The 144,179-nt window shown below is 41.1% G+C and overlaps 3 protein-coding genes across 8 annotated transcripts in view; 1 reads left to right on the top strand and 2 right to left on the bottom strand.

Annotated features, from left to right (window-relative positions):
- Window positions 1-6,364: 6,364 nt before the first annotated feature.
- LOC116323202 (plexin-C1-like) lies at window positions 6,365-26,016 on the bottom strand. The gene is made up of 16 exons (XM_031743478.2): window positions 24,542-26,016; window positions 23,380-23,502; window positions 19,714-19,848; window positions 19,539-19,639; window positions 19,357-19,462; window positions 19,113-19,278; window positions 18,749-18,851; window positions 17,329-17,404; window positions 16,920-16,958; window positions 16,692-16,825; window positions 14,680-14,859; window positions 12,649-12,757; window positions 10,475-10,669; window positions 10,227-10,394; window positions 6,914-7,010; window positions 6,365-6,784 (listed from the first exon to the last, which is right to left on the bottom strand). The coding sequence occupies exons 1-16, from the start codon at window positions 25,550-25,552 to the stop codon at window positions 6,729-6,731; spliced, it is 2,799 nt and encodes a 932-aa protein (XP_031599338.2). The 5' UTR covers window positions 25,553-26,016; the 3' UTR covers window positions 6,365-6,728.
- A 5,727-nt stretch (window positions 26,017-31,743) lies between these two features.
- Window positions 31,744-81,403, top strand: rerg (RAS-like, estrogen-regulated, growth inhibitor). 4 transcript variants are annotated; one of them, XM_031743484.2, is made up of 5 exons: window positions 31,744-31,941; window positions 41,948-42,095; window positions 69,473-69,529; window positions 77,096-77,169; window positions 80,108-81,403. In XM_031743484.2, the coding sequence occupies exons 2-5, from the start codon at window positions 42,035-42,037 to the stop codon at window positions 80,516-80,518; spliced, it is 603 nt and encodes a 200-aa protein (XP_031599344.1). In that variant the 5' UTR covers window positions 31,744-31,941; window positions 41,948-42,034; the 3' UTR covers window positions 80,519-81,403. The 4 variants fall into 4 exon arrangements, with proteins under 4 accessions (XP_031599344.1, XP_031599345.1, XP_039456554.1 ...); XM_031743485.2 differs by having other exon boundaries at window positions 31,936-32,069; XM_039600620.1 differs by lacking the exon at window positions 31,744-31,941 and adding an exon at window positions 32,010-32,100.
- A 15,702-nt stretch (window positions 81,404-97,105) lies between these two features.
- LOC116323195 (synapsin-3) overlaps window positions 97,106-144,179 on the bottom strand; it is a 129,079-nt gene continuing 82,005 nt past the window's right edge. For 2 of the 3 annotated variants that reach the window (XM_039601065.1, XM_039601066.1), the window contains exons 7-14: window positions 117,579-117,641; window positions 111,455-111,597; window positions 110,712-110,786; window positions 110,354-110,456; window positions 103,765-103,896; window positions 102,317-102,335; window positions 102,062-102,218; window positions 97,106-101,958 (exon numbers count right to left, since the gene is read on the bottom strand). In XM_039601065.1, the coding sequence (XP_039456999.1) occupies window positions 101,835-101,958; window positions 102,062-102,218; window positions 102,317-102,335; window positions 103,765-103,896; window positions 110,354-110,456; window positions 110,712-110,786; window positions 111,455-111,597; window positions 117,579-117,641 (816 nt within the window). In that variant the 3' untranslated portion in view covers window positions 97,106-101,834. Of the gene's footprint in view, window positions 101,959-102,061; window positions 102,219-102,316; window positions 102,336-102,577; window positions 102,596-103,764; window positions 103,897-110,353; window positions 110,457-110,711; window positions 110,787-111,454; window positions 111,598-117,578; window positions 117,642-144,179 lie in introns of those variants that run through there. The other variant, XM_039601067.1, reaches the window with a different exon arrangement.

The raw sequence follows: 144,179 nt of genomic DNA on the forward strand, positions 1-144,179 counted from the left end.
CTTATTCTCTCAGTAGTATCATAATATGCATGTATGTAAGTACGTATTGTTAAGGTTCAAAAGTTTGGAGGAAAGGAGTACGGAGGGCTCACAAGCAAATAACAACTCTGGTCCGGAAGATGTGATCAAAGCAAAGATTTATTTATTACACGCGTGGAGTCCGAAGCTGGGCAAAGTCAGCAATCGAACTGAACTCACGATGATTAAACAAAGGTTTTATATGGGTACAATAACAAAGCCCCCCTCTTTTGCAAAAATAGACAAGGTACAGCTTACGTCACTTAAACCACAAAATGTTCCGTGAACTTTAACATGGTTTAAAGAACATTACGTCTCTTGTCTCGACATCAGTTGCACTTCCTCTAAGCACTTCGGCACAATTCTGCATTTGCAGCAAAAAATACATCTCCACTTCTGCCCTACCAAAATAGATCTGTTATGGTGTGTATGTGTGTGTGTGAGTGTGTGTATGTGTGGGCGCCTGCTGTGTAGGCTATGTATGTGTCATGACCCCGTTTGCACCTTTGCCTCACACTGCTCGTCTTAGCCAGACATAAGGCCTGTGCACATATACAGCTGAACTCTGTGTGATTTCTAGGCTAAATGTCACACTCGAACCATGAAGGAAACTTACTCAAACTGAACTGAAACTTAAAACTTACTCAACAGATATAAGGTATAAATGATAAAAACTTAAATCTTAACTCTAGAGAATATAAGTAATCCAGGCGTATGTCATGTAAGCAGGTGTGTTGCCATTCCTTTCAGAGCTCCTGTCCTCCTCACCGTGTATTGGCTGATCCTTAACGCCTGCCAAGAGTTTCTGACCTTCACTTGACCAGGAGCCACAGCTCTTTAATAAGCTCAAATGCAACCATGTATAAAAGATTAAAATCATTTTCATAACAAAAGTTCTCTCTTCTCAGATCTACCCATATGTTTGCTCGTCTCTACTACAGTTCAATCATTGAAAATCACACTGATCAGCATGCTTTGTGGAAATTACAGATTACATCATGGCAAAAGCATTTGTCAGACCCCTCACTCCCCCTTTTGACCTCTGACTGACCAGAGGTCACCATACTTTCAGGTGCTTCACTCCTCGTCCCACACAGCGACTCCCATGTCCCTCAAAGGCATCATGGGTATGTGGGCTTCTGCTCCTGGATCCACTGCCTTCGTGATCACCTTTTCTAACAGAGCTCGGGCACAAGGAATGAGACAACAGCCACAGGTCACCAAAATACCCACCAACACAGCTAATGAAAGCATAATGGGAAGTACAAACCCTTTCCACTGTCCGAAGACCGAGGTCATCCAGCCCTCCAGCGGATTCTCAATTCCCGAATGTTCGTGCATGGTCTTAGAGAGCGTTTTCAACCCCTCTAGTGCTCGAGTGACTGACCCGTCTGGAGCCGTGTTATTAGGAATAAAAGTACAGCATTGATCACCGAACATCGCACATACACCGCCTCGTTCTGCTAACAGCATGTCTAAAGCCATTCTATTCTGCACCCCCATCAACGAGGTCGGACCCACTTGCTCCACTAGCCCTTCCATCCCATCTCGAGTAAGGTTAGAGAGTCTCAGCAGATTATAGTGAACATAATTAATCCTATCCACATTCTTGTTGGGGGTCACAGGAAAGAGAGCAGCGATTATTGGAATATTTTCAAACCCGGCAGCTATTTGATCTGCAAGCTTATACTCATTTGGAACTCCCTGGGCACTCCTATTGAGTCTATCCAGGTCGGCGAGTCCATCCTAGGATCATAAGCATGTGTTCCCTCAGCCCCTCTTTTCCCAGAACGTGTCTCTTGCGCCTAGCTGTCAGTGTGCGTGTGTGGATGCGTTGGGAATGCCTTCACCCGGTTTCCTATTAACATAAGTGGCGCACCTAGCCTCACCATTGCGCACGTCCCCACGCTTCCCAGAGGAACACGAGCCAAAAGAGTTTTATGTCCGCAATAATAATAAAGCCCACTTCTAGCCCAGGTCCCAATCAAAGTGTTTGCATGACTTACATTGTTTGTGGTTCTCCCCGTTTTGGTAACCGAACACCAACTTGGGTCAATTTCTCCCACCTCATATTTCACGTGATCTGTGGAGAACTTAAAACACGTATAATTATCTTTTTTCGGCATAAATGGTCCCGCCTTCGTATGTTTATCGGTTGGGGGAAATAAACTGGACAACACCGTGCAGTTCCCAGTGCTCACCACTCCTCTTGTCAGTTGCAGCATACAGTCATAGCCCCACTGATCCTCTGGGTGTAGTGGTGCTGGTTCTGTAAACAAACGTGGTCTAGCCGACGCACAAGCCACACAATTTGACACCTGCTGTTCCTCGGCATTTAATGCCATCCAGTCCAGCCACAGGTTGCTGTCACTGAACCCGTGGCGCGCTCTATCAAATCCTTTGGTTTTAACCTCAGATAATCTACCGTGAGGACTCGCCTGGCTTTTGGTTCCCGTTCCTCTGGTGGTGCGGTGGACGACACGTTTCCTACTGGCTTGGGTTTTGGGTTGACAAGATTTATCCTAATTACCCCTGTTGGATCTGTTCCCACCATATCTATCCCGATTACCAGGTAAAACACACCTCCCGGACTTTCTGACCTAGGGAGGGCATTCCAAGGACCCAGGGAAAGAGTAATGGGGTTCTGAGAAGTGGAAAAATCCCTCTGTATTGCTATCCCTTTTAACCCTTCAGGCACTTGCGGCTGCCACCCCACTCCGGTCCATCCTACCACATTCCCCCAACCAGGAATACACCACTGCCCTGCAGTATAAGACCCCAGGACAGCGTGACTTCCCGACTGGAGTGAGGGCTCCCTCCCGTGTGCATATGGCAGGGTGACTACAAATCCACACATCATATCCCCTCCAGCTGCTATTTACCCTTCGCAATCTATCACTTCACATAAGTCAAACGTATACGCACTTGTGGACCCTTTAACGTAGTCCAACTCTAGCCCCTTATATCTGCTGAGACACCCATCCTTTATACCCGAGATTTCACGCTTTGTTCTCACCCTTGGCCCCGTTTCGGTGAACGATCCCTCTTGTGGTGCTGGAGTGGGCTGGCCTCCGGGTCCGGACAGTTCGCTTGGGTTTTTCTGCAAAGTATAAACGAGCAAACATACGGCCATAATTAATATCATCACAGACATCAAACCCACAATAACAAGTAATATTTTAATTTGTGCCCTCTCTTCATGAGGGTCTAATTCACGGCGTGGCATTTTTCAACGTGTATTTAATGATTAAAAATAAAAGAATACAAAGCGTGATTTTTCTGAGTCTCTTTGCTGCTTGCTTTTTCTCTTTTTCAGCTACCCTTCTCCGGCCACTCAGTTTGTGGTTGCTCCTTTCTGCAGGCGCGGCGACCTCCTCCTTTGCGGTTCTTCTTGCTTCGGCCTCTCGGGTAGACTACCGATCGGCCCGTTGCACGGGGGAGAGGATTTATTTTGCCTCTTAGATTTATTGCCCCCCGTGTCCGGTGGAGCCGGGTCCTCGTCCACTAGGCTCTCGTCTGCTGCCGCACACTGCGTCCAATGGATCCAGGTGTCGCCTTTCCCTTTCAGCTGGACCGCTGTAGCCGTCCGCCCTGTCACCTCGTATGGACCTGTCCACCTGGGTTCCTTCCACTTACGTTTGATGACCTTTAGCCACACCGCCTTGGCGTCAGGGACCTCTCCTTTCTCTCTGGGGTTCTCACACGTCACCTGTTTTGTGAAACTGGACACAAGGGCTTTCAACTCGTTAAAATATTCAGCATGAGACCTGTTCCTTTTCTGGGGCTGCTCCGCCGAGACCACTGTCCAAGGGGCTGGAAACTGTCTCCCGGTCAGCAGCTCGTACGGGGTAAAGCCTGTTGACTGATTCACAGAACATCGTATGGTCATCAAAGCAATGGGGAGTGCAGCTACCCAACTTAACCCTGTTTGTGCGCATATTTTAGCCATCTTATTTTTTTAAGTTCAGATTCATTCTTTCTACTTTTCCCTGAGACTGGGGATGATACACTGTCCCAAATTTATGCTGCACTCCCAACATTCTCTCTACTTCTTGCAGATCCTGGTTTTTAAAGTGTGTGCCATTATCTGATCTAATCCTTCGGGGAAACCCGTGTCGCGGAATGTAATGGTTAATCAAACACTTTATTACACTCTTTATGTCTTCCTTCCGGGTTGGCCAAGCCTCGGGCCAGCCGGTCAAGGCATCAACACACACCAACAAATACCTCACACCACCGGGCCTGTCTCAATCATGTCAGTGAAATCAATAACAATCTCCTCTCCTGGTCTCTCAGGGATCAAAAACTTACCCGGCTCTGGTTTCACTGCTGGTTTGGGATTGTGTGCTCCACAGATTAGACATGTTCTGGCCTTCTCCTGTACCATGTTCCTTAATTCCGGGTGCCACCATCGACACAAGTTTTTCTCCATCTGTTTTATACCCACGTGGCCCAGTCCATGAGCTTCACTTACCTTCTGCTTTGCCATTTTAGTCGTCAAAACTGGACGCCCGTCCGGCTCCTCCACAGGCCTTCCTCCTGCCAGGCTCCTCTAGCCTGCCACACCCCTTTTCCTCTGGGGATGCTTCCTTCTGAGCCTGTCTGACCTCCTCCAAGGTGTTGGTGCTCCCCTCTTCTTCTGCCGTTACCTGCACCATTTGTCTCTGTCCTTTGTAGCCTCATGCCTTTTTTGCAGCTTCATCCGCTGTCCGGTTTCCTCTTGCCACCGGATTGTCTCCCTGTGAATGTCCTTTGCATTTTACAATACTCACCTCATCTGGATCCTCTAGGGCTTTCTCCAGTTCCTCCATTTCCTTCTTGTGGCAAATCGGTGCGTTGGTTGCAGTTCTGTATCCAGCTCTCTTCCACTGAGCCAGCTCCACCTGTGCGGCTCCAAACGCATATGCTGAGTCAGTGTAAATGTTCACTTTCAGGTTCTTGGCCAACTGCAGCGCTCGGATCAGGGCTATCACTTCAGCTCTCTGGGCTGACTGCTGTCCCTCAATCCTTCCTGCCTCTATTACCTGATACTCCTGTCCTACTCTGCGAACTACAGCATACCCTGCTTTAAGTCCTTCTTCATCTCTGTGGCAGCATCCATCTGTGAACCACTCTGCTCCTGCTATGGGTTCCGCTTTTAGATCCTTTCTCACTTTCTCTTCAACCTGGGCTTTCTTCACGCAATCATGTGGTTCCCCTGACCCCATTAAATCTGCCATATTAATGCCTTCATGTGTGAATGTCAGGTTAGGTGCATCTAAAACTTTGCTCAACCTCTGTTGTTTCAGTGGGGTCATTGTGAACGCCTGTGAGTTCACATAAGCCACTACACTGTGTGTGGTGAGCACTTTCAGTGGATGTTCCCTTACTATGTGTGCTGTTTTCTGGATGATTTTTGCGACCCCTGCTGCGTGTCGTGTGCATGTTGGATGTCTTGCTTCTATTGGGCCCAGTTTTATGCTAACATACATGAGCACATCTCTACTCCCCCCTTTTTTCTGAAACAATACACCATTTACAATGTCATTTGTTTCAGAAACATCCAGGTAGAATGGTTCATCGTAATTTGGCGTGGCCAAGTCAGTGGCCCTCGACAAATCCTGCTTCAATGAAATGAACGCGGACTCTGTGGCCGGTGTCCAAGACAACTCAGCCCTCAGGTTTCGAGCGCCGACTTTCTTAATCAGGTCCCTTAAAGGGGCGGTTTTACCTGCGTAGTTTGGAATGAACTGTCTGCTGTAACCTGTCAACCCTAGAAAAGAAAGCAATTCTTTCACCGTGCGTGGTTTGGGATGTGTGAGAATTTGGTCTCTGTGTGTGCTCATTAACCCCACAGAACCCCCATCATGGCAAAAGCATTTGTCAGACCCCTCAGTATGTACATGCATTTTGGACTGATAGAACCCCATATTGTTATCGCACATGCAAAACATTTGCATGTTTAGAAGGGTGTGGCTGTTTTTTGTTTTTGTTTTTTTGTCTTACCGTTTTTCTCTTTTCTGTCAATGCACACTTTTTCCTGTTGTTCTACAATTTAAAAAAAAAGTGCACCAGGACATGGGTCTTTGACTCTGACCACAGGACAGAGTCAAAGACCCATGTGCCTCTGTGGTTATTTTTTGTGGTTATTGTTGTGGTATCAAAACACGTTTAGTTTGTTTGAAGGAAGGCCTACCAGTATTATGGCTTTCAATTCTCTTTCTCTCTCACATTTTTCCATTCATGGAAAAGAAATGTTGTTGGACATATATCAATATTTACTTCATATATGATACAGCTCTATCAGGAAAGTAGAAATAGTAGAAGAGTAGGAAATCCATAATAGCGCGCTGATTTAACGAAATAATTCAACACTGAAGGAAAGCCTTTATTTGCATTCCAGAAGGGATTTAGATCAATAACCCCTTTCAAGCATGCTGTGAAGTATAAAACATTAAATCAATAAATACATACAACAACTGGAATGCACACAAAACGTCAACCTACAGTATCGTAAACTGCCTTGAATTGTGACTGAATTATGAGGTTGCCAATCAATCAAAATTCAGAAACTTGAGATTTGTTGAAAATTTAAAAAGTACATACACCTGAATTAAACAACACAGAAATTAATCCCAAGAAATAGCAAGAGCCAAATTTTGAAGGGGGGAAAAACAGACATCAAGACTTCAAATATAATATCACTTGAATATAGAGATGGGCATCGGTGGTCAAAACCCATTCCTATCCGAGCGACTCTTCCGCCACAGATAGATGGCCAACAACACTGAAAGACAAACAGTAACAGATTTGATCTGAGTGGAAAAACTAGAACATTTGAATCAATTTGCAGTAGAAAAGGTTTTCAGGAGTTTTTAAGAAATTGGTTCCAGGTTTGAAGAAAAAGCCAACTTACCAGCAAGAACACCGGGTATCAGCAGGGAAAGTAGTATTGCAGAGACACGGTGTGGTGCAGGATTACTGAGGCTCACTGTCTTGTCACCATACTTTATCTAGAAAACACAAAAACGCATTTCACAGAGGAAGTCTCACCAGAGCAATGGGTCACAGTATTTCCTCTATTACTACTATTTTGAAGGAAATATATCAATTTGAAAACGACTGTAAAGAACTATTGTTATCTCCATTTCTGTTTCATGGTTTTTTGTTTTACTATGTTTGTTCCTTTCATGTCCCAGTTTCATCCCTGTGTCTTGTCTTCAGCGCCTGTTGTGGAAGTAAGTCTTGTCTCTGTGTTTATTTACCTCCCAGCAGTGTCTCTGTTTAGTTTTTTCAGGTTCACGTTTCTCAATTTTGGTCTCACCGTTTGCTTCCTGTTTAATTTTGATAGTCCCATGTACATTATATTCAGTTTTGGTTATTATGTCTCATTACTTCAGTCTTCACATGGTCTTTATTGTGTTCTCCCCACAAGCTGTGTGATCCATGGACCCTTGTTGGAGGCCAGTGTGTGAGTTACTGATTTTCAGTTTTACCTGAGCTATTTTGTAAAGCACATTTTGAGCAATAAAGCTATTTTGAAGTTTGCGTTTGTCAGTTTTGAGTCCTGCTTTTTTGTCCCACCCTGCCTGCCGAATAGCGAAACCTGACATAAAAAATTGGAACTAAAAAAAAAAATCATTGGACTGTGTACATAATCGAAATGGTAACGTCATATACAACAGTTTGCAATGTGCCTGTGTCACTCAGTCCTTTATCCAGTCTCTCTTAGGATGTCTTCAGTTGTAGCTACTGTTTTTCTGTACCTTGTCCATTGTTTTTTCCATTTGTCTTGCAGCTGTTTTCCTTAGTCTTAATCCCTGTGTTAGTTTTTGTGTTTTCAGTTATCTTGAAATATTGATTCTTTGTCAGATCTTACCCTTCGTCAGTCCTGCCAACATTATCTTGATTAAAAGTCTTTCTTTTCTATAACTCCTTCCTTCAGATAGCCAAGCTACAGTATTTTACCTTTTCTAGGGATCTTATATCCAAGTATCTGCTTTGACAGTTCAGACGTTTTCCCTAGGCACCACAACACACATATATACTGTGACTTCCATAGGAAGGTCATTTTGAACCTCCTTAAGTTTCTGTTGGTGGGTTGATGGGAAGTACAAATTGGCCCGTCACTATACCTGCTGAAAGACCGTGTTAGTGGTTTCGTCTACGATCTAGCAAAGTCCAGTATCCTTAAAAACTAGTACAGTGGAACCCCGACTTATGAAATTAATTTGTTCCCGAGGGTCTTTCGTAAGTCGAAAATTTTAAGTCGAAGCACCCATCACGCCTGTTGAGTGAACGATAGGCTATAGGCTAATTGCTAACTGCAACAACAATACGTCGTTCAAGTGGAACAGCGAAGCGCAAGTACGAAAGCCAAGGGGTTGTCACATGATTCGGAAGGCATTGTGGGAATTGTGGGCATTGTGGGCTCAGCCAATCAGAGCCAGCGGATTTCGTTACACGGGCATTTTGCCGTACCACGGGCAGAAATATTGCCGTTAAGTGCCTTCGTAACTTGAATTTTTCGTTAAATGGGGTATTCGTAAGTCGGGGTTCCACTGTACTCCCTTCTTTGGTCTATCAAATTTAAACTTGTACTAAGCCTGTATTTAGCCGCTATGTTTAGCAGACTGACCTCACCCTTTATTTCAGTCTTTACTTGTCTTTCTTTTTTACTCTCTTGTATGGGTCAGAATATGTTGTTTTCCCTGTGGCCCTCCATTAGTGGGTGGGGGGGTCAGTGTCCTTTGTCATATTTTCCTCTTGATTCTCATTAGTTTTTCCCTCACTTGTTGTACTGTTTTCGTTCAGGTTGCCAGCCCTCACCTGCTGCCTTCCTGGAGGTGCTCCGGTTTCTCTCAGCGTCCTAGCCTCTTGCTCTCCTGAAGCTTCTAGTGCGATCCCCCTCTTCCATAGGTCACTTGCAGTTTCACCGGCATCATCATATCTCTTTATCCAATCTTCCCAATGGATGCTTATTTTGCTATAGGCGGTTTCTTTTGGTATGCCAAATATGTGGATGCTGCTTCTCCACGATCTTGCTAAAGGTTGGTTATTTTTTCTTGCATCAGCTGTGTTTGGCTCAACAACATCACAAAGGCCTCGTTAGCTTCTTTGTGCCACTTTCCTAATTCTGTCACCCAGCACTGCATTTTGTTTAGCTTTGCTGTTTGTTCTTGAATCGTTTCCTGAATTTCTCCAAATTTCCTTTTCATAGCATAACTGATGCAAGTTAGTTCTTTTTTCACTTTCCTTTTGACTTTAGCTTTGAATATTTTTAGTTTTTGTGGGAGACTCTGCATGGTCACTGTGCTGTCTTCATGCTTGTGTCCGTCTGTCTCGTTGTCTCTCTCCATCCCTTTTTCAGCTTGGTTAGCATTTCGTCAGCTTTCTTTGGCTACTTCTTTTGTTTTCTTCATGCACATGCATCATTTGAATCGTGTCAGTATTTTTTAAAGTCAGTTGTCTTCCCAGTCAGTCACGTTTCCCTGTCACTGTTAGTTACTGTTGTCTCTGTGCTCCATGTTCTGTTTCTGAGCCTTCCCTGTGTTCCTGGTGTCTTGTCTCTAGTGAAGGTTTAGTTCAGTTTTCTTGTTCTCCTGATGTAGTCTCCGTGTGTTGTGTGCTTGGTTCTAAGCCTGCCATGTTCCACGTCTCTGTGTCAAGTCTGCTTATGTCTCATGCTTCCTGTTTTATTTTGATAGTCCTTGTCCTGTGTATCTAGTTTTGCTTCCCTTTGTCTCATTATGTCTGATTAGTCCCAGCTGTGTTTCCCTCCTGTTTCTCATTCCCTCCCTCGTGTATTTAAACCCTGTGTTTTCCTTTGCCTTTTGTCGTGTTGTACCCTCATGGCTGTGTGATTCTCCATGTGTTTGGTTCATTAGGTTTCCCAGTTTAGTTTTGCATTGTTTATTTATTCAGCAAATAAAGCTGTGTTTTCTGAGTTTTGCCTACAAGTCTGCATTTGGGTCCTTTCCTGCCTTCCACACACAGCCATTTCATGACATTTTTAAAGGCAAATAGCGCTGATTTGATCTTTTCTTCTGCTAATTGTGTTTTAAGCTTAATTTTTAAAAAAAAAACAGTAATTTGAAAACATACCAGAAATGTATTTATGGTGTAAATTGTTAGCACAGGACTGTACTCCTGAGGACTTTGTAAGTTAATATAGATCTTGTGATGTTATACCTATTATCACATTAATCAGACTTAAAAGAAAGATTTACCTTTAACTCGTAAAATTCTGTGTTGGGCGGCCTTTTAATCCGACAGATAAATGAATCCATCTCTTTACTGGTTTCTTTGGCCTCCAGGATACAGGGGTATTCCTGTTTGTCTTGAACGCCCCACACTGATAACTCTTCTTTTGACATCTCCAGGTTGTCTGACTTTTTCTGAAACAACAACAGAAGTCTGACCTTTAGTGAGCTGATGTCATTATGTTAGTAGATTGTTTCAACAGACGCAACATTACCTGTATGGTGATGCGTACATCTTCCCCTGTTGTTACACCCATGAAGCTGGTAAACTCAGGGTCCGGATAGTAAATGATGTTTGTGGAGCAGGCCAAGGTTTGATTGGCTACTTTCAAAGACACACTGCTGCTAAAAATCCCCGAAGTGTTTTCAGCTGCAGGTGTGCCATAGGTGAGACTCTGCAAGGAGTTTGACTGTATAACGCAGAATGTATTTAGTGTGTGGACAGTACAGCAAGCAGATGAAGATGTCAAGATAAACCAAGCACTGCACAAACACATTTCCAAAAGAATTGGAATGCTTAAGTCACCTTATTTTGTCGAGCATAAAGTGCATCCAGAAAGTATTCACAGCACTTGTTCACTTGTTCCACATTATGTCATGTTAATTCCAAACATTCCAACAGCTATTCCTTATTCCAAAATTGATTAAATTCACTTTCACCTCAAGATTCTACACACAATGTACCATAGTGACAAAGTAAATAATAGTTATTTGAACTTCTTCCAAATATAGTTTTTTAAATTAAGAATATAACATATACATAAGTATTCCCAGACTTTTCCATGACATTAAAAATCAGTCATCTGATTTTGATTCAGTCAAAATCAGATCATCCTTCAGATGTTTTTACATCTTGACCGAAGTCCACCTGTGGTAAATTCACTTGGTTCGATGTGATTTGGAAAGGTGCACATCTGTCTATATAAGGTCCCATAGTGGACAGCGCATGTCAGAGCGCGTGTAGACCTCTGAGACAGGATTGTATAGAGGTGCAAATGTGGGGAAGGGTACAGAAAAGGTCCCAATGAGCAAAGATGCTGGCCACTTGTATGGAACCACGGGACTTCCTAGTTCTGGCGGCCTGGCCAATCTGAGTCGGGTTAGAAGGGCCACAGTCAGGGAGGAGAACCTTCCAGAAGGACAATCATTTCTGCAGCACCTGAAGAACTTTCAGACCATGAGAACAAAACTCTTTGGTCTGATGAAAACAAAGATGGAACTCTTTGGCCTAAATGCGAAGCGTCAGTAGGAAACCAGCACTGCTCATCACCTGCCCAATACTATCCCTACAGTGAAGCATGGTGGTGGCAGTATAATGCTGTGGGGATGTTTTTCAGCAGCTCTAACTGGGAGACTGGTTAGGGTTGAGATGAGATGAATGCAGCGATATACAATGATGTCCTTGATGATGAACCTGCACCCGAGCACTCTGGACATCAGACTGAGGGGAATGCTCATCTTTTGGCAGGAAAACAATGCTAAGCACACAGTCAGGATAACAAAGGAGTGGCTTCAGGACAATCTGTGAATGTCCTTGGGTGACCCAAGTTAGAGCCCATGCCCAACTGAACCTCTCTGAAAATGGCTGTGCTCCGATTCTTATCATCCAACCTGATGAGCTGGAGAGGTTCTGCAAAAAAGAATGGGAGAAATTTCCCAAAAATAGTTGTGCCAAGCTTGTAGTATCATAATCTAAAAGAGTTAGGTCTGTAATTGCTGCCAGAGGTGCTTCAACAAAGTGCTGAGCAAAGGCTGTGAATACTTACATGTTTTCTTTTTGTTTTTGATAAATTTGCAGGAATTCCAAGCAAATTTATTTCATTTAGTCTTTTTTCGGGTAATGTTTCTAGAATTTTAAATGGAAAATGAATTGAATCCATTTTGGAATGAAGCTGGAACAACTGCAGCGCTCTGAATACTTTCTGGAAGCATGGAGCCTTCAGAAATTCTTGACTAAGAAACTAGAAATATTTACATTTAAGTTGTGTTAAAACTGTATCTGTAATAAATGTCAGACTGTAAATCCAAAATCCTCTTCCTTCTTGCTGCACTGAACCATCTGTCTGACCCTCACTTTCATTTCCTCATTCATATATTCAACAGAAAAGGTCATATCAGAGTGCATTAAAGAGATAATGATCGGGAAAATGAAAACCTACTTTGACGTTAGCTCATTGTTAACATGAACACTTTTGTAATTAATCGTTCATCTAGACAAAGACGCCAATCGGTTACTCTTTCAGTCACAGATAATCTCTCTGAAACTTTGTTCACCGAGTGTTTCCCGGGTTTCCCACGCTAGTGAGTCCATCAACTCAGAGCAGAGTGTTAGACTGATGTATTCAGTTTATAATAAACAGTCCCATTTACACTGTGTGTGTCTGCAGACCTGATAGCTGCTTTTTCTGGGAAGCTTGACGTCCTGCTTGGTGTGGTTGTGTACCACTCCTTCAGCAACCTCCAGGTGTGACCCCGTGAGTGTGAGCTTCCTCTTCCCACTGCCAAACACAGAGCAGCATTTATGCAGAGCAGAGAATATGAAAGACTTGATCACAGAGAAGTGAGTCATCCTTGGATGACGTAGTTGTCATGTTCTGATGCAGACCAAAGTGTCCGATGGACTGAAACAACAAATTTAGAAAGGATCACGGTGGGATTCTTCAAGAGTTTACTAGAGAAGATAAATGCCGAGGCACGATGCTGCATCACTTCTGAATGGAAGAAAGATTTGCAGCCTTATAGCAGAAAGCCAGCGGAGCTCACTGAAGAATAACGAGAAGCTTATTGTTTGATGGACCAGAAAAATAACCATCTGTCTATTTTCTTTCCCGCTAACCTGTTATATTTGTAATAAATAAATAAAACTAATGTAGTTTTAGATTCGGATGATTAACACCACCTTGACTATCTGCCTCAGGAAGACTCCCCACTTCATTAGCTGGGCCCACGTCCTCATTTTAGGTTTGACAGCGTTGTAGTAGGTAAAAGTGAATGCTTTGACATGACTTGAGCTGTGGTTTGGGGAAGGCCTCGAAGGGGACTGGTGATGGCTCCCTGACCTGGCAGATCCTCATGTACTAAATAGAAGTGAAGAAGTTAAAGAATGGAGAACAAGCAGGAAGGGAGGGTGGGGCACGTAAACGAGAATGAACAGCTTGCAGAACTGGGGGAACCTGTGTAGATGACAGCCAGAAGGTTGTCATCTATAGACGAGCGTGTTTGGAGGCGTGGTCCTGCTCCTGAAATTCCGATACATAATCTCCAATAAAATGATCTGCAGATGATTTTGATTTTTGTTAATCAGGTTTGTTATAGCACTTCTCAGAAGATAATTTCTTAGAGATGGTGCGCTCCATATGTCACATTAAATGAGACAGCGCACATATGGGTGGGGGGTCATGGTTTGGTCCTACCTTCGCTATTGTGGCTGATATGAGGGTAGGGACGGCCTTAAGCTGGGCATACACTGTGCGACTTTTTTCAGTCGCGTTATTCAGCTTCTGCTCAAACTGCACGATTGACTCGCAGAGGCTATAAGTTCGTAGGTCACGATGCAGGTCTCACACTGTACGGCCCGATGCTCTGATGCAACCTGAGTGCTCACACTGTGCGTCCATAAAAATGAAGGTTATAACAGAAAATCTCTCGCTCGCTCTCCCTCTCTGTCTTTCACCCACACAGACACACACCACCATCAACTTTGCTAAATTGCTAATGAAAAACATTGGTCAGGCAGCTGTGATTGAGCAGCATTGTTCATCCAGCTATTTTCACAGTTGTTGTGGTCGTGATAATTTTGTGAGGCCACATCGAAAAGGCTCGGATGAGCTTGCCAAAGTTCTACAAGTGCCTCCATCGCTCGTGTCCAGATTACACGCTGCACTGCCGTGCTACTCCGTCTTTTTCACCGACATTTATGTGTTTGCGCGTGCGCAGTGTGAGAAGCTGCGGTGACATACTCGCAACCAAGCGATTGATGATCGGGAGCTGGTCGTGAGGTGTTAATCGCTTCTCGTTACCCCACGTATACTACACGATGCACGACACACGATGAAGGCCAAACTCGGGCCGATCACCAAAACGGTCGCACGACTGAAAAATCGGCTCAAAATGGGCCAAAAATCGCACAGTGTAAGCCCAGCATATAAGGCGTCTGGGGATTCCCTAGGGACGTTTTCCCTGGAGTTGTTAATTTGGTTCTATATGATAGTTTGGTACTAAAACCTAGTAGTTTTAGAATTTAGCTAAAGGTGGCCTCCTCAAAAACAACTATCAGCACAAGTTTCTTTTAATCATAATTGCAAAGAAACTGACATTAAGCAAAGTTTGAGTTCAAACTCTTTCTGTAACCTCGGCTGCTGGAAGTTGTGTATCTACGATAAGCAGTTACCACTGACAAATTGTGCAAAACTAATTTTACCTCATCCAGCTGCTGCTTGGAGTAATGTTGCCGCAGGATGGCGATGAGCGGTAAGTGATGTTGGCATCACCATGGCAACTACCATCTTCTAGGATAACACACACACGGACCACACCTTTGATATCTATGCTGGGAATGTGGAACATCAGACTGACACCAGCGTTGTCCCAAGTAGGAGACCTGAGCAAAGACACACAGACTCAGTGACATCATCATGACATGCAGAAAACCTGAAAACAAACAAAACTTTTCCTCAGCAATGAAAATAATCTGTTTAACAATTTTTTTTTTTTACAATTTTTCTTGTATAACAAAGGTTTGGTGGTTTTTTTTGGTTTTTACTACTTTCGTTGTTTGCACCTTAATTTTCAATCCTTAAGTTATTTTATTGTTTTGTGTGATGGGAGACTTCACTGCGAATTTCACTGCACGCTGTGAACTGCTGTTTTTTTTCTTACTGTGCAGACAACAGTACATTTCTCCTCCTTCTGTTTTACACTCAGAAACCAAACAATCTGCGTTTCAAACTGTGCATCATTTGACCTAATTTCTGCAAGCCTGAGTCTAAAAGCTCCAAAGCCAAAAAACTTAAATAAAAATCAGCATGTCCAGTAAAAATGAATGTTTGTTGTCAATGAAATCTTTATCAGTGTTTTTCACTCATTTTTAACTATTTTGGCATCGATAAGTGCTGGGTGAGAACTCGCATATTCCCAAATTGTAGAATATGTAGGTTTGTAACAGAGGTGGGACCAAGTCATTGTTTTGCAAGTCACAAGTAAGTCTGAAGTCTTTATACTCAAGTCACGAGTCAAGTATCAAGTCACTGGTAAAGTCCAAGTAAAGTCATAAGTGTGAAACTTTGAAATTCAAGCCCTTTCGAGTCTTTAAAAGAAAAAAGAAAAAAATTGCAATTATATGTTAAAAAATTGACCATTTATCTCAACACATGATGAAACACGTGAACTTACAAATTATACACAAAGTTATTCTGAAATTGCACCTCTATAAAATACAGCTCAATTAAACTTAGCTGCAAGAATAATCTTCCCCTAAATGAAAACTGCAAAAGCAGAACTTCCTATTCAGACAAAAACTGCTGAGATTTCCACAGGAGAAAACAAAGAACCATTGCAGCAAATGTAGTGCGGTGTGATTAGCATATCCTCTCTCTCCTGCCTAGTTGTTTTGTGCACATATGTGTCTGTATCTGTCTGAGTGACAGAGTGTGTGTTCCCTGAGTTCAGGTACAGGACCCAATTTCTGAAACAGACCCCGCTCACCATCCACAGACAATTCTGAGATAACAAGCTGCATGTTATTCTTGGATGCACTTGTAGGATTGGATTTAAAATAGCATAACAAAAATATCACACATGTGAAAGCCAAACAGTATCATCAACGTAGCCTGGACAACATTTGCTAGCAAGATGAAGTCAGCTATCTCATCGTAGCAAAAGAGAAGCACCAGCTACCGTTCTTTATGCAACTTCGAATGTCGGACAAAGTTGGAAGTTGTTCCATCTCCGTCTGCGATTCTCTTCTTGAATGTTTTTTGCATATTGCATTTCGTTTTTTGTTGACTACGTTGTAGTTTATGTACCTGAAAGAAATTACTTTTGGCAGCATTTTTGGTTTGAGTGTTTTTTTTGTTTGTTTGTTTTGTTTTATCTGGTTAATTTGATTGGCTGTGCCACAGCCTACGCACACAGTACGCAGTGTGGTAAGAATGAATGAATGAATGGTGCACACTGTTATCATATGCCTATTAAATTTTAGATTTGGAGTAATATAGCAAGTAAACAGGTTCAAGTCCCAAGCCACTGGTGTAAAAGTCCAAGTCAAGTCACAAGTCTTAGAACATTTTTTCAAGTCATAAAATTATTGACTATTGGTTTATACCAATAATTACTGATTTTTGGTTTGTAATATGTGTGGTTCCCCTGGATTAAAATCTGCTCTTTATTTAGTTATTTCTCAGAATCATTCTAGTTATCTGTACAGTGACTCACTCTTTTGGAGTACATTCAGCATGCGTCTGGATCCTCACTCGTGTCACATAACCAAGGTTTTGACCTGATAACACTGCATGGTTACTCCCATAGAAAGACACCACATTGGGAGTGATGGAGGAGATCTCTGGCCCCTGGCAGTAACACACAAAAATAATCAGGTCGTTTAATTTCCTTCTGCTGACATCATAACCTCTACTGGATGGGGATAATGAGGATCAGACTCACAGATTTCTTCCCAGGCTCCAACTCTTTGCAAACTTTGTCCTGCAGGAGGGATACAGCACTTAGCATCTGCACAGCACTGTAATCTATCAGAACTGACCTAGGACCTGTTGTGGCTAACATTAGCTTAGTTCAAAAAGAGGAATAAACAGAAAACTGCTAATAAAAGTATTGCCATTTTTTTTTATAAATTAGACATGTAAATCATTGTACTGATGAAGCAATAAGCACTTAAATAACATTTTTTAAGTAAAAAAAATCGTTCTTTAGCATCTCTAATGTATGTTTAATAGTTTCGTTTTCTACCATCAATCCCATGTTTCTTGCTGAATGTTAAAAGTGATGACTTTAAAATAATGTAGCACACAGACTGGTATGAAGTATGAAAATCCATAAAATCAGTCATTAGTACATCAGTATTTCCTTGGTTAGCCCAGGAACAGCTGTTTTTGTTCCATCCACAACCAGCTTTGATACACTGCTGACACCTGGACAGGAAACATATTGGAGATGAGATGAACAAAATAAAAGGTGTAATCACAAAAAATATGAGCATGAAGAAGAGACGGGAAAACAGATTTCTTTTTACTCTGACTGAGTTGTTTCAGTCATTTAAGATGATCCGACTTTCTGTGTGTGGGACTAAATAAGGACGTGATACAGTATCATGTCATATTGTGCATAAAATACAGCTGTGGTTTTGTTATAACAAATGTTTTTGTAATTCATTGATGTCATATTTAACTGACATTAGGTAAGAATTACAGGCCTGCAACCAAAAAACTGCATAGGATTTTGTTTCTTATAGATTTTTACTCATTGAAACCGGGAAACATATTTTAAAAATTCCATCTCGTCAGGTTTTCTTGCAAAACTCGTGTTTTTACTGTAATTAAGCGTACAAAATCTGGTATCCTGTACATGAGTAAAAACACCATTTCCAATAATGATTTCTTACATTAATTTGATATTTCTGACTCAAGAGAAAGACACACAGAAAATGCGAGGAATTGAGGGTGGTCAGTAGGACGGGGGGGGGTACGGTGGGTTTGGCAGTGTGAGGAGCTCAGATGATGGTGTCCAGGTTTATTTTGTTCATAGCGAAAGGTAAGGAATGATGGAATGAAATGGAGATCCTGTTTGGATTCAGCACCCTAAAAAACATCAATTACCAAAAGTATCCTACGCAGATGATTTTTATTTTTTTTTCGCAGACGTGTCTGCGCTCACACGTCTGGTGGGATTCAGGCAGGCGAGGAATCGAGGGTGTGACGACAGTCGTACTTTTCACGTATTTTATCTAATATCTCATTTATTACTTTTATTAATTTCTTATATTTTAGTCTCGTGTGTGCTTTAGTCTTGGTGTGCACTTCAGTGAGGACTGCAGAAACATTCAGTCGGAGTTATTCTGCAGGAATAACAGGAAAACAGCTGATGTTCCGCCAAGTTGTTCCGACTAAGGCTGAATTTAGGAAGCTGTGTTAGCTTACTGTGCTGACTAACGACATGTAATAATGATGATGATTCAGCTTTGGGGAAACTCCAGACTACAGCACATTACGAGTGCTCTGTACTCGTCTCTGTACACCTCCAGTCTTCGTTTTTGTCTTGACGATGGCTAAACTGCACCAAAATAAAGACCACTCGCTAACAACATCTCATAGAATTTCATCCAATTATTGAACTTTTCTAGCTTTGGTCACAAAGGTTTCATTCTCTTTGATTTCTAACTGCGACCTGATTGTCTGATTTATCTGTTTATCAGATCAGATGCAGTGTAGTCTGTCCACAGTGAGTCGTTGAATTATTTCTGATATTGATGGACTTACAACTCGAAACTTGGCGCTCCACTGATGCTAGAGCAGTCGTTTAACCTCAGTCGTTCTGACAGTGGTGATGTCCCAAGTCTGAATTTTACTGTGACATAAAGACCTGTAAATTTTTTAAAAAAAAAACTTATGATGAATGTCAGTGTCTCTTTTATTAGTGATATGTCTGAATGAGCTGCACTAATATATAAAAATAAACAGGTAGAATTTGTCAGCTGATAAAGAGTATTTCATCTGTCAGAGTGGCTCTGTCGTTAATATTTCTGGGTGGATTTTCTTATTTTGGCAAATGTTGCAAATCAAAAAACAAGTTTTACTGTGAAGTATTTTTAATTCCTGGAATTATTTCTGAAAAGTCACCGACCATCAGCAGGAAGTGTACGATCAGACAGGATGCAGGTGCACTGTGGGAACTGTGGAGGAGGGTTATTCGAAGCACAAATCGAGCCGGAACTTGCAACAAACTGACAGGCAAACCTCGATGACACTTCTTCACCCACAGTCAGGTGTGTGCGGACTTTTATTGAGATCTGAAAATGAAGAAAAAAAGTGATGAATAACTGAAAACCAGAAATGATTACAGTCCTGAGTGTGTTTGTAAGCTGCACCTGTCCGTTTGTGTCCTTTTCCACTCTGTGGGAAATCATTTTGTGTTGGGACTCATCAGGAATGGACAGCCAGTCTGAATCTGTGCAGTCATCTTCAAATGTGCAGCTAGGAGAAGAAAAAGAAATGATCACCAAGTTCAGAATTGTTTGAAGACGTCAGCCACACGTGTTGTTTCTCTGACCTGCGTTTAGAGCCACACCACACACAGTATGGATCCTGTGCAGACCAACACTGCTGCAGATTTGTGTACGTGCTGCAATTCGACACACGAACTCGCTTCACCTAGAACGACAAACACTGTAAAATGCAGCACAGATGCACATGACGTTCAGATAATCTGTAACTAATATAAGTACCTGGTTTCTAAATGGCACATACACATGTTTCTGATCCACTGGATCCAGATGTAATTTAGGAAACACTTTGCGGTCATCACTGGTCCTGTAGAGCACCGTGGGACAGCCAGCGTGATAGTTCCGATCCACAGACAGCTAACAACAAGAAAAAGGAGATTTATCCAAGTTTGTTATACATTTCATTTGCTTCCTTTGAAAGCTGAGTTAAAATTAATAAAGGGGTCACACCAGCACAGAAAATGAAAACACTGCTGCTGTTTTAGAGAACTCTTTGTTGCTGCCCAATTTCATCACATCCTCCAACTGTCATTGTGTTGCTCAGTGTATGAGTCAAAGTCAAAGCTAATTTAAATTAACTGGCATAATGTTACCTGATAACCACCTTTTGTTGTTTAGGTGCCACAAATAAACGCCTCCTTCTCTGTATTTTTAATGGATGATGTCTAAGTTCATAAGAATGTATCGCTTTGGTTGAAAATGTAATTACACACTTTCTCATATACTGATGAGCACAACGTTCTTTTTTTCTATTAAATTACCTAAAAAACCCTTAGTGTACCTTTTAAAAGAAGATAACATAACATTAAATCATTTGAGACAGCGGGCATCTTTTGTTGTTTGTGATGAGTGCACTTTCTTTGCATGCATGAACACAAATGTCATGCTGCGACCATGATGACCCTTAACTGACAAGCATTTTATATTGCAATTAAGTCAAATAAAGTATTACAGTTGGTATTCATGCTAAAGGTCTGGGTGTTAAAAATGATGTTGAGGCTAACATGGAGCCTCGTGGCAGGATTTCAAATGCTGAAACAAACACTTCCATTAAACTCTCAGATCGATTAAGTAATGTCTCAGAGTGCAGCAAATCTGTCTCCTCCTCTTCTCGTATTCAGCCAGGAACAGAAATGAATGCACTCTTGACCCATGCTGCTTCCTTAGAAGAACCCAGGCTCTATAACATTAAGCAGAATGACTAAGAAGCAGAAAAGAACAGTTTTGCAATAAAATAGAAATATCTGCAGCAAACAGTAGCGGCGCTGAATGCCTGAGATCATGGCAACGTTTCAGAGGCCCACTCAGATGTGATGGTGTCATATTTCTAAACAGGATCAGTCAAGATAGTGACCAGAAAAGCAGTTCTGTCATCAGAAACATTTACTGTCTGCCAGCATCCAGTTAACAATGGTGAGAAAAACACTTTATAACACTTTACACTTTACTCCGTCTAATTCCTCTAGAATTAAATGAAACTGTCACATTGTGACAATTACACAGTAGTGTAAGGAATTTAAAGTATTGTGTAACTTCAGGTAATATAGAGGAAATGAGACACAAATTAAATTATTAGCAATTTTAAGTAATGCAAAAATAATTTTAAGCAGTAAATAATTTCCAGGTGTTTTAGTGGAAAAGATATATACAATGTATATAAGAGCCCCCTCTAGCTCCCTGTGGGGTGGTATGTCTGTGTTCTTTCTCAAGATTGGCTCTTCTACAAGAGGCCTGGGAATCTGAGGGGAGATGATTTCAGTGCCATCAGTCTCCTCCTATGGCCAGCTTATTATTCTATCTGGGTGGCTAATGACCAGCAGGGCCTATGTATTGCTTAGTTTTTCTTTCTACCACTCAGTTGGTTGCTCAGTACATATCTTGTCTACTTGAGGTACTTGACTGTGGCTGACCTTTGTGCATCTTTGTCATGGTTCCTGTTGACCTGTGGTTATATCCAGGTACTTGTATCCTGTATGTCTGCTTCTCTGCCTTCTGGCAACTCCATCACCTTCCCTCTCTTTGCAATCATTCATTGTACAGGAGGTGACTGATGATCTCTTCACTCCTGAATTATTGTCCGTATCTGCTCTCTGTGATAAACTGGCTTAGAGGGTTGAGGCCTATGCAACAGCAGTGGGTACAGTGCATCACCTAGATATGTTTTAAACTTTATGGTGACATGAGTGATTCCCTTTGGGGTTGGCCTTGTTGAATGAATGTTCTTAGTGCACTGTTAGTCTGATACAGTGCCAAGCACTCCAGTGTTTGTGTGTGGGACACTGAGTGGAAGGCTTTCTTGTAGTCAGTGCAGCGGTGCTCAGCGTGGTCTGCCTGGTCTAAGAGTCTTGGTGCACTGCTCTGGCAAACAGGAGTAGCTGCTTTCACCCTGTTTTTCCTTTTTTTTCTGAGCAAGTATTCGCTTGCCTTTCATGGAATGCTGCTAGTGACTTCAGCCAGTACTTCCAGTATTACTCAGTTGCAGTTCTGGGTGCATCTGTTCCCATGTTATTATTTCGTTGTAGCTGAGAGAACTGAACTGGAGCTTTGGAGAACAGACCCATTTATTGTTTATTTCTTCAGCTTAGTGGCCAGAGCTGTGAGACTTTGTTTGGCAGCTTTCAGAGTCCCACTTATGGACTTTATATTGTACTTCATATTCATCCATTCATCATGCCTCTCATTGAACCATTCTGCACCTCGGTTTACTGACTAACATTGTTCCAGACTTCCTTGATTGTGGTTTTAAGCTTTCTTCACCTTCCTACATAGATCTTTGATCTGATACTCACCTGCTTCTAAGACTACTGTGCTGTATATGAGCTCACTGTTTCACATTTGTAAACTGTGTCAGTGAATCGGGGTAGTCTGTCTTGTTTGGGTGGCTACCCTGAGTCAGAGATTCATCTGCTGAAAATCATATCACTAACTGACATCAGTAGTTTCTATCTAACTTTGTGGGAGTGGCAAGAGAGCTCAGTTAATCTTTGGCTTTATTAGATCACAATAAAATGCAAGGGACTGTGGCAGAGGAAAGCTGCATCCCTCCATCCATTAAAGCCATTAAGCTACTATCATAATTTATACATGAGCGTAAATGCAGCCTGAAAGAAAATACTTTAGTAAATATAGTAAATAGTAAATATTGTGTCAAGCAAGCACAATATGATTCTTTAACGATGTGATTGAGCTGTTGTCAATAGAAAATTGTATTTTGTTAGGGTATTGTATTTTTTAGTCAGTATAAGCTTTTAATGATATAAGTTTGCTTGTGATAGAATGCTGCATGATGGTCATTTCCTTGCTTAGAGCTGGTTGTTCTTTTCATTGTTCAGGACTGATTGTTCTTTATAAAATATGTTCTGATATTTGTATCTGAGTCTTCTCACAGCGATAGCAAGAAGACAAACAAGCAGTTCTGACCTCGAACACACACACACACACACACACACACACACACACACACACACACACACACACACACACACACACACAATCACATACGCACATGCTCACGTCAAATGTATTCATTTTTCTTGTGTATAAATAAAGACAAGTGCAAGAGCAGAGCGCGCATCGCAGGGCCCCCACTCTGGTGTGAGCGTTCTGTGATCGCCCTTGTATACAAGTAAATGCTGCAGCGTCTGTGTGTGTTTTTTCTCTTAGACTCTTAGCTGAAGAAGTGTCTTTAGAATAAATCTCTTGACAGCTGTCAATACAGAATCTCTACTGAATAGTTTTTTTTTGTCAACTATATGAAAGCAGGTGGAGGATGATGAGTGACAGAGGAGAATACTAGCAGAAGGCAGTGTTAGATACGTGACCATCACATACTTGCTAGTATCTCTAGAAAGTATTTCTATTAACTGATATCTATTACTTAATACACACCTTAATGAGCTGCCCGTCTCCTGTCCCAATGAAGAAAACCATCCAGCCTCTCTTCCTCACTGCCAGCACAGAGGTCATGTAGCTGTGCCTGAAGAGCACTGCCTTCGGTTTCAGGATCTTTGGCTGAAAAACAGGCAACCGCCAGATCGGATATTTACAAAAAACTAACCAGCAGAAGTACTGAAAGTACCTCATATATAAATAGCATCTCATTACTCAAAGTCTAAAAAAAGCCTTGTGTTGTTGTGCCATCAGAGTGACCTCTATTTATTCACTTTGTATTTTTGTCTTGAATTTAAAGTCAAAAAATAAAGTGTTAGTTTACACGTTATAGTGCCAGTTGAAAATGAAGAAATACATAATGTGGCAACATGTCACATGTATTGTTTTAGGGTTTTTTTCTTTTCTTTTTTTGATTACATAGTGTGTACAGTTTAAAAATCGGCCCTTAAAGAATCAGTAGAACTAAACGTTTTTATAGATGATTTCTGTTTATATACATTTACTTCATTGAATACTAATTAGATGCAGTTTCACACACAACAAATCTTGTCTAAACAGAATGATCTCCCATCCACAGCTCCTTAAGTCCAAAGAGTTGTGCTGGTCCGCAGCTGCAGCAACATGGTTTTTACTTACAGTTTGTAGGGAAAACTAATATTCTGATAATGAATCAATATGAGGTCCTATGAATGCACAGCACCAACTCTACAGAAGGCTTAGGCTGCTCTGTATACTTTATTGTTTTTAATAAATCAAACATCATTCATCTTCACATGAACCAGCAGACAACACAGTACTTTAAATACCTCAGAATCCTTATTCAGTCATGACTTTTAAATCATTTTTTACAATCTGGGACTCTAGATTTTTTCTATTTTCTAAAATCTAAATATTTTTAAAACTTTTAACGGAATATTTTGTCTCATTTATTGAATTTGTCGCTGTTGTTTTAGTTCCACCATTTAATTATTTATTTGTTTATTTAATAATAGAGTAGATTGTGCTCCTGCATATATCTTACAGTTGTTATGTCTTTTTGATGCCACGTAACAATACTACTTTCTACTAACCAAAGAAAACAATAATGCGACAGGTGGAAACAGTTCCAACCCAAAAAATAACCATTAAAAAAATAAACTTAAGTTATTCAGCGACCCACCGTCACCCTCACTTCTGATGGCACAGAGGTGTAGAAGTCTGGATCTCTGTCGGCGTTCCTGTTGTTATCAGGGCTGATGTCAAACACCATCAGCTCGGTGTCGGTGTCTCCTCCATCGATACTGAACACGCCGCTCCAAAGCACCGGCTGCTCCCCCGGGATGACCGAGGAGGCCACGAGTCTGCTGCGTTCACCGTTAGAGACACTGAGAGTCGCGCCCCACAGAGACTTGAGTGTGTCAGTTTTATTTTTTTCGCCTTCGAGCCAAATGAGACGGACTCTGTTTGTTCGAGCTGAGAGCACGTTGGAGAACAGATAGATGGTTGAACTGATCTGAAACCCGTCAACAAACTCCACATCACCGTTACTTTTGATCCCAGGTGTGCCTGAAGCTCCATCAGTTAGAGAAAATATACCTCCACCCTGTTTGTTATCCGTATCATGAAGGTTGATAGTCTGCTGATTAATGCCACACTTGTTGTTTTCGGGCTGTTCTTTGTTTTGTTGGATCGCGGTCAGAATGTAAGCGTCAGTCTGAGTTTTCTTCTTCACATCCACCAGAAAGCTGACAGACCTGCTGCTGTTCTTCAGAGGTCCCACCTGGAAGTGTTCCCTGTACAGAAGGTTGGAGATGTTCTTCAGGTCCAGAATCTCGCAGTGACCGCAGTCATCGTCAGTCACACCGCAGCTGATCAGAGAGTCATTCTTTGTGAAAGGCAACAACACGTTGATGCTGAAAGTTGCGTTCCACTCAGCTGTCTCAGAAACCCGGTAAAACTGGACATCATCCTGCTGGTTTCCGGTCTTTAAGATTCCTCTCTGGGTCAGATTGTTGATCAGACTCAGGTCGTGGCTCAGCTGGTACAGCCTCTCCTTTGTGGCGACGTAAAGTGTGTTTGAGGTTACGGCGAACTGACGGATGTCTCCATTAAACGTGAAGCCTCCATCCTCCTCCAGGCACGAACCCGGTTCTCCGCAGAGAACAGAAAGCAGAGTGAGCAGCAGGATCATCTTGAATCTACAGCAATACTTCCTCTACACAGCGAAGTCTGGCACGGCTCTCTGCTCTCTCTGACGTGGTGTCTCAAGACTTGTGCGTAAAAGCGCAGCGTGGGTCTAAAAGCTGAGACGAATACTGCCTTCCGAAACGTCAGAACAAAGCCTGTTCGGCTTTTTTACATCCTGTCAGAAATTACAAATCCTGCTTTAATTTATGCTATTAACGCTTGCAGTTAAAGTAAGATAGGCTCCTCTATAAATGCTGTGCAATTAAAACACAAGTTTCTCCCACTGAAAACGCTACGTCCCGATGAACAGAATCAACGTTTTGAGAAAACACACAGGAATTTTTATAAAGAGTCATTGAATAACATAACGATCATCTAAGAGACAAGTTAATAGTAGCAGCCTCTCTCTCAGTGCCATGAAGTCAGAAAAAAATAAGGAAGACAAGACACATCCTCTTTCTGATGTGCACAGCTGTCAAAAGTGTGCAACCTTTTAAGAGCAGCACCCTCTCTGTCTGCTGCAGCATTCATTTCCGAAAAAAAGTTTCGCTTTGTACCCCTGCGGTGAACAGGAAGTAGTTCAGCGTTGTATTCTTGTGGCAATAATGATTTCTTGGCTTTCGCTGCATATGTGCTTGTGAGTACAATAGCCAGAAATAGTTACAACTATACCCGGTCTCCCCTGTTTCTGGCATTTGTTGTTTTGGAGCTCTTTTAAAGTAGTGGATGCAAAATGTAATGCAAACTATTTACATGTCTCTCCTATTAAATAGTACAGCTATTTTCTCAGCAATACAATTAGTACTTGCATGATGTGGTCTCAAACACAAAGAGTGAAATGATACAATTAACCCCATAGTCTGGGTTAGTTGTAACACACACAGAGAGATGTAACACAATGAAATAAGGGTAGTGACAAAATCTTAATATGTAATCATTTTTATTCAACACCTGAATGCACACACACACACACACACACATACAGCTTCAGTGATCCCTTGCTCTCCCACGTAGCAACAGGGAATCACCACTCAGAGGAAGAAAATGTAGTTGTGCACCAGCATGATTTCTCTGCAAGTCATCACATGACTCTTCATTAGTACAGGTGTGGGGATTTTAAAACATATTTATAGAATCTGAGTGAAACAAAGTCCCAATGTGTGAGTATCAAAGTGCTGCTCTGAATATTTTCTGTTGAATATCGTGGCGGCGGTATGGTCTATGGCTCCACTGCAGGGGAGCCATTTCAATGACACCAGGGCCTGGAGGGAGAGGTTGTGTGTGGACTGCTCCACAGTGGTGGTTAAAGATGGTGTGAGGACAAATCTCTGTTCACAAATCTCAAACATGAAAAGTGTTAAGTGTCGTGACTATGGTTATAGTATAAAATCATAATTAATGATAAACAGAATGCCATAAACAGCCCTTTCACTCAAAAATACATAGAATATTTGAACAATTTAAAAAAAAAAGTTTAAGTAAGGCGTAAGTGCTTCTGTAATGCACGGTTGGATTGTTGATGAACAGTAGCATGTGACATGTTGACCACAAGTGCAGCGTCGTCACATTTCCTGATCCAACAGACACAAGTGAATCAGTTCTCCATTTGTGTCCAGCATTATGAGAACTGTCCTCTGTCTTGTTAAAAAGAATATTTTCACAATGGTATATGTGTATTTATGCCCCTGAAGTCTTTTTTTCTGTATTTATCAATATCCAGGAACAAAAAAGAAGCACAATTACAGTAGTTCCCTTTCCCTCAACACAGAGTAAGATGAAGTTCAAGTTTTAAATCAATAAAAAAGAATTAGCTGAAAACTAGATTTCGACACTAAAGCTGAATTCTGGAAGCTAATAACAACCCTCTTTAATTGTGACATGGTATAGAATAATCTCCATCAAGGTGTTCTCAATAAATGCTGCCATACAATGTGTTTGGGTCCCATAAATATGCATCACATACTTCTCCTTTAGTCATCTCCAATTTTTCTGAAACCTCTAAAAGGACCCTTACTGGATTCAGACGCCTTGGTCGGGAGTCAGACCCCCAACCTGAAGTTGCAAAGGGATGTAGTGTTGTGCTGCATGTGCTGCTAGACACTCATGGAGTGCAGTTAGTTTCTTTAGCCAGTAGGCATGAATCATGTCAGGGTCTGGTGATGTCCTTCTTCCATATGCTGTTCCAGTATTGCTCCAACTCAAGCCTTGGAATGGATGCTGTTCTCATATTGTTCCGACACAAACCTTGTTAATCTGGATGATGTCCGAGCTGACAGAGCTTCAGTTTTGTCTCTCTTGCTCATATCCCAGGTAGGCTGGAGTAGCATGGGGGACCTAGGCTGGAAAGTGTACTGGATACACATGCCCTGGCACAGTATCTTTGCTGTTCCCAGGACTACGCTCTTCTGGACAGAGATCTCTGATGTCACTCCTGGGATCTGCTGGAGCCACTGGCTCAATTTGGGGGTAGCTGCCCCGAATGCTGCAATTATCACACTAGTACTGTTGCCTTCACCCTCCACATCTTCTCTAGCTCCCCTCTCAGCCCTTGATATTTCTCGGGCTTCTAGTGTTCCTTTTTGCTGATGTTGCTATCACTGGGTATAGCTGGGTGAAAACTTTCGGGGGATTTAGATAAAGGGGAGAGAGTAATTGAAAACGTATGGAGATAGCCTTTATTTAGTTATTTATTTATAAGTAAATAAGGTAGAAAAACACTAAACACTCACTCAGGTCATGATACATGGCATCCAAAGCCCCCAACACACATCTGCGTCATCCACGCATCTATTCCAGTAGAAGAAGCAGGAAGGGCCCAAATGGGTTTCCCATAGCTAAGGGGTGAGAGTCCCGGATGACCAGAGGTAGTCGACCCCGCTAGAGGCTGGCTGCCCTGGTACGAGCCGAGAACAGGGTCAAAGGGCCACAGGTGCCCAAGAACCACCCGGCAGAGCCCCTCCCATCAAGAGGTCCTAGCCACCCCAAGCAACCAAGAGAGCGGGTCAGTGACCACACCAGAACATCCAGTCACGTGGCCTGGAACCAACAAGTACCTGCAGGGAGATGCAGAAGCATCCAGTGGGGAACAGTGACCATATCCCACAAATTCCAAGGCCGAGCCATTTTGACACCCCCATTAATGACACACAGAGACACCCCCCCACCCCCCATCCCCCCCCCTCAAACCAGCAGCACACTGGGACGCTACTGCCTGTAGCCCCTCATCCCGGGCAGGGTGTGTGAAACAGGTGTAGGGATTCCCCTTTATAAACTCAGAACCTTTGTTATCACTTGTGGCCACCAGAGGCCGCTGTCCTCCCCAGGAGGGAGCTCATACAGGACTAGCTGAAGTAGCATTTCATGAAAGAGACAGACATAATGTATCACACATGAAAGGTTTTTTTTCTGTTTCTGTTTTTACAACGACAATCCAAACTAATAGTAAAACAATGCTTTGGTTGTTGCAAATTAAGAGTTTTAACAAGCAGCAGTACACTGAGTCAACCCTCTGTGGGTCAATAACATCCACAACGAATGTGAGGATACATTCATTGTTTTCTTAATGTTCTGCTGTGGATCAAAGTGTCTGATGGACTGATGTTAATGTTCTGCTGTGGATCAAAGTGTCTGATGGACTGATGTTAGCTAACATGCGGCTGGTCAGGCAGGACTTAAATGTGGGACTCAGAGCTGTGCATGTAAAGGGAGGTTTATTTACAACAACACCAAGTGAAATATATATACATATATACAGTGATGAAGGGACATGGGCTCCAGGAAATCTAGGGGAAGGTCCAGGGCAGGGGTCCACGTCCACAGTCCTCTTCACACTGTCTGTGACTCACTCGTACTCAATCCACTCCCACGCTGAAACTCACTGACACTCATCCAAGCAGGGTCCACATGAAACAGAAAGGGATCCTGAGGAAACGATCGTTAGGAAAAATCAGGAATCACGATGAGACTCGGAGATTCACAAAGAGAGCTGGGACTACATTAACGAAGGTAAGCACAACAACCCAGCAATGAACAACAGACCGCCGTGGCTTTAAGTAGTGGCAGAGCAATCATGCAACAGGTGAATGATGATGAGCAGTCATGGAGATTGAGGGAGAGAGAACAGCCAAAACAAACGGAGCTCTAGAGAGGACCGGAGGATCATGACACCTGGTGTGGTCTTCTGCTGCTGTAGCCCATTTACTTTGTGTTGTGCACTTAGAGCTGCTCTTCTACACACCTTGATTGTAACAAATGGTTACTATTGCCTCACTATTGGCTCAAAGCAGTCTGACCATTCTCCACTGACCTTTGGCATCAGTAAGGTATTTTCCTCCAGGAAAATACAGCTCACTGGATATCTCAACTTCTTTATACCATTTTCTGTAAACCTCAGAGATCACTGTTCAGGAAAATCCAAGCAGAATCAGCCTATCTGGCATCAACAGCCATGACACATTCTATCATCTTTCTTCGTGATGCTCAGTTTGACCTGAACAGGTGCACATAATAAACTGGCTGCTGGGTGTATGCAGCGTGACTCTACTGGACTATACAGTTTTGGTGCCATGTTCTCAGACTGTATATATTTTCTTCGTCTGTTTTCTGCTGCATATAGTTTCACAAGTATTATTTTGCTTTTCTCAGTTTAATGATTTATATTGTCTAAAGTTTTAAATAACTCCACATTTTTGTCTAAGGAGCTTGAAAAGAAAAGTGTCTGGACTGCTTTAAGTTGCTTGAAACTGACTGAGAACCTTCACAGACAAACTCCACATTTTGTTTTTGTGTCTGAACACGTTTTAGTCCACTGTACATTTCTGTGGTGCTCTTTTTAAAGTCAGCCAGGGTTTAATAAAAATGAAAAAACATTTAGTGTCTAAGTCTTAAATCAGCAGTGAAAGGTTTTTATTCTGTGTGTGTCTGTAACCAAATATCAGTAGTATCAATCCTAGTGCTAGTTTTGGTATCAGATCAATATTACCGTGAAAGAGGTTAGCAACAAAGTTACAGATCCTAATAATATATCTATATATATCTATATATCCATCCATCCATTCGCTTCCGCTTATCCTTTCCAGGGTCGCGGGGGGCGCTGGAGCCTATCCCAGCTGTCATAGGGCGAGAGGCGGGGTACACCCTGGACAGGTCGCCAGTCTGTCGCAGGGCCAACACACAGGGACAGACAACCATTCACGCTCACATTCACTCACACCTAGTGACAATTTGGATTATCCAATTAACCTATCCCCTCAAACTGCATGTCTTTGGACGGTGGGAGGAAGCCGGAGTACCGGAGGGAACCCACGCAAACACGGGAGAACATGCAAACTCCACACAGAAAGACCCCGGCCTGATGGTGGAATTGAACTCAGGACCTTCTTGCTGTGCGGCTACAGCGCTAACCACCTATCTATATATATATATATATATATATATATATATATATATATATATATATATATATATATATATATATATATATATATATATATATATATATATATATATATATATATATATATATATATATATGTATATTATAGATATATGTATACATAATATACATACATACATATATATATATGTGTGTGTATATTGGAAACACCAAATATACCTTAAATCTGTATTATAAAAACTTAATATGTTGTCTGTGTTGACATGTCATAGCACATTTAAACAACAGAAGTGGACCTGAAGTGACATCCCAGTTCTCCAAAAACAAACAAACAAAAAGTTTTAATACATGAATTTCAAAATAATAATATTCACATTAGATGAACAATTCTACATGTAATGATTTAAGAAATTTCAGGATGATGGCATATTTTTGAGGGTTTAATTGATATAAATAATATCAATTTGGCTCACAAGAACATATACAACCAATAATAATTCAAACTACAGACAGTTGTGCGTGTCATTTACCTAAATGCCCCCAAAACACTGGAAAAAATCTAACATAGATATTTATCTGATATAAATACAGACAGACGATTTGGAAGAATATCGTTTAACGTTTTGAGATCTTTGAAATCTTTAGGGGGTTTGGCGAAATGAGAGAGGGACTGGAAAATAGTGAAATTTCCCTTTAGAAACTCGAAGCCTGTGTTATCGCTCCCCGCCACCAGAGGCCGCTGTCCCCCCTCGTTGTGCTCATGCAGCGGCACGCAGCATCAGCCCGGTCAGAGGCAGCAGAGTGTCGGGAACTCCAGCAGCTCCTCTCTATATATTTCCACTGAGGCTCTGTTTTTGGGATTCATTCATCCCCGTCAGAGCTGCTGCTCGGTCCGCCCGGACAGGATCTCCTCCTCCACCCACCCGTCCATACACCTATCCGTGTTCACCTCCCCCTCTGCCCAGAGGTGCGCAGCGTCCGCATCATCACTTCAGAAGGTCAGACACATTGTTTTCGATCATCGGACCTGCCAACTTTTTTCTTTCTTTTTTTCCTTTCCTTTTTTCCATTTCTGTCCTCTTGATTTCATCCCCGGAGGAATTACTACTAAATTCAGCGGTCACCGGTGAGTCGCCCTGCCGGTGTTTTCTCGTGAGGTGCGTCCCTTAAGGAGAAATCCCCGCAATACAGAGGCGTGGAAGCGATCAGACTTGTGGTCAGGCCAAGAGGTCTGATATATTAGCAGCTGAGAGAATCCTTTTAAGGAAGCTCGTGTTTCCTGAGGTGAGGTTGTGTCTCATGGGGAAAAAAGTCTATCCTAAGTGTTGCTGGGATTACTTTAAATTAACCTTAACCATAGCTTAATGTCCGCACTAATTTAGCCTGTGGTCTTAATGACGTGTTGCAAGTTGGAAAAGTCTTCCAAGTCAGTCATTTAGGAAATTAAAATGGAGCAATGAAAGAGAAAGCCAGAATTCAGTTTTGTAATAAAACCAAAGCAGTTCACTCTTTATGAATAAGCAGTTTGCTTGATCTCATTTCTCCTTCTCCATTGGCATTCATGGGCAGCTCCGAGTACTGCAGAACAGGCCAAATCTTCATGGGATTTAGGGTCCTGTCACCCAGCACTGGTGCCTGCCAAACTGGGCAGAAGAAGAGGGGCAAGGAAATGCTGACTGGTTTTGATATACTGCTTATGCACTGAATTTCAATCAGCACTTAAGGCCAGATACGACTAACAATTAATTGATAAATAGTAATAATAATAATAAAAAAATAATATGCACGTATTCATTATAACCATGATATTTTAAAAAAGAGATAAATGTTGCTATATTGTGTTTATAATTGCTTAAAGAAGTGTGTAATAGTCCTTTTTGTAAACATTTGTACAGTTCCTGTTACAGAGCTGTGAAGCATGCACTATAGTCTCTACCTTCTTGATATCGAGACCATCTGATGAAGCATTGTAACTGGTTACTCAAAAACACAAGTACAACTGACATACTCCCCGTTTTTGCTACATAATATCCCTAGAACTGAACTTCCAAGTAGATCCTGATTACATAAACATGTGTTAACCTATAAGAAGAAAATCACAGCAACTAGTTACAATGCACTTTAACGATAACAATAATGCATAGATAATAGCAACACATCATTAACATATTAAATAAATTAGTATATTGTCCAGGATGGGGCCATTCCGCATGATGAAGCGTGTTGAGTTGAATGCTAAAGTTGCTCCTAAGGAAATCTCAGCGTACACACTGACTTATTTGTTAACGAGGTCAAATGAGGCCAAACTTATTTACTTTAACTTGAATAAAATTTAATAGAAGAGTTGTGAAGAGTTCTGCTTTTATACTGAGCCACTCCTACTTCCATTTATGTATCAGGATGAGGAACGTGTGACAGATACCTGTCACCCCTGGTTGGTGTTCCAGTGTCACCATATGGTAGAAATTTTTTGTGTAATATTTAAGCCTGGTCTGGATCGTTACTGAAAATCTAGGTGGCTTTTTTCAGCTTTTACTTAACTAAAAATATAATTTAAAAGTTTTCTTAGAGTCAGAGCATTGCAGAAGTATTTTCCGCACTAGTTTCCCTTCAGAGGCTGCGCACCATTTCACTGTATATTCTGATGACAGGCCTGCGGTTTGCCGTCTTTCTATAGCCTGTGGTGCAGCAGGTCTCCTCCCTTGGTTTGGAGCACTGAGGTCTGTAATCTCAGTCAACCACAGCACCACCACCCAGATTCATTTCTCAGGGTAAAAATGAGAAAAAAGCCAGCTGGGCACACAGTGGAAAAAAATATATACACATGCCCAGTTTGACAGTCTTGATGGAGTCCCTGCAGAGCAGAGGTCCACGTGTCAAAATAAGCACACTGCTGCATCCTGGACAGAGGGCATCGAGTCCATCAATCATCAGTCTTTGTATTTCTCTGTGAAAGTTTTTGCCTTTCCTGAAAGTAAACAAGAACAGCTTCACAGAAACACTTTGACAGCACTGGCTATGTAGCCAATTATGGAAAAGTTTATTAAGACACGGTCTGATGAAGATCACAGGATTTGCTTTCTAATCTTGTAGTCATTTCTAATCACATGCTGTAGTTAGTACTGACTGTGTTTAACCTTTGCCGTACACAGCGAGTTTGTCTTTCGCCTCTTTTATGAAACTGTAGCTCCTGCTGTTGATTTGGTAAGAATGTTCTAATTAACATTGAAACTCAATTTAAAGGAATGTTGTAGAAAATACAGAGACTCACGTATTTAGTCTCCTGATTGGAGTTAGCTGAGATCGCTCATTTGTACCTTTGAAGCTATAGCCTGGACACCCTTAGCTTAGCTTAGCTTAGCTTAAAAACAGTCTGGTGCTGTGATTTCCTCAAGTGTTGCCGTTACTATGTGTTGATCAAAAACTGTCTGAGAATGAAGTCCAGCCAAGAAAAGAAAAGAACTTTTTTTTTTCTGTAATAAACTAGACGTATAAAATGGACGTAGTTCCTGTGATGTGTGTGGACTCTGTGTTTTGAAGAGTTAACGGTAGCATTTTGGCAATATAAGACTGGTGGTGTTGCTAGTTAAGACCAGCGGTCCCCAACCTTTTTTACACCACGGGCCGGTTTAATGTCAGACAATATTTTCACGGACCGGCTTTTAAGATGTCGCGGATAAATACAACAAAATAAAATGATACGACCAAGACGAAAACTGTGGTATTTTGTAAATATAATGATAAATGCGAATTCACTGTGTAATTGTGTAACTTTATTAGCAGCGTCCTCCTAAAATCCGCCAACAACACTAAGAGTAACATCCTTCTCTCTGCCCCTTAACGCTCTCTGGTTGGTATGGTAATGTGTAAATATTTCTTTCAAAATAAGACACAACACAGGAAAAGACCCAGGGAAACCAAGTTAACGGTAAAAACCCTGAAAACCATAAATTTCACACCCGAGCCTCAACTCTCGCGGTCTGGTACCAAACGACTCGGTCCGTGGCCCGGGGATTGGCTGGTTAAGACTAGCAACACCAGCAGAAATGCATTCGTAAGCCGTATATATGCGACAAACAGACATGCATGTCTGCTAATAGTACAGACTTTTATTGCCCAAGTACACAAGGAATTGGGCTCAGGTTACTTCTTTGCTCTCAATGTAGACTGCACAATAGACAACAGACAATACTAACAATAGCAACACGGCACATATAATAACACACTGGAAGCCTGGCAGATATAATGAACTGCCGGGGACGTGTTTGCCCAGCCAGGTTTGGGTGAAGCACAGGGTGGCTGATCTGGAAATCTGTGCACGACCGTGGTCAAGAATTCCAGATATTGGAGGGAAGGCCTGGCAGGCGCTCACTGGCTGTAGCTGCCTGTCGGTCAAAGTAAACACATCCGTAACGTTTGTATTCAGATGGATGAATTTCCCACAGAGGCCAAATACCTTAAGGAACTGCAGTTTTGGCACTTCTAGTTGAACCAAAGGTCATTTTTATTGACTATGGAAAAAGTTGTGCTGGCAGTTTTCACTTGTTTCGAGTCTTTACAGCATACTAGTTAGGCTAGACTACAGTCACGCTAAAGACTCACTTGTTGAAGTAAATCCAGAGATCTTTCTTTGCTTCTTCTTCTTTTTTCCCCATCTCCAGATTCAGCTGAGAGGATCAGTTCTAACAAGCAGATATTTGTTATCCAACAACAGTATCAAACTTCAGCTAGCCAGGTTTTATCAGAGTTCTTTTGAAAAAGAGCAGAAGAAAAAGAGGAGGCTCCATATTTGCAAGAGACAACATGCAAATGCACCTTTGTTAGCGCTGGACGACTGCAGTGCTAAGGTCAGCTAAGCTAGTCACAGCTTGTCTTATCTCTGTACTGCATGCAGGTGAGATGAAGTTGATAATGATTACCACGTTTGACACATAAAGGTGGCAAACACACAGGCTGTTGTCTTTCAGAATGTGAGAAAGATTGCTCTTTAAAATGCATCCCTGCTTTTCTTGTAGAGCTTATCCTGGCTCATAGCTGTTTTTTCCTTTCTCTGGCTGATCCTATGTTTCTTTGACCTTGGATCCATGCTGAAACAACATATCATTTGTTTTTGTCTTGGCAGTCACTAGAATCTGCTCTCTGTCAAAGGAAAGCTCTACATGTGTTGAGTAAAACAGAGAGACACCTCAGCCTCACTAAAGCAGATTATCCTGTGATTTCATTGCATGACTGAGGTGCATGTGTGTGTGTGTGTGTGTGTGTGTACATACATGTATGTGTTTGGATGAAGGATGGAGCAGGTGTGGAGGCCATAAAAGGCAAAACAGGAAGAAGAATGGCCGAGTCGATAGGGAGACACATCTCTGTGTTTCTCTTCTTCCTCTCAGTGGTGATTCCCTGCTGCTGCGTGGGAGAGCAAGGGATCACTGAAGCTGTGTGTGTGTGTGTGTGTGTGTGTGTGTGTGTGTGTGTGTGTGTGTGTGTGTGTGTGTGTGCATGGTTACAGCAATGTGTGCAAGATGGGAAAACAGAGGGAGAGCAAACACAAACGTAAAAGTGAGAAACAAGGCAGAAAAACAAATGTGCTGTAACAGCCATACATACATACTCCCTTTATGTCCTGTTTACATTCGGCTGAAGACTTTGCCTTTAGCATCTACTATCTGTGTAAACACTGTGCATGGAGCTAAAAGAGAAATTAGCTTTTATCTCCCTTTAGAGCGCGGTTGTTATGGATGTTGCTAATTCTTATAGCTAGCATTTGATGGAGTTGAATAAGCATTTTAGAAGACAGAGGGTGTGTTTTACAGAAGTACCAGCAGGGCTGGTGCACCACTAACTCCAGTATCAGTCATGTCCCCTGAAGCAAACTGTCCAGACTTTTATAATGCAGGTGTTAGGTGGACACCATTAACAATACAGATTAGATTGCTCAGATTAGATTAGTGAATGTGTGTCTCTCTATGTTAGCTCTTTCAAAGACTGGCGACCTGTCCACAGTGTACCCCACCTATTACCCTGGAAGTGTTGGAATGACTGAAACATACAGTCAGGTCCATAAATATTGGGACATCGACACAATTCTAACATTTTTGGCTCTATACACCACCACAACGGATTCCAAATGAAACGAACAAGATGTGCTTTAACTGCAGACTGTCAGCTTTTATTTGAGGGTATTTACATCCAAATCAGGTGAACGGTGTAGGAATTACAACAGTTTGCATATATGCCTCCCACTTGTTAAGGGACCAAAAGTAATGGGACAATTGACTTCTCAGCTGTTCCATGGCCATGTTACTGACAACTGTCAAGATGAGATCCAAAGAGCTGTCACTATCAGTGAAGCAAGCCATCATTAGGCAGAAAAAACAAAACAAACCCATCAGAGAGAGCAAAAACATTAGGCGTGGCCAAAACAGCTGTTTGGAACATTCTCAAAAAGAAGGAACGCACCGGTGAGCTCAGCAACACCAAAAGACCCAGAAAACCATGGAAAACAACTGTGGTGGATGACCGAAGAATACTTTCCCTGGTGAAGAGAACACCCTTCACAACAGTTGGCCAGATCAAGAACACTCTCCAGGAGGTAGGTGTATGTGTGTCAAAGTCAACAAACAAGAGAAGACTCCATCAGTGTGAATACAGAGGGTTCACCACAAGATGTAAACCATTGGTGAGTCCCAAAAACAGGAAGGCCAGATTAGACTTTGCCAAACGACATCTAAAAAAGCCTTCACAGTTCTGGAACAACATCCTATGGACAGATGAGACCAAGATCAACTTGTACCAGAGTGATGGGAAGAGAAGAGTATGGAGAAGGAAAGGAACTGCTCATGATCCCAAACATACCACCTCATCAGTGAAGCATTGTGGTGGAAGTGGGCATGGGCATGTATTGCTGCCAGTGGAACTGGTTCTCTTGTATTTAAACACCACAAACTGAGCTGGGAGGACAGAACACAACGTCATTATTGCTATTACAGCAGCAGTTTTACTCACTGCTTTCATTGTGCTGTTTGGTTATCGGAGCCACATCAGTAATGACCGAAACAAATATTTAAAGATGCTGGCAGCTGCCGTCACACCACCCGCCGAGTACGAGACGTAGACAGATGATCGATCTCCACTTGGGTCACACCAAGCGGCACGCTGCCTCACCATATATAGACATATGTGTGTTGCTATAAAGGGTAAAAGGTTAGTTTAAAACATATGTGTGTGTTTGTGTGTCTAAGCGTCTGTCTGGAGTAAAGGAGAAGAAAACTGGATGCTGGCCACTTAATAATTTCAGCCAGTGTGAAGTTGGTTAATATGTTTCTGGCACTGACACACACCCAAGCACAGCTTTTATTTAACTGGGCACACGAACGTGTGATCCGGTTTCAGCTTTCTCTCATTTTCCTGCTGTAGCTCATTTCGCCCAACAAAGAGCGAGAAGTCCAGACGGATCGTCTGTACTTCATGTAATGTACACAACGGTGACTGGCGATAAATCTTTTCAAAAACTTGGCTGACAAACTTCAGCACACTATAAATGGCTGTCTTAATTATTGAACGGCAAAGTTATGCGGTGTTATATTAGAGTGTACATTTAAAAATAATTCACAGAACAAATTACTGTTGTCTCTTGACATCTGCCTGTTCAACATCATTCAGTTGTAGATTTGCTGCTCTGCTTGGGATCATTGTCGTGCCTTTAGCTGTTGGCCACACATTTGGCTCTCGTATACTTGGTGTACAGAGGAGTTTGTGGTTGGCTCGGGGACTGCAAGGTGCCCAGGTCTTGTAGGTGCAGAACAAGCTCAAATCATCACCCCTCCACCAGGGTGCTTGACACCTGGTATGAGATCTTTCTTGCTAAATGTGGTGTTGTGAAATATTATTACAGTACCTTGTAGTACCATATCACCCTATTAGAGCACTTCGCTCTCACACTGCAGGCCTACTTGTTGTTCCTAGAGTATTTAAAAGTAGAATGGGAGGCAGAGCCTTCAGTTTTCAGGCCCCTCTTCTGTGGAACCAGCTTCCAGTTTGGATTCAGGAGACAGACACTATCTCTACTTTCAAGATTAGGCTTCAAACTTTCACTTTTGCTAAAGCATATAGTTAGGGCTGGACCAGGTGACCCTGAATCCTCCCTTAGTTATGCTGCAATAGACGTAGGCTGCCGGGGATTCCCATGATGCATTGAGTGTTTCTTCTTCACTCACTATGTGTTAACAGACCTCTCTGCACTGAATCATACTTGTTATTAATCTCTGGCTCTCTTCCACAGCATGTCTTTATCCTGTTTTCCTTCTCTCACCCCAACCAATCACAGCAGATGGCCCCGCCCCTCCCTGAGCCTGGTTCTGTCGGAGGTTTCTTCCTGTTAAAAGGGAGTTTTTCCTTCCCACTGTCGCCAAAGTGCTTGCTCATAGGGGGTCACATGATTGTTGGTTTTTTTTTCTCTGTCTGTATCATTGTAGGGTCTACCTTACAATATAAAGCACCTTGAGGTGACTGTTGTTGTGATTTGGCGCTGTATAAATAAAACTGAATTGAATTGAATTGAATTGGACGAGTCTGCCGTGTGATGTTTACAGCTGGATACTTTTCAGCATCTTTATCTAACACTTTTCTCACACGGTTCTTGTCACACACCGGCTGCAGCTTTCCAGCTCGCCACTTTAGTTTCATGTGTCCAAACAACACTGGTGTTGACATGTTCTGACACTTTCTTCTGTTAAACCTTCCAAAAAAGCCATACTTGCTCAGTGTATTTCTAATTCTGCTGTCATGGACTTCAGCATTCAACATGCAAACTGAGGCCCGCAGAGTCTGAGATGTAGCTCTTGGCTTTTTACGCTTTCTCTGAGCGTTGCACAGTCTGACCTTTGAGTAATTGGGGAGACTGTATTCTGACCACTTGCCAGAGTTTTTTCACCTCATGTTGTATCAAAACTGACTAACACACAGCAGGATTAACTGAGGCGTCACTCCTCCTGATCACTGGCATCAGGTGACTGTGAGAGGTGGAGATCTTGGTTCCTACAGCAAGCCACGATCTTGCTTTGAGTATCATTGCACGGGTGGCAGGTATACAGAAATAGTAATTACTTCAGTGTCCATGTGTTGCAGTGTCCAAAGACAGTCAAGCTGAAAAAATAAAAGTAACCCCTTCCCACCTACTGCACCTTTAACTGTGGCTTGTGGTTGACAAGCTGCACCTCTGCACTGCAGCACATTAGAATAAACAGTTTGCAAACAGATTGCTTCCTAAGTAGAATTGTGACTAAGCTATATGTTTTTCTGCACATATCGTCGCTAAACTGCAGCGCAGTGAGGAAAAATGAAAATTATCTCTAGCTGCAGCTGCCCAGCCAAACACAGCATGACTCCCCACATAAACTTGGAGTGTTGCATTCTCTCTGTCAGCATTGGCGCTAATGGGAAATGCACCAGTCTCCTGCTAGTTTGTCCCAGGATTGCTCTGAAGTCATCAAGCTAAGATTTGAATTAAAGCCTTGTCAGTATCTGTTTGTTCTCGGGTTAAAAGTCCGAGTGGAATCCAGGAGAAAAACAGAGTGATCAGGCCAGAAGTTTAGAGTCAATTACCAGGAGAGACAGCGTCACAGCTAGTTGTTTTCTTATTAAACAGACGGGCGTGTGGCTGTTTAATCTGGCTGTACTGGTGTTTTCTTTTTGAATGGATGATTTCAGATCTCGGTGTTCTCCCCCGCTCTCTCCTGTCTTTTTTATTTCACATTTTTAATGCACCAACATTAAAAACCATAGCCTGGGTAGAGCAACAGCCTAAAAAAAGATGGACATGACTGTCCAACATTCACTTCACTATGTTGTTGGAAATGGAAGCCTCACTGATTTGTGGGTTTGTGATTTGTATCTGTTCTCTCCTGCAGAGGTACAGTGAAAGGTGTGTGAGGGCCATCGCCTTCAGATGATTAAAGCTCTATAGACAGATGACAGCTGCAGGAGGTTGCAGTGTGCATTTCACCCTCAGTGACTGCTGATGGATTAATAAAGTGTTTTAAAGCTGGTATCTGTTGGCTCCTTTCACTTTACAGTCCCAAACCCTTAAGATCTGAGACTTAATCTTAAATTAGCCTTGCTTGGATTGAAGCTAAATAAACCATCATGAATGTCTGAATGTCATCTCTCCATAAAATCAACCTTAAAATCAATTTACCTTGAAATTATATTTCTAGTGCTGCATATTCACGTTGGATCATCGTCAGGCATGCATACAAGCATGAGGGGGTCATAAAAACGACTGAGTATCATTTTGAGTTGCTGCAATGAAATTTCAACCAAAAATTGGACTGACCTGCCGCAGCATTTTTTTTCACTTTCACTTTGACTTTTGAATTCAGCCCTTTCTCTGTATGTTGATCATTTTCATTTTCATCAAACGATGTGGCATCTTTTAATTTCTAACACATTACGAAGTCCATATCAGTGGAGACATCCGGCATGATTCTTTTCCACTGAGAGCGGACATGTTTTCACATTGTCCCGTTCATTTTTTGAGTAAGTGAATCAGCCTTTCTACTGATATTTTCTTTAACCTGTGCACAATGAACTCATTGTGTACATTCTCCTTTTTAGACTGAACTTAATCCTTTCAGTACCAAAATTGCACAAAAAACGAAAGAAAGAAAGAAAGAAAGAAAATGCTTTGGTCCTGAATTTGTGGCCATCTTCTTAAAAGAGCTGCTAGCACCACAGTCTTCATGTTATCTATGCGACCTTGTCCACATAAAATCAGGTTTTTATATTTATTTGGAACTAGTGATGTGACACTAACGTATGAATTATTTCATTTTATTTGCTAAAAGTATTTATTTCCTTTTAAACGCATTCAGTCATAGTCTGCCACTTCTGCTTGCTTCCTTGAACACTTTCTCTGTGACTCACTTCTGCTGGTGGAAATGTTTCATGGAATCTGCTGTGGAGCTAAACGTAGACGCACCTTAAAGATACATTACCTCGTCTCCTCAGACGCTGCTTCCTGGATGGAGGATGTTTGGGGCTGACCTCGGAGATCACTGACTGGCTCGCTGAGCTTCTCTCGTCACAGCTGCTGTCATGGCCAAAAGCCCGGAGGTGAAGCTGGCCGTCTTCGGCAGAGCCGGGGTGGGAAAGTCAGGTAAACATCAGTGTTTGCTTGTGTGTGTTTGTGTACATTCGAGCTCTAACAAAGGACTGTTTGACTGTGCGCACACTTTGAGTTCTTCGAGTGACTCAAACTAATATATTAAACTTGACCATAGCACTGGGTGCATAAATGTGGTTTTTGTTTCCAATCTCCTTCCACCTCATTAATATTGCCATATTGTGTCTTCATAGTTTGTGCTTTCCAGTGTTTTCCCTCCATCGTCCCTTCAGGATTTTTAAGCTTGCTGTAAAAATCATACTGACTTTGTTTGCATTGTCACCAATGCAGTAGATGGTTGTTATCGGTCTGGCTTAAAAGCCTCCATTCCCGCAGATAAGTAAGTTGAGTCATTATCATCTGGTTTCAGCGTTCCTCCATAAGCTGCAGCCACTCACGCTCAGCTGGCACCGTGTACGTTTTCTCTGCAATAAAACAGACCATGTGTTTCCCGTTGGCAGCAAATCAAGCCTGATTGCTTCTATGTAGCAATCAGATGTTAGAAAACAGGCCTTGGCGGGATCGCCACTGTGTTAAAGGAGGCCATTAAAATGTCATTGGAGGTCAATTGAAGTGCTGCACTGAGAAGTATAACGACTGAGGAGCTCATAGCCTCCAGCTGGAAGGAGTGCAGCTCTAAAGCACGTCAGTGAGGATGATGGCATCTGACGTAAGCCTGGGTTCTTCTTCAGACGATACCTTGAAGCTTCAATCTGCAGCTTCTTTCCGTGAACTAAAAAGTGTGATGTTGGTGCTGGAAGCTCATCATTTCATCAAGTTTTTATCAGGGAGCTGACATCTGTCCATGTCAATCACACTGCTGCAGTTCCCGTCTTTTACTGCGACTTTCTGTTTTGCAGACGCTAGCTCGTCGTTCACATTCGAACTTCTGGAAATAAGATTAGTGTTCCAGCTTCTGTCTTTTATGTATGACCATGTCACTGCTCATTATCTCCTAAGAAAAAAAAACAAAAGCACCTCACTGATAACTTTTCCAACAGCTGAAAACAGTTACTGCGTATTATTTCCTGCAATGTTTCACACGTGTTTTGACAGTGACACAACTGTCAAAATACGTGTGATAAAGCTGACGGAAACAGGTAAAATAGTACAAAAAAAATTTCACAGCAGTTTGTGAAATGCTTGCAACATTTAATATATTGAGTCGTGTTCCTGGATAGAAAGCCATGACCATGCAATCTTTATGTCCCAATGAAACACAACGACACAGCTGTCCCTGTGCTTTCAGACAGGAGTTTCAATAGAAACTACCTGGAGACACTCAGGACTTATTTATTTTTGACTCATGACAACCTAAGTGGTACAGGCACAAAAATGTGTCTTTTTGAAATACTTTAATACTAAAGTTGTCCAAACTTTAAAGAAAAAAACCTCTTTATTTGTAGCAATTTTGTGACTACTTCACGCCTCGCCATAAGACCTGGCTGGACTAAAAGTCTGCAGCCATGCATCTGTGTTTTGAACAGTGGCTCAAATGACATAGAGACTGGTCAGTGGCCCCTTTGCAACCTCGGCTTCCTAGAGAAAAATTCATATTCCCCGAATAGTTGGTGAGTGGTTGCTGGAGGTTTCCAGCTGTGGCCAGGTAAAATAGCTCACAGAAGGTGCGATGCACCTATCGAATGGGATTTAAAAATCAGTTCCACAGCTACCTCCAACAACCTTTAGCAACTTGTCAGAGAACACACATTGTTCCTCAGCGACCAGGGGTTGCTCTGTTCTCTGGGCCTGTGTGAATGTGGCCTCACATGCCTCATGGTTGCTATTTACACTGATTCTTATTGAGTAGGTTAGCGTTTGTCATTTGATACTAAAATCAAAGTGCAGTTGATGGTGTATTGCATGTATTTTTTTTTCATGTTTCAAATGTTTTTAATTTGTTGCACATAAAGCTTGCAGTCAGTTGAAAACAACATACATGTATGTCATTCAGGCCAGTCAGTGGTTTACTCAAGATATCAGTACAATTGGAGCTCATTATAACTCGGAAAGAGAAGTCACAGCTCACTGAAGTCAGTTGGTTTCATCCTTTCAGACTGAGTGTCTGTGCAAAACTTCTGAAGGAGCCTGATAATGGTAATATTTCAGCGAGGACTGAGCTATAGAACTTTCTCACAGGCCTTTGCAGAGTTTTGGTGGTGTGCTTGTCTCCTAAGGTGTTGTCTAAAGGCAGGAGTGCAGAAGAACAGAAAAATGTAACAAGCTTGAGAACAAGGAAATTGATGCTCCTGCTTCTGGTGACAAAGCCACTCCCTCACTGAAAGGTTTCTTCCTCTCTCACATGGACATTTGATCTTCACGTGGACAGCTGCAGCTTTGTATTTGCCTGATCCTCTTGTGTCACCAGCATGTCTCCCTTTTGCTTTTTTTTAAATGTACAAAAACAGAGCACAGCAGGACAACAGGCATTGTCGCCACATCTGATGCTTCATGTAGCCCTGGTGATCCTTTCAGCAATGAGCAGCTCTCATCTAAACATAGGCCTTCACTGGAAACTGGCAGATGCTAATCAATCAGTTTGCTTCTCAGTGGGAAAACATCTGCATTTGGGCAATAAATTACACCCCCCTGCACGCACATTACAACAGGGAGGAAAAGCAAAATAACGACGTTAAACAGATTTAATATGTTGTTTTGGAGCCGTACTGTGAACTTCATAAATCTCTTATCAATGCAGTTTAGCTAAAAGCTTTTAAACACAGTTTTGTGAAACCTCAGTTCAGTCTTTAACCTACCTGAAGTGTGTTCAATCAGAACACTAAATTCCTCCTTGTGCTGCATTTTTGTTTGTTTTTTTGCATTTTTGTCAGGTTTGTTCAAATTGCTATCAATTCAACCAACGAAAACCTTGAACAATTTGCAGTCCTTGAGTGTTAAACGTTCCTTCTATTTCCAAACACATTAACAGCTTTAGATTTCTGATACTTAGTTTAACTTGGAAAAAAATGTCGGGTTTCAGTGCACCAGTGTTTCCATCTTTACTTTGGACAGCAGTACCAGTGGTATTTTCACTTTAGCGGTGATTATTCCGAATGATCAGCAGCAGACCTCCGGGGTGTCTCAAAATTGTTTGATGGGGTTCGAGGGTTCCAGGCTCTCTGTGAGGGTCTGACTTGGACTCCTGCAGAGAGATCTAGCTCTAATAAAGAGCTGAGTGTGTTAAGTCTGGCTCTTCTGGCAGTTTGCAGTCTTTTGGTTTATTGACTCAGCAGAGGTAGAGCGGAGTCTAGTGAGGAAATAAGACACATTTATTCAATTGCTGTGCCTTTAACTTCGTCCCTACTATACAAACACACACACACACATAAATAAAAAAGAACACACACAAATAGCAGATGCTGTTAGCTCTCCTAGCTCCTCTGCAGCAAGGCTTTTCAGTAGTTTTGTCAGAGTGCAGTACATCAAGTAAATATTCTGTTCCATGAGCTATTTCTGACTTTTAATACATGCTGTATTAGGAAAAACACGGCAGCAGATTATTGTGTCTAACACTGCAGAGAACATCAGTCAATATCTGAGCTTAGAGGCACTTTCTCCCTCTGCTGCCTCGCCATCTTTCAACAGTTCTATTGTATATAGAGAGGAATCACAGGAGAAATGACTTCCAGGCTCTTTGTTGCATACACTGACAGATTGTTACAGTTATAATAAATTTTAGAATATTACAGAGAGGATCTTTGCCTGGGATAGTGTCTGTTCATATTAACATTTATTGAGCCTTACCAATACTGCCATTAAAGCTGCCCTCAAATAAATGAGACTATAACGGATTAGCCAGCATTTATAACTGCATTAATCAGTATTCACATTTATGCTCATTCACACTACACCAAAGTGCTTATATAATATTTGAACAATTAAATGACTAATATAGATTTATTTATTTTGTATTGTAGGTCCAGAACACAAAAAAATCAGTGAATTAACAAAAATATGCTGTGTTTTAAAAAAAAACCCTCCGACAGATTTCATCATGTGCAAAACAAGAACATACTGTTGAAATTGCTCCTATTTGCCAGCATTACATTTCATTACATTACATTTCTTTACACTGACTGAAAGGGGAGCGTCACTGCTCCAGCCCACTTAAGCTCAAAGTAGGCTGGACCTTCATGTAAAGTTTAACATCCCTGCTTTAGAGTCAATGTTAAAGATGGGGAAGGCAACTTTTTTGTGGTATCAGAGAAAGATCCACAACTACTGTTGTAGAACGTCATGAAGACTTGACAATTATAGGTCTTTTCAGATCAGATTAAGTGAGAAGTATGAAGGAGAATAATGAGCCATGTAGGATGTTAGGTGAGTCGCACATACGTATAGCAGAAAACCTGTGCCTGAGAGAGTCAGGTTTAAGGTCTGCATGTCGCCAAAGACCCCTGTTGACATAATTTCATTCTAATGTGGTGGAAGGTGAATAAGCGAAGGGGTTGGAAGCTTCGCTTTTCTTCACACACAAAGATTAAAGCGTTCCACTGGGTTCTATACAAGGACTAATTATGTTTACATCATACATACTAGTCTTAGTCCAGGGGTGTCCAACTCCAGGCCTCGAGTGCGGGTGTCCTGCAGGTTTTAGATCTCACCCTGGGTCAACACACCTGAATCAAATGATTAGTTCATTACCAGGCCTCTGGAGAACTTCAAGACATGTCAAGGACGTCATTTAGCCATTTACATCAGCTGTGTTGGATCAAGGACACAACTAAAACCTGCAGGACTCCGGCCCTCGAGGCCTGGAGTTCGACACCTGTGCCTTAGGCAGTATTATTAGAAGGCGTATCGTACATTTTCATTGCTATGCCAATGATACTCAGCTTTTTCTATCCATGAAGCCAGATAACACACACACCACATAGCTAAACTGCAGAAATGCCATAAAGACAACAAACCTGCAATGTCGCTAATTTCCTGCTTCTAAGTTCAGATAAAACTGAGGTTACTGTACTCAACCCTAAAGTCTTAGAAATGTGGTATCGCCAGTAACACTGTGAGAAATCCTGAAGTAATTTTTGATATGTTCCTGCCTTTCTTTCAAAATTTGGAAACAGTAATGGTAAAAACTAGTTCATGCATTTATTTCTTCTAGACTGGACTATTGTAATTCATTATTATCAGGTGGTCCTAAAAGAAACTCCCTGAGAAGCCTTCAGTTGATCCAAAAGCCTGGAGTGGAGTACTGACAGGGACTAGAAAGAGAGCAGATTTCTCCCACACTGGCTTCTCTTCATAGGTGTCTGTTGTCCTGTCCTCCTCCGAGTCTCATTCTGCCAGAGGTTTCTTCCTGTGAAAAGGGAGTTTTTCCTTTCCACTGTTGCCAAGTGCTTGCTCATAGGGGTCATCTGATTGTTGGTGTATTATTGTAGGGTCTTAACCTTACAATATAAAGTGCATAGATGTGATCATTGTTGTGATTTTTTCCCTAGACTTCAGCCTAGTGTAGCTTAAATGTTTCAATCCACATATAAAAAGCAAAGTTAGTACTAAAAACATATGTTTACTAGTAATATTGCTCTTTGTCATCTTCATAAGCTGATCGTGTGTGCTCTGTTCCTTCTGCTGTGAATGTGCTGCCAGTAATTACTAATAAACAAAAATAACTGTAAGAAAGTGTTTTTCACAGACTGGCTTTCACTGATTCGGTCTGTTTATTCACATTAACAGAGGGAAATGTGCTTTGAAACTTCTCTGGAAGTTCTTTTGGAAAGTTAACTTCAAGGCGTGTGAAGCGCCAGCTCGTAAAAACTCTTGTCTCGTCACTCCTCAAACATGCCGCCTTCCCCTCCTCTCACTGGCCTGTCTGACAGCCAGACAGCAGAACAAAAACAAAGGAGTGAGCTAAAATGTGTCTGCTTCTGAAATACCACTTGCTTACCACATTCAATGCCAAGAAGAGGACCGTGGATCGGCCTGATGTATGGCCTGGAGTGCGATGTAAACAGACATTCAGAGGGCAGACACGGGAGACGAGGCCACAAAAACACTACTGTGTTGGACTCTACTGTGAAAAACTACTGTAAAAAGATTATTTGGTATTGTTTTTTTATTTTTGCAGAAAAACAAAATATGGACCTGTAATATTTTAGATGTCATAATACTTACAGTAATGTATGATTTTACAGTGTGATCTCATTTTGAAACAAACCTCCTGGTGAACGATGGCGCAGTCAAACTTTCTGACTGCAGTGGCCATGCTGCTCCCAAAATCAACTGCTTGTGATTCCTGCTGGGTGAAATGAAATACCTGGAGAGTGATCAAATAACTCACCGGTTATTTGACATCCATCAACAATGCTTGTGTGTACCTCCTCACATTGCACAGTCGAGCTATTTCCGAGGGTGCAGAAGCAGAAGAGTGCAAATTGCCTGTCCTGCTGCTCGAGCTTCCAGGCACATCCTCAGCCTTTGACAGCTGACAGAGCCCAAAGCTGTGAAGCTCACTGGATATTTGACTCCCCCTGATTGCTTTCTCCATGCCGGACCCAGTGAGCAGCCATATGGTGTGACTCATAGAATGCATTATGCCCCAGAACAAGTGCTCTAATCAGTGGGTCGGAAGTAGATTTGACTGGTTTTAGATAAGAGATCTGAAAAGGTTCCCAAATGGCTTTTAGAGTGTGGGTGATGTGCTGTGCAAAGCGCTAAGTGACTTTTATGCACTTGAATATGTTACATAAGAGTTGATCAAACTTCAAGCCTTTATTCTTTTAAATTGTGCTTATTTGCTCAGCAAGCCAGTCGTCCTCTCTGTGTTTAGGTGAAAGTCAAGTAGGTGCTCACGAACATGCAGCCGAGGTCAGGTGCTTAAAAAAAGTTATCAAGATCACCAGACAGCAGGAATGTCCAGTAAAAAATGCTTTTAAATAATACATGAATTAAATTTCTCACAGTATGTTAGATTAATAAGTCTGCACTGTTGTGTTCCCAGAAAATGATTGAAGAAGAAAATGAGTATGTGGAGACCAAAACAGAGCTAAAAGAGATAAATCTTGGGCTCTTAGCAGATTGCAAGAAACAAAATGTCCTAATGAAAGAAAAAAAGCAAGTGATTGCAAGACTCAGGTTGTTCTTTGGTGATTGCCCTGATTGAGGTGATTCTAAAACACTAGCATTCGACTCTTTTCCATGCATTATAGACATTTTCCAGGCAGAAGCCAACGGAAAGAAACGACAGCAGTTTGTGTTCTTCTCTTTGATCAGGATCAGCTGATCAATGCTCGAGAGAGGAAAAAGATTGCATCTGGACACAATTGCATGAGTGATTGGATTTGGATGCCGTTACGTAGCTCACATGTATCAGATTATCAGCAGGATCTCCACTTGGTTCTTTCCTATAGTTAGACACTCACTGGAAGGATTGCAGCTTAAAGGTGAGGACGTTAATTACCTTTTAAAATGGGCAGGAAGTATTTTTCTTTCATCCAGAAAGCTGAGAAAGCTACAGTAAGGCTGCATATTTATCTGAACATGCCTTTCCAAAGTAATTAAGTGTGCAAGTTGAGTGTTTGCTGTGTGAAAGGAAATTGTTGACCCTGCATGCCCTGATAACTCTGTTCACAGCAGCGGATGAGTATAGTCAGGGCAACAAAGGAAGAATGACTTTATTGTTTATTGTTGCAGAATTCATGTTCAGTGTATGCTGCTAGCATAACAACATGTTTTAGGCATGATGGCTATATGGCTCCGGAGATGGCTATGTTGCTATGTCACTTAATAAACTGTCTTGGTTCAGACTTTATATAAGTAGATGACTCATCAGCACTTCCTCCCATTTTCCAAAAATGAAGCTGTGTTATTGCAGAAATGGGTACGATCAGCTTGTGTTGGTGCTGTCATTTGCAAACTGAGTAAGCAGCAGTGGCCAGATGGTGGAGGCGAGAGATCAATATCGAACAAGTATTTCTTGAACATCTACTATGAAGGCAAAGGAATGCTCTACCCTTAGTTTAAATTTTTTAAATGCTCTGTCACTGCGTGTCATTGCCAGAAGTTACTCTATGAGAGCTGGACAGAGTCACAGAAAGGACTTAACTAATCAAACCCTCGGTGATGTGCTGGTCTAGATCTGTGAGGAGATCCTGTAGGACGCCATTAGGAGCATACCCAGACATTGTCAGGTCAACTGCGTGGGAGCTATAAAAACTACTACATCTATCAAGAGCAGACTTCTATCGTTTTGAGTTGCTGCAAAGTGGGCTGACCTACTGGATATTTGTTTCACTTTGATTTTTAGGGTGTCTTTGAATTCAGCTCTCTGTAGGTCAGGGGTGTCCAACTCCAGGCCTCGAGGGCCGGTGTCCTGCAGGTTTTACATCTCACCCTGGGTCTACACACCTGATTAAATGATTAGTTCATTACCAGGCATCTGGAGAACTTCAAGACATGTTGAGGAGGTCATTTAGCCATTTGAATCAGCTGTGTTGGATCAAGGACACATCTCAAACCTGCAGGACACCGGCCCTTCAGGCCTGGAGTTGGACACCCCTGCTGTAGGTTAATAATATTCATTTCCATCAAGTGATGTGGCATCTTTTGTGCTTAACACTTTACCCAGTCCGTATCAGTATAGATATCCAGCTTGGTATATATATGCAGCCTGGACTGCATGTAGGGCACAGGTGTCAAACTCCAGGCCTCGAGGGCCAGTGTCCTGCAGGTTTTAGATCTCACCCTGGGTCAACACACCTGAATCACATCATTAGTTCATTACCAGGCCTCTGGAGAACTTCAAGACATGCTGAGGAGGTAATTTAGCCATTTGTATCAGCTGTGTTGGATCAAGGACACATCTAAAACCTGCAGGACAGCGGCCCTCGAGGCCTGGAGTTCGACACCTGTGATGTAGGGCCACAGTGGGCAGGTTTGGGTGAACTGTGGGTTTTGCCAATGTAGTGGTTTGTCTTCTTGAGAACTCACTGATATTGACTGTTGCAAGTTGTTGAATTGATGGTGCCTTTTCACAAACTTTCATCATGTTTAAAATTCTGGTCACGTATGTGTGAAACGAGGTCATTAAGAATAAAGTCAAAACCCTCTGAAAGTCTTAACTGCATGTTTGAGTTTCAGCTACAGTAAGGAGCAGGACTATTCAGACAGCAGATAGACATAATCAGTCCCTCTGATGCCTCATCCTCTACCAGCTCTGAAGCTTCATTAAAATGTCAATGAAAGTGAATTCCCTTAGCATGCCCACACTCAGCTGGTCTTTCTCTATCTTCCTCCACTTCCTCTCCTTCTGAATGTACCGCATCTGCCCGGAGCTTCTTTTTGTCCTCAGAAAGGAACAGAATGACTGTGCTATTCACCTTTTCTGTTTGTGCCTTCTTAAGGCCATCTGGCGGCCTCAGAATCCAACCCTCCCCCGTGTTCCTATTCACCTGGCACACACCCACACAGGTTTTACTAATATTACTACAAATGATGTATTTCTGGAGTGAAGGAAGCCAATGTTCTGTGCCTCTACTCAGTATAAATACCAGAAAATCAGTCTTTCCTTGCCATATACAAAGATAAAGAGGAGCCATAAAAGGAAATGATTGTGTCACAGGAAGATGAGTTCGTCGAGTGGCCATGCTTATTTCTGCTGAACTATTTTTAGCGCACACCTCTGACTCCCCACAGCCTCCACACATCCACATCCATTCTCCGCTCATGTACTCGGACAGCCGCCGCTGTCCTCGGCCTGTGCGTGACTCATCACCGATTATTTCCCTCCTCGCTTTTCACAACCCCCTCTCTGGAGATTAGCAGCTGAAAATTTCATGATGAATCCATGAAGTATTTCCTGCGCTATCAGCCGAGGTTCAGCTTACTGTTTAATATTCAGGGCCACTTTCAGCTCCATTTGATTTATTCCACCCTGTGCCTTCCTACATTTTTTGGGCAGTTGCATCTTTCTGCTTTTCTGTCATTCAACTCCAAAACCTGCAGAGTTTTACTCGGCATGCATGTATGTGTGCATGCCTTTTGGAAGACATTAGGAGTGGATATTACTGCAACAGTTTTCTTAATTACTGATACCAAATTTATATGCTTATGTGAAACTACAGATTGTCAGAGCCTAAAAAACCTAACCAGGATCAATACTGTGCTTACAAGGTCCACTGTGGCTCTTTGCTGTGGTCGTGCAAATCATGACAGCTGATAAGCTCATATGGAATAATAGAGGGGGATAGAGGTCGACCATCACGTCAAAGATTGTTCCACAAAGAAGTAGAGACGGCATTCAGCGGACCAAATTGTTTATTGCATAGTTAGTCGGTCTTTGACATTGTAGGGAGTGCTTCTAGCTAAATCAGTGATGTGTTTCAGCTTATAGCCATTATTAGCATAAACCAAAAGCACAACTGTGCCCATTTATACAAATAAGCCTAACTAAAACTGAAACTAAATGGCACACCTAAAACCCCTAATTAATTTAAAGTCCGTTTTATTTATATAGCAGCAGGGAGACATGACGGGTAAAGTGTAGTGAAACATACCAGCAAAGTTTCCCCCTTAGTGATGCTGGTGACTTTTCCATCAGTAGCCTGAGATCTGTTTTAGCATCTAAAACGAAAAGTTTTCAAATTTGAGAAAATAAACAAGTAAAGAATGCAAATGCTGATCTTTAGGCGGGTTTTTGCATTAGCAGTCATTAGCAAGCCATTTTGCAATCCACCTTTTTCCAGTTTTTCCTCCTTTAAGTGACATACAGTACTCAGTCTTTATCAGGGGTGTCCTCCTAACTTTTTATACATGCCTGCAGATGCACAGGAATGTTTCAACAGACATGATACAGAGCTATACCACCAAATATAAATCTCTGTGGATTGAAAGACTCTTCTTATGAATATAGTCCTAACATAAGTCTAAATTCTTCACAGAAAAGAATGGCCCAAACCATCAACTATCATCTGAATGTGCAACCGTGAATTTCACTTTAAAGCCAGAGCCATGAAATCTCTGCCCCCACTTTCCTGTCCTTTCTTCGCTGTGTCAATCAAGTAAAGCTGAAAAAGGCCCAAATATATATATAAAGAATGTACTGTACAATTTGTTTGGGTTGTTTGGGTCACAGGAAAAAAAAAATCACAGTGATGATGTAGAAGTCTCAAAAAGTCATGTATCGAATGTGATGCATTATGCATTAAGTGGTGAAACTTGAATGGTTTCTGTTTAAGCTCCACAGTGCTCAAAGTATCTGCTGTAAGGAAAATTAAAAGCTTTAATACTGAGGCTGTTCTTGAAAGTATTTGCTTTGCTTGCTCTCAGCTGCTTCTTCTACACAGCACTTAACCTTTTCGCCTGTAACCACAGTGAAGATCGCTCTATGAGGTGTGGTCACCGCAGCGTCTCATCAGCCTTGCAAATGGTTCATGATGAATAGTGCTGTGGTGCTATTGTTAGAGACTAAATTAAAGGGATGAGTGTGGTGTTGGGATCCTCACGCCCTTCCTGTTCTAACCCCACGAGTGCAAGCCTCTGTCCTTTTCCATCTTCAGAGACGTGAAATCAAAGCCTCTCTGGTGTCCTGTTTTACAGAGCCACAGGGCCCTGAGGAAAATGTCTGCATCACCCACCGCCATTGTGTGTTCATGGATCCCATCCAAAGATTAGAGGAGGGGAGTTTATCCGACCTTTACTGTCATTCAAAATGAACTTAATATGCACTGCTCCAACAAAGCCACATCTGTCTTTGCCTGCGAAGGTAAAGTGCATTCAGCCGAAGGATGTGAAGCGCAGTGGTTCCTGTCAGGGGCAAACTACTTTGAGTCAGAAGTGACTAAAATCAATTAGCATCACTCGCCTAGATGTAATACTACAAGACCGCTATTGTTGTCATGACTGGAATCCCTCTTTGTGCGTGTAGTTTTGCTCTGAACCATACAGTATGTTGTCATGATGCATCACACTGCTCCACTCAAGATACATAGTGATTTATAAGAGGTGATTAGGCCTCTTTGGAGTGCTGTACTGACAGAGCTGATTGCTATTGAAGCTTTTAAGCTGTAATTAAGTTACTTGAGTTTTTTCCATTATTAGGTGGTGTAGCACCCTGGAGATGAAAATAATTTAAGATAAGATAAGATGGCCTTTATTAGTCCCACAGGTGGGAAATTTGTTTTGTTACAGCAAAAGTGCAAAGTTATGTAGCAGAAATTAGAAAACACTGGAATGCAATAAAATACAATAAAATAAAATAAAATATTATATACAATAGAATAAAATAGAAATACAAATACTATATACAACTGAGTAGCAAAATACAAAAACACAACTTCGTCAGAAGATTAGATGAGAAAGATGTCTGCAGGCCATAGTGAAGTTATTAGTGAATAAATGAACTCTGAAGGCAAAGAATTTATTGAGGACACTCTGAGGTTGGGCCCACTTTTGCCTTTCGAACTGCCTTAATTCCTCATTGAACAGATTCAAATAGATGTTGGAAGAATTTCTCATAGATTTTGATCGATATTGACATGACATTGACATGCTGGAGATTTATCTGCTACAAATTCATAATGCAAATCTCCCGATTCACCAGATCCCAAATGTGCTCTGTTGAACTGGGACGTCTCGACTGTGGAGGCCTCTTGAGGGCTGTTTGAGGTTCAGTTTCTGAGCTTTATGACAAAAGACAAGCAACAATATTTAGATAGTATGGTCTTTAACTTTGTTCAGGTGGTACTAAGATGCCCAAGGTGTGCCATGGAAAGATCCATAACATCATTGCAACATGTTTCTGACAATCCAAATATTGCAGCAGAAACTGAGACTCGTCAAACCATTTTTCCAATCTTCTATTGTCCAATTATGTTGGGCCTCACTTTCCTGTTCTTAGCTCACAGAGGTAGAGGTCTTCTGCTGCTTCAGTGTTGAACAGGTTGTGCGTTCTTCTGCATGCTTTCTTTGTAACGAGTCGTCATTTAAGTTACTGTTGCCTTCTTATCAGCTTAAAGCATTTCAGCCATTCATTTTCACCGGTTCTCCGTAGCTGGCAGAGATCGGGGGAAAATGACATTTTCACACAGAGAGCTGCTGCTCGCTGGATATTTTTGATTTTTCAGACTTTTCCCTGTAAACCCTAGAGATGCTTGTGTGGGAAAATTCCAATAGATCCGCAGTTTCTGGAATACTCAGATTAGCCCATCTGGTACCAAGTAAAACAAATCACATTCAAAGTCACTTAAAGCACCTTTCTTCCCCTTTCTGTTCGACAGGTCATCTTGACCGTGTCTACATGCTTAAATGCAGTGAGTTGCTGCCATGTGTTTGACTGAATAGATATTTGCATGAATGAGCAATTAAACAGGTGCATCTAATAAAGTGGCCATATAGGTTTGATGTAGTTCAACAGACTCAGAAGAAAAGTCATTGAATTAAGAGTGTAGGTGGCTACTGTTGTCAGCCAAGTTATCTCACTTATACCAGTTTTATTAAATATTTGCTGAGCTTCTCTCTGGAGCCACTTTAATCTTTAACCTGCAAAGACCCCGATTACAAATCGTTAACCTTTGAGATGGAGACCATAAACTGCAATGTGCTCAATGGAGAATCTGGGCATTACCCCGTGTTGTCATTCCCGTTTCCACCTTTAAATGCCCAAAGAACAGCAGTCAAATCACACTTTTTCACTGCTGTATGCTTAAGTCTTTCTTAACATCCTAGAAATGTGTGATACATCACCAGCTTTTTCTTAATGCAATCATTAGGAAGTGGCTTTTTTTTATATATACATAGAGAAAAAGATACTCCCACAGATTTCCACCCTTCACTTGTCAGGTCCACATTAGAAAAAACCAAGACGGTGGCGGCCAAAATGCCAAAGTTGATGCTTCAAAAGCAGTAGACGAAAAAGTAATGTGTCGCAAGAGCAGACATCGCTTAAAGACCAAAACAGGCAGTGATGCAAAAACAGTTGTTGAGCTGAAAGCAGCCACAGAATTGGGTGATGAATCAGAGTCAAGCTTTCTAAGTACCGTGCAGGTCTTCAAATTATATTTGCGTATGCGGAAGATCTGAATCCCTGTTATCTCTCTCAGTCGTAATGTTACTGTAGTATATAATTAGATTGCTTGCAAGTGTAGCAAATCCCTCTGCATTAGAGATTTACGGAGGGGAGCGATTTAACAGCTCGGCAGAGTAAAACGCCGCGACACCTGATGGTTTAATTGCCGTTTGATTTATTACGAGAACCTGGCTTGAGGCAGCAAAACCAATTTAGCTGCCAAAATATCTACTTGTGACGCAGGGAACGTGTTTACCACACAACAGCATTTAAATAGGCCGTCTGCCAGCATCAGGTCGGACGCTGTTCACACTGATACAAAGACAAATGTGTTCATTTTCACTGCTGCTGCTCCTCGGCACCACCGGATGATTTATGAATCTTGTACGTTTTGCAAAGCTCTTTGATTTTGTAGTATGCCGACATCGTGCTAATTAATTTTGAGTATTTTTGAGGAGGGGATTTGAGATTAAAAACTGGTAGGTGATGGATTTAGTGGGGTTCATATGGCTGTTCGAGAGCTGTTCATGTAAAACATTTTCTTTCTGTTTTTTAATGTTGTTTATGAAAAAGAGGGTTAATTATTAATCTTACTATGGCTAATGGCAAAGTAAACATGGCAGAAAAGCAGAATGGTCCTGTATTATTCTCACAAGAGCACTTGCTCTCATTATGGCCCACATCTCATTAAATTAAATGCTGTATGATAAGCAGGAATCTGCAAACCCCGTCACTAATGAGTAGACATGGAGAAGAAAAAGAGATGAGTCATGTGGTGATAATTGGCCAGCTGTAATCTGATCAGGAGGGGAAGAGAGATGATGAGATTACTTCAACTATTACTGCGTTTGGTATTCTGGGAACAGAACATAGCTGAGGCTCCTTGGAGCATTTGCTAAACTTTGCTTTCCTGTTTACATACAGTTACGGCTCGTATGCAGCTTGTAATCACAGCGTGGCAGATTTAACACTCCCACCTGATATATTATTTTAAACAGTAATTTGATTTCAGATATGTGGAAAAGACATTAAAGGTCAAACTATCTGTCGTTGAGCTGATACTGGCTCCTCACAGATAAATCTAATATTATGAACACTGCACACTAAGTACAGTGGTTTCCAACTAGTTTGTAAAATACATTGCTGGGAAGTTACTAAATATTGACTTTATAATGTTCCATTTTCGCTGTCGGAGCAGCGAGCTCCAGCGAGGTGTACACTATCCATTCATCCACACATCCGTCTGTCCCTCCTCAGCACACCAGAATCACTCCTCCTCCTACAGTATTGGTCAAAATTTATACAAACTTGGACACATTCAAACTGTGCTCAAAGACAAAGTTGCATTTGTTGGTTTTTTTAGAAAATAACCATTGAACTGTGAGGAATTGTGGGCTGGATGAGCTACTGCCTCATTGACCTTCTGGTTAATTTTAAATCTATTTTATTCTGAAAATATAAAAATAATTAACAGCAGATGTATCAGTATGCGGGCTCTAGTTTCACTCACTCTGATGACAGTCCTTGACTCGGAAATTCTGGAACAGTCTTCCCCCTTTCATTAAATCCTCTTCATCCTTGGAAGTCTTCAAATCGAATCTGAGGACCTACCTATTTTCCAAGGCTTTCAGATCTCTCTGACACCTCTTTTATTCTGTTATAACTATTCTGGTTGTTATCTCATTGGATGATGTTTGCATGTGTATACACATATACATGTATTTTATGTTCACGTATGTGTGCTTGTGTGTGACTGTGTACATTTTTGTATATGTATGTGCATATTTGCATGTACACATATACTTTTTACAAACATATATGGATGTCTTACAATGTTTCTATAACGTTTTCATTTGATCTATTTTAAATCTTTTTATTATATTATCCCTGTGTTCAGCACTTTGGCCGACACTTGATGTCTTTTAAATGTGCTATATAAATAAAGATGACTTGACTTTTCCCAGTAAGGAATCTGCTAGCACTTGTCAGCTAATTAAAATTTGAATACACTCTTATATATGCTCTTGATGATGAACAGCAAGGCAGGCAACACTGATGTTAATGATTTAAGTCACAGGTGTCAAACTCCAGCCCCCGCGGTGTCCTGCATGTTTTAGATGTGTCCTTGATCCAACACAGCTGATTTAAATGACCTCCTCAACATCTTAAAGTTCTCCAGAGGCCTGGTAATGAACTAATTATTTAATCCAGGTGTGTTGACCCAGGGTGAGATCTAAAACCTGCAGGACACTGGACCTCGAGGCCTGGAGTTCCCCACCCCTGATTTAAGTATTGCTGTGCACTATAGTGCTTGTGAGGGTGCTGGGAAGCACCTCCCTCACTAAGGTGAAACACACTCTTGCATTGTCTGACAGGAAGTTTTGATTTTGTTATGCTTTTGTTTTGAAGTCCACTAATCACTCGCTCTTTTGAAGTCAACTTCATGAAGGCTGGATTCATGAAGTGCAGACATGATTACAGCCTAATGATGTTCACCTGAAAGAAGTTCCCTAATTATCCACTGTTAGTGAGGTAAACCATCAGATGAGAGCTGAGGGTGGGAGTGGGCTGAATCTTCAGTTTGATTTGATTTAGTTAATTTGTATATTATTTAACTGGGGTTTGATTGTAGTCATATATATGTGAGGTGTGTTAAAATGACTGCAGTATATGTGTATGTTTATTTGTAGCTGGAGTGTGTCAGGGGAAATCTTTTAAATGTTATTGGTGGTGGTATGACCGGTGCCTATTTAAGGAGGGTTTGGGGGGAGGGGTTTTTTTGTGTTTAGATGTGTTGCTTGTGAGAGTGTAAAACCTCTGTACTTGTAAAAGAAATATAATCAAAGCTCTGAAAAATGTCTGAAGGGTTGCGTGGTTGATTTTTTTTCCCCCTATCTGGTCCCCTTCACATTACCTTACGACCGCTACAGTGCTTAACAGTGTTGGGAAGGTTGCTTCAAAATGTAGTCTATAATCTGTAGTAGAACACATTTTAAAAGTATGTATTCTGTAATGTATTTCATTAAGTTACTCAATGTGAGTAATGTATTCTGAATACTTTGGATTACTTAATATATTGTCATGCTTTTTACAACTACATGAATGCAGCAATCTTATCCTGCAAATTCTTGTTTGTTTTTCTCTACCAACTGGCTGTTAATTCAATTCAGTTTTATTTATACAGCGCCAAATCACAACAGCAGTCGCCTCAAGGCTCTTTGTGTTATTGTAGGGTCTACCTTACAATATACAGTGGAAAAACACAACAATCATATGACCCCCCTGTGAGGCAACAGTGGGAAGGAAAAACTCCCTTTTAACAGGAAGAAAGCTCCGGCAGAACCAGGCTCAGGGAGGGGCGGGGCCATCTGCCGTGAGAAAAGGAAGACCGGATAAAAGACGGAGCCACAACCCAAATCTCCCTGAATAGACAATATATTTACTGTAGAGAAGCAAAGACTTATTTTAACATAAGTTAATGTAAGATGTTAGCTTGTTGGCGAGTAGCCTTCAGTAATAGAAATAAATCACACAGCAATAGTACATCGAAGATACTTAAGTGGCACATAACCCAGGTAGCTACCACAACTAAAACAAGGTAGCTGCAGTAGGCTAACGTTAGTTTTTAAAATAGAACTTACTTCCAGATGTTTGTTTAGGTTGGAGTCTTTTGACGCTAAGAGCAGCTTGGTTGCTGACAAACAGAGTTTGCATTGCACGGTCAGATTTCATCCCTTTCTTCTTTAAATGTAAAGCGGTGTTGGAGTTTCCAATTAAGAAACGCATTCCTGCTCGTGCACTGCTGGCTCTGTTGTGCTGGCTCTGGGTCCATTGTGTAACTGACGCCACCAACATTAACAGGACGCTCACATCAGAGCCTCTTATTGCACGTTTTGTTTGGGTTTCCAGCAATGTGTGGAATTACCAAAATTAGAGAGGGGATAGCCGAACATATGAAACTGGAAAAGACCGCCGTGTAATCCATTTATTTCCACAAAGTAACTGTATTTTAATTAAGGAAGCACCTAATTAAAATAAAGTTACTCATATTTCGTATTTTAAATACGTAACGCTGGTCCACGTATTCCGTTATTGCCCAACACTGGTGCTAAACAGTCCCATTATTTTTATGTCAGTATCAAGTTTGACAAGAAAAAAGATGGATTTTACTGACATGATACTTTTTGAATGTAAATTTATTAAGATCTCAGGAAGTGGTAGAAGGTTATCTGCTATATTTACTACTACTTTAGTGCAAGTTTATACAGCTAAATGAATCACAATATATTTCACCTCACCTCGACTTACTTTTGAATAAAGTGTAATGCTTTATAGTAGCTTAAATAACCCAATAATTACAAGAAACTCCTCCTTTATTATCTTCAGTGTTAAGTGATACACTAATGCTTCAATAATCTTATTCTAATTATATAATGCACATTACACTGTGTCGTTCACCATTGATTTTATTGGCAACATTTTGTACATTTACTTGAGTAAAAGTTTAATTTGACTTCAGTTTGATTTACTTTTATATTCCATTTCTGCGATTGGCTGTGTGGCAACATTAGCCCTAAACCTCGACAGCATTCAGGACCAAAACACTGGAGAAGGAGGCATGATGGAGTCATGACAGCAGCCAGCATGACTAGTCATGTAACTAAGAGCTAAATCGTAATGTAACAATTTTGTTGCTACACTGTCTTGAAGTCATGCTTGGTTCACACTAACCTATAAGTAAGCAGGGCATGCTAAAAATTGAAGCTTGAAACAAAGAACTGTCCCGCTGAACTACTTTTATACAGAAACATTTTCACTTTAGGTCTCAAAATAATCTACAGTGAAGTTTTCTACAGGGGTCTTGTCTATTTCTTAATTATGGTGTTTTTGATTAACACAGGTCTATAAGTTTGTGTTATTTGGTCCTCATGCATCGCACTCAGATGCTCAGACTCTGAACTCTAGCTCACACAAAGTGGACTAATAGTTCCCGACCAGCTCAGAGGGTAACGCCATCAATCCTGGGAGTTGACATGTTTACTGGTTCCTTGTGTGTTATTGTTACTCCACTCACTTCAGACTTCCCACATCCGTTCTTCATGGGCTTTTAAAAAGATTTAAAATATATATGTATGAATGGGAGCGTGATTGGCGAGCTGTAATCTGATCTGGAAAGGGACTGAGATGATTAGATGTCTGCCCTCACATCCATCTATATTAAGATGGATTGGATATTTCCCCTGGCAGCTTTGGGAATCGTAACAGCCCATGTTAAACAGACAAGCACATATATCCTTATGGCTGAAAAATGGTTTATGGGTATTCAACTGTTCCAAGGAGGCTTGGTGTATTGGTTGGTGGTATGAGATACAGTCATGCCCCAGGGAAAATGGTGGTGAAAGGAAGTCTGGGAAAGCTCTGAGACTGGAAACTGTGACCTGACCTACTGTTCAGGAAGTGGTTTGGGAGCTTTTGTAGGTCATATGTTTGCTTGTTTTTAGCATGAGGGCTGTCACATCTTGGTGTGTGTAAAGAAACAGTCCAGCACAGTAATGTTTTCATTTCCACAGTCGGAGAAATTAGCTGACTGGCATTTAAAAAAGCAACATAAACTCCTGGCTGTTTCCATGAAACTGCTTTCAGATTCATCAGAGTACTTTAAAATGAGGCGAAGTCTCTCAAGTTAATAAAAAAGTGAATACATTTGTGTCAGCGCTGTAAGCATCAAGCTGCCACGCTGCTTTCTTCCCGTCTCCTCGAAACTGCTGTACGCCTTTCTCTCATCTGTCCTTCACTTTATGTTGACTTTAACCATTCTTAAATAATTTAGTTCCTGCAGAAGCTTTTCAGATTCTCAGAAGTAATCCTTGAACCAGGGGAAAAGGGATCTGCAAAGCTGCATGAATAAAACGTCTTCATTTCCTCAGTTTCCCTTAAACTGCTGAGAGGATTTGCACGAACCATAAATCGATAATTAAAGGAGAGAGTTGTGACCCGTAATTCTGTCAAACTCTCAGAAGTAAGTGGTTACGATATTGATTAGGGGGTGGGGCCAGCTACACAAAAAGTAATCCTCTGGTCATCTAAACTAGCAATGAATCCTACAATCTCAAAATTGTTGACAGAATCGGAACCAAATTGTCAGTTTTGTTTTACAGATTCCCGGTAAGTGTTACTATTTACAAGCTTTTGGGGAGCACATTATGTGTAAATTGCTGCTTCTTGTCTGCCAACAAAGCAGCAGAGCAGGGGCCATTTTTTCTAAACCAAATGCAATAAAACCCTAGAAATGTCTTGGTAATGATTCATCCCTTTTCTGTTCACATAAAACATAAAAGCAGCCAATGTACTACGGGTCTGATGACATCAATCTGCACAGGCAAATACTATAAACCAGATCCAACACTGAATTCTGTGTGAAATTGAATTGCTGCTGATTATTTTTATGAGTTTTATTTCTGGATACTTTTACCAATCACATTTCCCAATATATCTGAGCTCTCACGGGTATTATAGGAATAAAGTTAGCCGTGAAGTCATATTAATATCACTGCGCCGTCCAAGTATGTGCTAAACATTTTCCACCTGGTAGAAGGCAGCTGTATTTAACAACACATTACCCCCTCCGATCCCCCGAGCTACTGCTCTCTTTAGATAATCTTCAATAAATCAAGGGGAAAATTGTATCTACACGCAATATCTAATATCTGTAACTGAGATTTGCACTTTAGCTTTAGAAGCAGTTTAGCTCAGTTTGTATGCTGGTTTGTCATTTAGTAGCTTTCAATTACTCAATTGCTTTGTTTAGGTGCACCTTTATAGAAAGGAAAGGTTTTCTCCCATTAATCCTTTCAGACAAGCCATACTTGTTGAGTCTTTTTAGTTTTTTATCGTACTGTCATGAAATTTAACATTTAACATGCCGACTGAGACTTGTAGAGTCTGTAGCTCTTGGGTTTTTTTGTAATTTCCCTGATCATTGCACTGTCTGAGCACAGACATCATCCTGGTGAAATTGTTAAACTCTATTAATACCCACACTTTAACAGAGGTGTTCACACTGCTACTTACCTTCTTTGTTCCTAGAGAAGCAGCGTAGGTGCTTTACATAAGACTGAAAACAGCCTTGTGTAAACTTTATTGCTCATATCTGTATATATAGTATTTTAAGTTTTTTATTATTACATTTTAATTTTCTTGCTTCTATTATTGTTTTTTAGGCAGTTCCCATGTAACCGTTTCTCCTCCAGCCTTATCAGCACAGCTGGCTGTGTGACATGACCCGACGTGACACCAACACAATAGGTACAGGACTTGACTGCAGAGCCACAGCTCTGGGAGAGACAGTAAAGAGGTGTTTTTGTGGTTGAAAGGAACCAAAGAGCTGTGGGTGTTCGTCTGATGGTCATGAGGAATCAATAGAGATTGTTCAATGAGTAACACAACACTGGTTCAGAACAGGGGGCATGGGCGCCACTAATTGCTCTTGCTTTGTTTGCAATTAGTCCAACATTCTGCTGCTAATGTGATTAGGTCACTTCAGATAAAAGAAGCTTTTGGCAAACACCTACTACGGATGGTGTGTCTGACGTAAATCTGAAACCTCTGTCATCCATCAGCTCGCAGCTGCCCTATGAAGTCTGAGCTGAACAATTTGATAAGATCAGATCTGTTTTTTGTTACTTTGACTGTAGCTGCGGTCAGTTGTTGGGAAATGTCAAGTTGTGAAGAAACAGTTAGCAGCTGAAGACATTATAAGGCAATAGTTAATATAAAGAGAATTTTTCAACCAGCCACATGATGCAGGCGATGTGACACCAGAGAATAAACACCAGAGAAAATATAAAACAGCGGCTCCGCTCTGATCTACTTTCCATCGCTGCACGCAGTCTGTTTTATTTGTGGCTAAGGAACGATAATGTTGTAGCCAGTGACACTGACAAAAGTCAATGCAGGAGTTATAAACTGCTGTAGAATAAACACAATTTAAGCTGATTAATATTAGCTGATGCTAGCAAGCATATACTGCTTTTTAATTGTTTTATTACCTCTAAGACTTTACTGCTATTGCTAAACAGCAGCCTGTTTTTAATGCTTATTTATTTAGGGGTTTTTTTTGGCCCCAGATATGCTAAATGTGTAGCAGACAGCAACATTAGTTACCATTTATTTGAAGACCGATCTAGTCCAGTGTGCCTTTACCAAAGCAGACCAGGGCATTGCTTCTCATGGTCCTCGCGTCTTTTTCGTTATTTTGAATTCTCAGTTGATATAGTTGAGTCGAGTTGGTTGAGTTTTGGATTACAGTTTTGATGCCTTGGTCCAGTCATTGATGACTTTGTTCAGTTGTCCGAGGAGTAGGGATGGGTATCGTTTAGGTTTTATCCGATACCGGTGCCAAACCGGTACTTTTGAAACGGTGCCGGTGCTTAAACGGTGCTCAAACCGGTGCTTAAAGAATGGAGAACACAAAATTGGTCCAAAAACCTCTCATGTTTAACTGTTTTCCACTTTTTCTTTGGGCTACCTTTTTGGCCAGGGTGAAGGGACTATCTGCCATCAAACAAGAAGACAGCTGCATGTAACTACGACGGTGTTTGCTAGTTCACCTTACATGCATTAATGTAATAATGTGGTTAGCCTACTCAACGTTAATTACACACGAACAACATGAAGCTACTCACGCAGAGGAGAACGGCTGCTGCTGCCTTCATCATCCTCATCATTTCTGCTACGCTGACAGGGCTAGGGGCCAGGACTCTCTATTGGGGGGATGTTGCTAACTCCGGGTCCGATAACAGGCACCACACCCGCAGTAGATGTGCAGTGTGAGGTCTCGCAGCAAGCTATCAAACACGGCTTATTTCTCGGCTTTAAAAAAACCGCTATGCCTCGCCAGGTGTTTCATCAGATTTGAGGTGTTACCTCCTTTGACAGTATCACAGTATCAGCTTAAAGCACTTGTTGCAGGCTGCTGAGTTTGCATCTTTTGCTGAGAAGTACAGCCAGACTATTGACCGCTTCGCCTTGGGCATTTTTAATCTGTAGCTCTGCTCTAAAAGAACGTACGTACCTGGCCCCGCCTACTATCCTCGGAAACGTAAAATGATTGGCTAGAATTGGCTCAGGGGAAAAAAAAGCACCGAAATAAAGCACCGAAATGTGCGCTGCTTTTCGGTCTGGTTACTACCGTTTATGTCAGCACCGGTGCCATCATGGCACCGGACACCGGTACCCATCCCTACCGAGGAGTCTTATCTCCAACTGAACATATCTAAAACAAAAGATATGGTTATTGGTTTTAGGAAACAACAACATGGGCACGGTGTCACTTTAATTAAAGGTCAGAAAATAGAGCCAGTGCAATCACATACATATCTTAGGACCATAAGCAATAAAAACTTTGATCAGAATTGCTAATCAGTCTGTAAAAATGGTCGCCAGTGCCTTTACTGCCTCAGGAAACTTGCTTATTTCCACATTGGCCAAAAAATTCGAACTTTATTTTATCGTTCTTTTATTGAGTCTGTTTTATTTTTTTGTTTGGCGGCATGGTTTGGTCAGACCTCTGTCACAGAGAAAAACTCACTGAATCAGACAGTGAGATGGTCCAGTCGTCTGATAGGCGAGCCACGGTCGTATTTAGCCTCCCTGTATTCTAAAAAGGTACAGAGGATGGCTTTATCAATTCTTCAAAATGGTTCCCATCCTCAGCTTCCTCAGGACGGAGTTTTCTATTTCCAAGATGCAGGACAAAGCGTTATAAAAACAGCTTTGTCCCTGTTGCTGTCACTGAACTCAATAAGAATTGTTTCTGATTTGATTCAAAATGTTCAAGTACTACATATGTGTTATTGTAAGGGTTTCATTAGGTTTGTGTGTTTTTAAAGGGATGCCAAATGCTATCAGTTTTTCTGTAAAGCAAATTTACCTATGGGTATAAATAAAGTAACCTTAACCTTATTATACATTCAAATGTAATGTTGGGCTTAAATTTTATTGTATTACATCTGTATCTTGTTGAGTTTCAAATTCCTGTTAAGACTGCTTTACTCTTCTAGAGGTTTTCTTGGTCATTATTTGGCTTCAGTTCCTATTTTGAGTTAAACTTGCTTCCTGTTTTACTCTGATAGTTGTTTTTCTCTTGTCTTGTTTTGGATTTGCCGTAACATCTGTTTGATTCTCAGGTTGTTTTTTTAATTTCATTCTGTCTCTCCTTTAGCATCGCCTGGATATTACCAACCACCATATAAAAGAGAGATGTGTGTTCAGGGTGTTCCTGCTTATGCAAATAGTTATTTAAAAAAATAGTCAGCCACTCACTTTAGTTAAATGCGCATTCTGATTTGAAATTTGTGGCCGGAAGGTCATTATTCCTGCTGGACTGTTTCGGGGTTTTTTTAAATGCCAGTTTTTGACCACACCTTTCAAAACATAATAACACAGGCTGCTAAAAGCATAAATGTAAACTGTAATTCAGAGTCGCTACAAAATGTGTGGCTCCATTTTAGCCAAAGCAACGCCTCTATGAAACTGTAAAAAAAAAAAAAAGGAAAAGAAAAGATCAAACTAGAAAATGGTATCCACATAGGCAATATGTGATGAGCACAGAAAGGCTTTTTTTGTAAATGCCAGCGCTGTTATCAGCTTTCCTCTCCCTGCACACAGTCAGTAAATCACCTGTTTTTGTGTTCTGGTCAGCTTGGCGATACCTTGCACATTATTCCATTTGCAATCCTTTAGTGAATCTGGGCCACAATGTCCACTGATGCACATTAACAAAGGCTCCTCTCTGCCGTGTGTACCTTTCTTTCCCGTGGAAGTGAAAAGCAGGAGATAGAGTTACATCTAATGAGAAAAGGACTTCACACCCCATTGGTTTTTCTCGCCACCTGGAATCCAGGCCACCACCGCTAAAACCTCAGCAGCAAAATTAGGGTTGAACGGGAAAAGGAAAAGTGCTCCGAGAATAAATATGCACGTTCCTCTGCTTTGTCAACAGCAAATTGACAAATTACCTGCCACTGTTCTGTTTTCACTGCATTCAGGGGATAATTGAACGTTACATGACCCGGGCTCCCTTTGCCTAAAAACACATTGAATTTGTTAGCAAGGAAGGGAGGCTGTGATTTCCTGAGGAAGAAAATCAGCAAGACAGGAATGATGAACAGTGAAGTAAAAGACTCATTTGGATAATAAAATGGTAAAGCTTTGCAGTCTGCCTCATATGTGGAAGATACTGTCCTGAGCTCAAAGGCACTGGCTCACCTTCACTCCGTTTTTCATTATGGATTTTCTTCCTTTACTTGGTTAATTGAAAAGAAAAACAAAACCAGGCCTGTTTTTTCCAGTTCAAAGGAGGAACTGTTCCTTCATGATCTCTTTTCTATAAGCAGGAGCTCAGTAAGTTGACGTGATTACACAGATACCCACCTGGACTCATTAATTAGCTTCGAGTCACTGCCATTGGGATTGTCTGGTTTTCAAAAGTGTGAGGAGACTTGGGTGGCTTTAATTTTGCTTTAACATATTTTTTACTAAAAATTCATTTATAATATAAGTTCAAAAGCCACAATGTTTTATTTATACCACTGTGAAGAATGTTAAATGTTGATAAAAGAATAAAGTTACCCAACTACAGTCAATCATTTTACCTTCAAAAACATGTATAAATCAATCCGGCGAATGCAATGGTAGGTCAAAAAAAAGCTTAGAATGTCGATATTGAGCCAAAATACAAAACTCAGCTCATTTAAATGGTCCAGCTTTAGTTGAATGAAGTAAATAGATTTACAGTCTTCCTGTGGAACGTCTTTGAACTTTACGAAGTGTGATTGTGACTCAGGAGGAAGAGCCGGTCATCTACCAGTTGGGAGGTTGGTGGTTCGAACTGGGTGCCAAAGTATCCTTGTGTGAGTTAATTGGTTTGTGAATGTTAGATAGAACTTAAATGTAGGGGAAGACTGGTGCTTGTATGATTGTGTCCATGTATTTATACAGAAGGCTTATACAAAGTGCTCAAGTAGTAAAGCGCTACGTGAGAACCGGTCCATTTACATGGTGAACTTGAATCTCAAGCCACCTGCTATTTCATATATACTTTACTAGGAAAATGTGAAATACCTGTACCAATTTATTTATCTAGAAATGGTCAGGTTCAAGGACTGGATGGAAAATGAGTGAAAAAGCAACCAATGTCCAAATAAAAACTAAAAGTCATAACTTTACACTGAGCACTTTACACAAATCAACCTCAATTATCAAAGTAAACAGAAAATAACAAAAAGGCAAGACTAACACTAAGACATGAAGGCTCATATTAACCACAATAAAAGAGCACAGAAGGCACTGGAACACAAATGAGACAGAGGGAGGCAAAGACAGTGAAACACAACATTAGAAGCAAAAGAAAGAACCCACAAACTCACAAAAGGAACCAAAATTCAGCAAATACTGAACGAAACCCTTGGACCGTGACAGAGATGCCCACCTCCTACGACTGAATCCATATTTCGCTGACAAGAGTGGTTTCAATCATTTCATTTCACTCTGAGTGAAAATGAATGAGCTCATAGCCACCACATTTATTTTCTCTGCTAATCTCTTTACATAGAGTAAACTGATATAGCAGATCTCTTTTTCAGTGACATCACCCCTACCCATCAACTGAACTAAAAGGAGAAATGTTGCAGCATTCAGCTAACTGAATACATTTTACGCCAGTATTTACAGGTAATTTTACTCTGAGAAAGAGGGTTTGGTGTTTGGCTGTGCCTGATAAACAGGGAAGGGCCGTCTAATTCAGCCTGCATAAATGACACTTCTGTGCGGCAGATTGCTTGTTGATGGTAAACCATTAAGACAGTGAGTCACTGGCTCACTGGGGATGTTTTTTAAAGGAAGGCTGATGCTGTCAAAGGCAGGCCAACAATCCTGTGTCAGAGAAGAAGATGATCTTGATAAAACCTGAGAGCTGATGTTTCAAGGTTGTTTGAACTCAGTCTTAATGAGCTGGAAGTGTTCCAATGGGTATTAGCATTTAGATGAAAAGTGTGTTAAAGTAGTTTGGATCTTATGGACTGTCGGTGTGTTAGGTGATTTTTTTTGAGAATACATATTAGTGGATGTGCATATTAGGGCTATAGATTGAGCTTGAGCTTCACTATTATAAACAAATGGTCATCAATTTTTAGTTAATTTCATCTAGTAAAAAGTGTATTTATGACTCAGTATGCGGTCTATTTAAAAAAAAAAAAAAAAGAAAACTATTTACTCAAATACTTAAAATCAAACTGCCACCCTGCTGTGTGTCTCATGTGCTGATTTCATATGCTGAACACATTTGTCCTGTGGTTCTTTGCAGCTCTGGTGGTGAGATTTCTGACCAGACGCTTCATCTGGGAGTATGACCCCACACTTGGTAAGACAGCCCAGTATCTGTTTGCAAAAAAATGTATCCCCTGCCACTGATACTCCCGTTACTGCCATCTCCTGTATCTGCAGTAATGGTACACTGTCAATTTTATGGTTTTATATGAAGTTCTTATAATACATATAGTCCTTAGCTAAGTTGATTATTTAAAGCTATCCCCAGGTGTAAAACAACACACAGCAGATTCCACTAATTTTACAAAACCTAAGCCAGTTACTCAGTAGCCTGTAGAACCACCTTTAGCGACAATAACTTGAAGTAATGGTTTCCTGTATGACTTTGTCATACAAGTGTTGCTTCATTTCATTTAAGTTTGTGAGCATTCTTTTGTGCACAGCTGTCTTAAGGTCCCAGCACAGCAATTCAGTCAGTTCGAGGTCTGGTCTTTGACTGGACCATTGCAACACCTTGATTCTTTTCATTTTTCTGCCTTGCTACCTCTAATGTTAAATCTTCCGTAACTAGCCTAGCATTACATTCAGCTTTCAGCTTTGTGCCCCCTTTCTGTAAGTTTAGCCAAAAATTTTAAAGCAGGAGAAACATCTCGTTCAGCCATTTTCCTGCATCAACTTTTCTAAAGATGACAAAATGAAAATTTGTTTGCTTTTGGCACAGCTAGCGTAATGGCTTTCCCCAGCTAGCTAAGCTAGCTGCTGCTGCTCGTTGTAGTTTTCATAGTTAGCATAGATATATATTAGTGCTGTCAGCGTTAATCTCATTAAAATGACGTGATTTAACGCGGATTGCTCCGTCCGTGGGACTGCACGGCATCAACGCATTAGCGCGGTTAGCTTGTTAATGCATTAGCGCCATCCAGCCCCACGCACGGGGCAATCTGTGTTAACTCACTAACGGAGATTTGCCGCGTTAATGCGTTTATGCCGTTAACGTTATTTTAACGAGATTAACGCTAACAGCACTAATGTGTGTGTATATATATATATATATATATATATATATATATATATATATATATATATGTATATCTCCTCATCTAACAGGAAAAAGAGGAAATGGAAATTCTAGGTCCAGGAGTTATATCATGGGCACTATCATGGCCAGTACAGAGCTAACATCTGCACAAATGTTTATCTGATGAAAACAGAATAAAAGCAATAATTGATTCATTAAAAATTCTGGGATAAAGTGCTGAAACTGCTACAACTCGGCGTAATGTGAAATTGTTGGGGGGGTTTTCTCTTATCAGTGCATAATATAGAACTGGCCTTTTCATACTCTGGTTGAACCAATTCCCTACATTGTAATTATGGGGCACAAAGTGTCTCCTCTATAATGTGCTTTTCATTTCCTGGCTGGCGGGTCAGCGCCTCTGGACTGTTCACATGGTGCTCCTTCAATAGCCAGCCTGTTCTTGACGATACATGGTGCAGCACAATGCAATCACCAACATAAAGCACACCGCACTCAGGAGCATAATTAATCCATTTTCATATAATAACATAATGATCACAGTCATTATGTCCTCTGTGTGACATCTCAACATATGCCTGTGAGACTGCTGAGATATTTTCAGGTGCTAGACCAACAAAGAGGAAACACTTTAACTAAAGCGATATGATTCTGGATTTCTTTTACATTTAGCATACGTGGCATTTAGGATCATACTCAGGTTTGACCCATCCACATCTTATTACTTTTTTACAGTATAATGTATTGCCACTGTGCCAGCTTCATATTACACGTCTACTGTTTAAACTCCAAGTAGGGAATGTGGTAGAAATCAGGAAAAGAGCAATAACTGCTTCCTTGGTTACAACAAGAGGTTACGTCACAACCCCTTGAGGTCTGTAATGGAAATAACAGCACCGCTGGAGGGTGTCTGTGACCAATCAGACTGCCTGGATGAAATTACCCACAAAGTGCTCAAAACATCATTAAACCACTATTATGAGCAGATCGCACAGGTAGGGGGTTTGCATGCTGGAGAATTACTGCCACAATGTGGGCTGCACTCCATCTATCTCAATATACCTTCCAGTAGCTATTGCTCACCATTCATCTCCATTTATTATCTACCTGTTTATCTGGATCAGGTTTACAAACAAGCTCAGATCTTATTCCCTGCAGTGAATTGTCCCTTTTCAGCCTAGATGTACGAAACAGCCCAAGCAGAGCTATCTTGTGCGTCTTCAAAGGCAGATTGTGTTTCAGAGGTCATGTAGATTTACTGTGACTGCAAAAAATTCAGGCTTAGCAAAGACATTTTTTGCAGGATAGTGCATATACACTGTGTATAAAGGATGTATGTTGCTGTTGTGACATCATACACTAGTTACTACTTTGTGAATTAGTGGTTAAAAGCCTCAACTTGACAAATGTGTCTCTCCCATCATGCTGTTTTGAAGCCAGGTTTAAGGAATGACTGGTTGAATTGGGCTAAGAAACTGAGGATCATATATGGAGTTCACTTGCCTGTTACAATGTTGCCACACCTTTAAATCATTCCACAATGAATGGGAATTCACTAGAATTCCCGTAAATTCACCAACTTGATCTCAAACTAGTGATTGAAATCCTAACTTCTAATGGGAAATGTTAGCGTTGAGGTTAGCGTTGTGCAAGCGGATTGCAAATAGCTTTCCAATCAAGGAGTGTTTTTTTTGTTTGTTTGTTTTTTTGCTTGTGCTTGTGTACCTACACACGCACAAGTTTGCGCTTGAGTGTTTTTGCTGTTGTTGTCTTTGTGTTGGATATGATGTGATGTGACAGGGGAAGCATACATCTGACTGTGAAACTGCACGCTCATTGGCTAAAATAAAGAGAAAAGGCTAATTTTATGAATTAATACTTTTTCAGCTCTTAACTTATTCCATTAGCCCATCGTCTGTCTCAGCGTGCTTGTAGTGAAAAATAAACTGTTAGTTCAAATTTCACAGAGTCTAACTGAGCTCTGCTGGCCATTAGAAAGAAAGCACTTTTTGCATTTACTGCATTTTTTAGCTTTTACATATAAAAGCCTGCACATCCAAAGAATCTAATCTCTTTTTTTGCCCTATTTCATCTCTAGTTAAGGCACCAATCATTGAAGAATTGTCTCTATCCTAATTAAAAGATTGACAAACATGGTTAAAAAAAAACGTGCTGATCTCTGTATGTTTAAATTCTCGGCTGGTAGCAACACACTGTGAGTTTGCAGAAACATTACATGGCTGTCATTCCCAGCAGCACTATGGGAACCAGCAACACTTCAGAATGCACATGGCCACAATATTGCAAAAGTTATTTCTGTCTCTGCACACCGTCTGGTTACAGATTCTAATCTCCTTTGGCTCACAGAAATTAATTGTGTGCTACCGCGACTGTGGTTTGGCATCACAACAGCAGCTCTGCTTTATATTATATCACACGGTGCAGAGCATGAGCAAGCAAAAAAGGCATTTTCTCTGGTTTGTTGGAGCAGTTTATGGAAGCGCACACTGACAGAGTTCATCAACAAACTGGATGGTTTTCAGTGTTGACACTGAGACTTTTTTCCTGCCTAATCCCAAAACAGCGGCAGTCAGTGTTTTTAGATTATGATAGCAGAACTGTTTGCCGCCAGGAGAACTGTCGTTTTTGTTTCTTCCCAAGACCCTTACAAAGGATGGTGAGCCTGCTTAAATCATACCACCAGCACTGCCTCCTGCCAGTGCCTTTATCAACAGATACACTGGGGTGTGGACGTGGACAGATTGGGAGCTGACAGGGAGCTGGCTCCTGAAATATGCTGTCCCACGAGGCACAGCGTGACTCTGGTTCTCCTTAGGGATGCTCCTTGTGAATGCAGCCAAACAGCTGCGTCAGTTGCTTCCTCCTCTGGCTCCCTGTGACATTTCATTTACATCACACATGCAATTTATCCCCCCCGGAGAGGTGAGTGCACCTGGCACACAGCAGAGGGGGCCTTGCAGGACCTGTCATTTTAAACTCTCTTGTGAGATAGAATCTGAACATCAGTCTGACAGGTCCTCTCCATTGTTTGTTGGCTTTTTTTAAAGTAATAAGACTTAAAATTTTTTAGTCATAGAATACAAAATTTGAAATACAGCACTTAATTCGAAAGTGATATTTTAAAACTTATCTTCACAAGATTTTCTTTTAATACTCTGAAAGTTCTTTTCATTGGTATCAAATGTGCGGTGCTTTAAGTTCATAGAGAACGGCCTTATGTAGTTAAAACCAAAACATAAATAAATCAAACACCTTAACCCTTTCAATGGGCCCCTTTTGGTGTGTTTTTGACAGACTTTCAGTGCAGTTGTATAGCTCACTCCCTGAAATCGCACTTCTGACACCGACATGTTGCCAAATTTTGAAACTTAACTTTCATTTTGTGGAAGTGGCTGGACTTCCAGGGTATGTTGGCTGGTGAGTGAAGGGTGTGTTTCTTACTTTTTTAAATGCATTGTATACTTGGACACAATGGCAATAGAAGCAGTAGATTTCTGCTTTAATAGTCTGAATTCACAGTGTACAGTGAAAGAGGAAAAAAAAAACTGACTAAAACTGTGCTCCTGGTTGTGATCCTGACCTGACATGGTCCCTAAGGACCTGGGAAGTTTGAGGACTGTAGTGAAATTAAAGCCGGCACAGAGCTCCAGGAGTAATCTAAAAATAACTGCCCTGCTGAAAGCAGTCCAGGAATGCACACGAAGATGATCTTGAATGAGAGACTGGACAGATTTTTTTATGTTTATGGGCCGATTCCCAGAACTTTTACAACTATCATGTCAGAAGAATCAGTAAATATATAAACAGAAGCACAATCTGACTTTGTACTGTTACAAGTTTAGCTTGTTTGAAGTTCATGCCTTCCAGTGTGGGCGCAGCTTTCGTTCCTGTGTGTCACGTTAGCGTGTTCCTCGTGTTTGTCTAGTCTGAAAGGTTCAAACACTCAGTTTTTACTCAGTAATAAAACTCTGCAATAGCTTAAACACTATGCACACTGCATTTTTATGACATTTGGGAGCAACAAACAAAATAACATTTGTCAAATTATGTCTAAAGATGAACTTCATAGTCTTTGTGACTGGCACATGGAGTACTCGCTCATTTTAAACACTGGGACAAATGAGTCAGGAATCCTGGACCTCTGTGTACATGATAGCAGAGGTGCATTCTGGTAAGAGATTTATTGTGGAAATCACTGTGAGAGTGGCCCTGCACAATTAGAATGCTTGAAGAAAGCATCGGTTTAAGCCCTGTCATGGAAAATGTCATGCGATGGAAAATCCCGGCAGTTTGCCTTCACAAAGAAGGTTTCAGGGAGCCTCGATGCTGCCTGTGAGGTGTTTACAGATGGGATTTTATGACAGCGAAGGGGGGACGGGCAGATAATCTGCTCTCTGACTGAGGTCAAATGAAAGGTCATAGTCACGGTTCACACCTGTGCCAGCAATACAGAGCTCTCATCCTGTTTTTCAAATCACTGAGAGGCGAAGCTCAGACTTTTTTCAGGTCATTGCAAAAGTCAAACTTCACCCTGCAACCAGGAGGGTCTGACCTCATGCTGGGAAAAATTTGTCCCCAAAATGTAAGGAAAAGATTTAGAAGAAGAGAAAGAATGTCCTCTCTTCAAGCTACTAAGCATCTGTCTGAACCAGGCAAAAAGCAGTTGTTTTGACCTAAAAATCACGCTCTCCTATCTCAGGCATGAAAATGTTTAATACATGGTTCCTCAAAAACAAATGTGGTGCCAATGACAACTAGCTAATGTCTCTAAGGAGAAGCTGTAAACCCAAATACCTTTGATCTGACTGTGTCAAACAGGGAGGAGTGTTTGCTGATGGTAAAAGCCAGGCAGGCAGTGCAGAGGGTCAAAGTGTAAAGAGGTTTATGACCTGAAAGGACTAGAACTAGAAAATGACCCCATGGTAACTAATAATCAACCCACTGTTGGAAATAACCAGGTTCAGAACAATGATGTCAGGCTTGGATTAGCAGATGAGCTTGCAGTCATTTTAGAGTTTTTAAGGGTGGAAATTCAGTTTAATTCAATTGTATTTATATAGCATAACACAACAGCAGTTGCCACGAGGTGCTTTACTTTTTTATTTTATTTTTTAGCAAAAAACATAAGCTCAATCCTTTCTGGCTCCTTAATCGCCAGAAAGGATTGAGCTTAGGCGGCTAATATGTATTTAGATGTAAATGTGTTAATAATGTCAGTTTAATAAAATATCTCCCTCTGCTGTTGCTGCAGCTTACTGCAACTTCTACACGTGTGTACAAAATATGCACAGAGTACCGGTGTCTATTACATGCAACTTTGCACCTTAACTAGATGCTTTTGGTAGCCATCAACAAGCTTCACATCATTAAAGATGCATGGCTTACAATCATTCCACCCTCCGGGAAAAAACAGTCCCAAAAAAGGATTAAAAGCCTAAAATTCCCATGACAGTTATCATGCACATGAAGAGTGTATGTAAACATCTGATCACAATCATATATTACTAGCTGGCTAGTACCATATAATCACATTTGTCATTCTGACTGGCTTTTTGTGATGCCCACACTTCTAAAACATTTGCAGTGAAGTCTAAGCAGCTTGAAAAGAAAAGCGTCTGGACTTCTTTAAGTTGCTTAAAGACGTTTCACCTCTCATCCGAGAAGCTTCTTCAGTTCTAGGGTCAAATGTGGAGAGTCCCAGATTTAAGCCCTGTGGGAGTGTCCCCCCCCAAGAGGGTCATGGACCCTCTATTGATCCTCTACCTAATCACACGAGCCAAGGTGTGAGAACAGGTGTAGGTCACAATCAGCCAAGGTTCCGGGTGAGCTCATTGTGAAGCCTAGCCCCACCCTATCATGTGATTTCCTGAGGTCAAAAGGCCCAGGATGTGAGTGGGCGTTAAGGCATCTAGGAAGGGATCTCAAAACTGGATTATAGATGGCAGACAGTTGGTGTCGTAAACCCCGCCTCTGTTCAAAGATGGTCGTTCCCAGTGGACATAGATGGCTTCTTTCACTCCTCTTTCAAACCATCTGTCCAAAATCTGAACATTTTGGCTGAGAACCTTCACAGACATTTGCAGTAAATGTTTTTTTTTTTGTCACATTATGTTTTATAATTTGCATAAGAGTTTGGAGCCGTCACTTTGAAAGGCATCTGCTATGTGTTTCTGATGTGTCGCGTGTTGTTTTAAGCAGGCTACAGTGATGCTGTAAGCTGCGTCAGTCCTGCAAGTTTCGTGAAACTTCTTACCAGCAGCCCTGTCACCAACATGTTTTAGATAAAATTACAGCTTAGATAAGATGCAGGGGTTTAGTGTGAGTAAGCTTCTTGCAAACAGTAATCATCACTTTTATGTGTCATCGTCTGAATATTCAAAAGAATAGTAGGTGGAATTATAATCACCACTGAAAAGAGTATTGTAAACACACTGAAAATCTGCCCGCCCTCACAGTGATATTGATTTGTTAACTCACAAAGAATACATAATGATGAGTTCCACTCCCATGTTAGGAAGTGTCACTATTTGCCAGTAATGACTCACTTTAGTTCTTTTTTCTGAATGCTGCATAACATATTTCCTCACACTTTTTGCCTTGCAGAATCAACATATCGTCATCAAGCCAATATTGACGATGAGGCTGTCACCATGGAGATTCTGGACACTGCAGGCCAGGTGAGACAATTTGTCAGGTAACTTTTTTCAGTAGTTTATCTCCTATGCTGCTGTTTTTGATTACACGGGGTAGTCTGATTTGATGGCATTTTTCAGATGTTTGCACAGTTGCAGAGGCCCAGAAACCAGTTGGCAACCTCTTGGCAACTTCTGGTCACAAGGGAAAACTATTCCTCAAGTGGTTGTTAAGTGGTTTCTGGAGGTTGCTGGCTGTCGCAGGGTGTAATCAGTAGCCAAGAGGGTGCTAGACCAGTTATTGCCTTGGTCGCTAGCAGTCACCTGTAGTTTGTTTGGAAGACACCAAATGCTCTTGAAACACTCCGCAACTAAGTATGAACCGGAAACACGGAAGGTACACCTCCAAAGTAAAAGTTTTGCCTTATCGTTGAAACCAACAACTTTCAAAAGATGTAACTTTGGAGAAGTGTTTGCAACTTCAAGAAACCAGTCATGGAATACACATTTTTCTCTGAGTGTGACAGGTGTTTGACTCTGGCTTTAGCAACTGATTTCAACCTCTTGAAATCACTTACCTATTGGTTGGGCAATACACATTTGTTTCTTAGTGACAGATGGTTGCTGGGAGTCTCCAACCAGTCTCTAGGCCTTTGAGACTGTGACAAAGCCTTTTTAACAAAACAAGCATTTATCCACTTTATGAATCATCCTCAGTCCTTATGCCAACTAACCAAGTGTCTGTAAAAAAAAAAAAGAAGAAATAACAGTCTTTCTGCATCATTCATTTTTACAGTTATGTTTCTTTATGCCAAAAGTAGGTTTACAGTCTATGTGGACTGAAAGTGTTTGTCAAGTGTTTTTCAACTCTGAACTGTACTTTAATTAAAGATGAATGTGAATGTGACTGAAATAGAGGGAAAAGACATCATTCAGTTAGCTTGTCCTCTGATTATTCAGGTGTTTTATTCAGAGATATTCAACACTGGTTTGAAGAATTGTTTGGCTGGATGTGAGAGTGGATGGCACTTAAAGATGGTAATTTCCTGGAGGATAATAGAAGTATTGGCAGGTTCTGACCATGAGCGAGAGCTTGCGTAAGTTCTTGGGCTGAAGATAAATATGCTGCATTGCTGCGTAGGTGTTCTGCTGGCGGCTGATTTCCCCTGCGACACTTTAGCCAAGCCATCTCTCTCTCTTGCTCTCATTACAATGTAGTCTATTTTCAGCTGGCATTAGGATGAGATCTGAATGTTTCCAGACACGACTGCAGTGAATGTCAGGCCTCTCACGGCTATGATTGTATCAAAGCATTGTGCTAACTCTCGTGATTTGTGGAGGTGGAGTCTTCCTTGATGGCTCATAACTTACAAGTTCAGAAGGCGGCCAGGTTCACAAACGTCAAACTCTCATCTGTCCTCTGGAGAAGGAATGCAGTATTTTCAAGTCCTTTTCTGGCATCTGGTACAAGAAAATTACATAATTAAAAAACTTCCTTCCAACAAAATCATTACTTATTGTTTAAAATGGGTTAGAAATAACTTATTATTATTATTATTTATTTAGCATATTTGGATGTATAATTATACGCGTGTACATTTTTATATATATATATATATAATATAAAAAGAACATTACAGAAACATCTGTTGCTTGCACTCTGATAGATTTTCTGTTTGCTGCTCACCATCTTTGCTATGGTCTGTACAAATAACACTTGCATTGTGAATAAGATTTCAAGTTGAGTATTAAAGGGAAATATATGTATATATATAAATTTGTTTATCAAAAGTCCTTTAAAAATGTTTTAAAAGACAAATAAACAACCAAACAATGGAAGCAAATCTTAAATTCCAAATCCAATAAATATGCCTTTTAAAAAGGAATATTAATCGAATATGTCTAATGTTTTCACCGTACTGTATCAGATATATGTTGTTTGTATATTATACACATGCAAAACATTTTTTTCATATTTAGGTTAAAGGTTCATAATATTCTATTTTTGAAAACTGTGGCCACTATTTGATAAAGGGTTCAGCTTCCTCTGTTGGTAACTATGAGATCAGAGCCTTTGGGCCTCCATCCAGCCCAAGCAGGCCTTGTGTGCTCGGTCCTGGACGATTCTGCCTCCACGTGATCAAATTAAGAGCACATGCTCGAGTGTTTGCATTCCACAGATGGCTGCAGAATTTAATTTATGGCTTAAGAGGGTGTGGCAGAGCGCAAAGATAATGTTAGGAACTAAACAACATGATTCTTAGATCAGAAAGAACTACACATCTTTTTATGTTTAAACACAAAAAGACCTAAAAATGTATATGCATATTAAAGACGCTGACTGCAGCCTGTTCTGGGCCTCTTTAAAAAATCTTTGAGTCAAAAATATTAAATGAAAAGTTTTCTTGGTGGGAAAATTAGAGAGAAATTACATTATAAACATAAATCCACAAACAGGAAAATGCTAGTATGACTTTAACAGCTTCACTGGACCCAAAGGTAAAGGCAGCACATTCTCCAGCTGCTCTGTCTGTTATTTTTACCTGAGATTTTCCTTGGTTGGTGTTTTATGATAATTTTACAGTAAAAAAAGAGAAAAAAATCCAGTTGTTTAGCTTAATTTAGATTAGGTTAGCTTGAGACTGACTGGAAACAAGGAACTGCTTCATGGATTTGTTCAAAGGACTCAGAAAAGTCTCTACAGACTTAAAACTTTACAACTAAACTAGATATAGATCATCATTACATCATCATTTTATTTAAAAACATTTGTGGGAAAATTGGTCATAATAAAAAATTTAATTTTTTTTTTTACTTTTAGGCAGTAATGGGCTGTCTTTTTATGAAACCACATGTCTGTTTCAGCTCTTTGAGCTCTTCTCTTCTAACTGTAGCATTTTTTAAGATGTCAAACTATCCAGTTGAGCGTCTGTAAAACTCTGAATTATCAGCTTCAGCACCATATGTCTTGTCTTCTTCTCAGGAGGACATCCAGCAGAGGGAGGGTCACATGCGTTGGGGTGACGGCTTCGTCCTTGTGTATGACATCACGGATCGGGGAAGCTTTGAGGAGGTGGGGCCGCTCCGAAGCCTCCTAGAGGAGGTGAAGAAACCAAAGAACGTTCCTCTGGTTCTGGTGGGCAACAAGTCTGACCTGGACCACGTCCGGCAGGTCGGCACAGAGGAAGGAGAGCGGCTGGCAGCCGAAATGGCGTGTGCCTTCTACGAATGCTCTGCCTGTGCCGACGAGGGCGGCGCCGTGGCCGAGGCGTTCCACGAGCTCTGCAGAGAGGTGAGACGCCGCAAGGCTGTTCAGGGAAAAGCCAGACGCCGCAGCTCCACCACTCATGTCAAACAGGCCATCAACAAGATGCTGACCAAGATCAGCAGCTAGGGAAGAGCCAAGCTACCGCCTGACGACAGGAACAAAAGTTGCTTTTCTCGCTGAAATGTTTTGGACCATCAGTGGACGATGACTGATTTAAGTGTGAAATGTGTTCTTCTGTTATTCTTTAATCGTTATCCGATGAAAAAAATCCAAGTGCACTGTCTTTTCAGGCTGTAAGAGACAGCTAATGACACTTGGCTTGGGAGCCATAAAAGATGATTTCTCATTAAAAAAAAATTGAAGTGCTTTTGGATTGAGATGACAGACATTGATGAGTCATGTCGACTAGAAGATCACAAAGGATCAGGAACATGGCAAGGTTCTTGATTTTTTTTTTCTTTTATTCTTTCATCAAACAAACTGACATATTAAACAAACCAGAGGGTATCCAGAAAATGATGCATGCAAGCTGTCCTATTTAACATGCAGGGATTCCAAAACTTTGACATTGCACAGTAAGATTTAGTGTTTCCTGTTTCTATCTCATGTGTAGGGGGCTGTTGTGCTATTCTGTCAGCAGCGGTCAAAGAACTTTGGAGCAGAGAACTCCTTTTAGATAAATGTAGATCTACTGTGTTTCACTCATTTCGGTTCCAGACAGATCTACAAAGCTGTCAGTCTCTGTCTTGCAATCAATCCTTATGATCAAGTCTACTGTGTTCCTTTGACATTAGCTGTCAGGGTGTGTGTGTTTGCATTTTTCCCTCAAGGAACCCAAAGCACCGCAGGTTTGGAACGTCTTAAAGCTGATATGCATACAATATCTGTTGTTTTCTCTAAATCAGGGGTGTCCAACTCCAGGCCTCGAGGGCCGGTGTCCTGCAGGTTTTAGATCTCACCCTGGCTCAACTCACCTGAATCAAATGATTAGTTCATTACCAGGTGTCTGGAGAACTTCAAGACATGTTGAGGAGGTAATTTAGGCATTTAAATCAGCTGTGTTGGATCAAGGACACATCTAAACCCTGCAGGACACCGGCCCTCGAGGCCTGGAGTTGGACACCCCTGGTCTAAACAAAAGTAAGCAACATCACATTCTTGGGATGTTCTTCACGGCGATAATGTTAATACTGTAAACTTCAGCATGTTCGACAGAATATATAGCCTTAAGCACTGCTGTGTCTTAGGTGTGTACAGAACCAAGAGTCATCTATAATAGAATAGACTGTAATTGTAGAAATGTGATATCTATGTGAACTTCTCTGATCAAACTAATCAGCTGTGCACTTATAATAAAAGACTGATATATCACACCAGTTTTTCCTGTTGGTCATAATTGATGCAACTGTGATCAGTGGCTGCAGAACATTCAACAGAAGCACTTAAACAGAGCACAAAGTTTCAAATAATCATCACTGCGATTGGTACAGATGCTTCCAAGCAGATCATTAAAAGTCAGGATGCAGACGATCAAATGTCACATTTACATATTAGTCTCCAAACACAAAATGCTCCTTTTATTTGTTCAAATTATGAAATATTCAAATGATGAAAGCCTGTATCAGCTGCGATCAAAGGGGATGGAGACATTGCTGATAGTTGACATTCGTGAAAAACTCATGATAAAGTTGTGGCAGCTCAGTGACTTGATGTTTTATTGTAGAAAACTTACATTTGTGTCTATTTGGATTTTTTTTTCATCATTATCTTACAGCTAAATTAAAAATTGCTAACATTTTGTGCGTGTCTCTCTGTGTGTAAAGAAGTAAATGTACATCTAAGTTTAAATCTAATCCTTAACATAACCATGGATTTTCAAAATAAAAGATGTGAATACATCCAGTTCCAGTAGTTTTCCACAGTGAGTCTCTTTTATTAGAAGGAAGCCTTAATGATGTAACTCAGACGCTCCACCACAGCTCTTACTTTGGTGTTGTATTGCAGACCCTGGGTAATGTCTCGACTTAGAGAGAAGGCTGTAAAACCGATGTTGATTAAGTCTACTAGCTCACATGAACCACAGCGGCTTTGTGTCCAATGATGATGGTTACCTCAAATGCAATTTTTACACTTTGAAAAGAGACATTTTCTTCTCTTTGGCAAACCAATTCTGGTTCACAGAACCAACCTCAGCAATTCCAGCATCACTGCAACTGGGCAACAAAACGTGACCCATTGAAACTCAGCTTGGATGCTTCTATTAGCATGCTTTTAATGCACCATCTTCATATGTGTTTCTTTGTGTAGTACATGAATTTACAGGCAAGCTCCTGGCTCCTAGCTAACAGCTAGCTAGCTAGAACTAACATTATTGGCAGTTCTAGTTGGAGATAAAGTATCTGAATTTCAGGAGCAGGACCACGCCTCCAAACACACTCCCTCCGGTTCTTATCTATATATGTTCCCCCAGGTCTACAATCTGTTCGTTCTTGTTTACATGCCCCACCCTACATGTGGATCTGCCAGACCCCGGAGCTGCTGCCAGTCCCCTTTGAGGCCTTCCCCAAACCGCAGCTCAATTCATGTACAAGCCGTTCACCTTTATCTACTAAAATGATGTCAAACCTAAAATGAGGACGTGGGCCAAGTGAGTGAACTAGCTATGTACTCGTTCAACAGGCTGAACATTGTTTGGTGTACACTTCCATTGTGGTATGTAGCCACGATGGCAGTCGCTGAGGGTAAGGTGTTTCATGGGTAGCATTTTAACCATTACTGTTTTTTGCACACCATATGATACCTGCAAATTATCCATAGTAATGCTTAATTTCGCCCACTACACATGCAGTCTAAGCATCAGGTATCAAATTTGAGAACTGCTGCTTTTGCTGTACATCTCTGACTTACCAGTCAAATTGCAGTTTTCATTAATTTCTTTTCAGGTTTGACATTATGGATATAAAATATAATTTCTCTTTGTACTATTAGACATTTACTATAATAATTTTAATTTATCATATTAGACTTGGGTGGAACGTTGCCATGGTTAGTGCATTAAATCTTGATTAGTGTGTTTGTGACCTTCATGTATTGACTGATGAACAGTGAATTTGTGTCACCCTCACTGCAAATGCTGCCTAGATCTACACTAGGGCTCTTTTAGCTCTTTGTTTCAGCATTTATAAAACATTTTTTATACCTGCTCTTGTTTTCCTGCAGTTCTAGATTAAAAATGAGCATGTCTAAAAGCTTTTCTTCCATATATAGCAGCCAAGAAGCTCAAAGTCAACACATTTCTGACATTGTCCTGTGTTAAAAAAGGAAACTTCTCACTGAGCACACCCTGCTACTTCAGACTGACTGTGAATGAAGCAGAAAGGAGTGGCTCAGCGATCTGGCAGATAATTACTACAGTGGGAAATCTCATAATAACCCAGGAAAGGAGCCACAGGGTTCCTTCTTATCCTGACCAGCAGGAGAAAAGAGCAATTTACGGTTTTGCCAACCCTGCTGTTTACATTACGAGCCATATTTAGTTACTTTTAATTTAGTGATTGAAGGTAATACTTTACTGTGAACTGGGACAGCGCATTAATAGGACTGAAGTCCACAGTAAAGCACAGGGATGTAAGTATTCAGTGCTGATTTGGTGTCGGTATTGAAACCCACAGTGATGACAGCAATGATTGAATGCAGTGGTTCAAACTTTTGCTGGCATGCCCCACTTCACCTCCCACACCTGTGATCTAAGATGAACAGTAGTGAAATCAGCACCACAGCATCGTCAACCTCTGTTTTAATCATTTCTCCTTAAAAAATTATATTCACTCTACGTAGTTCAACTCTAGATTTCTCTCCTGTTCACCCACATCTCACCTCACCACCGCCCCACAGTTTAAGAACCAATGTAACTAAACAGCAGCAAGGCTGAAGCGTTGGACTTCAAGATGCTGAAACCCGTCCTAAAGCTGAGGGGAATCATTAATGATGATTCTTCAAATCACCTCTTTATGTTAAAATCCTGATAAGTGAAGCTTCAGCAGAGCTGGTCAGAAAACACAGCAGAAGGAAGGGGAGGTGACTGCTGAACTTGTGTGCCTTCTCCTTATGCCGTTACGCTGCAGTGCTGCGGAAGTTGGCCGGGTTGTGAGTTGTGAACTGTTGGTACACCCACACGGATCACACTGACACCAGAGTTTTCTGCTTCTGGGTGAATGAGGCAGTGTCAGTGGCGGCCAAGGAGATTTGTGACTGCAACTTGCTTTTTGTGTCTTAGATTAGTGTGCGTGTGGGAGGAGGTGGGCCAGAGGAAACTGAACTATGGATCAGCAAATACGCTTTCAAAAAGCATTTTTTCCAGGATGTTTGTAGTGGGGTGCAGGGGGCAACCAAGAGCAAAGCAGGTGTGGCCCCCAAAGGAAATCGCAATATCTGAGCATAAATGAACGCGCAAATACACAGTAGAAAATTGACAAGAAAAACACTCTGCACACGTTGGGGACAAATTTTTTGCCAGTGGGTGGGGAGCTGCTTCTTGTGCCGCTTCACAAAGCCCGCTGAAGCTAACTGTGGAGGCAGTGAAATAAACCTTTGGAATAAATGGGACACCTCCCCACACAGCAACCACCATGCCAAAGGTAGCACAGTGGAGACGAGGAGCAGGGTTTTAAAGTATAGAAAGATATTTTAACAATAGTTTTGCTCACCACCGCTGTGAAAACCAATTCTCCTCTGTAGGAAAACAAAAGAAATCATGATTTTAAATAGATTCATCTTTCTCCTTGGTTGCTGCTGGGGACAGGGGGACACCCACTTCCCACTACAACTGTGATTTCTGCTCAGTAACGAGCTGTTGACACTCCTGACACACGAGAATACAGTGTAAATGTAACTTAAAGTCGCCAGGCCGAGGCCAGAATTTGATCACTTCAGTTTCAGAACAGACATCTGTGGGAGCTGCAGTCCTTTGACAGACACAACAGAAACGATCAGAGTGTTGTCACAGTGAGCTGTGTGGCAGGCAGCGGTTGGGCCCAAGCACAGGACTCAGAGACGGAATATTTAACTTAAAGGCGGCAAAACAAACTTAGCCACACAACACACAACAAAACTCAAACTAGGGGGGTTTAACTAAACTGGGAATACATGGCGTGGCATGTCATAACCTGGCGACACAGGACAAGGGATGAACACGCAGCTGGGATAATGCACTCATGACGAGACACTGGGAAGCAGAACTGAAACCATAAACATGGGACAAGGACTGCCAAAGTAAAACAGGAAACTGAAACAAAGCACCAAGACACAGACTCGACACTAAGACGTGGAAACAGGAACCTGAAGCACAGAGATGATACAAGACAAAAACCACAATCCAAGGACTGAAGATGTAACATAAGCAGAAAAGCATAAATCATAATAATAATCAGAACTATCAGTTCACCAATAAACACAAAGCACTGGGTCCATGACCCAGTACTGTGACAAGGGCACTCCTCATGTTTCCATAGGGAGGACTTCATTATCAACATGCAGACAGCTGAGTGTTTAAATATGATTAAGGTCGAGGTTTTATGTCATGTAGGGGAAAAAAGTCATGCACCTGCTCAGTTATCAGTTTACAGTATATGAGGAAACTGACAATGTTTCATTACAACATTTTTTTTTAATCCATCACAATACATTATTTGTAATGTTTTTAAATTTCAAAACCACCACGTTACATTAAGCTTCTTGTCACAACAGAAAATCATTTGAGAATTTAGCTAATTAATCTGTAGGGCATTAATCCCAAATCTGTTTGCAAGTCGCTCTAACATTATGTAATCACACTCACATTTCTGTGGAAGCTCTCCAGCAGTGCACGGTGCCGTGAACAGTCCGGCTCAGGCTCTGCCAGCATCAGTGTGCAGCTAACCGGCCCCCGTGGCAGCAGAATATCCCAGGAACACAATCCCCAAATCCACAAAACCTCATAAAACCCAGTTAATAATGGTGCTATGAATACAGCTAACAGGCAGTGATTAGACCAGAGACATTAACGGAGCTAACACGAGCTTGTTGAAACAGTTATGAAGCTTTTTAAAATCTCACTTTAATCAGATTTGATTGGTGTCTCAATATACAGTTTCATGTCCTACTGAGCAGAGGAGCAAAAAATAAAAGTTGTTGAAAATCCTCATTTCAAAATTGAGACATTTTTGTGCAAAGGGACTTTAATAGTACTCATTTAATTTAACTCAATTTAATTCCCAGGCATTAAAAGCTAAGGTAGACCATTGGAAACAGTCGATTCCAGACTTATTTTTACCTCTTTACTGTTTTACAAAGCCAGACAAGGTTTAACAGTGACTCTACACACTTTACATAACTAGTTTTTTTTTCACTTTAGTTGTCTTATTGCTTTATTGTCTTTATTGTGTTACTGATCACTAATTGCCCAAAGCCCAAGCCAGACACTTGCTCAGTGGACAACAAAGCAGCAACGGTTCAAAGACTGATCTTTAGCAGCAGATGCCGAATAAATGTATTTTTAATCATACAGATGGAAGAATTATTATACAAAAAGTACTACTGATGCAACACATTTCAAAATTATACAAGGGAAAATTTTCAATACTAATTGCATTCAGCAAAAACTCTTGGAAAGCATGCTAATCTTGCTGCTCATATCTCTGGAGGGAAACGGCCATCTCTAGAGCGAAAATAACTCCCATATCCTTGCAGATGCTGATATCCCCATACATCCTGTTTAGATATGCAATCATGGGGAAAATGAGCTCTGCAGTGATTCAGCACACGCTTATAAAACAAAATAGATGTACAGCATTACCGAGACACAACAGATTATAATTTATTATATGAATCAATTACAAATCAGTAGAAGTGAGTTTGGATGTTCAGATGTTATTTGTATGAGCATGCTTGGTAGCAGGCGTGCTGCCCTGACCTCGGTGATTAAATTTTCCTTCACAAAGTGGAGAGAGAAGAAAAAACAGGATAGTTTCATAGTGGAGGAAATGAAAGGCGTGCAGAGAGGGGTAATGTTCCCTCTGTAAACAAATCGACTCTTCAAAGCTCTTCTTTTCTCTTTACTTTGGTCTCTTGGAAATACCCTGTGATTCCTCTGAGAACGGGTTGGTGACACACTGACATGCTGTTTAATTTAAACTTTAAAGAGTTTGTTTCCAAAAGTGATATACAGCACGTCCGCTTTAAAAAAGAAAAACGTCATCAACTCATATGTTTTTCAAATGTTGCATGGAGTCATAAGCGCGATACAGCCATGTGAAACTTCAAAGGTTTTAGTGATTTTAACAGGTGTTAAAATTAGGTTAATATATTTTTAGATGAACAACAACATGTGACATATTACACTGCCATTTAATTTAACAAAAATAAAAGCATAATCAAGAAGTGAACTGCTTTCATAGAGATCTGCAGAGTAAGTAACAGCCAAGCGCTGCTAATCAAATCTATTTGCTGAAGTGATCACCAACAAGCGTGAGCGGCTAAAAGGAGACATTTTTGGCAGTTTGCTTGAGCGTTCAGCTGTCTGTTAACACAATCCAAAGGAGGAGAACACTGATCTGTTCATCAGTCTGAGATGGGTTAAAAGGCCATTTCCAAACAATATGTAGTGCATGATTCTACAGTGAGAAAGCTCATGCACAAGTGGAAAACATTCAAGACAGTTGCCAACCTTCCCAGGAGTGGATGTCCCAAGATTTTCACCCCAAGGTCAGATCAAACAATGCTCAGAGGAGCTGCAAAAAACCCCTCCCTCTAAGAGCTGCATTTCAGACTCTACAAACCTCGGTTACTTTGTTAAATATTAAAGTTCATGACAGTACAATTAGAAAAAGACTAAATGTGTAAGGCTTGTTTGAAAGAGTTATGAGCAAAGAACCTCTTCTCTCCGAAAAGAAGACAGCAGCAGACGTTTGCAAAGTTGGATTTGAACAACAAAAAGATTTCTGGAACAGCCAAGACCAAAGTGAAGATATCTGGACGAACATGATGCACAGAGCCACATCTGGTGAATACCAAACCCAGCGTGCCAACTGTCAAGCACGATCGTGAAGGGGTGATGATTTGGGCTTGTCTTGCTGCCAAAGGGCTTGGTCGTCTTGTAGTCGACCACGAACTCCTCTGTATACCAGAGTATTCTACATTCAAAACACAGCAGCAAATCTAAAACAAAAGTACCAAAGTGTCGCAATTGTCCAGTCAAACCTGATTAAAAGGTTGTGGTGAAACCTTAAAAGAACTGTGGATAAACGAATGCCCAACTTCAAGTTTCACGTTTTATTGTCATATACAGATAAACAGTGTAACCAATTCTTTGGCTCGTGCTCCTCAGCTTTACACGAGCATATAGAAAGTGTGCAGTTATATTTAAGAAGAAATCAACAAGAAAATTATGGTGATAATAATAAAATAAAATAAAAAAATACTAAAGTATTAAATATTTAGAGAATTTAAGACAATTGTTGGTATTTACAGTTTATGCAAAAAACTTGTGCAATGAGCATTTAAGAGATATTTGTTGAAGTGACCATGTGTAGAGTCCTGTAATTGTAGTGAGTGTGTAACGTGTGTACAGAATGTCAGCAGTTCTGCAGCCTGGTGGCTTATGGGTAGAAACTATCCCTGTGTCTGTTAGTGCGGGTCTGAATGCTCCTGAACCGCCTGCTGGACGGCAGGAGGGTGAAAAGTGAACTTCAATGGCTTTGTAAAGAAGAGCTGGCCACAGTTATGTGAGAGACTGAGAAAGTCAGACTTACAACCATCACCAGCTATTGCTGCTAAAGATGGTTCCACAAGCTGTTGATTGCCGGGGTGTGCTTAGTTCTTCCACACACTGCTACAATATTTTCCCCTAATTTTTATTAAATAAATAATGACACCGTGTTAAAAGTCACTGCTGTTCAGCTGAGGTTGTATTTAAGGACCAGATTATTATTCTTATCATTATATCGTGATACATAAAAAGAGAATGTACTTTCTTTTTCATGTGACTGTATAATGAATACAATGACAATCTTGAAATGTGTAAAGCTTTTACATGAGGATTGAAAATGACCTTTTATGGAGGTTGACCATGTAATTTTCAATAGAAATATCAACATACATCAGCAATTTAAGGTAACTTTATTAAATTGATTGATGATTGAACACATATTAACAAATCAAAAGAAAAATATGAACTTTTGATCCCTGTAATGAGGGGGTTGAGTGTTGTGGACACGTCTCTCCAGTAACACCATCAAAACTTTAAATGAGGAAACATCTTTTGGCAGAATGGTGCTCCATCCCTCCAGATGAGTTTCCTTGAAAGGGTCATGAGTTAGAGAATCACCGGAAAGTTGCATGAAGCTGCAGGAGGCTTTACTAACACTTTACAAAGCACTTTTTTATTTGGCACCAGCCTCTAAGTCAGTTTAATGACCTTTAAAGTGACAGAAACACAACTGTGAGTGCAGGTGTGTGCTTCTGAATAGCAACCATTTAACCTCTCCCACTTTCCACAAACCACCACCACCCTACCTGCTCATTCTTCTTTCCCGCATTATGTCTTAGCTGTAAAAACAGGGAGCACGTCACACAAAGGAATTAAAACTCCAGCTCAAGAACTGGGTAAAACTGGTCTTGCACTGATGGTTTGTTCAGTTTCTTGTCCATATCTATACACGTGCCGGACACAGGGTTCAAAATTCCTTCTGATGATTTGGTCTTTTTTGGTCATGTGAGTTTCTTGTTGTGAAAGTGACATAAACGATGTATAGCCCAGTGACAGGAACAATCCTTTCTGACTGTAGAATCACAGAAACGTCACCAGAGATACAACAAAGTCTGGAGACAGCAGTAGAGGACTCTCATCTTTCTGTGCTTTATGAAGCATTGCAGTTGCCATGACAACCAAGGCCTTTCCTTGTTTTAAAGGGATTCACTATGGTGACCGAGGCATTGTTGTACTGTGGGCAGGTCTGAGAGGATACATCAGGGTTTCTCACATATATACTCGCTGAAGTGTGCAAATACAGGACACGTTGGAGGCGCATGGGCGCACATCCACCTACACACGTGTGTTCAAACAGGGGTTAAATGATGTCCAACTGTAACAGGTTAGACAGCTGAATAAAACAGAGTGATGGTTAAATATAGATTTAGTGCCCTCTTTCCTGCAGGCTTCCTAGTTACACACTTTGACTTGTAGCTTTCACGAGAAAACATGACAGTCATCAGAGACAAATAAAACATTTCTCAGCATTGGACACAGCATTTGTGTTCAGCCTTAACATAGTCAAATATGTCATTTGACTATTGTGATAGTTTAGTTTTATCATGAGAACAAGGATTGGACAGGGATTGGGAGTGGTTTTGGACACTGACAAGTATTTAACTCAACCCACTGCAGAAGTGACAAAAACTGCAGTTCCTCAGTTTGCCACTTGAGGCTGCTTCCAAAAGTGAGTCATTCCCTAGACTCCTTTTAAAATGCCCAACTTTAGGAATCTGAGGGTTAAAGTGGTGCATTGCAATTTCACCATCTTTTTTCTGTTGGTGCTTTTTGAAACATTTCTTACGGATGCACATTTCAGTCAAATAGAACTAATTAGCAAGCATTAGTGTAATGCGCTCACAATACATGCATACAACTAGCTAACGAGTCCAGCTAAATATTAAACCTCTAGATTCAATGGACACACTGGCACATCCAAATCACACGGCCGAATTAAGATGATGTAACAGCAGGATACACCTTTGCTGACTCTCAGAACAGACTTTAAAACACATAACAGTTTTACCAAATTGTGTTGAAGTTAAATAGTATATGGCGTGCTTTTTCATGAATACTGTTGTCATGTTTGTGTAGGAAGAAAAGGTAAAAACTGAATATTCTAAGCACAGAGGGAAAAAAACAATCCATGCATTCTCTTCTGCTTATCAAGGTTAGTGAGGAGGGGGGGGGCTATCCCAGCTACCAGCTACCAGCTGTGGTTTTCACAATAAAAAAAACAAACTTTCCTAGTTGTATTTTTGTTTTTTTGTGTGACTTCAGGTTTATTTTATTTTTTAAATATTTTGTTAATACAGTATGTCAACATGACAACAATAAAACTGTAAACTCATGTGAGGTTGTGCTGAAAAGAACGACACCAAACAAAGCAAAGTTAAAGGCAAAACCTAAGGGTAAAATAAAAGGTCTGGCTGTGTTCATCTTTTAGAAACAGTCTATGCAGAGAGCATAAACTCAAACAAATGTTTGAGTGAAACTTGTTCTGAAAACTGTGATGTTACAATCTTACAGTTTCATACAGGAACTGTTTACGTATGATCCTCTAGAAGCAGCTTTTTGCATCACCGCAGTGCTTGTGTGTGTGTTCAAACAACGTTGATGCGAAATGTAATAATTATTTGTGCAGTTTTCATGTGTTGATGTTCCATTTGTTGCTAAGCAACACCTTCTTGCCTCTTTCCTCTTCACATTTACCTGGACAAGTCCTATTCTGATTCTGCTGGATTGAAGCTGTTCATGCTTTGAAGCATCCTGTGTAATACCGGACTGATGTGCTGGCAAGTATATTTTTAAAAACTGAGAAAGATTGTTATTCATTTGGAGCTGTGTGGATGGCCTTGGTGGTGTTGAGAAAGACATGGTGATCTTCAAATAATTGGATGTTTGCTTTTTTCCCCTAAAAATGGGTCTATCACAGCTTTTTAGCTGAAAACAGCTGCTGACCACTGCACGAAACCAAACACAACAAATGAACTGAAACCACAAAAAGCCAAAAGACAAAGGTAATAGAAACAACAGAGTCACGTGATACTTCTGTATGTATCTGTCTGGCTAAGTGACATTACCCACTTTACACGGTTTTCTTTTTCATATTATTTGTTTAAAAATGTATACTAGGGTGCGCCTTAATGTTTCTTTATTGTACTGGGTCATGTCTTACACAGATCACAACTGTATCACACAACTATTGTAACAGCACCCTAAACTTAATAAGATGTAATGCTGGCATGTTAGGGAAAATAAGTGAAGTTGAAAATACTTTGGTCTGTTATCTTGCAGGTAAATCACTCCCAGTTTCCATCCTTAAGAGACAGGCTGGTGCCACTATTGTCTGAGACAGCACTGACTTGTTTTCCATGAGATGCAAATGAAGATGTGTGAAGGTGCTTTCCCTGAAACATGATGAAGGCTTAAATATCCTTAAACAGTTAGGAGGGGTGGATTGGGTATAGCTGAGTGGACAATGCCCCCTACTGGCCTACTGGTTTAATCAATTTACTGTGGAAATGTGTAAAGACCCTTTGATTCCTGCCCTAAACAGCATTTGGAGGTAAGAGGTGAAGAGTAATCTAGTTCATACATCGATTTTTCATCGATATTTGCACACTACAGTGTGGTGGGAATGGATTTCTTTTCAGCCAGTGGAGGTTGCAGGCAGGCAGGCAGGGACCTGCGGCTGATAAAAGATTGGACATTCCACCTTAAGAATGCAAGAAATTACACTGGCAGCAGATTACCATCAGGCTGCCAGTGGTCTGGTATGCAACTGTGGTTCGTGAAACAACTGAGAACTGCAGAACAAAGAGTGAGAGCAGGCATCGGGTGCTGTGAGAGGTCAGAGGTTCAGTGTAGGGAAGAGAGTTTAACACCTTTGTAAAGATAACATAAATCAGCATGTGGGATGAATTCTTGGGGAAGAATAAGGTTGCAGTCTCTCCCTCCTTAAATCAGTTGATGTCAAATGTAGCCGGGTTGATCTGCAGAACACAAGCTTGCCATCTCTTTGATTTCATACTAAATAACTCGAGGAGCTTCAAATCACAAGAAAACAAACAGGTGAAAGAGTTTGTTAATCCAGTTTAAAATGCTTTATATTAACTGGGACATGTTACATGAGTGTTACATGTCACCTGGAAAAGGAAAGGTATTAGATGTCAACACTTGTTGTCACACAGTTGTAATCATTAGTTTGTTTTAAAGGTACAGTAAGTAATTTTTAGGTAATTTAATAGGAAAAAGGGAATGTTGTACCCATAAAAATACATTAGTAGTGTGTAATTACGTCTTCCAACACACTGATGTATTTGGAGAAACTTGGAATTAATCCATTAAAAATACACGAGCAGGCTCTGGTTTGTAGAAGCTAACATGCTGCCATCTTGAATACTGTGGCTGAGATGAACATCGTCATCTCAGCTACAATAATCGCGTTATCGTATCTGGCTAGAGACTGTCATAAATAGTACGCTTTATTAGTTCCTTTAATTTAAAGATCACAGATGAGTTTTTCAAATGATATATGACCATTTCATAAAACAACCACATCTGGTTATAAGCTAACATTATGCCAGCTAAGCTTAGGCTACAGTATCATAGAGTGTCCTTTATCACGCTTTCCCTCTGATAAACACTTTCTCACATGAGGATTTATTTGCTTGGAGTCCAACAGTGTCACATCCTCTTTAAAGGAAGTTTCACTGAAGCCAGCTAAGTGCAGCTAACAGAGACTAACAGCAGCTAACAGAGACTAACAGTAGCTAACCATCAGGAAAGTTCAGAATATAGTCAGCAGCTCACCTCAGTATCACTGCTATCAAACACAAGTCAGCTTCACTGACTCGTCGACTTGTATTGGACCCCTTTCACAAAGTTTTACAGCCTCATCCAGAGTAAATAGACGTGGCCCACCGGCATATTGACAGCTGAGGTAAACAGACAGACAACCTACACTCACTACATATGAGTTGTTTGTTCTATAGCAGCCAGCATAGCTAGGATTATTCACTGAAATTGGGAGAGGTAAGAAAACTGCACTCAGTTGGCCGCAATCTGCCATCTACTGCCATCTAGTGGCGAGATTTTACATGTTGTACCTTGAATGTAGGGAAGCCAAGAGATCAACCAAACAAAGAATTACATCATTAGATAAAATACAGACATGTGTTTTACTTGCTAAAGTTATAGAAATGTTTGTTGTTTCCGCTTCCACTGATGGTGGCACAGACTGTATATAGAAGACAGATATTAGCTCCATAGTTTGTGGACCCTCCTTTTTGAAACCTCCACATTAGTGTTTCGGCTTCTGTCATATAAACAGTAAATCATTCACTTTGTATTTGTTATAACTATCTTCTCTATTGGGTTGCCAGATTGTGGTGTTCTTACTGACATATTGGTAAATGGTAAATGGCCTGTATTTGTATAGCGCTTTACTTAGTCCCTAAGGACCCCAAAGCGCTTTACACACACCCAGTCAGTCACACACCCATTCACACACTGCTGATGGCAAGCTACATTGTAGCCACAGCTGCCCTGGGGCGCACTGACAGAGGTGATATTGTTTATATTGCAGTGAAGTAACATAAATCTGGATGATGTGTACAGTATAGGTAGTGGGGTCCTTTCTTAAAGTTATGATACAGTCAAGCTGGTATACACACACCCCACCAATATTACTATACTGTGTAAGTCATCTTAAATAATTCGATATCTGATTATCTTTTTAAGCAAACAAATATTGCAGCTGGAGGTAAAGTCAGTCTGTTGTCCATGATGTTGTGTCATGTTGGAAATTTCATAAATTCTGTACCAATGAGTATTATAACTATTAAAAAAAGTATATAAAACGATGAGTGTGTAATGTGAATGGGGTCACTCACAGTGATTGATGAACACATAGTATTCCCTTTAGGTTAAAAGCTCAAAGGTTCTCTTTTTTGTTTTTATAACCTACAACAGAAAAAAAAAGTAGTGACTAGGCGATGTACACAGAGGGGTATTTAGCTGTGCAAGAGCCACATAATGCTTTCAGCATACGGTGGAAATGAACTGCAATAGAAACACGATTCTAACTGAAAGCTAGTGCTGATCAGTGTCTGCTTGATGTGCAAACATGTGCATCATTTAATCAGTGGTGTCGGTAAAGGTGTCATAAATCTTTGTTCATACCTTTTAGTGGACGGGTAACAGGGCTCATCACTTAATCATGATTGGATGCAAGAAAAAAAAATATCCTTATGAACTTTCATTGTATTTGTTAACCTAAACATCACAGCTTTTATTTGGACTTGCATACTTTAAGTAACACTACCAACTACATGTGGGTATGTCAGAACAAGAAGTGTTCAAAATTTGTTCTCAGTTCAGATATTTTACACACATACATCTGTTTACACTTTATCCTAGTGCTTCAAAGTGATTAACAAAAGGGGGAAAGAAATACTGTAGTTTGAATTTAAGGTTGGCCACAAAAATATGATCGTCTCAGTTCACTTCTTCTCGAGTGCTTTACTCCTTAAAGCTGGGCATAAAATATTTCGAGTCTGGCAGCCACATTCGGTCGTAAAGTAGTAATACCTGAATGATGATCGCGTTGTTTGAGAATTCGTAACACGTTCGTGTGTGCTCAGTGACATATTCACAGCTGAGTGTGTTTCATATCATCTATTAACACAATTCATTTCTGGACCTGACGTGAAGTGGGCAGCAGATGAAAGGAAGCACTGGATGCCGGCAGGTTTCTTTCTCCATGGCCTCGTGTTGCCAGTCAGCTTTTAACACCCTGAGTATCATGCCAAGAGAAATAAAAAAGGGTAATAATCCAAGATGAAAGGATTTTGGGATTATCGCTACATATTCTGAAAGTTGCGTTTTTCAAACAAGGCTTTTAAAAGTACAGTAACAGCCAAGCATTCTCTTTCAGTGACCATAAATGGAGAAAAAACCCTTCAAATCTGATCCAGTGGAGCTCAGCAGATGACTGATAAAGACTGGAATGCACTGCAACAGGTATAATAAAAGGTTTTACTTTATTAACAGAAATCTTTCGTTCAGACAAAAGAACAGAAATAATGTTAATACTAATAAATTACATCACACTTCTCACAAATAAGCAGCCAGACATCGAGATCACATAACGCCTAAATTTATACACCTGAGGCACACAAGAGGGGTTGGTTTTCATGCCACATTTACACCAATATACACAACATTAATACACTTACAATATCACCCACCATTCAGCAGAGAGGAAGGGACACAGTGAACCCAAAAATTGGCAAATGAACCCGTGCAATGGCATTATTTCTCTCATGTACATATGTATGCCACATTAAAGTAGAGTTGAGTTTGCTTTCAGTAATTGCTGTATTTCATGGCAAGTCTCTGTGGCTGCATATTAAATCAGTCTTACACTATGCATCACTTCAACACACCCAGAGCCAATAACAATGAGCCAACCCCGGTAGCAGAGTATTGCCTTTGCTCCAAACTATAGATTAAACTAAAACAATGTTAGGGAAATGAAAAAAAAAAGCTTTATGAAATGAGCATACGTTCCATACACACTGTAAAAGTTCCCAGATATAGCACTGGTGACATCAGCAACCTGTTTTGGGAGAAACAAGTGAATCTGGCACTGTGATTGGCTAAGATAGCTATCAACCTGCTTAACTCAAACACCTCTCTCTTTACGATGACAAATGATATGTGAACTATTCTTAGAAATGTCTTGATGCATGCTCAATCGTCCAGGTAAGTAAATCCAAAAGAGGTTGATTCTGTTCTGGACGTAGCGTTTTCAGTGGGAGAAATGTTTCGTCACTCGTCCGAGTGATGTCTTCAGTCTCAGCTGACTGCAGGTTTCCCCAACGTTATAAACAGCACATTTCAAGTGACAGTTATTGTGCAAATGTCCTGTTTATAGGGTTGGGGAAACCTGTTTCTCCCACTGAAAGCACTACATCCAGAACAGAATCAACCTTTTGAGATTCCTAGAAATGCTTATATCTACAGAGTGAGCAGAAGTAAACCTGGGGCGTAAATACCTGTGAAAGTGCCCTTTTAAACCCACAAACTGTATGTTAAAGATGGACATGAAAAGTGAAGCTGGTGAGGAGCCTTAAACCTGCATTTTTTCTAAATGACAGCAGGGGGCAACTCCTCTGGATTCAAAAAGAAATTCGACTGTAAAAGAAATGGGAAAATTCTCACTTTATTGTTGTATTTATGGTCTTAAATGCTAGCTTTAAGTCTATTTAGTGCAGTGCTTTAGCCCATGGTTAAGTTGTTAATGGCAGTAAGCTAGCCTCCTAATTGTAATTTCATCCTTTCTTTTCCAGCTCTAGGGGTTTTAGGGGGACAGCCTTTTTATGTTTACACATTGGTACATTTGGTTTAAGCCTGTTTTTAGCAAAAACTGGCATCCAAATTAATATCACAGTGAATAATGGATGCACTTTGGTGAAAGTCTAACTAGCTAGTCTAAGTGTTAACTAATCAGCTCCAAATACACTCAAAAGACCAAAATGTGAAAGGGAAAGCTCTAGGATTGTTATCTACAAACCAACACATGCTATTGCGGTGGCCATGTCCATCTTTGATATACAGTCTATGTTTCATAATAAAGGAAGTAAAATTCCAAAAAGTGACATCAAAATATCTGTCATAAATATGAAATCTGTAACATGTACAGTATAGTAAGCACATCACTTGAAATAATATACATACAATATTCAAATAAGATTTCGACACAGATGCCTTCAAGAGCCCAAATCATTTCAATTTATATTGCATTCTAGTAACACGTTACAAAATGTTTTCTTTAACTGACATGTTATGAAAGAGGAAAGACAATTTATGAATGAAATAAAATTTTGAAAAACTGGATAAACTTGGGGGAAAATCTTTGAAAAAAAAAGAATTTTAAAATGTCTGATTTAATATTTGACTTTAACAAAATTATATTCCTCTCATTCTTTCTGCACTTAGATGTTGTTTTACCACAGCAGGTTTATTGTTTTATGAGCACATCAGTTATAACATGAAGCCATGCTCAGTGCACAAACTCTTGTCCAGTACTACCACTCTATTGTCAGTTTCAGCAGAGCACTGCTGAACTTGAGGTAGTTACCAATCAACATTGCAGCTCAGTTCCAATTAAATCAGCTCAGAAACTATCAGGTACGCGTCCAGCTAAAACAGCTGAGAGCACATCTCACCCTCAGACAAAAGGGAAGCAAACCTACAGTAGTGACAAAACTAAAATTAGTTGATGTCCGGTCATTGTTTATAATTTGACCTGATAAAACAGATTTATGGAACATACGAGATCCTAAACTGTATTTTTAACCCAAAATGTGAGAAAAGTGACATCATAGTTCTTTCATCTTTCATCCTAACAGAATGAGCAAATAATTATATCTTGAGATAACCTCGATATCCAGAGAGAGTGACTGCTGTTTCTCTCCAGTACAAGATAATCTATAGACACAGTGTTTAAAGTTAACATATCAATTTATCAGCAATGTCACAGCCATTATTGCGTGGCACATAAGGGACAGAAAATCCTCACGGTTTGGTTATGGCTTATCACACTGCAGTATTATATACGAAGTGGCAATAATCTTTACAGGTAAGATGGAACAATTTAATGTAAACCTTTAAGGGGCCTCACAATCAAATGCAGATTTGGTCCACTTTGACACAGTACCAAAAGCTACAAGATGCTTGCAAAAGTGTTTAACACAAGACACTGCAAATGAGAATGTGACAAAAAGTCAGAATTAATACAGCCAGCGATAACTTGAAACAAAAGAATCACAGTAAACAATGTCAATATTTTCATTATTCCAAAAGGAAAAATACAAGCAAAGTAATTATTACATTAGTGTTTATCTGCCCTAGCATGACAACTGACAGGAGAATTAGTTTACTGCCTACAGTGGAAAACCATGATGTTGTTACTTTAAAGGCTAATGAGCATTTTAAAAAATAAAGTAATATTTAAATTGTCAAGGATGGTTAACATGAGCAGATCGAGCCTACTCTTTATAAATAAATAAATACATTTGTGGAATTTTAGACCTTTGAAACCCCAACCAAGTTGACCAAGCTAGCGTCGAAAACTCACAAATGCCTTTATTAAAGTGGATCATCCCCTCTGGAAGATAGAAACAACAAAGCACTTTTATGCAATTTATTTTTAATTAGCACTATTCTGTTGTTTCGTGTATCCTAGTATGTTTAGCCTCAAACCTTTTCCATCATATGTTGTATAAGAAATGCATACTTAAGTTTAATTTACTAATTTATTTTTAACAAACCCATGGAGTCCCCTTTGGCGTAGTAAGGTAATAAGCCACTACTGCTAAAATCCATTAGCTGACTAGCTGCATTCTAGCTAGCTAGTTAGCTTTCTAGTTGAACTCAAGAACCAACCATTTGAAAAATGCATAAAAAAATTGCCACCACAGTAACATTGCTCCAAAGGAAGAAAGACACCTGTTAGTTACATTTATGAGTAGTAGCTGAAGCTAAGGAAACTAAACGAAGCATGAATTCACTTTATTTACATCTGCTAAGCCATGCTCTCTTTAGCGACTGCCACTCTGTAATGTTTCCATGTTTTGCAGGATAAATATGCAATCTGTGGTGGCAATTTTTTTTTCTGCAATGAATGTAATTATTGCAAAAATGGCTAGTTAACTTTTTTCTCCTTTTCTGGAACTTTCATCATTTAACACTGGCTTTGGTTGGGATTTGGTTAGGATTATCATTTAAACTATGAAAGATCCAGATTCTGAATTAAATGGAAGGTGGCAGAAACTATTATAAGCTCATTCTAGGTCACAAGACTAGTTGTTTCAGATAAAACTATTATTTACTATTACTATTTTAATAATTTTCCAATAAAAGTACCAATTTATATAGATTATCATACTTTGATTGTTCTTTGCATGGAAAGCAAAATCATGTAGTCAGTTTGTGTCTCCGAGCTTGCCGCTACAAGAAGCTAAAATCTGTAGCTCACTCATTATTTTTTGAAAAAAAAGTAAAAGAATATTTTGGAAAATTTAAGACTTTGGTACACTATCAAAGATTTTTTGCATACCCTTCAGATCAAACTAATGAATAGTCATAAGAGATCTTTGCCATCAGTTATCAATTAAGAGTTTTTCTTTGAAGGCTTCATTGCGTATGCACATTCCATCTTGCGAAATATGCTGAAAATCTACAGAGTCCATCTACGATAAACCAAAAGTACTTTGTGTCTAACTTCACAATAAGTTACCCAAAAATGCACTTGTTCTTTTCAGAGAATTCAAAGTAAGCGTCAGCTCCCATCAAATAAACTGTGGAATAAAACAGGGTGGCTACACATATCACATTCATTTACATGCAGATCCAAAACAGTGACGGATGTTAGAAGAGGATGGCTGCCATTCCTGCAGGTATATGTGTGCGTAGGTTATATCTGCTACAGAGCAAAACTCCTAAAAACAACTACAATAAATGAGCTGCAATCCTAGCTGACAGAGAACAAGAGACAGATGATTAAAATATCAGACCCTTGCTGTTTGCTTCTAAAGACTCACCAGTACTAGTTGCTAGATCAATCCCCACACAAATACCCCATAGTGCTATTAACAAAGCACAAAAGATTAAGAAAAGGAACAATTTGCAGGGGAAGAGCAGAGCTGTGATGGAAGACGATGGCTGTAAGCCAGTACAGCATTTGCACCTCGTTAAAAAAATCACAAGCTCAAAGGTTTTTCTTAGCTGTGTGATTGTGATCTCAAACAAGTTAAGGGGGTTGTTTCTTTTAAAAAAACTGTTCTTTTTTTGTTATTAAAAAGCACTTTGGTAAAGTTAGGCCAAGGCAGAGGAGTCACTACATAAGCCAATATGTGTCTACAGCACACGGATGTCTGAGAAATGCTGCTGCTGGCTAAGATGCTTAAGAGACCGCTGGTGAACCGAGAGGATTCAGTACGCTTCTCATGACTCAGGTGGAACTGGTTCAGATCAGAATATTGCCATGGACATCTGCAAACAATTTGGAAGCTGTGTGTCGAATAAATTAACTGAAGATAGACGGATGTACATAAATGTAGAAATATGAACACAGAAATAGTTTCACCGGTCGGACAAAGAGAATGCAGAATAACAATTATATACCAAGCAGCACGAGCGAGAATATGAATATCTACTGTGATCACCTACCACTAAAAAGGCCATTGGCTGGTTTTGTTTTCTAGGAAGTTCAATTTCTATGGATAGGTTTTAGGTTTAAACACATCAGTGGAGTGAGTAGAAATGTTTCGGGAGTTTCGTAGATTAACCGTGAATATGGAATGATTAGCAGAACACAAAGCTCCCTGAAAGTAATAGAAAAGTGAATGGGGGTTTGGTGACATCTTAAAATCTACCATCTCCAGTCAACATGGTGTAAGTCCTCTGAAATCCACTGGCCTTTCTAGTGATAGATTGATCACTGATTTGAGGACAGAGGGTTGCACCAGTGTTAAACTTCACAAACATGGAAAGGAGAGAGGCGACTCCATAACAAACAGATTAAGCAATTATTATTATTATTTTCTGAAACCTGATGACAGGAAGAGAAAGGTTGTAGGGATGTTTTTAGTCAGAGAAGAGGCTGGCGAAGGACTGTCGGAGGGAGCGGATGGTCTCGGCTTTGGCCTCGTCGTCGGTCAAGCTTCCTCGTAACGTCTCCGTGAAGCTGTTTGTCAGCGACTGCGATTTGCTGCGCGACGAAGACGAAGATGGTTTAGCTACCCGACGAGGAAAATCATACAGCGGTAAGCAAAGTCATGTGTGAGATTAACAGAACCCCAGCTTGGACTTACTTCAGCTGCGGTGACTGTTTCTGAGCTCCAGGTCCAGAAGAGGCAGGGATGGGACCGGGCTGGAACGCCTGGCTGGGAGACGTAGTGGCGGACCGGGCTCTCTGAGGGGATCCCTGGGCCGACTGAGATGGAGAGGCGGAAGCGGAACGGTGTCCCCCTACCATATGTGAACACGTGATGCACAGGCTTATTATTTCTCTGTACTGTATCGCCACAGAAGATAGTGAAATTAATCATAATGAAGCATTTACTTACCTCGTCTGGGCTGTGTGGTCTGAAGAAGACACAAAAAGACACAGATATAGCATCATTTACATAAAAATGCTTGAATTTTACTGCTAATACCATGACAACAACACATTTTTGAAAACATGGAAAGGGAACAGTTTCCACGATGAGACATTTCGAATGTCTTTGCAAATACATCAACTCAGGTTGATGCCACAGATGATCAGCTCCAACATATCCTACCCCAAAAGATCACAGAGCTTTCCTCCTGCTGTTTCCTTTCAGATGGTCCCATCAGGCTTCAAGCTATATGGTTGTTGATGAACCAGCAATAAGCAATCTATACTGGCAGCTGTGGAAGTCATTAATTGTGATGACAGCTTGAAAAAAACAAAAAAAAACAAGGGCGGGCCCAAGTGAAATGAGCATAGATGCTGCTATAGCATTAATTCAGATGCTAGTCTAGAAATAGAGAGAACACAAAGAAGTGTAAAGTCTGGCACTGAAGGATTTCTCAAGTAAAACCCGTCTTCTCATTACCGACTTTGTCAGAAGTTTGATTTATTAACTGATTAACTTGATTTACCAAACTTATTTGAATTACTGTTCTGACTGACTGGCAGGTGATGAGTCACAATATATTACTTTGCTTAAATACTCTCCAAGGACAGCTTCCCAGATGGTGTCACATATGTCTAAAGTCCCCCTCCACACCTGAAAATGTCCACAAACACATAGCTACCTAGACGCTATACATCTGTTATTCCTGTTTAGCCACATTAAGGTCTAAATTCCATTGTGGTCTGCACCAACACGGTGAAAAGAATACTGTTATTGCTTTCTGTTATTGCCATGGTAATGTTCAGGGAACGGCAGTGAGATCCAGGGAAAAATGGCAACAGACACGGCACCGATTAAACCCGATACAGCGATGAAAGCAGTGAAGGTGGGTTGCAAAGCAGCTTGCAGATGGGTATTCTACTAGATTTGCCTACTGAATTTGCAGAAGAGTGTCAGGATACTTCCCAGACTAACACTGGGCATGATTTCAAATTCCATCCATAACTTATTATTGTATGGACTCATTTAAAGAACTGGAATTAAGCAGTAATTTTACTTTAACCATGCCTCTACTTAAAATGTGGTGACAGTATCAGTAAAAATAACAGCAGCATTATCAGTGTTAATACAGGTGAAAGTAAAGCCATACAAGCACTGCTTGTAATTACAGTGTTACTCCAATAGTAGTCACTACAGTTGGTAAAACTGTGTAGCATTATAGTGTTCGTCAGTGACAAAATTATTAATTAACAGACATGATAATAAGTATCCATAGTAGAAACATTTTATTAGCATTATTGGTAGAAGTAGTAACAAAGTTTTGTAATTAGTAGCAGTTTTTATAATTACTATCTGGTACAATGAAAAAAGTGAGTTACAGTAGTAGTAGTGACTTGTTTAAAAGCTTTTTGTACCTTAACAGTAGAAGGCTGAGGCATGGAAACTCCCAGCAGCACCTGGGCCATCTTGTTGATGACCAGCTCTGTGATCAGCTGTTTATCCTCCTCCACATGCTCACCAATCAGAGGCATTGAACTGTCCATCACCTGCAGAGAGAAAAAAAAACAGACCTCAGCCAATGTGTTAAAATTCCGCCACTAGATGGCAGTATGTTACCTCTTATTCAGAATTCCTCTCCTCTGACCCTCAAGTGATATTAGTGATAATGCTGTGTGTGGACACAAGTGATGAGTCATTTAGTGTAGATCACATGTTTGTTGGGGTCAGAAACAAGCTTTACAGCCCTGTGGCAACCACAGTTTGGAGGATATAAAGAAGTGTGTGCAGAAAACTGCAAGTTTCTGTCTTCTCAGGAGGTCTTTGGTGCTCTGACAATCAATCACATAAACAGAAGCAAAAAAAGATGCTTTAGCTTATTTCTTTTTGTGTAGGTTAATATAAGCTTTACAACAGTTTCATTTTGATGGCTCACAGGTTTCTCTAGTTAAGCTCTGGATAAACTAAATAGGTTTATCTGAACACACACAAGCAGCCAAAGTTAGAATTTCCAGTGATCTGCAAAAAAAGTGGCTCCATCTGTAAATATTATGTTGCTGGGGCATGACTTTGAAGGGCATAGACCAAACCCATTGCCACACAAATAATTAAAATAATCAAAAAAGAAAAAAAAACAAGGAAAAAAACATTTCCCAGCACTGGAGCTCACATGCAGGTCCATGTGTGCTGCAGAACCACAGGGCTCATGTGGCTCAGAGACCTGCTGTCCTCCTCCCTAAAAACCAAAACAAACAGGAGCAAAGGAGTGTTGCTGCTGCTGGCTAGGATGTAGATGCCCAGCATGGTGGAAGAAGCTGCTGCACCGCACCCCAGCTGCAGGCTGTAAACACATCAGCAGGCATGCATGCATGTGTGTGTGTGTGTGTGTGCTCTGGTACACAGCATATGCCAGGCAGAGATTAGATTGTACTGGAGCTCTCTGTGGCTGAAGTTGTTTTTATTAGCGGTATCAGTTAAATCTCAAATATGTTCTTTAGTCCAATTTCAGACAAACTGGCTTCTTAGCACACACTTGGTGTTTGCTTAGATTCAAATGAATGCGACTTATTATGGCACAAGATACTGATGCAGGCAAAGACTTAACTCACTTCAATTCACAACAGTCGCCTTAAGGTGCTTTATATTGCAAGGTAAAGAGCCTACAACAATGCAGAGAAAAAAACAAAAATCAAACAACCTCTTTTAAGCAAGCACCCGTGACAGTGGGAGGGAAAAACTTACACTTAAAAGGAGGAAACCTCGGACAGATCCGGGCTCATGGAGGCGCAACCAGCTGCTCTGACCGGTTGGGGGTGATTGGGGTACGATGCAGAGCAGCCACTTGTTGTTTTCACACAGGCTAGAGTTGTTCTTTATGCTTTTTTTCAAAATTTTGGGCACATTTTAAATAGCTGTCCATACCATAACACCACCTCCACCATGTTTGACTGACGATGTGGTAAACTTCAGATCATGTTTATCTCCTCGTCCATCGTTTTTTCTCCCATCATTCTTTTACAAGTTAATCTTTTCAGAACAGTACCTGTTTTTTAATCTGGCCTTCTTGATCCTGAGCGTAGCCATAGACAGTATAGAACAGAGCAACAAAACTTGGCGTCTAAGACCTGCAATCTGTTTAAGGTTATCATATGGTGATCGCAATGGCTGCAAAAAGAAGAAATGGCTTTCTGTCTGTAAACACTTTCCTGCTGGCTCGTTCACTTGTTTTGGGCCATATTGAACAGAAAAATCAAGTCTTTTTTGTAAATTTTGGTTCTTTTCAAATTTTGAGGATTAGTTATGGTATGGAAGCGACACGTCGCCGGCTAATGACTTTCAATAACAAGCCGTTCGCCAGTTTCATCGTCTGATCATCAGCGTTTTCTATGTTGCAAAGATGGCAACGGGGAAATGTTCAACTCGTTCAAAACAGGACCAGGACCAGAAACTATGGCTAACTTCATGTTTTATACTGTCTAAGAGTGTAACCAGTGGTTACTCCTTGCGTGAGTTCTTGGCTTGAGAGCTATGGTGAAGTTGCTTCTCCCAACTATGTAAATAATTTAGAAGGGTAAATTTTTGATTTGGTTACTCCAAAACAAGAGAACAGGCCGGACCTCGCCCTGAAACAGCTTTTAGGTCAATTGTCCAATTATTTGTTGAGATTCTGAAGATGGGGAATTTGCATAAAAATATCAATCCTGAAAACTTCATCTAACACTTTTGTAAAACCCTTTGAAATAAAGCATTTTAATTCCATGTTAACTATCTGATTTAAGATCCACTGTGGTGGTGTACAGAGGCAAAACTACCAAAGCCGTCTTAGTACAGCAAACTACGGACCAAAGTGTAAGATTTATTTAATGTTTTCTTTGCGTAATACAAGAAACCAAGAGTGCACTGCTCTACAGAAACTCGGACTGGAACTACAGCTAGCAAGGAAGATTAAGTAAACGACAGAGGCATCCAAAGGCAGTTGTAGGTTTAAATTCATCTATTTTATTTCTTATTCATTTAAAGCTTTTTTTACATACCATTACTGGGCTGTTTCTTTTGTGGGCTTGCTACACACTGCAAAAACTTTCTGTAAAAAGCTAATTGTTGAGGCATGGAACAATCTGTCAGTGATAATGACTAAAACAACAGAAGATCTGTTTTTATGTCGTCCTCTGTAAGCACAATCTAAATGGATTAAAAAATCCACATTTGATGCAAAAACATTGAAAGCAAATCAAAAGCTTTATTTAAAAGAGCCTCTAAGAACACCTATAACAAACTGAGGACATCCAAACTATTCGTCTTTTCCACTCATTTTCTTTGTTTTTCACAGCTGTTTGGGATCTCTCTGTTCTGCACAGAACCACTTCCCAAACTAAAGAACCCTTTAAAGCTCCCCCTTTTTTGTGTGTACCCAGCTTCTTGGCTAGGATTTGGCGGCGAGGTCGGGTGTGGCACGGTGTTTTGGCCAGTTGAGTCATTACCACAGGGGACTGAATGCAGGCCTGGTAAAAGACCGCCAGGCCCCACTTCAAACGGCGTGCGGTGGCAAGCTAAAGCAGGATCCACCCTGCTGATTTATTAGGATACAGAGTCATCTAACAGAAGACTGGATCTGCTGTAGTTCTTTCACCACTGGAACACAGAGGTGTTGTCCTGTACTTTTACTAAGCAGCAAAGTTTTGTGTTTTCTGGACAATAACGGGCTGCATGGCAAATGTTTACAGAGCAAAAGTGAAATGTGCTCGTTGAAAATTATGGTGCAGTTGAAGTTCAGGGCTGGCCAGAGGGTCATCCATTTCTGGGAAAACAACTTTAGCTTCAAGATAGCAACATGTGTGCTGTTCTCATTTGCTAGCTTGAAGTTACAATATCTAAAATATCTCTGTCAACAGATAAAGTCACTCCTGATGGCTGAATCTATAATATAATGATATTTTCTTACGATTAGGCCAATAATGTTCTAGTCGTTATTAGGCATAACATTAGCCCTTTAAGTTTTGCTAACAGTTTTTTGCAGATTTATATTAATATCGAATTCAAATACATATGTCACATACAAGTATAATATAATAATTGTATGAAGTATATTCATATTTAAAAATACCAAAAAAATTGTTTTTTCGTGGACCAGTAGAAAAATATTACGTTTGACATTGTAATCATTTTTATTTTGTTACATTTGTACAAAATCTTTTTTTTGACAGCTTTGCTCTTCATAACTTTTTAACTTTTTTAAAAAACTTTTTTTTTTAACTAATAATCTCAAAGGATTAGAAAGTTTTGTTGTTTTTCTTGCCTTAAGGCGTCACAGACCTACAAGCTTTTACATTTTTATCTTTTATGTAAAGCCTGTTGAATTTACATGTGCTATATTAAATAAAACTGCAATTTCTTTATAGTATTATGTGCCTGCTATTTTGTAGGTTCCCCGAGTGCTGCGAAAACAACTCAGACGGGTCATAGGATCACAGGGACTTCAGCAAGTGTCCTTTGGGGACGCGCAACCAAAATCTGACGGTGGGTCTTTTGGGTCCTGTGGGTTGTGGGATGGGAAGCCTCATTAGACTTAGTGCGTCCCATGGATGCACAGCTGGGCTGGGATCTGGCATTCATTGAGTGTTTGGTCGTTGTTGTGTTACTCAAACCACACTTTTGTGGTGTGGTGAGGCTTCTGCCATTGTGGAGTGCCGTTGCTATGGGACGTGTTTTGATTGGTCTGCAACAATCTTCACAGTCTTACCCAAAGAGATGGACTAACTGACGCTGACTACACCAGCACTGTCATTCTACTTCATGTCATATGGCTGACACATCCTGTCAGATCAGCTGTGTATATAAAATACTTTCTGTCATGTCATTTGGTCAAACGCTGTGGTGCACTGTGTCATGTTACATAACAATACTGCACCCCTATTATCTATACATTTTCCGGTGAAGTGACACAAGCTGGAGTTTGCCTCATGCTGATACCAGCTGCAGTAATGTGTTAATGGAGTGCTTCTGAGTAGCTCATTACTTTTCATTAGGGTGAGGAGGTGTTACGGCTGCTGTCTTTGTTCTGACACAAAAAACAGAAAGAAAGAAAACAGCTTCTGACTGTGACGGGCCGACAGCTCTTCAACGTCGCACTTAATTAAATTCCATCTAGGGTTGGAGTAAAGGAGGAGGAAGTAATGCTTGTCAGGAAACATTGCTACTTGACTGTGTCATGGGTTTCTCTGTCGTAGCAGCCTAGTGCTGAGACTACACGCCCCTGGGGAGCTGATAGATACTTCCTGAGATAGTTTGAGGTCTTTTTTGCTTTCTCACAACCGCTCTCTCCCAGCACATAAATAGTCACCAGAGTGATGTCATGCTCTGATCCTAAGTTTGGGCATTTCAGATGTCCAGACTGGCTCATTTCCTCAGACATGAAGGCATAGGAAGCTGCTCTAAAAACAAAACTGATTGGACACAACTATTTGTCTCTTGCTTCGCCCCTGGGAATAATTATTAAAGGAAAATGTGCATTTCTGGGTAACGTATTTACAATTTTATATAAACAGATATTTTTAAAAAGGACAGAAATCAAATATATAAAAAAGAAATAAATAAACTGACAACCTTGATTAGATTCAATAAGCATTACAACAAATTATTGGAAAGGCACAAAAGTAAGACAGAAAGTGCGAGTTCCAGGGAAGCTTTTGGGGTAACAAGGAGTCATCATAGTAACATATATGTGAAAGTTATTCCTTATGTTGGGGCTGTGAGACCTGTGAGGCTGCTGGAGATGGCGTGTGTGTGTAATTATTAAATGATTTTCTTTATTTAATAGTGATAAATAAAGTGAGTTGACCCATAAAGCCCTATAACACATATTCTAAATAAATGAATAATAATAAGTCTAATTTTCATGTCATTATTGAAAAAAAAGTACAAAAATTATGTGAATGACCAACAATAATTTATCTAACTAATCTAATAGACAATGATAGCAACATAGATTTGATGCTATGCTAACCTTTGCCATGTCAGATTGCATTTTCCATCCCTGGCTGTTCCAGTCTGCATGCATGCTACTGTCTGCAGGGTGCATGCATGATACGAACCCCAGGTTGCTCTCTGATGCATCTATTGGCATGTGAATGCAAAATAGTATAAAGTGCTATAAGTGCACTTTAAAAACCCAGATGATCAAGGTGAGTCTCATGAATCTGAACAAGTAAAGATATGTTCTGACATTTTCCCACAGGACCTGAACACATGAGGCACCTGCATTCAGACAATAGCTAATTACACACTAATCGATGTATATTTATGAGTTCCACGTTCTTTTTTTGCCCCCTCTTAAACGACCTAAAAAACCGCAGACTGCACCTAAACCATGCTTATGTGTAACATATGTTATATGCTGTGATGATACAGAACAGTGAACCTCTAGTGGCCCCAGTGGAAACCCCGTCCCAAGCACAGTTACTGCCACGCTCATCACATTGAAAGCCCAAACCTCTAACCAAACTGGTTGCGACAGTTTTATTTGTCTACAAACTGCAAGCTACACTTCCAATGCCAAACTTTACCAGCAGACTCAAACAAACAGACTGGATTAGAAGATGAAGTGAGTCAACCGCTGACTCCTGATGTTGTTTTCATTCAGCTGCCTGTGTTTGGTCTGCAGACTAATCGTTCTTTCAAGGCTGTGAAGATCATGTGCCAACAAGTCTGGTTACACCCTTCCCGGTTGACTTTCACCCATGATATGAAAAGTATTATCAGCAGGGAAAGAGAATGAATCCAAGGTAACGCTTACACAAACTGCTTTAGCCTCGTGATGCTGCTGACAAGTGATCTGTTGGTTAACTGTTATGTCTGAAATGGCCACTGCAAATGTCCTGCAATATTCTCATGAAACATGACAGATCTTATTTATCTAAAATACACTCTAATGCAATGAAATACTAAGAGCAAGTTTCAGCCCCTGTTTCCTGAAACTCTTCCTGGAGCTGTAGATGAAAACACACTGACCTCGATAATATAGTCGTTCCCGTCTTTTCCATGCACGGCCTTCACAGCACAGATGTCTAGGCCCCCAAACATCTCAGCGCAGGAGTCTATCCACATACGATATCTGAAGCACAGGGACGCAAACAACTGACTGTTCAAAGACCCAATAATCACCACAGATATCATTAAAGGAAGAAGGGACTTAACAGCTATAAATGTCAGTAAAAGCTTCCAAGACTTTTGGACAATGAGATAATCAGATTCATGCTTAAAAGTAGTGCCAGTGTATTCAACTGAACACAGATGTGTGAACGATTCAGCGTACTTAACTGTATAAACAGATCTGCATTTTTCCAAGAGAATCTCTGAACCAGCTCACCTGTCAGTCATTGCGATCTGTTCCAACATGGCAGAGCCCGTGTTGGCCTTCCAGTTACCAGAAATGGATGTTCTCCTGAAAGGGGGGGGGGGGGGGCACCAGGAAATGAATTAATATGTCTGCAAAACACGAGCTAAAATGCTCCAGCAACAGTTAATCGCTCCCAACCTTTGGTTGTGTGGCTGAAGGAACAAACCTCAAGGGGGAAGCTATCAACAGTTCATCAATGATGACCATTTTAATCCACACCTAGATAATGTTTGTGTGAAAGTCAATCAAACACACAGTTTAATGGTAAGGGCAGGGAAAAAAATACGATGAGATAAGGCTTGGCTACTTTGCCCCCCCTCTCTGATTTCGGTTGAGCAATTGTTCAGATACAGTCTTGAAAGCTGAAAGGCTCAGCTCAAATTCTTTGTTGTAATATCCTTGGCTGACAGGAATGTCTCTGGCTTCCAAATGGGTGGAGTTGGGGCATGAGGCCATGAAAATAAAGGCATTAATGCTAAAAACTGCCTGGAATCTAAGAAAAGTGCTACTTTAACATATAATTTGCCATTATTGGTTAAACTGTTTATTCTATAGATGATACTTTATGAGAGGCCTTCACTTCCCACTGGCTCCACATGCCTTGCTACCATTGACCTACTAAAATGCTTAAAAATTTTGCCATCAAATTCACCTGCAATGCCACCGACAGCCACCAGAAGTTGGTTGCAGCAAGCCAATAAAAAACACCTTACATGTAAGCTTTGTAGTTGCTGCCGATCTTCTGGATCCTGATATCGTACTTGGACTGGATGTAGGGCTCGGTGGTGGCGTACGTCCCTGCCAGAGCCACCACGCTGGTGATGTCCTGGAAGTCCTGTTGGTTTTCGACTTTAATCTGCAGGAGAGACGCCACTTGTTAGTGGGCAGCTAATTACAAAGGACGCTGCTGAAACTGGCAGCGGCTGCTTTAAAATCCCACAGGAATTTCACACTTGTACACAAGCTGAATAATGAGGGGTCCATGTATGGAAACATTGCCGGGGGCGGCGTTGAAACTACGTCACCTCTTTCCCAGTTATTAAACAGTAGACTGCAGACGCAGACTAAGAGGGAAATGATGCAATGGGAGCCTATCGACACACAACATGTTTATATCATATAATTAAAAGCCATTTTTCAATTTCACCGTGAGATTATTAGGTAACAATGAGGTGTGACAGCGTAAAATACGGAGGAAACAAATATTTTCCTCCAGTGATAATTACCACTGAGGGCCATTTGTAGGAAACTAAGGCTCTCATATATTTTTTAGAAGACTTACTCTGATGTTTCTTGTTGAGTGGTATTATTGTAATTTATGTTGATACAAAGATTAATGAGGTGCGCTTTCAATGGGAAACTGGGCATCCTAACAGACAGTCCCATCAATCGCCAACGTTATTGTGCAGCTACGAGTTTTCTTGTCTGAGGCACCAAACGAGTCGGTCCAGAGCATCCGCTCACTCATCACCATCCCTCTCACTAGTACCATCACGGAGGAAGTGATGGGAACATTGCACTTCCGTCATGATAAAGCACAAACCAGATAAGGAAAACAGGAGGTTGATGTTTTCCTCGGGGGTTTCGTCTTCTGTTTTTCTGTTCTTCAAATATATGTTCAGCTGAACTTAGCACATCTAAAGGCAACCATTTTCCACACTGAAATGGTATGTACCACAAACAAAGTCTGTTTCTGTGTTTACATTGGGGCACTAAGTTTTCCACAAATGGTAATATATAGAAAGCTTTACATGATTCTGTAGACTAAACGGTTGCATATCCATGAGTCAAGAAGTCCCTTTATATACATCGACAGGGTTGCCTCACTTTATGGTCAATTTTAGTTTATAAAAAACCCAGCAAACGTAGTGTCGGATTGGTTCAGTTTGTTGCCATGGCATTAGTATTACTTTTGAAATGTCTGACAATGGGTTAGCCCACACTCCTATTTCTTTGTAATGTGCTTCAAAGAGAGATAAAAGAGGTTCTGAAAAGGCAAGGCACAAGACACTTGTGTCTACATGCAACAATTTGTGAGGTCTTAGGCAACAGTTTAATTGTGTGTTTATAAGAGTTTAACTTTAATGCACTTTAAAATCCCCAAAACTAGTAAAAACTAAGGACCAGTTGTCTGGGTGGAACAAAGAAATCCCAAGGAGATTTATTTTGTTTTCAAATGATGCAACCCACCTTCAGAAAATGAACACACACACAAAAAACGTCAATAGGAAAAGAAATAAGGAAAATCCGAAAAGAGTGACACCAATGACACCAAAACAATAAAAGTAAATTTTAATTTTTTAAAGACGGGTGGGCAGCTTTGATGGTGAATGTGGTCACATAAACAGTGTTGTCACTTTGATGGGTGATTACATAATGAGTGTGCTTGTCAAAACCCACATATGTCGCTGACGCTAAATCAGTGAGTTTCTAAAATGAGCTTACAAGGCAGACTATGAAATATCTTCAAATAAGCCAACAGAGTTAGAAAAACATGACTGTATTTGTCTTAGGGCATATCCTTGGGATCCATATCAGATTTTAGAAAACAGCAACACAACTAATGCCTTGTTTGAAACACTTGTACCACATGCTGGTCAGTAAGGAAATTATGGATTTTGACTGTGTGCTGTTAGCTTTAAGCACATTTTATTCCAGGACTTTCGCTTAAATACAAGTACAGGGTGCTTGTGCTTGTTATTAGCGGGTGTACTGTATTAAAAGAATGAACATGTTTAAGTCTAGACAAGATTGGGTTAAACTGTGTTTATAGTCATGAATAGCTAATTAGAAAAGACGAAGAAGTAACCAAAATCTTGTTTAACTGTTGTTGGGTGTTAAAAATGTCTATTCCCTGAGTGGTTGGGGGTTCTTGGAGGTTGCTTGCTGTTGCTAGGTGAAACTGGTCACAAAGAGAGTGCTGCACCAAAAAACATTTTTTTTTTAAATCGCTTTGGTCACTAGCAGACCGCTGTGGTCGCCTGTAGTTTGCAAGGAAGACACAGACATGTCTGCAAACGTTTGCTAACTGACTAACTAAGTGGCAGCCAAACTTGTGAAGCTGTGACACAAACTGGAAACAAATTCTCCTTCAAAGTTGGTCTCAATTCCAGTTTGCAGAATTGTAGCTAGAAACTGTCTCCACCTTAATCAAATGCAGCGTCATTATATTATGTCTGCTCAGATTATCTAACATTCGCTATCATTAGCATCCAGTCAAACCAGGACAAGTGAGGCTTCATAGGAAAACCTGAAAACCTAGAGAATGTGCTTTGTAGGTAATAAATTCAGTGCTTAATATATAAAGGAAAATATGCATAGTATGTGTGTGTGTGTATTATTCTTTTTAAAGCATACACTAAAAATATCTTGTATTTTATTTATTAAGCTTTCTCCTAGTTTATATTAGAGTTTCTTTAAATTGCTAAAACACTGAATTCCACTCTTTGCTATGAGAACCAACATGCTGAACGTACTGAACGTACATTCTTTGAGGACATGATTTGCAGATATTATTTTACCCTTTCTGCAAAACTCTAAATAAGCTCACATTCATTCAGTTCTCTACTTGTGTTGCGTAAGGGTAAGCACAGGTGGCAGATTTCAGTGCTTACACATAACAATGCACCATTTTTCACACTTGCTAATGAAGTGATCAGACCAGCGTACGCCACGTCAGGGCGCACAGGCACCATGGTGAGTTGAAGACCGATACCACAAAACAGATAGTAACAATGAGACGCACGTGTGTGGGGTAAGAGTTGGTGGATGAGGAGGATGAGGAAGATGAAGAGGCAGCAGAAGGAAAGAAGAGGAAGACCAACAGTGCATTTCAGATAAAATACAAGCAGCTGTGAAAGATCATGTCCTTGTACTTTAAAAGACGATAAGCTAAACAGAACAACCCCACATAAAGAAACTCTGTGATCACGACACTCAGAACAGGTAACTCCTACATTAGCAAAAGGCTCTCTAAAAGCACTGTGTGTAGAATAGTAGACATACAGTGATTACAGATTGAAAAACTGGGTTTTGTGTTCACAGATTTCAAAATGCAACTGTGACAAACTGTAAAAACACTAAAGGTGCATGTAATTAAATAATACAGTCAGTGTTTCTTATAGAAACACGAAAAGACCAGAAGCTAAAATAACAAAATCCACTGACTACAGCAATGTGACTAAAAGAGTACGTCATGGTAGCAAAAGCAGAAGCTGACCACAAGGAACTGGTCCAGTTGTGAGCTTTAGGCACACAAACCTGTCCAGAGACTTACGCAATTCCTCTGAGTAACTAAACAAACTGCAATGATGCAGACAGAAACAGAAGGTAAGCCGGAAAAGGTGAAGCACTGGCACAGAAATGCAGAGCTGTGCCTGGTGGTGAAACTGGTGGTTAGTGTCCAGATAACATGACATACCACCTTCATTACAGAGGCCTGCTGCTCTAATAGTGTAATGGGAAAGTTGAGTAGAAAGGCTTACTCTTCTACTGCTGTTGTTATGTTTGTCAAATGAAAAAGGCAAAGTGTGTAATTACATTTTAATATGTAAAGTGCAATCAGATAAAAATATATACAAACTTTGCTATTAGTTACAGGTAACAATACCACACTAATATCAACATGATTTGTCCTTAACTGATCTCATTGATGTGTGTTTCATCCATAGAGACTGCCTCTGACAACCCAACAAAAAAAAATGATAATATTACTTTGAGCTGTAGAATTTTCTATTGTTATCTAATGAACTAAATCGCCATCAATTCCAGTAAATGTCTGAAATCAATTAGGTCATAAGGTGAACAACCTCAGCAATTATATATTATACAGCATATGCATAATATGTTTGAGAAGTTAGCAAAAAAAGAGACAAAATGAACCTAGCCTCACAGCAAAATGTATTAGCAATGGTAATATCAAAAGTGTAGAGTACTACATGTAGTGTGTTTAAGTTCTAATTTAGCATTATTTGTAATCACTATATGAGAGTTGCTGGCACATTTAATTTCTTTGCTCCACCTCGACGGGTTTTTCTCTCAAAAGCAAATAAAACTGCAGTGAGCTAAATCCTGCATATTCATTCTCTGAGTTCTGTGAGGTCTGAGGGGCTAAGCAAGATCTTAGTCTGAACGGACTTTCCATGTTCCCCATGAGGCTCATGGGAAATTCTATAGCATGTCTGGCTCCTGAACAGGAAACCAAACCCACAGACGAGGGAAAAAGACATAAAGAAAGTGTCGCTCCTTGTATATTTAAATACGAGAGAAAGGGGAGAGACTAAATGTGTGAATTATGTCATTGTGTCAAGAGTGTGACTCCATGTCTTGAAATAAATAAATTACATACGCAAATTAAAAAATAACCACAGTTCATTTCTCATGATGTATTTAGCAGAGATGATTAGCATCAGTCAGGTTATTTATATGCAGCAATCACGGTAAATGGTTGGAAATTGTTAGTCAGGCTATTGTGTAACAAAGCAGTAAAACTGTTTGTCCACCAGGTTAACACTTAGATATCAACTTAGTTTGACCCCAGGAACACATTACTCACTTTACAACTTTACCGTGAGAGCAACTTGGCTACTGTGACCGATTTGAACCCTGACAGAGATGCCGCATGTCTGTAAAAACTAGAACAGACAGAAGTTTAGGCTTCAAACCTCCTGTCTGAACCTCAGACCAACCGAAGCTGTCCAATAGTATCATGTTTAATTTGCATATATGGAATATAGACAACTTGGATGTGTGTGTATGTGTGTGTGTGTGAGAGTGTCTGACCTGGTAAAAGAGAAAATCTGAGCTACTGAGCTGCTTGTGTGTAAAATAAAAAAAGAAAAACCTGACATGCATATTATATATAATTTAAATTCCATCTCATAGGCGAGTTTAGACCCTTTTAAAAATAGCATATTTTAGTATTATTTTCTGGAATTGTCCTCAAATGGTATATTTTCCTAACTTGTCTATTTTAACAACAGTACAGGACTGAATGACAGCAGGTTTAACTCCAGTGTTGTTGTTGTTGTCATGATGTTACAGTGCGCTCACACAGAGGTGTGGCTGGTTTGGTTAGCTGCGACATGAGACCTTCGCTGCTGCAGCAGAAAGAAGACGAAGAGATGATTTAATGACACAAATCAGTGATGCAGATTAAAAACACACTTTAACTGAAATATAGCAAAAGGCCAACCTGTTCTGATAATGTGGGGACTGAAGGCTTTGACTTATAAAGTGTCAGCTTGTTTTTATTTGTTGTCTAAATATAGTCAAAAATGTTAGCTGATGTAGCTTAGCTTATTAGCTGATTTTAAACTTCTGATCCACTTGTCTGCTGGGATAACATGAGCCAAGGAGCTGATGTACTTTATTAAGTTTGTGGTTGAAATGGGCTTCAGGTTTTGTTCCAGATCCAGGTGACAGCAGGTCAAAATGATGTTACTATGTCCTGGAGCAGCTGGTATTAATTTTAATAGTTCTTTAAACTGATATGGACCAGTTTACATTTTATTTGCTGTATCATTTAACTTCTGGGTGACTGCATAAAGCCTGAGAGGGGAGGATGGAGAGGGAAAAGAAGGGAGAGTCTTGCCTCGGGTTTCATAATAAAAGGCTCCACCCTAAAATGAGTCCATTAAATTGAAATCTATGATTATTCCCTCTGAAATCAGACACACACACACACACACACACAAGCGCCCCTGTTTCATCTTAACACCAAATCCAAACTGTTTTTGTAATCAGAGGGCAATTTTCATTTTCCTCTCTGCAGCTTGAAGTGTAATATATGCTTGAAGATAAAAGAGTGGATTCATGTACAAATTGTGAGAGACTCACCTTTCCCATGCCGGCGTGGGCGTGGCCCATCTTCACAACCACAGGGAAGGATGGACTTGTGACCTGTAAAAAAACAAAAACATAACAGTGGGGTTTCACAATAACTGTATAATTTAAAACGATCAATACAGTGTCAACGATGCATATATGATAATATCATAATGTGTAACTGTTCTTTCTGTGTGCCTCTGCACCTCGTCTGACCGCCAAGCTCTCACTCTCAACAAAGACAGAAACAAAGTCATTTGTTACCATTACTGCTATACTTGTTTCATAGATAATGCAATAATATAGTTACTGCACATTATTTTGACCACAATAATTTGATGTGTGACACGATGTGATGTGAAAATCAGATATCTTCGCACCCCGACATCACGTTAAAGATGTTTTCGCAGCTTTCGCTTCACTTACTCCGGCACAACAAACCATGTGAGAAGATTTTGTCTGGTTATTGTGGAAGAAAAAAAGTAAATCCAGGGTGAACATCTGTGGTGTCGGAGTTCACACTTCAAACTGATTTATCTAGTACTTTAAACAGACCTGAGCAAAGTGCTGCACATTAAAATGACAGAAGTACGACTGAAGCCATCTCCTGCAAAGGGTCTTGGTGTGATTGTTTTGCACCAGAGTGCAATTACCGTGTTTCCATCTGCACAAATGACCCGAACAAAATGTATCCGCTTTTGATTTACGGCCTGAAAATGGTCTAAAAAGCACAACAGTGAAAACATCCAAGGACTTGGATGTTACGCCAGTGACAAAGTCAAAGGTCAAATACATATTTTCTTTTTCAGTAGTCTGCTTAATGTTCCATGACCTTTTACACAGTCACTGTAACATAACAATCATGAACTGTATCATCACCAAATACAGCTGCTACACTTCTGGCAGCAGCAGTTATGATAAATATTTAGCTCTTTAACATCTGAAATGTATTCTTGTCTAGTTCTACGGATCTACTGAGTGTCATTATTGAAAACTGTCAACACAAACAACAACTGTGACATCTATTTTCTTGCTTTTTTATGTAAATCCCTGATATAATATATAAGAATAAGGTCGGGGAGTGTCCTAAATGCTTGAAAAAGAACAGAACTGCACTTTGCACTCTCCCTTTTTATATATACAGTAAGACAGACGTGTGGTAAACGCCACACTGAGACTCTACTCAAAGCAGACAGCTATTTCCTTTGCAACTGTCTTGGATGTATACATCCAGTATCCAGATCCGTCTTGTAAAATAACGCCCTGGCTCCCGTGCCATTCCTACTGAACCTAAAGCTGCCCAGTTTAGGAGGGATGAGGAGGAGACAGAAGAATGTGTGGGTTTATTACACAAAACGCCAACGTTCTGGGAAGCTGGAGGGAAGACCACAGCTCATTGGAATGGGTTTGGACAAACCCGACAGACCGCAAACACACTCTTTCTCATAGTTTACGCAACTGAAATGGATGAAATATCAACAAATTACTTCAAACGTGGTTTAAACGCCCTTGATCAATTTGCTGATATGATTGTAAACGGGATGCAGTCTGAAGAGGGACTTTTCCAGTTTCATGAGCACTTTTCCCACTCTTGCGTGAAATAGCTCTCAGGCAGCAACGCCTACTTAGACGAGAGGTCTCAAGGTCACGTTTACAGCAGCTGTAATAGAGAATACCATTATTTGAATTTTTCAATTTAGAAAAAACTCAGAAACATACAATTCTATTCAAAGTCAAGTTTTCCATAGTCAAAAAGCCTTCGTGTATTTCCCATTTTCACAAATGCATCTAGATAAATACTGTGTACACTGTGCTTATGGATGTGAATACCAACAGGTGAAGCTTAAATAAACACTGTAAATGAAGATGTTGAGGGCACGGGCACCAGGCCAGATCATACACTGAAATGTAAGATCAGGCCTGCCAGGAGGAAGGATACGCCCAAACAGCTGCTATCATTTGATCCAGGGCCTCCCTGGCAGTCATGTGACTGCACATCCTAATGCTGCTGTCAACTCGTTTCGAGGCTTGAACGGACACGGAGCTGCTCGAGGCTGTGAACGCCGCTTCTGCTGACAGGTTTTGACAGTACAGGCCTGTCTGACACACTGCCAAGATAAAGTGTACTCTAACTGACTCCATTATCACTTTACAAGTGCCAGAATAAAGGAGGGAGGCAAGGCTGCAGAATGAGGTTCTCTTTGTAATGTCCAACTACTTAACTTAACTAGGCATTATGTAAGGGAGGAGGAATACACAAACTGGAAAAACGTAGATCTAAAAAGTCAAATGTAACACAGCAATACAGTATATAAAAGCCTATATCTGTGCCTTAGAGTCATGGACTGAAATGTAACTATGGTAACAAGGTTTAAGTCATCAGCCTCCACAGTTTCATGAAATCAAATCTTGCTTTTGCCTCTTTTTTTAAATAAATAGTTGTGAAATCCATCAATATCGCACAGATTTCAAGCTGCCTTCAAAGCATAGACTGTACATAAAAGATGGATGGCGCCTCCAGGACTGAAAAGTAAAAGTGCTTCTAAACCTGTATTACTTCCAATCACCTCTTCTGGTTAAAAAAAGACATCTAGCCATAAAAAGTCCAAGGAGTTCAGAAGGAAACAAAACTGGACTTCTTCAGGTTTACATCTAAAAGATAAATATAATGTCTCACTTCATTTATGACAGCAGTAAACTGTCACGGTCCTGGGTCATGTGATCCAGTGTTTTGAATTTCCCTGTATTCCGATATTCATTGTTTATGTTTAAGTTCATTCTGTCATCTTAAGCTCCAAGGTTGCTCAGTTTTAGTTCTTTGTGTATTAGATGCTTTTGTGTCATCACTCCTGTGTTTAAGTCTCCCTTGTTGGTTCGTGTGTCTTTAACCTGTCACGTTTCATGTCTGCATCCCATTATGTTCCTGTTTTATTTTGAAAGTCTTGTTTCTATGTTCATTGTGCTTAGTGTTACTCTTCCCTGCGGTGTCATGATGTCATTCTAGCCAGCTGTACTCCCCATGTGTTTCCAATTCCCCTGATCACTTCCTGTGTGTATTTAGTCTGTGTTTTCTTTCAGTCTTTGTTTACATGTCTAGCGACGTCATGTCTCAGAGTTCTTTGTACTGATCAGGTTCATGTTCGGTTTATTTCATAGTTCCATATTCGCACGTACCTGTTCGGTTTCATGTCCTTGTCTCTCGTCACAGTTTTCATAGTTATTTAGTTATTTCCCAGTTTAGGTTTCAGGTTAGTGTTTACCCTGTTCGCTCTTGCTTTGTTTTTGTATTGACGTTTTCTCAGCCAAACAAACAGCTCGCTTTTTGTTTAGAACTAAGTTCCATCTCCTACCATGTCTGCATTTGGGTCCTACTATTCACTCAAACACACAGTCAGCTCCCACTGACCATGACATAAGCAACTTTCCTTATAGGTTTGGAGTTTATTTTGGATATTTTCAAGTCTTATTTGATACAAGATGTTTTTCTTTTTTAAAAATTTTGGTTACATTCAGAGCAAAACAGATGACAAAATGATAAAACAGTACATGTTCTAGGGGAGGAGTAGGCAACTCCAGGCCACGAGGGGCGGTGTCCTGCAGGTTTTAGATGTGTCCTTGATCCAACACAGATGATTTAAATGGCTAAATGACCTCCTCAACATGTAGTTCTCTAGAGGCCTGGTAATGAACTAATCATTTGATTCAGGTGTGTTGACTCAGGGTGAGATCTAAAACCTGCAGGACACCGGCCCTCGAGGCCTGGAGTTGCCCATCCCTGTTGTAGGGTATAGTTGCATCAAGATTGATGTGTTTACGGGTGCACGAAGGAAATTTTGTTTTTAAGCTTTTTTTTGAAGCACTCGCTAAAACTGGCTTTCAGATTAAAATACACCTTTCTCTATTCAAGCTAGCTAGCATTTCATTGTCACTCCTCCCATCTAAACATGCTCATGTCCTGCAATGGGAATGGTCATCTTTTATATACAGTCTATGATTTATACCCACATTAAATCCTGGTGATTACAAACCCCATTTGGGAACCTGCTTTATCAATATGTACTATCAAGATCAGTTAATATCAGAGCTTTATTGATTTCGAAGAACCTTATTGTGTAAAGCCATGTCACCACTTTAGTTTTGTGCAAAAGCATTGCATATCCCTAAATTACACAACAGCACATCTGAGACCATAACATAACTAAAAAGTGTTCACACTACACTGAGCTGGAATGAATTTCTTGTGGTGTTAAAATTTCACTTATGCTTCTATCTGGCCAAGGATCTTTCTGCTTGTCTTGCAAATCTACTGCTGCATAACTCAACACCTCCACATCCTTCAACAAGATTCAACAAGTTGTTCTAATGCATAATTTGTCCTAACTCTCTTAATTAGCAGAAACGGAGCTGACATCTAAATCAGACCTGTGTTTTTTCTTTGTTTTAAAGACTGTGGGAAGCATGAGAGCAGTCAGGAGTTCCAAACTTGTACAGCGGTTACATGTGTGCGTCACATGACAAATGATAAGATGCCTGAGGTTCAACAAGTGTCTGAGAAGAGCCCAGCAGTAGCAGTAGAGTGTGGGTGTCTATTTATCTGCTGTGCAGGGTGGAAAGGGCCGCAGCCACCCACTCTGTCTGGACACATTGCTTCCAGTCATTCCCATTTGCATGGCGATGACGGCAGACTTGTCAAGATGAGAAGACCACATCCTGTGCTTCCCAACAAACTGACGAGGCCTCGCTATTATCTCCTTGTTTCTTCACTGACCACAAAAACAGCTCAGCTGAAATTCCAATATCAGCTAGACAAAGATTAAGACTGATTGCCAAAACTATCAAATTTAGACATCCAGGAACTATGTGAAGAGTCATTTGACCAAGGATGTCACTGTGTGTCATCTGTAGGGATAACATGACAGGCATATTCAAGTGAAAGACGGTCTCAATATTTTACATTTCAAGTCTTGCATTACATGCTTTTGGCAGGTTGATGCATAATACTTTGATTTCAACTTAAAAGAAAAAGTGTGCTAAATTTACACAAAGCCCATGCTAGTGGCTGACCCTGTTTATAATATTTAAACTTGCTCTAGTTCTGCATTAACACGAGTATAAGATTAGATGTCAGTGGGGCTCCTGTGCTGCTCTGTTCAGGTCCAACAATTGCTAAAGCTGAATTAAAACAGCTAATAAATGCAGAACAGCAGTAACTCTTCCTGAAATGACTGTAACAAGGAAAGAAGAAGTCTGGCCACTTTATTTGATAGAGCTTGCTTCCCCATTTTGTTTAGAACAGTTTTAATTTGTCACATCAGAGATCCAGCAAGGCTGAAAACACTCCTCACAGATTCTTATCTATGCTGACATGCCAGCGTCACACAGTTGCTGCAGATTTGTCTCCTGGAATCTCCTGTTTCAGCACATCTGAAAGGTTCTTAATTGGTTGGAGTACAGTGAACTCATTGACCTGTTCAAGCTGTTTCAAATGATTTGCTCTTATGGCATGGTGTGTTATCCTGCTGAAAGCAGCCATTAGAACATGTGTGTTCATAAAGAGATGATAAAGGGTCAGGAACAGTCCTTAGGTACGCTGTGGTGTTTAAATGATAGTTGGTGCTATGGGGGGCTAAAGTGAGCCAAAAAAACACCCACACCACTACAACACCAGCCTGAACTGTTGATATAAGTAAGGATGGATCTGTGATGGATGTTCATGGTGTTTGAGCCAAATTCTTGCGAGTGACAGATGTGGCACCTGATGCAGTCTTCTGCTGCTTCAAGGTTCCACATGTTGTGCCATCAAAGATGCTTCTGCATACCTTTACAGCAATCGTAGCTACAGAAGTCTAAGTCAAACTAACTTAGCCGTGCCATAGCTTCCCTACACTTTAAACCTAACACAGCGTTTAAATCAATATATACTCGGTGCACCTAAACGCGTAGTGGGGGTGTGCTGGGAACGTCTAGCAGAGGCCCCAGTCCGCGAGATCTTCAACGCACACCTCCGGCAGAGCTTCAACAGCATTCCGAGGGAGACTGGGGACATTGAGTCCGAATGGACCATGTTCAGCGTCTCCATCGCTGAAGCTGCTGCATTGAGCTGCGGCCGCAAGGTGGTTGGTGCCTGCTGTGGTGATAATCCCCGAACCAAATGGTGGACACCAGAGGTGAAGGGAGCCACCAGGCTGAAGAAGGAGTCCTATCGGGCTTGGTTAGCCTGTGGGACTCTGGAGGCAGCCGACAGGTATCGACAGGCCAAGCGGAATGCGGCTCGGGCAGTGGCTGAAGCAAAAACTCGGGTGTGGGAGGAGTTTGGAGAGGCCATGGAAAAAGACTTTCGGACTGCTTCGAAGAGATTCTGGCAAACCGTCAGGCGTCTCAGGAGGGGAAAGCGGTGCTCTACCTGCACTGTGTATAGTGCTGGCGGAGCCCTGCTGACGTCGACTGAGAAAATTGTCAGGCGGTGGAAGGAATACTTCGAGGACCTCCTTAATCCCACTGACACGTCTTCCGAGGAGGAAGCAGAGTCTGGGGATGAGGGGAATGACCCGCCAATTTCCGTGGGCGAGGTCACTGAGGCAGTTAAACAACTCCTTGGTGGCAGAGCCCCTGGTGTGGATGAGGTCCGCCCCGAGTTCCTGAAGGCTCTGGACGTTGTAGGGCTGTCCTGGTTGACACGCCTCTACAATGTTGCGTGGAGATCAGGGGCAGTACCCCTGGAGTGGCAGACCGGGGTGGTGGTCCCCATATTTAAGAAGGGAGACCGGAGGGTGTGTTCCAACTACAGGGGGATCACACTCCTCAGCCTCCCTGGGAAAGTCTATGCCAGGGTGCTGGAAAGGAGAGTTCGTCCGCTAGTCGAACCTCGGATACAGGAGGAACAATGCGGTTTTTGTCCTGGTCGCGGAACACTGGACCAGCTCTTTATCCTCTCAAGGATACTTGAGGGTGCATGGGAGTTTGCCCAACCAGTCTACATGTGTTTTGTGGACTTGGAGAAGGCATTCGACCGTGTCCCTCGGGGTGTCCTGTGGGAGGTGTTGCAGGAGTATGGGGTGTCTGGCCCATTGCTACGGGCCATTCGATCCCTATACAACCGTTGCAAGAGTTTGGTTCGCATTGCCGGCAATAAGTCGGACTCGTTCTCGGTGGGTGATGGGCTCCGCCAGGGCTGCCCTTTGTCACCGGTTCTGTTCATAATTTTTATGGACAGGATTTCTAGGCGCAGCCAAGTGGCGGAGGGCTTTCACTTCGGTGGCCTCAGAATCTCATCTCTGCTTTTTGCGGATGATGTGGTTCTGTTGACTTCATCAGGTGAAGGCCTCCAGCTCGCACTGGAACGGTTCGCAGCCGAGTGTGAAGCAGCAGGAATGAGGATCCGCACCTCCAAATCTGAGGCCATGGTTCTCAGCCGGAAAAGGGTGGAGTACCCACTCTGGGTCGGGGATGAGTTCCTGCCCCAAGTGGAGGAGTTCAAGTATCTCGGGGTCTTGTTCGCGAGTGATGGGAGAAGGGAGCCGGAGATCGACAGATGGATTGGTGCTGCGGCTGCAGTGATGCGGACGCTGCACCGGTCCATCGTGGTGAAGAGGGAGCTGAGTGTAAAAGCGAAGCTCTCAATTTACCGGTCGATCTACGTCTCTACCCTCACCTATGGCCATGAGCTGTGGGTAGTGACCGAAAGAACGAGATCGCGGATACAAGCGGCAGAAATGAGCTTCCTCCGAAGGGTGGCTGGCCTCTCCCTTAGAGATAGGGTGAGAAGTTCGGCCATCCGGGAGGGGCTCAGCGTAGAGCCGCTGCTCCTCCACATCGAAAGGAGCCAGTTGAGGTGGTTCGGGCATCTGACAAGGATGCCTCCTGGGCGCCTCCTGGGTGAGGTGTTCGGGCATGTCCCACCGGGAGGAGGCCCAGGGCAGACCCAGGACACGCTGGAGATTATATCTCTCGGCTGGCCTGGGAACGCCTTGGTGTTTCCCCGGATAAGCCGGAGGAGGTGGCTGGGGAGAGGGAGGTCTGGGCTTCTCTGCTTAGGCTGCTGCCCCCACGACCCGGCCTCGGGTAAAGCGGATGAAGATGAATGGATGGATGGATATACTCTTTATTTTCAGTTTTGGTCTCCCCTCTGGCTTCTTGTTATCAAAGCTATTGTGCAGCGCTTCATTAGCAAAGCGGTTGAGCAGGATAAAAGCTCTGTGAGCAAGCAAGGTCAACGGCTGTCAGTTAGCTTGCTCACTAACAGGACTAGAAGTCATATTTGTGAGCTTAAGTCATGTCTGTTTTGTCATGTTTAAAGTCTCTAAATAAAACACATTTAATGACACTTGGGTTTAAATTTTAAAAGGTTTGGAAAGCAGAATTGAAATTCTTTGCAAAGCACTGTCTCATTTCTATTTGAGAGCTGGAGTGAAAACTTTAATTGTATTCTGAATATTTCAGCTATAAAAAGGAGTGACTGGTTTAAACTGTGGCGGTAAGCTTTTCCTCAGACATAAGGGAGTCTATTTTATGGGAAAAGTCTTTACTTGACAGTGATTGATATTTTTAAGGAGAGAGTATGACAAAACAAGTTTCCTTCTTCGAAAAGAAAAAACCTCGGTGGCTGTCAGCGTCTCGGAGCTGTCCGATGTGGAAATGTTGGTCTGAAACTTCAGCTTCACCATTCAGCCTTTTGTTCCCAGCAGTCTGTAAAAGGCATCCAGTGTGGTAAAGATGTTAAGAAGTCACATGCTAAAAAAGCTAATTATACGGTGGGTGATTTTACCAGTCTAGGTCCTTCTTTGGGAACACACAGGCTCCCCTCGAGTTACAGTAAAAGTGGCAGACGATCGGAGGTGGCACATGGTAGAAATACTTCAGGGAAACCCATCCGCCAACCTCACCGCCCCCTCCGCATAGCTGTATGCAAAGCTTGTGTGAGTCAGCCGGGACTGTTCCTCAGGTTGGTGTCTGAGGTGAATCATGCCTTCCTAACTTCAAAACAAATCCATGTGACATGTTGAACGCTTCCATCTGTGACTGGAGGGCAGGACTGTATCCAGTGGAAACATATTCATTCGTCCCAGCGAAGTGACAAATTCAAACTGGCAAATCAATCTCAGGATTAATCACAAATAAATGCCGGCAAGTTTTCAGCTTTCAGAATCAACACAACACAAAAAGATGCTGAAAAGCCTTATAAAATCCTTTCATCCATTGCTAATGCCAAAACTATTTATTATAGCAGCAGTAAGTCAACCTCTATAGTCAACCAACCCACCAACAGTTGTCTTCTGTGCCACAGTGAATTACTTGCGGTCTGTCAGTATGACACACAAACACACACAGACACACACTACACAGTGAAAACCTTGCAGAGAAGGGTTCAGTTGCTTGAGTTGCAGCGGGAGTTAAACCTCTCACTAGGGGCTCATGCATTATAAAGGAAAACACATGGTGCATCCATCCTGCATTTATGATGTCTTAATTTTTATTATGGCCACTCAAAGCTGCCACATCAAGGAGAAGACATGAGGCACAATGGTTTAGGCAGACGACGAGAGCAGGGGGGACCCCGACCCAGAATCCTTTTCAAGAGTCTGACCGCACTGAGACCAAAGACAGCTCGCCCACATCAAAACTCTGCCTGGGGACTAAGGGAGCCTCAAGAGGCCAGTAATGTTTATCACGCTAGGTCCCTGCTAAGTTACTGACTGAATTCATACACCTGACAGGAATGGAACCCTTTGAAACTGCTCCGTGTAAACCTGTGTGTTTTAAATGAAAGCAGGAGCGTAAATTTGCTTTGGAGCAATATTAAGTGGATAGGTGGCCAGTGGAAATAAACATTTATTAGACCAAAACCCCGCGGGGACGACATAAGGTGCTTTAAACAACGATGGTGGGTACAAGTCTAGATTTTAATCATCTGGTAAGACCAGGGGTTGAATCCAAATGCATACAATTTAGAGAATCAAGGGTTAGTATTTATATTATGGCTACAGGTGAAGCAACATTTTACAGTTATAAAGAGCAGCATCCAATAACTGAATTAGAGCTCATACTCAGTTTGAGTGATGAGCTTTATTGTCACTTTAAGATATTTGTTATTGCCCTCTGAAAGTATTTCAGAAGTTGTACTTGATCTTTGTTTAGTCAACATTTTTCAATAAGTCGTGTCTCTACTTTAAAACTCTTTTGTTTGCAAGTAGAGATAAATGGTTCAGCACACCGTGTTAGGCTGTAAAAAGTAATTTTTAGGTGTTAAACAAGTCACAAAGTGTTAACTTACTTAAGAGGTGCTAGGACACAGAATTTTGTTATTTTTGGATAAAGACAGCCTAGCTGTTTACCACTGTAACCAGCCTCTTTGCTAAGTTAAGCTAACCTACTGGTTTTAGCTACATATTTAAAGTGGACAGACAGAAAATTACTAAAATATTAAACTGTTCATATCTGATACTCCTGTTCAAAATAATGTCAACAGGTCCATATCTGGTATCATTTCTTAGTGAAACTGTCCCTGTTTGTTACAATTATTTTTGCAGCTAAGCTAAGCTAACTCATCGCATGATTTTAGTTATATATACTGTATAGAGTGGACAGATACAAGATGTACATTTCCCCTAAAAATTACCAAAATACTAAACTGTTCATATCTGATACTGCTGTTCAAAATAATGTCAACAGGTCCTTATCTGGTATCATTTCTTAGTGAAACTGTCCCTGTTTGTTACAATTAGTTTTTACAACGAGGACTTTCAAAGTTAAAGTCCTAATTTGTATCTAAGACCTCCTAAAATTTGTTTCAAGTACTTGGAACAGCAGTCAGCCATTTTCCTCACTCAGACTATAAATCTTCAGAACAAATTTTACACATGCCCCCAAAGCAAGAGTGACATAATCATGACACATGCAGTAGTTCCAGGATCCATCACTAGAGCAGACTTCAAAAAGTTGTCATAGCAACTTCCTGGACAAACATCCGCCCAAAACTGTGACAGATGTCCATTGTGTTAAAGTGTGTACAGTAAAAGCCATTTAATGCAGCGTGGTAATTATTGTTGTGGAATTTAAACTCATCTGGCTTCCATTAGGGTCTGTCCTGGTGTATTTCCATGAGGGAGGCAGCTGTCTGGAAAACAAGCCCGAGTTTCCGGGGTGGATGCTTCCTAGCACTAAAGTGCTGATGGAGTAGTGATGGAAATGGCTGGTGGCGTCTTCTGGTGGTCAAGCCACCTGCTTTGTCACCATAGGCAAGTGTTTAAGGCCAGGAAGAAATGTTTGCTGCTGGGCTCTTTCTCAAGATAAAGGCCTTCAACTTCATGCAAAAGTTATGAAATATTTAGAGCTGACAGAGTATTCCTTTAGATAAAAAGATATATTAGATCCCACATTTGTAGCAATCAATGGGAAGCCACAAAAACTGTAAGAATTAATGCACTCATTTGTTTCAAATTGATTTACATTTACTAAACCAGTAAACCTGAATCTAAAAAGTTACTATTACACTGAAAGACAATGAAGTTCACTTCTGTCCGTGATTTTTTTCCGAAGGGGAAAAAAAAATCACGCTGGATATCTATACTGATATGAACTCGATCTACATCTTAGGAATGAAAGGATGCCACATCATTTGATGGAAAAGAAAAGGATCAACCTACAGTCGGCTGAATTCAAAGACACCCTGAAAATCAAAAACGCGGCACACTAGTCCAGTTTGCTAAAATCTCATTGCAGTAACTCAAAATAGTGAGCAGTAGTTTTTATTGCCCCCATCTGCTTGTATGCATGTTTCTTGGGATGGGATGGTATCCTGTGTGATTTCCTCCCAGATCTGGAACAGGGCATCACCCGTAAATGGTAAATGGGATGGCTCTTATATGGCACTTTTGCACTCTAAATGAGCACTCAAAGCGCTTTACACACCCATTCACACAAGCACTTTGTTTTATGCAAGTGGTTTCTAGCTAAAATTCAGACACAATTATACTCGAATGGACGTATGAGAGCAACAGGGGGTTAGTATCTTGCCCAAGGATATTTGGCATGGAGACTGGAGGAGACAGGCATCCAATTAGTAGCTGACCTGCTCTACCAACTGAGCTAAAGTCACCCCAAGGTACAGCTTAGGTACAACCTGGCGGTGATGGATGGAGCAAAACATAATGTCTCAGAAGTGTTTTATTGGATTTAACTTGACTTGTTTAACATGATGAACTTTTAGAAACTTATAAATGGTGGAAGGTATTTTAGAAAAGAAAAAGGGGAAAATCAAACAAAATCTAACTCTTTTTGGAGTGTGTCCTTTAAAACCTCTTTTTTTGGATGGCTCAGTCTTTCTGTGGTTAGTCATGAACCATACCCTGGTGAGACCAGAGGGTGTGTGTTTTGTTGTCCATAGCTGTACAAACCAGAGCAGGAGGCAAGTCATCCTACATTTAGGTTTATGACTGGAATCCCCCCTTAATCCAGACCAGAGACTCTACACAAACATTTATGCACAGCATGGAAACACAGTCACATTATGCAAGTATTTTTTCTAGCTGTTAACATATCCACAAAGGTGTTTAGATAGCTTGCAATAACAGTGTTTTGATTAAACTGGCAGAGAGGATCTCTACCCGTTATCTTAGTCATCTCACAAACACTCAACCTTCTGGTGCGTTTGCTCATCTCGGTTCTACCACAGTTGTTCATTAGATTTGACGCAGGTTCATTTCAATACTTTTATCAGATTATGTAAGATTAGAAGGTTAGGGTATGCTACACAAAATTATATTTCCTCACTTCATACTTAAAATCTGACCTGAATGTGAATGTGTATTTAAGAATTATCATGATATTGCTCATAGTTTTCATCATTTGTAGACATCGAGTTTGTGATAAACTGTTGCATGTAGATTAAAGGCGCTACAAGGGACAAAAGAGTCTGTATTGAAAAGTTACCCAGTAACTTTTTTTGTGGTTTTGTGGCTAATGAAATGGATATTCAGCTTCCTTACGAAATTAAAAAAAAACCAAAAAAACTGACTCCCTACTGAATTGCTACCTTATCGTGGTGGAGGGGTTTGTGTGTCCCAGGGATCCTAGGGGCTATGTTGTCCGGGAGGTTTTGCCCCCTTGTAGGGTCTCCCATGGCAAATTGGTCCTGGGTGAGGGACCAGACAACGAGCGATTCAGATGACCCTTATGAGAATATCACCGAGGGAACAGTTTACCCTGTCTGGGATAGGGTTACCGGGGCCCCGCCCTGGAGCTACACCCAGGGAGGTTGCCCGAGGGCGAGCGTCTGGTGGCCGGGCCTTAGTCCATGGGGCTTGGCTAGGCACAGCCCGAAAAGGGGGCATGGGCCCATCCTCCTGCAGGCCCATCACCCGCAGGAGGCACTGTAGGGGTCGGGTGCATTGTGTGCCGGGTGGCGGCCAGGAGCAGAGGCCCTGGCGGGCTGATCCCTGGTTACCAAGACTGGCTGGGAGGAGGCCCCAGGACATGCTGGAGAGATTATATCTCTCGTCTGGCCTGGGAACGCCTGGGTGTTCCCCCGGACAAGCTAGAGGAGGTGGCTGGGGGTCTGGGCCTCTCTGCTTAGCCTGCTGCCCCTGCGACCCAGCCCCGGATAAGCGGAAGAAGATGGATGGATGGATGGATGGACAAAAACTGACTGACTGTTTGGTGATTTCCCGGATTTTTTCTTTACTTTCCAAATCTGGAAACAAACAAAAAAAACCAACCAACAAAACGTATCTGAATTCCTGGGCAATCGTGGCTCAAGAGTTGGGAGTTCGCCTTGTGATCGGAAGGTTGCCGGTTCAAGCCCCGGCTTGGACAGTCTCGGTCATTGTGTCCTTGGGCAAGACACTTCACCTGTTGCCTACTGGTGGTGGTCAGAGGGACCGGTGGCGCCAGTGTCCGGCAGCCTCGCCTCTGTCAGTGCGCCCCAGGGTGGCTGTGGCTACAATGTAGCTTGCCATCACCAGTGTGTGAATGGGTGGATGACTGGATGTGTAAAGCGCGTTGGGGTCCTTAGGGACTAGTAAGGCGCTATACCAATGCAGGCCATTTACCATAATTTACTGCTAAGCAAAAACTTTTGAAGGCGAAAAAGCTAAAAAGCTAAATGACATGAAACTAAATGGTGTGAAAGAGTGTTTGCCCTCTTCCTGATTTCCTTTTTTTTTGCACGTTTTTGCACAATAACTGGCAATGAGTCTTTTACATCGCTGTGGAGGAATTTTGACCCACTATTCTTTGCAGAATTGTTGTAATTGAGCGACACTGGATTGTTTTTGAGCATGAACCACCTTTTAAAGGTCATGCCACAGCACAGGGGTGGGCAACTCCAGGCCTCGAGGGCTGGTGTCCTGGAGGTTTTAGATCTCACCCTGGGTCAACACACCTAAATCACATGATTAGTTCATTACCAGGCCTCTGGAGAACTTCAAGACATGTTGAGGAGGTTATTTAGCCATTTAAATCAGCTGTGTTGGCTCAAGGACACATCTAGAACCTGCAGGACACCGGCCCTTGAGGCCTGGAATTAACCACCCCTGCCACAGCATCTAGATCGGATTGAGGTCAGGACTTTTACTAGGCCACTCCAAAGTCTTTTTTTTGTTTTTCTTAAGCAATTGAGAGGTGGACCTGCCGGTGTGTGTTTTGGATCATTGTCCCGCCGCACAACCCAAGAGCTCTTGGAGTAATTTTGGTCGGTTGGTTGCTCCTGGGAAGTGTCACCACTGTTCCAAGTTTTCTCGATTTGTAGATAATGGTTCAGTGTGGTTCAATGGAGTCCTAAAGCCTTGGGCCTTAAGCCTTTCCAGACTGACAGATGCCAGTAACTTTGTTTCTCAGTGGTTCCTTTAGATCATGGTATGATGTGTTGCTTTTTGAGATATTTAGCCTGCTTCACTTAGTCAGACAGCTTCTATTTAAGTGATTTCTTGATTCAACAGGGCTGCCAGTAATCAGGCCTGATTGTGTTTAGTGAAACTGAACTCAGCTTTCCAAAAAATGTGGTTAATCACAACTAATACATGATTTAACAAGATGGGCAATTACTTTTTTACACAGGACCAGGTAGGTTTGGATAACTTTTCTCCCTTAAATCCCTGAAATTATCGTTTAAAAACTGCATTTTGTATTTACCCGGGTTTTCTTTGTCTAATGTTAAAATTTGTTTGATGATCTGAAACATGCAAGTGCGACAATTATGCAAAAAAATAGGAAATCAGGAAGGGGGCAAACACTTTTTCACACCACTGTAGTTGATTACCATCAAATGTATTCTGGTTCAAATCCAAATTTGCACTTATTATTCCTGAACGCTTTCTATGACTGAAATGTCTTTAGGAGACTTCAACAGCTTGATTGCTTTCAAATGTAGATCAATTCCAGCTCATTTATCAGTACTGCTGCAGTGTTTTGCAGAGTACCGCCCTTTCCCGCTGCTTGCACAGCTGGTATGAATACAGATTAGCTTTGCCACATCCAGCTGTTCCAAACCATCTTCCTCCTTGATGTTCTCCTTCTCTCCTCCCTATGTACCATGTCTTAATTAAAAACAGTAGCAGTGCTGACATTTGGGCCGAGCCCTGGTATGCACACTGCACATGGCTGCCTTCCCTCCTCCACTGTCCAAAAAGTTGCTTATTCCTCCTGTCAAACACCCCTAACTTTAACATTTAAATGTGTACAAATGGATCAGTTCTACACAAAAATGGACTTTTCAACGAGGGAATGATGGGAGAAACTACCCATTGAGGCTATTAGCTGTTTTTATGTACCACGCTGTTAACATGGGAGTATATAGACCATAGACTTTACATAAAAGATGGACAAAGCCACCGTGAAATTACCCATTGGTTTTGGCTTCGCCATGTTGGTTTTTTATAGCCAGAAGTAGAAGTAGCAGAATGAGAGGGTGCTAAATTGTCAGCTAACACTGGCAAGCTCAGTAAGCAGATTACATTTGTAAGCTGCACAGGTATTATAGACAGAGACACATTAATAAAATCCCTGAGATAGAAGACTAACAAAAGCCTAGAACTTATTCAGTGAAACTGAAGTACAATCTCAGATGGTTTGTGCCAAAAAGTAAGTCATATTATTTGAAGATGAAAATGCTCCAACTGCACAAACACGGTGAACATGTCTAGTTCAGTTACTCCAGTTGGCTGAGGGGAGGTCTATACAGGTACACTGACTGGCTACAGCTGCCTATGACAGGACACCTGTCAATCAAATCACACCATGCAGGCTTTCTCACTTCATTACTGATTGTCCTAATAACCTCTACAGATGAATGGGATCATGTGAAGCTTGAATTTTCTAATTCTCATAGAAATGACAACTAATAAAAGGGTTGTGAGCCTGCCTATGCATAGGCCCCAGATTTGTCTCTCTTGGGTCTAGACCGGAGTTGTCGGGGGTGAAGCAAATTGAATACATATATGTTTGAAAAGTCTAAGTTCCCACTCTGCCTTTTGCTCCGTTTGAATAAACACTTGATCCCAGCATTGAGGGATTTAATTCATGCCTTGGCGAGCTGTAATTTTCTTCACGAAGTTGCACGAAACTGTAGCAAACCATGAAATTAAAGCCCAGTGTAAACGCAGTTACAGAAACACTCTATGCAGACTCTTGACATCTGCTTTATGTCCCAAATATCATAAACGAAACTGCATATTTAAAACATCCAGCTCTCCTTTGTTTTAATGTATTTTCTGTGGGAACAGGAAATTGGAGCAGGATATAGTGCAGGAAGGAATTATTCAAAGAGAGACTGCAAGGACGTTTTCTTGGAAGAATCACGTGGTCCGAGATGAGTAGAGGCAGCTGAGCGGCTTTCACGGACAGTACCAACTGCCAGCAGTGTGTGTCACTGTGACCTTTGAACTCTCGAAGTGTGCGGAGACACGGGCAGGGGAAAATACATTTGACGTCACGAGAGAACATTTTGTATTTGTGCGCTGTCGCGTTACTCACAGGTGCAGGCTTGGATCGGCGATTGTTTTTGCCAGCATCACTCAGCTGAAAGGTTTGACTGAATGATTCCATTCACTCCATGCATCATAACGCAGCGAGGCCAAATCTGCACACAGCCACTTCATTTCTGCTCCATCTTTTCCGAGACCTAATACTGCCGGAGCCCCTGGAAACTGGGAAAGAAGCATCGCTTTTCCTTTAGAGTGAAAGGAATGTGGCACAGTGTTGATGGCTTTTGCAGGACTGGCTCACCCAGGACCCGTCTGTCCTTTTTCTTCAGGAGCAGGAATGTAGGTTAGTGAATTGATTATTGCTAATAAGGCCTGTCCAGGTCCCTATTACAGCACAACCGCAGAGGAGCTGGACCTAAATAGCTGCACTCAAGTGGAGTCTGGACATGTACTTAACACTGAGTTTCAAACAAATCTCTGTTTATTTAAAATGAATAGACTGGACTGCAGTAGTGGCTGTGTCCTGTTATTAAAATATATTGGCTAACCATCTGTAATGTCAACCACGTGTGAGATCGCTCAGATATTACAAGGAACTCATTGAGAGCAGTTTTTGTCAGTCAATGTTTTCAAAGCCCTACAAAATGACCTCCAGCAGGCCACTGGTGTGAATGTGTCTGACCAAACAATCGTCCTCTGGTTGGGCCTGTGCTCACTGCCCAGCACCATAGCATAGAGTACCAGAAGTGGCAGCACTGTGCTTTTCACAGATGAAAGCAGGTTCACGCTGAGCACATGTGACAGATGTGAAATGGTCTAGAGCAACTGTGGACCATCTTATGCTGCCTGTAACGTCGTTCAGCAGGACTGGTTTGGTGTGGGGTCAGTGATGGTCTGGTGCTCCCTGCTGCTACGGAGTCGGGGCGGTCTGCTTCTCCCCACTGCAGGGAAAAGGGTAACACCACCTGGGTCTGGGTGCAGTTTCCCCCTCCAGGGGCAAGGGTACCCAGACCCGGTTCTTAGAGTACGCTTGGGGAGTGTGATTGTGTGTACAGCGTCTCTTTATGTCTGTCTCCACGTTGGTTGAGTGTGGAATAATTGCTTATGAGAGCATGAGGGTGGGAATGGATGTTTGTATCTGTGTGTGTTCTGTGTGTCCGGGGGTGGGCGCCCAGGTACACACCGGCTCACTCCTTGGCGGCTGCTTATCGGGGCCTGGAGCCTGGGGCTCGCTCGGGCCACTTCGGAGGTGGGGTGCCCTCGGCCTCTCAGCCCGGAGCTCGGTCACTCAGGCACAGCTGGCTGCCGGCGGAGCTCATGGGCACGTCACTGCAACCCCCCCTGGCTTCTGCTCCGCGGCTGCTGAGTGACCCCTCATCTGGGACTCTCCTCAGCTCTTTCTGGGATAGTGCGCTGCTGCCCTCTGTTGGTCTTCCTTGGTCTCTTGTGTTCTGGGGGCCTCTGGATGTCTAGAGTTTTGATCTCCTCCATACCTGCGTCATGCCCTGGAGGACGGGGCAGTGGCCCCCCACACCCTCTAGCAGATCATTACATGAAGGAACCTTTTAAAAAAAAAAAAACAAGCGCGTCCATGCTCACGGGTGTACACACGGGTGCTCACACACACAAACTACACCCTTTTTGGCTCCTACCTCAAAGCACACTGTGCGCTGTCGATCTTACGTGTTGCACAATAATGTTTAATATTTTGTATTTACTGTCATATTCCCATAGATCATTGTGATGTTGTTTATTACTCTCGTTTTCTTCTGCTTGCTTTCTTCTTTCTTTCTCAACAGGTGATCCAGGTGATCGATATATGTATTTTTTTGTCTGCTTATTCTGTTGGTTTTGGTTTTTGCCCTTTTCCCGTCCCTCTTCCCCGCTGTTTTTCTTTCCCTCTTTCTTTCTCCCTTTCCTTCCCCAGTCAAGTCTGTCCCGTATTCAGCAAGTGAAAATAAAATAAACAATAAAGGTGAATCAAATGGACCATTACGGCAAGGCTGGGATGGTCCATTTGGTAAAGTAAATCCGTTGGGCATCTTTCTTTGCCTTTAGACAATAATTCTGATGACAAAAGAACCAAACGGGACAGGTTAAAAAAAAAAAAAAAAAAAAAAAAAGATGGGACCAATAGGCATTTAAAGAGTCTTGGCCAAGCCTACGCTCTTTGTGCTAGAGGTACACCTTCTGTCTGATGTAAATGTTGCCATCAGTGAGTGTAAGCGAGGCTCTATGTGTGTGCTCACATAACGCCCAATTTGCTGTGGTGACTATACTCAAACCAGCCACACATACTTATTCCAAATGGACTAGAAAGTAGTCAGCAGCTGTCTGCGTGTGCTTCGGTGTGGTAACCTTTGCGACATCATTGTGGATGTGATGGGACTACATCACTATTTTAAAATCTTTATCATTTCCGTTAAGCAATTATTAGTTTGTGGCAAAAAGTAATCTTCAATTCTGAAAATGTAGCCAGTACAGGAGTGCCTATACAGCATTTCCTTTACTGTCCACACGAGGCTGGCTCTAAGTCTAAGTCCATCCCTGCAGACTCCCATATTAAAATGCCCAACATTGCAGCATTAAAAAGTATTTTTATATCGTGGTACAAGGTGGACCAGGACGAGCATTGACAGGGCCCTACAAAATGACCTCCAGCAGGCCACTGGTGTGAATGTGTCTGACCAAACAATCGTCCTCTGGTTGGGCCTGTGCTCACTGCCCAGCACCATAGCATAGAGTACCAGAAGTGGCAGCACTGTGCTTTTCACAGATGAAAGCAGGTTCACGCTGAGCACATGTGACAGATGTGAAATGGTCTAGAGCAACTGTGGACCATCTTATGCTGCCTGTAACGTCGTTCAGCAGGACTGGTTTGGTGTGGGGTCAGTGATGGTCTGGAGAGGCATACCGATGGAGGAACACAAGGGTGAATAACAATGGCCGGTTTCATGTGGTGATAGTATGTAGGCAGCTCCTGGAGGATGAAGGAGTTGATACCAATGTCTGGTCCCCACATCCGCCTAACCTAAATCCAAAAGTACACCTCAGAAACATCATGGTTCAGTCTAACGCTGCCAGGTTTTACCTCAGACTGTCCAGGAGCTCAGTGATGCCCTGGTCCAGATCAGGGAGGAGAGCGTATTAGGACTTGACTATTGAGTACCTTTTTGAGTTTCATTTTTTCACTTTTTGAATTCTCCTTGTAGATAGGTCATTTTTATTCCAATGAAATGAATAAAAATGAGTAATGAATTAAGCATCCTTTGGTGCTTAATTCATTACTCAGTCCAAATCAGTATAAATCTCAACATTCTTTTGCCCCATTGAGATGTGATACTTTTTCAAAGTAATGCTTTAACTTGTTTAAGCAGTGTATATATTACAATGTGCCAGAGAACAAGAAACGGTTCTGTAGAGCTGGGGGTGGGGGTGGGGGGTTGCTGAAGCTTCAGATGATTTTCTGCGGCTTAGTTATGCTAATGACACATTCACTCACACGTTGATTTGGCCTCTTGTTATGCAACAACATTTAGGAGAGAGAGGAGGCCTGAATTAGTAAGAAAAGGATAGGTCTGAGTTACAGACCAGGTAAGAATAAACAGAGCAGATTCAGGGTAACATGACCTCCTGATACTGCTTGAAAAAAGCAGCAATCCACAGGAATGATAAACTGTGGAATTTTCCACTTCTCACCAAGTCCATGAAATTAAACTGTTCTATAAATATTATCTCTTCCACAAGGTTACATGATTCTTAAAACAGTAACTCATCAACTGTCTCAGTTTCCTGTTCTGTTAAACATTATGGAAAATTTCGCCTGAATTACATACAGTATGCTGAGACAGATGGAAAAAAAGTGGCAGGGGAATCCTGATACTGTGATGTCATGTTTCTAAGTTTAACCTGCCTGAGCACCCTCCGCCCTCCCAGTGTGTGATGTCAGCATCCTGCGAACCCCATAGACACCCTTAACCTCTGACCTAACGATGACTCACTTGACCATCTTCCCTAAATTAACTTTCCCTCTCCCCCTCCCACATGCACCTTCCCACTGTTGCTCGGGTTTCAGGGAAAAGCTGTTTTCTTTGTTGTTGTTTTTTTTACAGTTTCTGATCAGAAGAAACCATTTACCATTTGCCAGATGAACTCTGTTTGAAGCAGTTAATAAAGAACACCATGATACTTGCTAAAGAACCACACTGGTTTAAAGGAAAGCAATATGACTAAACGCATGCACCTGTTTGTGCTTCTTACTCAATAAGTAAATGATTCTCAGAAATGCAGGTTATTTTTGTCTGCTTTCCCAGAAATCAACTGAAATTAAAACAGGTGACCAATAACGTAAATACGTAAATAATTTCTTCTTAAATTTTACTAGTAAGAAGGACAGTGGTGCACTTTATTCAGCTCAGATGTGTTGACTACAAGCTTAACCTTATCACGCAGGTTTCTTTTGCTAGTCAGCTAGGTGTTGGTAGCTGGCAATGGGGCATTTGGATCTTACTAACAGTTTTGAGCTAACTAATGAGCACTAAGGAGAGCAGAATACTGACTAACTTTTCTATAATCTGAAAAATAATTTGGAACCCCCCCCTAACTATCACTTCAAGGTAACAGTGTTATATTTATAGTAGTGCTGTCAATGTTAAGTCGTTAATACAGCATTAACGCGTTTAGCCGTGTTAACGCGGTCATCACGATTAATGCAATTAAAATTTTTAACGCACTCAACCCGTCTGGAGTGCAGAATGAACAAACTTCGGACAAACTGCCTGAAATGCGTTGACAGACACATTCCAGGGATTTTGGGTGAGTCTGCGCTCCAGATTAGTAAATTGTTAAATGCACTTAAGCTGCATTAACGCATTAACGCCGAGTAACCCCTCACACGGACTAATCTGCGTTAACTCGTTAACGGGGATTTGACAATTTTGACACATTAATGCGTTAATGTTGACAGCACTCATTTATAGACTATTTGGGGACAGCAATCATGCTAACATATCAAAGAGCAGTTCTTGGTTCTTGTCTGTCTAATGAATGTGAGTAAAACTGTTCTTTGAGGCTTTCTTGTTGTAGGACGTTGCTAGGAGTTGCTTGGCCATGAAAACTTATGCTACGAAGCTCTCAGTGCAAAGTTTTCGTGCTGATTTTAATCCCAGAGGACGTTTGGAACTCTGCAGTTACTTAGTTAGCAAAGAGTTGGTGGCTACGCTTTAGCACACAGAGATGTCCCTCTGTAAGATTTTGTGGCTGAGTTTCTAAACTGCATAGTTCTTTCAGTGATGGCGTCCTACCATGCTTGAATTCATTGAGCAGTGTTTTGGGGTGGCTGTGGCTCAGGACAAAGACCTGTACCTGCTGCTAAGTTAATCAACACCAAAGCAGCTTAAACTGATTAACAACGCCTCCGAAACTTAACTGACCAGATCAATATCCAGAAAGTTTAACGGAGTTGATGATAAACTCTGATTAAAGTGTTTCTTTCATTTTTTTGAGGAGTGTAATAACATTATGAGCCACTAAAAAAAATGATAATAACCATGTAGTGAGCAGCATAGTTTATGTGGTTATTATGTCTCATCTTTTAAAAGCCTGATAATCTGTTTTCATGTTTTCTTAAAAATATATACATATATATTTTTCTCCCGGAGGCCTTTTCATATTGTAAGATTTGCCAGTTAAGTCAAATGTAAAAAAAAAAAAAATCTTTTAACATTTTTTTTTTTAAATTTACATAAATATGTCACAGATTAATGTGATGATGACCTAGATTGAGGCCACCTAACACATTTTTTTGTTTTTTTCCTGTTCTCAGCACTTCGGCATTCTCTCAACCTTAAGGAATTTGTCAAAGCTATTTCCATGCTGTCATATGCGCATGTTTATGGTTAGGCCTGGTGTCTCATTGTCTCATGCTGTAATACAACATAGTCATTTTGTGGGGTTTCCTGACCGCACACACACCAAATATGTACAGTACAGTACAGCAGGGGAGCCTGCGTCTGAGCAGCGAGTGCTGCGGTTGCATTTGGCCCGCCTGAGTAGGAAGTTACTGACCGTTCATCATATTTTATTGTAGGGGGAGTCCCATTGTGAGCAGGATCATAGGTCAGGGCCATGTTTGTGTTTCTTCTTCTGATGTCTTAACTACACATCAAATGACAGACATGCTGGAGTTGGTAACCAGTGAGCATCTGCTCAAATATTCAGTGAAGTTAACATGCTGAGTAGCTCAACATCAGGCCGTCATGTCATTTTTTAAAATTCAGCTGTAACAGTGGGGAAGTTAACAGCCACCAATATCAAACTTGTACAGACTGGTTTCAGATAGCAAGCCCTGAGCTCATTTCCAACTATTCAAACTCTATTGTTCAGATAAAAGCAACAGTGATAGCTAAGGTTATCTAGTAACGTCATTCCATACCAGAGAAACAATGACATCACTTGTGCCCTTAAAGCCATTTCTTGGTTTGCTCCTTTATGTTCAGACAAATGCTCCTTACCTTCTGGCACCAAAAAAAACACAGAACAACAAAGAGGCCTGCATTAGATTTCTTTCATTTTCAGAAGTGCTAAATGATAAAAAGGGCAGATCACAAACCTGCATTTCGCCTTTTAAAAAAAATCAGTTTATTAATGCAGATAAAGACTAACAGATAAATATTTATTACGATGCTTCGTTTTTGTTTGCCAGCTCTACAGCACAAAGTGTTTTAGCATCTTTCAGCAGCTTCCAGGTTTTACTAAAAGCACCGTGGGGAAGGGGGTAAAAGTTGATACAGCGTAATATCCCAGTGTTTTATGTTGTGATATTGTATCCATACAGGGAGCCCAAATGTCAATATTTTATTAAATAAATTTAAATGTTCTGGGAATACTACTAATACTAAGATTATCAGAAGATTGCATGTAATTGCCAACTTGACCCCACTGACCCCACTCAATCACAGACTGATAGGGGAATGATAGCAGACTGACTCCATCTTATGGCAACATTTAGGGAAGGTTTGAGTGACAGTGTTGTTATGCTGAGGTGAGATGTTTTTATCTTACTGGATAAGACAGCGACAGCTGCCAGTGTTACATTTGAGGACATAATTTGCAGTCCCCATATTGCAAAATGTTACAATAATATCATATTGTGAGTGAAGTATTGTGATAACGTTGTATTGTGGTGTGTTTTAGTTTTGGTGTGTTGGTGTCACCAGCCCCTCGCAACACTGCTGTACGTTAATTAACAAATTAAGGTGTTAATTAACAAAGTTAGCAGGTCAATTTTTAGAAGTGATGGACGCTGAGAAGTGGATGCAAGGAATTTGTTTCTTTTCCACCCAAAGATAGCAGGAAAAAAAAAATCCCAGTACTGAGAGTGCTGTCCACCTTCAAGCCCTGATCTTGGAGCAGAATGAACTTTGATGGCTCAAATGCATCATTAGAGCAACAATGCTCTAATGTTGTGGCTACACTGAACACCTGAATCTAGCATGTGCATTTATCTTGCTAGTACCAGCTAGCACAGATTTCAGCATTGTACTGCCCACATACTACATCCAAACCTTTGGTCAATGGAAAATTAGGACTCAAATGTGAGAAGTTCATCAAAGAGTGTTATGGAAGAGCGCACTCTGCTGTGTTAATATGCCCTGAGAAAAAAAGAAAGCTTTGAGAATGTGCCTCTCTCCAGACTGACAGACAAGACAGATCCAGGAAATCGTGAATTTTTCTCCTTGGCTCAGAATGAAAGCTGTGTTGCCTGCAAGACAGCCCAGTTACTAATCTTTGTATGTGGGATAACAGAAGAGTTAAAGATTACAGAGGAACTGGCAGCAACACGCTCAATCAAAGGTACAGGAAGTTCACAGACGTAACTGCATGCCTAGTTAGGCTGGGGGATGAAATGGGACAAAACAGGAATGTTGATTAAATAGTGACAAAATATCACCACTTTGATTATGGCTGTTTCATTCATATCATCACTTAAGTGTAACATCCATCCTCATCAGTAGCAGTTTCTAAAAAGATCGAATTAGAATTCAGCAGAATTAAGTTTAGTTTCTTCGTGGAACTCTCCCAGTTTACAACAGTCCCAGTTTACCATGTGGCCCCTTGAGAAAAGTAACCGCTGACCCCTGAGCTAGAGGTTGCTTAGTAACTTAAACCTGTAGTTGTTAACCTACTCCTACTATACAGTTTTGCAACAGTGTAGCAACTCTTAAACCTGAAAACACCACAGAATACAGAAGAAAAGCTCACCAAACTTGCTCTGCCTGTGAATCAGACAGCTCCACATCAAAGGCGCACTGCAGGTGTAACCACTATAAATACACATTCCATACATTCCGTGGCACATCTGACCCAGGAGCAGTCATCAAAGGCTTACATGTTTGGTGAACCTGAAGCATTACTCCTGTACAGAACTAAGCAAATCAATCCTCGAAATTTTTAGTACAGAAAACAGAAACTGTGAGATAGGAGGAATAACATGCATCTGGCCTCAAACTGGCAACCTTTGGATGACTTTTCCTTTATGCCTACAAGCCAAAAAATACTTTTACTTCATAGTGTCAATGCTGACTTGAAATTAGAAACATTAAATGCCTGTGATAAAGCATCTGCTTGTACCAACAGCACTGGTTTGGGTAAACTGTGTGAAATAACCTCCAGTCCCTTCCTAATAACCACACTCCACCTGCGGTTCAGTTTACGACCCAGTGGAGTTTCACTGGACAACAACAGCCACCCAGCGAGTTGGAGAAAGATCCTTCGCCAAACCGCAAGATCCCAAATCCTCCTGCGAAATACCGCCAGTGCGCCTCCTGTGTCACGATTTTCACTGCCGGTTCTCCTCACAGCGCCGAGCTGCAGAGCACGGGTCATCCTGTGTGTCCCATTTAAGTGGAATGGCATGTAAGCCGAACACCAGGGCCGGGTGAGTGAGGGCTGGACGCTGTCCCTCGGCGACCGTCTCTCCCAGCGGTGCTATCTTTTCAAGTTTCAACTCTTCCTGTGCCTCTCTAGAGGCCTGTCAGTCGAATGAAAGGTATTTCCTCTGAGTCACCACTATGTTCTCTTTTGTCAACCAGTGCTTAAAGACCTCCGGTACACAAAGCTGTTGTCTGTTCCCCCGGCGAACGGCCAGCCTCACAACAAACCTTTTTTTATAATTCGACTTTTTCAGATGAAATGCACTATGCTCTGCATTATTCTTACAGGATGCTGGCCTACTTTTAGCGGCATGATTTCCAGAGGGTGTTGAGGGGTTTTTTTTCCCTTCAGTTGCATGGATCAAGTCACAGTGACAGACTGTGAGAGACACACATAACCAGAATATTCTGGAGGCCATCATCTGTTTTATCTTGTCCCATTTCTGACAGTAAAGTTAAAGTAGAACACGATGCTTGCATAGCATCGGCCTAGCATTTTTAATAGTGCACCTACAATCTTCAAACATAAACTTATTGTTGAACTCGAGCATCCCTACCGCATCTGTCTTACTCTCTCGACTATCCAGCGAGAGCGTCTCAAGCCAAAAAGACACATTGAACCCACACACATATGGTGAACAGCTCTCCCTATTCAGCTGCTCACTCCAAAAAGGAAAATTTACCTTCACATGCTCTGCGCTACACATAATAAATCACTTTTTTGATGCTTGCTACATTCCGAGAAATATTTTGCACTGAAGTGT

The sequence above is a fragment of the Oreochromis aureus genome, linkage group 17, assembly GCF_013358895.1.
Source record: "Oreochromis aureus strain Israel breed Guangdong linkage group 17, ZZ_aureus, whole genome shotgun sequence".
NCBI lineage: Eukaryota > Metazoa > Chordata > Actinopteri > Cichliformes > Cichlidae > Oreochromis > Oreochromis aureus.

Excerpts from the sequence above, each read along its gene's own strand:
- LOC116323202 (XM_031743478.2), bottom strand. The coding sequence starts at position 25,552 with ATGATCCTGCTGCTCACTCTGCTTTCTGTTCTCTGCGGAGAACCGGGT. Across the intron at positions 16,959-17,328 it reads CTAACCAAGGAAATACTGAT|GACAAAGTTTGCAAAGAGTT; the intron begins GTACTAATGACT and ends TCCCTCCTGCAG. Across the intron at positions 7,011-10,226 it reads CAGAATTTTACGAGTTAAAG|ATAAAGTATGGTGACAAGAC; the intron begins GTAAATCTTTCT and ends TGTGTTTTCTAG.
- rerg (XM_031743484.2), top strand. The coding sequence starts at position 42,035 with ATGGCCAAAAGCCCGGAGGTGAAGCTGGCCGTCTTCGGCAGAGCCGGG. Across the intron at positions 69,530-77,095 it reads GGAGTATGACCCCACACTTG|AATCAACATATCGTCATCAA; the intron begins GTAAGACAGCCC and ends TTTGCCTTGCAG. Across the intron at positions 77,170-80,107 it reads TTCTGGACACTGCAGGCCAG|GAGGACATCCAGCAGAGGGA; the intron begins GTGAGACAATTT and ends TCTTCTTCTCAG.